Source organism: Dufourea novaeangliae, unplaced genomic scaffold (assembly GCF_001272555.1).
Source record: "Dufourea novaeangliae isolate 0120121106 unplaced genomic scaffold, ASM127255v1 scaffold208, whole genome shotgun sequence".
Lineage (NCBI taxonomy): Eukaryota > Metazoa > Arthropoda > Insecta > Hymenoptera > Halictidae > Dufourea > Dufourea novaeangliae.
Window position 1 is genome coordinate 1,292,353 of NW_015374114.1, and position 131,573 is coordinate 1,423,925.

The 131,573-nt window shown below is 45.8% G+C and overlaps 5 protein-coding genes across 5 annotated transcripts in view; 4 read left to right on the top strand and 1 right to left on the bottom strand.

The window, feature by feature from the left end:
- Positions 1-51,671: 51,671 nt before the first annotated feature.
- LOC107190894 (thrombospondin type-1 domain-containing protein 4-like) lies at positions 51,672-69,770 on the top strand. The gene is made up of 18 exons (XM_015579781.1): positions 51,672-51,829; positions 57,609-57,684; positions 59,992-60,143; positions 62,198-62,303; positions 64,061-64,163; positions 64,550-64,722; positions 65,107-65,311; positions 65,395-65,561; positions 65,760-65,865; positions 66,089-66,161; positions 66,377-66,585; positions 67,435-67,567; positions 67,666-67,924; positions 68,101-68,280; positions 68,380-68,544; positions 69,036-69,215; positions 69,306-69,471; positions 69,586-69,770. The coding sequence occupies exons 1-18, from the start codon at positions 51,672-51,674 to the stop codon at positions 69,768-69,770; spliced, it is 2,796 nt and encodes a 931-aa protein (XP_015435267.1).
- A 4,398-nt stretch (positions 69,771-74,168) lies between these two features.
- On the bottom strand, positions 74,169-76,337 carry LOC107190971 (armadillo repeat-containing protein 6 homolog). The gene is made up of 5 exons (XM_015579890.1): positions 76,208-76,337; positions 75,407-75,738; positions 75,035-75,330; positions 74,691-74,956; positions 74,169-74,623 (listed from the first exon to the last, which is right to left on the bottom strand). The coding sequence occupies exons 1-5, from the start codon at positions 76,322-76,324 to the stop codon at positions 74,252-74,254; spliced, it is 1,383 nt and encodes a 460-aa protein (XP_015435376.1). The 5' UTR covers positions 76,325-76,337; the 3' UTR covers positions 74,169-74,251.
- Positions 76,338-78,535: 2,198 nt separating this feature from the next.
- Positions 78,536-79,166, top strand: LOC107191012. The gene is made up of 4 exons (XM_015579933.1): positions 78,536-78,610; positions 78,687-78,800; positions 78,874-78,963; positions 79,062-79,166. The coding sequence occupies exons 2-4, from the start codon at positions 78,716-78,718 to the stop codon at positions 79,133-79,135; spliced, it is 249 nt and encodes an 82-aa protein (XP_015435419.1). The 5' UTR covers positions 78,536-78,610; positions 78,687-78,715; the 3' UTR covers positions 79,136-79,166.
- An 11,442-nt stretch (positions 79,167-90,608) lies between these two features.
- On the top strand, positions 90,609-113,579 carry LOC107191011. The gene is given in 15 exon segments (XM_015579932.1): positions 90,609-92,684; positions 93,357-95,261; positions 98,446-98,580; positions 103,200-103,455; positions 104,381-104,479; positions 107,930-108,115; positions 108,216-108,344; positions 108,602-108,809; positions 108,891-109,121; positions 109,265-109,589; positions 109,673-109,920; positions 110,007-110,183; positions 110,267-110,521; positions 110,606-110,757; positions 110,760-113,579. Coding segments are annotated over 14 exon segments (4,038 nt in total). The 5' UTR covers positions 90,609-92,684; positions 93,357-93,857; the 3' UTR covers positions 110,993-113,579.
- A 13,311-nt stretch (positions 113,580-126,890) lies between these two features.
- LOC107190895 overlaps positions 126,891-131,573 on the top strand; it is a 253,254-nt gene continuing 248,571 nt past the window's right edge. The window contains exon 1 of the mRNA XM_015579782.1: positions 126,891-127,119. Within this exon, the coding sequence (XP_015435268.1) occupies positions 126,891-127,119 (229 nt within the window). The remainder of the gene's footprint in view (positions 127,120-131,573) is intronic.

The following is a 131,573-nucleotide window of genomic DNA, read 5'->3' on the forward strand; positions in this document are numbered from 1 at the left end:
CGATAGTATTAGATAGTTAAGATTTAAGTTATTTATAAGGTTTATTGTGAAAGGTGGGAAGATGTAGAACTTGTGATTCCATCTACCTGCCTTGGGCCTCCACTCGCAGCAACCTCCTCGTGGTGAGGCCTGGGAATCGGTATTATCATCGGTAAAATACTGTAAACTGATGACAATATCGAGCTAATGGCTGCGAACTTTGAATCTATCTCATAAAACCACGTTCTATATTATATCGAACTAGGATTATTTTAGAAATCGATATGAGATTCAAAGTGTCAAAATGTCGAGTACTTTGAATGTTTTAGAAAATTATTCGAGATAAACATGTATGGAACTACTGAAAATTACTTTAGATTCCTTTTTCTTATTCTGTAAATTCTTTGATTAGAATATTTGATATTTGGAATAGGAGTGAAGATAGTGACGGGATTAACGAATAACGGTTATGTATGATTTGACTGTTTTTTTATTGAAAATATCGTACGAAAATATACAATTTACAACAGTATTTCTATAAATTTAACAACAATTGCCTTAAGTACTACAGTAGGCCCTCGACTTTCGCACATAATTGGTTCATGAAAGTGTGTGCGAATGTTGAATGTTCGAAAGTAGAGGGACGTAAAAAAATATGCACCAAAAACTGTGTTTTAAAGTATTTATCTATCAATATGTATACATAATGAAGTTAAAGAGGCGTGTTAAGTGCTTTCGGGTGTTTCCTTTATAAAGTTGTCAAGAGTTAGTTGAATACCACCCATTTTTTTCTTTTCTTGATAAAGATTTCTATAACATGCTGTGTCTTTCTCAATTGCCCTACGTACTTGAGATATATGTTCTTCATTGGGATCACATTCTTCCATGATAGTAAAAAATTTGTCAAGATGCGTGAAGGCTTCATTCATATTTTTAATTGTCAAAGTCTTGACGTTTTTATCAGCTTCCTCTTCCTCACTTTCATTGTGTATTTCACTGTTACTCAATTGTTGCTCAATTAAGTATTCATTTGACAGCGGTGCTGAGTGAGATTCAATCAACTCATTAACATCTTCTTTGTTGACGTCCAAGTTTAGTTCATTCATTAAGGTAACTATTTCATCTGTGAGAGTTTCCGGTGTTTCTTCAAAATTTATAAAATTGCTCATCATTTCTGGGCATAATTGTTTCCAGGAACCTTTCATTGTCGACTCTTTTATTTCAGCCCACGAGTCTCCAATATTATTTATTGCGTTCCATATATTATAATTTTTCCAAAAATCTGTTAATGTTGGCCCATCTTGCCTGTCGGTTGCCTTGATGGCTTTAGTCATTATTGTCCTCATATAATATCGTTTAGACGTAGCTATCACTGTTTGGTCCATGGGCTGTATGAGGCAGGTAGTATTGGGAGGAAGAAACACAACATTGATTTCCGGGTATAAATTCTGCAGAGATTTTGTGTGTCCTGGAGCATTGTCTAAGATTAATAATGCTTTAAATTGTAAATTATTATTTTTACAATATTGTTTAACTGTCAGCACGAAATGCTGAGTGAACCAATCTTTAAATATTAACGCAGTAATCCAGGCATTTTTATTTGATTTCCAAATGACCGGAAGCAATTCTTTATTTTTCCCTTTCAATGCTCTGGGATTTTCTGCTTGGTAAACTAACAATGGCTTCAATTTTAAATCACCAGCTAAGTTTCCACCAAGAAGTAATGTCAATCGGTTTTTGGAAGGCTTATGTCCAGGAGCAACTGATTCTCCCTTCGATAAAAATGTACGATTAGGCATTTTTTTCCAAAACAATTGTTGTAAATGTACTGTTTTATTTAAAGTGTTTTGTAAACCATTGTGTCGTATTAAACGAACTAGTCTAAGTACTCAAAGAGTAGAAACCTTACACGCTTTATTGACTATTCTTTGAACACAGAGGATTAAACAGTTGAATCTTTAAAAATGTGCGAAATAGCGAATTGTGTGAAAGTAGAATGTGCGAAAGTCGAGGGCCGCCTGTACTTACATACATGATTTTACAATATATTTATAATAATATTTAGATAGATTCCATAAAAGTGCCCTAAGATAGTTATTTTACTTAAATCCTACTTATCTATATGCTTTTGCAATATGCTTGTAATGATATTGATATAAATTTAGAAAAACTAGGCTTAGATATTACTCAGGCTTATAAAATGTTGTAACTTATATGCCGCTAATAATTTCCACCCCTGTAACTATCACGTTTCAAAACTCTTCCGCGTGCTCCGGGGGTTCTATGACCCAACTTCCTCACAGACACGAGGTCCGTGGCACCTCCGCTGGGGGTTCTATGGCCCCACGGTCTCACCACACGGGGTCCCTGGCGTCACCAGTGGGGGTTCTGTGACCCCACGGTCTCACCACACGGGGTTTCTGGCGCCACCTAGGGGGGTTCTGTGACCCCACGGTCTCGTCACACGGGACCTCTGGCGCCACCTACGGGGGTTCTGTGACCCCTCACTGGGTCCCTGTTGCCTCCGCTGGGGGTTCTGTGACCCCACGGTCTCACCACACGGGGCTCTGACTTCTCCACTGGGGGTTCTGCGACCCCACGATCTCACCACACGGGGTCTCTGGCAGCGAAAAATAGTTGGCGCCGAATATTAGTGTTTCTTAACAACTTATATCTTAAATAATTGCTCCCAATTTGCTCCCTCGGAATCTAAACTTGTTCCCATCGTACCGTTTATATTTAATAAGATATTCGCAAATGAAGAAGAAAAAATTTGTTGTATACCTTTGCAGGTATCAGGCGTATGTATACATATACACATGTACCCATTACTTTGTTACCTCATAGACAGAATTGAAATGTGTTTGCCGGCTGAGACTTCCATAAAGGGTCTTAAATTCCTTTCCTTATTATGTAATTCTTTGGATTAGAATACGAGAGTTGCTGGAACAATGAACGTTTTGACAGGATATTGGTATAAATGGATCTTTGAAACTTAGAATATTTTAAGGCTACATACACGATAGAAAATCTTTGTTTATTATAAGGATACGTAAAATAAAAATTTGTGTTTCAATTGCTTTTTTGATAAATATTACTCACTTATCTGTGACAATGCAGAATAGAAGTATACTATTTGTATTTAAAAACATATAAGCCTTCGTTGTCACTGTTAACATGAAGTATTAACAATGGAAAAGTAATGTATTTCAATTAAATTTACATAATAATATTAGCATGTTTATAACAGCAATATTATTCGTTATTACTTTACTGTACTCGAAAAAAAAAAAAATAGGTCTGGCAGGACTAGAATACAAAACCTCTTTCTAATACGTTTACTTTTCAGCGAACGAACAGAAGAATTTGCGTTCATGGTTCCTTCGGAGATTTTCGAAGTTGAGCACTCAAAGTTACTGGATCATTTTTTATAATGCATGTATGATTGAACAGTAGTTTCATTTATTCTTGTTTATTGAAAACAATAGTGTGTATAAAATTGTATCGTACAAAATGATTAATAACTGGATTTGCTTAGTTATTTTATTTATGTATAAAAGTGTAGAAAAGCACGGGTTTGTGATTGCAAGAAATAATGTGAGCGAAGAGTGTTTCTATGCTACGATAAACGGGCGCTTACTGTATGACGTCATACCTAACCTGTATGCAACAACATTATTTCAATTGCTCCTTGTTAATAAGTTATTAAGATATCCGAGTATTGAATATTATAAAATAGATCAGGAGTAATTTTTTGGTACCATAATATTTGTGTCAAAAGACCATTTACTATCTATTTTGCAGACAACAAATATTTGCTTCTTCATTTACGAATATCTCATTAAATATAATAGTTAAAAGATTTTTAATTGTAATTGGAAAAATTAATGAACCATCAATTATCGAGCTTCTACTTAGTCGGTGTTTTCGACTGAAAGCAACGAGGGGTTGCATACCTTCAGGGAATAGTTTAATTCATATCTTAGCCGCTAGATGGATAGTGTTTCTTAGTCCATTGACTTGAAGTGAAAGTTGCGGTTATAGGATAGTTTCAAATAAGAACAGGTACACAAAACCAAGTATAATTTAACAAAAACGATGTAAACTTCGTAATGACAATCAATTTGTACAGGTACATATTATGTAACGTCAAAACAATAACAAAAGTTTAAAACAATATTAAGAGTTATTACAGTATTTAATTGATTTACATTAATAAGAATAAAAATTTAAAGTGATTACAAGAAACACGAGTTTAAAGAAACTTTTATATTACTGCAATCATCTATTTACTGTTAATCAGCTGTTAACTTAATGATTTCTTGATAAAATTCCTGAGAGGAGTCCCGTGTTCACTTCACTTCATAGATAGAATTGTCTCGATATAGCACGTTTTTCTCATCGAGTTCTTCGGGTATATACGATCAGACACTACTCTTATAAATGCAATGATCTAAACTGACTAATGTTACCTACGTGACTCGACCGATTTGACAATTCAGAAACATCTTAATTCGATCTAGCCGTTTCAGTCGTACAAAATCGAATTGTCATTATCGCTGTCGTTCAAAAGAAGAATCATCCTCTTCTTTCCTCAAGATACGAGGGTGTACATAATACTACAATTGTTGCACAAAATACTCGCGATCAAAGAACGAACTGCGTCTCGGTTAGTAGTTTCGTTTAGTGGCATTAATCCGTTATTGTGTCTCCGACGTGATCCAAGCGGGATTATCAGCGTGGTGCGTGCGCGGAGAAAATCTTTCTAATAACCCCCTTCACGCATCGGAACATACAGCGGTTATCGAGAAGCGATTCATCTCAATCATGTCACGGGGATCGTGTCTGATTTACGTCCGCTGGGTCCAGCATCGAACCTTTTTTTCTTCGTGTCACCCTCTCTCGCATCTCCTTCTTCTTCCTCTTCGACCCACTCAGTCCATCTTTTCTTCTCTCTCGGTCGAATGTTCTCCACGTGACGGTGACCTGCCCCACGGTTTCAACCGATCTTCCTGTGTGGTACCCTCGCGAGCAAACTCGGATTCCACTAGGGGAAAAAGTAGCGTAGGGAATGCATTTTAACATTTATTTCAGTACTTGAAATTAATTTACCAAGTAGATAGGAGGCCCTTCTCCTACGACACTTTTTCTCCTAGTGGAAAACGAGTTTGCTCGTGGGTGTCCATATGCTCGAATTTATGTAGCCTAGTTGGCATGCGTATACCCTTTGCAATCCATTCAACGGATTTGCGGGTTTTGTCCCCTTATCACGGAACCGGTGCACGACAAGGTTGAAACGGAATCGCGGAATCGCGGGATCGTTGGGACTCGACAACATATGCGGCCAAGTGGAGGAAGGAACGTTTGTTCGGTGGTCACCAGTAATTCCCTAACGTGTACAAAACTGTTTGTAATTGATTCTAGGTGGAACCGTTCAAGGCGTAACGAGAGGTCTACCCCGTAGGTGGATCGGTCTGCGATTCGTGTCGCTTCTAATTGAACCGATACGACCCAGTTCGCACGTCATGTGGAACGCCCCCGTATACGACGCTGCGCAAAATATCCGATGATTTCGAGGAGAGTTATTCGATTTCGATTAACAGATCCGAAGCGCAGAAATGCTGAACACGATGCAGTCAATCCTCGATTGAGTGTTCGAAGGCTCCTCGGCACTGAGAAGAAGAGTCTCCAAGTGTAATATTTTTAAGGGAAGATTTTTTAACGAAGTTTAGCACAGTAATAGAGCTTGCAATTCTAAAGCCAATGGTGTTTTTTATGAAATATTTAAAGTTCAGAGCCTTCGAGCACTTATCGAGGATTTACTGCATTCGTTTATCGACCGATTCAAAGCGACGTAACAACGCATCGTAAACGGACATTGTTTCGCTGTCACTGGCATCGCGAGAGAGACCGGTCGACGAACAATCGAATTATCCACGCCGATCTCCCAGTCGCTATAAATCACGCGTTTCGGTAATTGCCGCGCGTCAATCGATCGAAGGCGGTCGCAACTCACCAGCTGGCCGAGAGTGGTAATCGCGAGGGCCCGCGGGACCTCGAAGAATTATACGACGGGCAAATCGTCGTGGACGACGGGCGCCTCTATCATTTTTCGTTGCGTAGCGTCTCGTGGAAAGATCGATAAGCATGGCGGCGGCGGCGAGGCAGCGACCGACCGATACGCTCGCATTCAATCGATGGACGATTGAACGCAATTCTATGGGATGGGAGTGGCGCGGCGAAGCTCTTTCCGAACGGAAAAGGCGCATCCTGTGCCCTGTAAACTGACAGTTGACAATGTACCGGGCTCCACGATCGCCTAGAGGACGGTCATCCACACCCATTGCATTTTTTGGCGATCACGAGGGACCGTGATCTTGGTACGCGGGGACCAAACTGATTGTTCGGTCGATGACGGATTCGTCTCGGCGATGATGCGTGCAGAGTTGGAGTACAGTTTTACTTGAACAATAGAGTGGATGCACCAGTGAATGAAACATTATATCTAAAAACGAGTAGACTTAGTATAGAGTTATTAAAATAAGCAAATGATTAACTATTGATTTTTTCAATTTCTTCTTTCATGTTCAAACAATTTTTGCGTCAATACAGATGAGTGTACTGGTTAGAAACGTTCGTTTATTTAATATTCTTCATTCACTGGTGAAATATGAATTTTTTCTTTTTAATTTAATCAATTACACTTTCAATTTTTCAAATATAAATCTATAGATTATGAAAAAGTATATATATTAAAGAATCTAATTTTCATGTGCCAAATACATATCAATATTGTTACTATTTAAAATTTCACCTTGATAGTTACGAAATCTCTCAAGTGTTTGTTCATTGGTGCGTTTATCCTAACGTGGACCACCCAACAACGCCATATTCTTTTATTTCACAATAAAATAAACAAAAAGTTGCACCTAGAACGTTAATTAAAAGTTCGTCGGAGATAACGGTTAATATACTCGCGAAACATAAAATGAAATAGGCAAATCGTGAACGATCGAGCGCCACTGCGTAACCGAAGCGATTCGTCTTAACCGCCGCTGTCTCTATTCAAACGCCTCCGGATAACCACTTAATCGCCGCAATTATTTACACCGGTGGCGCGACCGATTCTCCTCTTTCTTCTCCCTCCGTTAAAGGACGACCACCGATTTGGGTCGATTTAGAACCGTACAACGTCACACGCGGGTCCATTCAACGTACCGAAACCTTCGATTTCATCGGGAACGACGCGCCCAGGTCTTAGAGAAAAGGACTGTAACGCGGTCGGTTCGCGTGACGCAACATCCGGGCCCGTTCGTGTTTCAGGCAAACACATCATGGGCAACGTCGTCTTCATTGTAGTCGTTGGCGTTGCATACACGTTCCGTGGAAAATCCGCCCTTTGTCACAGCCGTTATTGGTTTTTTCCTTTTTTTTTCTCCGCGCAGAAGGGATAAAAAAAAAAAAAAAAAAGAGGACTTCCAGGTCGTAGCTGGAACACGAATACATTTCGTGAATTCCCCAGTTGTAACGGTTCGAGGACGCGACATTCAATCGGGGGTCCTAGATTATTTGTAGCAAACTTTCAGCCGTGTGAGGTTTTTTTTTTTTAAATACACGCTCGTCCCCTGGACACACAGTGTATGTATACATATACGTACAGCCAGAGTTCATTGTAAATACGGAAACGCATTGTTCGCGGAAACCCACCGCCCTTTGTGTCATTGCACGACACATCGACTCGCGTCTTCTCCTGGAAAATTCGTTCAGGTGTCCCGGCCAGCCATGAGAAGCGCTTAAGTTATATACATGTTTTCTTTGGGTTTATCCAGCGGCCAAAATACACCACCCCTCTTTGTCACCGAAAGCTTTGTCGCCGCGGTTTAAACCGAAGGACCACTGGGACCGCATGCAACGCCGAGGAGGAGGAGGCGAGCGACAGAAATCTGAGCCCTTCTGCTAAAATCACGTTACAGAAATTGTCTCGACGAGCGGGTTCCTGTGGCCCCCGAGGACAGGGACCGAGATATTCTGTTACTATTTATCATTTTCATTCGGTGATACTTAAGAACGTAATTTGTAACGGACACGGGGTTGCGTCGAACGGGACTCGATTAGTGTTCGAAGGCTCTGACCATTAAATATTCCATAAACTAATGGCCAAGTGCTACTGAAAAAAATATTAGTCTCTATCACTCAAGACCTCTCCTTGTCAGTGCCACGTCCCATCGAACACTCATCGAGAATTCACTGTAATTTCAAGGAAAAATCTTCGTGAATAATATCCTCAGAAACGGCAAAGAGTAGGAGGGTAGAACTCCGACGTCGAAAATGCTCGACTTTCCCCAGTAATCTGACCCGACGTCGGTAGCCGTGGAAAATTTCCGGCCACCGGTGGTACAATACGAGCCACAGGATCATTTGTACAATTATACCGTCTCGTTGGGCGGCTGGAGCGGAGAATCCCGTTGCGAGTGTAAGCGACGCAATTGACGCGAGTAATTATGCGGCTCTCAAAAAGCGCACCCGACCGGAGGATCCACTCGGCGCGGGTCTAATTATGTAAATCGCGATCGAGTCGTAAATTAATTAGCTCGCAGCCGACTAATTGAAGGCACCCCCGGACTGCTTGATCGATCGTCGGGAGTCGACGGGGCCACGCGGAGGAGAATCGCGGCGCATAGCCCCCCCCCCCCCCCCCCCCCATCGTTCCGAATCGATCCGTCTTTTCGTCCTCTGATAACCCCGCGGAACAACACGAAGCCCCGGCCGACCATCGAGATTCTGTGATTTCCACCGTTCGATCGGCGATTGCTCGACGAGCACGACGTATAAAGTTCTCTTCTCTTTCTTCGTGAATTCGTTATCGATAAAAATATTTCCACCGAGCGTTTCAAAGCTTTACAGAACATAACGCAAATCTGTTAATTACGTGATACCAGAACACGTCCATCGTGTGTCTATGCGTGACCTCTGACTTTCGGGATAGAAATGTATCGTCACGAGCAAACTCGGCTTCCACTAGGAGAAAAGGTAACGTAGGAGAAGAACGTCCTACCACTTGGTACGTTTATATCAAGTACTGAAATAAATGTTAAATCGAACGTTAATTTGGCATACATTTCAGTAATTCCCGATACCAAATGGCAGACGGCCCTTTACATTTTATCCCCTAGCGGAAGCCGAGTTTGCTCGCGAAGGTACGTAGCGGTCATTTCCAGAGATCCGAACGAAATTCTGTTTAAACGGCAGACTACTCTGCGAGTTTACAGACTGAGTGTACACCGGGACCTGCAATGGGAGACTGATCATGAAATTTTGATGTTGCTTCCATCCACATTTATCAGTACTTACATCCGAGTTCCGTCGTCCCTTATCTTGATACACTCGACCACAGCCGGATCGAAGATTTCAGTGACATTTTGCCAAAGAATCAACTTTCTCGTATCGATATCCAACTGAGTTTGTATTGCTTCCTAGATATCCATCAACCCTGAAAATGAAGAAATTAATGAAATATAATCAAAAATTGTAATTGGTACGAACACTTAGAGTTGAATATTTTAAAGACAGCATTCAGACTATTTATTATTTTCTTTACATTCCTTTTCTGAAATAAAGAGCATTCTTTGGCGTTAAGAACTAGCACTTTCAACGACAAATTAATGTTCATGATGTATTGAACAAATAATGCCCAATGAAATAAAGGAAATTGTCGAAATTCTGTATCTTTGAAGTCCTCTAAGGAGTCCCACATTGTAACAAATTGGAATGTCTTCATATACTCGACAGGAATGATACATCTATCAATGAAGATTAAGAGGTAAGTCAAATTCTATTATTTTCCAACAAAATAAATTTTCGAGTAATACTGATTTTCCTCCCACTTTGTAGAATAATCGATCACTGTGCGACGATGCCAGAGACTCGAGTAATCTATCAGTTTTGCTATTCCTTGGTCCCCCTCTACCCAATCGATTCAATCTACATAAATCTGTTTCCTATGACTAAAAAATGTGCCCCTATGGGCTAGGAAGCGAAGCATGGAGAAGGTATGAAAGAAAAAGAATTGCGCGGGTGAAAGAAGCGGCTCGTATCGGAGCCGGTGTCCTTTAACTTCTCGCTATTGGATCGTGGATAGGCGTCGCGAGTATGCACCGCGGGCATCGTAATCACTGTTATTCCATCGTGAACGGTAATGCGCTGCGGCTTTAAGCCGGCCTACTTATACGCATTTACCCGGGCAAAAGGCAAACGGCGGACCCGTGGTCCCCGGGGCAATCATCGTTCTCCAGCGTCATTACGAAATTGGCCCCGGCAAATGAAATGCTACGTTTATGCGCGCGTATAAACGGACCTCCTTAAATTGAGATTTATTGGAAAATCGAGAGTCTCCTGGTTTCCGGTTGTATGTCCTGTAAACAGGTTCACGACGGGGGAGAGAGCGGGTCGCCGTCTGTCCGTGAGTCCACGCGGAAAGCACCCCCCCTCCAACCCTTTTTGCATCGGGTTACCGGTCGCCTCCTATGCGATTACCTGTCGCGTATACGGGGTGTCCCGAAATAGCTTCGACTTCCGGAAATGTGGGGTTCCTGGGATGATTTGAAACAACTTTTTCCTTAGCGAAAATGTTGTCCGAGGCTTCGTTAACAAGATATTAAGGAAAAGCCCGGACCAATCAAAGCGCGAGTCTACCGGTCGAGTTCCCGCGGTAACGTTGGATACCAATAGCAGCGCGTAGCCAACGGTACCGCGGGTACTCGACCGGTAGACTCGCGCCCTGATTGGTCGGGTTTTTTTTTGTTAATGTCTCGTTAACAAAACCTAGGATAACTATTTTGTCAAGGAAAAAATTCTTTCAAATCATGTCAGCAACCCCTCATTTCCGGGAGTCGAAGCTATTTTGGGACACCCTGTATACCGTCGATCTCGAAGTAAGATCTGGAAGGGACGATCAGAAATTGCTTCCATATCTCCGCGGCACTTCCTACTATTTACCCCCGCCTCGTTAACCGCGATCTCGGTTCGTCGATCCGGTCTGGGAGATGAATCGATCGGTGGAACCTGGTGAACGGTGCACAATTTTGTTCGATGATTCATGGGACAATTGTAGCCTTCGAATTGTTTCAAGTCGAAGAATCCTCGAACGTTTCGATCGCAAAGAATTTTCAGAACTTAGATCGAAAAGGATCTTCATTTTCTTAGGATAGTGTTCGTAGAATCTATTGAAAGAATTCTTGGTTGGAAATATCTTCTGTGGAATTCGAAGGGTGAATTGTTGCCGTCGACTTGTTTCAAGTTGAAGAATCTTCTCAAACGTTTTTCGATCGCAGGTAAGTTGGACACCTTAAGGATATCTACGTACGTAGGATGATGCTCCTAAAACCTACTGAAAGAATTTTTCTTTAGTAATATCTGCTCTAGAATTTTAAAGTGGTTCAATCGTCAAAGGGGATTTCTTACCGACAGACAGTTCGAACGTACGACGAACCGAAGAGAGTTTCGTGTTGATCAGGATCGCCTAGGACGTTTCGGTTTCGCGCCTCCGTAAGCCTCGCGGTAATTCCATACCGTTTTCTTGAATAAGTGTCTCTTTCGTGGGCCCCTGGTATCGTCGATAACGTACTATTGCGGTCGGTCGGGACGACTCCGGTATCCGCTTACATACATAGCGGAATCCTGGTTGCATTCGCAGTTGGATGCTGGCGGTAGCTTAGCCGGACAGGGGATATTGATTCGCCTGGATGACGGGACGTTGAACAACGTGTAGACCAGGCTCGAGAGGATAATAGCGAAGGCTATTTGTCCAGTCGGGCGGATTCATAAGTGGGCCTAAGTTCCTTTGATAAACGTACGGCACACGTAAACACGAGCCTTCTGTCAGCTTTTTTTTTATCGTGTTATTCGTGTATCGATGGAAACGTTGATCGTTCGACTTTGTAATTAATATATTTCTATCACGTACTTCACATCGGTGAAACTACAGATCTTTTGGGAGTCGAAAAATATCGGTATTAAACAGACGTTTTTTTTTTTTCATTTTGTTCCGTATTTTATTTATTTTTGGAGGGAATACTTGACAAAAGTCAGATATCACGCAGCGACAGAATTTGACGCACTTTTAGAACGAGTGTTGCATCGGTGCAACACTGGGCGTTAAAGGGTTAATATCTGGGTGTTACTTGATAATTCCACAAAGTCCTGTTTCAAGTGTCGCAGGCAGACAGAATGTTACAGAATATAATACCACGGGACGGAGTAGCTGAAATTGGGGGGAAAATCGCGTGTTATCGGTCACCGTTTTCGGCGGCAGAAGAATCACAGATAAGGCCGTTGTTTCAGCGTCACGTTATCTAGAGAAATAGCGTGTCGTGCTAATTCGTTAATGGGACATCCTGGCTGGCACGAATTTTAATCAGGTTTCAGCGCACACCGATAACGGGCTATTATTAAGTGGCCTTCTGGAGAACGGTCACCGTGTGGCTCGTCAACGCAAGTTTATTGGGCCGACTCGAAGGTTCGCTCTTAAACGAAAAAAATTCGCTCGTCTCTTTGCAACCGCGTTGTTTTAACGCCTCGAGAAACTAGAACGCGTATAACGGAGCGATAACCGAACCGTTCAGACGGAAAAATTGCATAATTTCACGTTTTGTAAGTATCCGTACAGTCCGATTGCTTATAATAATCTTTACTCCAATCTATAATCAAACCGTAATGAATATTCAATCGAACGGCTCGATTATCCCGACAGAGTAATCGTGCGCGTACGCGAAATACAAGAACACCACGATTCACGAAGTCGTAGATTAAGGCATAAAAAAGGGGATCCCGTCGCGGGTCTCGGGCGGGGTGTGTTCGTTCAACTAGATCTGAAAATGAATTTACGAGGCCATAATCGCCAATTGAGATGAGTACTTGTTGCGTGCAATCGGCCCGGCTGTTGAGACCTTGTGGCGAAGCGTTGCACTCGCCAGCCCCGCGTTAGGGAGCTGCTGCGCTTACCCACTCAGCGCCGGTGTGTACTGCTCGCCGCAAAATTACGTGAAAATTAACCGGGGCTCGATCGATTCCATCCAGACGTCCGTGCTTACGCGATAAACAGATAATGGATCGTGTTCACCGTGTGTGTATAATCGACCGATAGCGATCGATTTAATACCCTGGTCGGTTTTTTCCGTCACGCAGATCGGCGAAAACGTTTGGAAAACTTGCGGCATCCTGTATCCGAGCGAATTCAGTGGCGATGACGCAGAAGTAGACGATTAATCCCTGCGCATTGGCAGCGTCAAGATTAACGGCGGATGTTAGTTCGGGGCCTTAGAAGAGAAAGGTCACGGTGTCTGTTTTATGTAAACTGCCGGTCGAATCGGAGGGAGACGGGATCGTTCTGCGGATTATCAATTCGGGTGTTTGCGTTTTATTACCATTCGATGTCTCTACTCTACCTTCTTCTTCCGTGCACCGATCCCTATTTCCGTACTAGAAATTGCTGGAAACTAGTTGCTGGTTCTATCTTCATGAAATTCAAAGACTCCCTTGAAAACTTGTCGAATTATTCACATTCTGTCTCGATGCTTTCCAGTTTATTCCTTTGGCACAGCACAAGACGGATGTCGCCGAGAGAGATTGCTACCATTCCCCCATACGCTATCGGTACCATTGCTCAGGCACAAGTAACAGAAACGGAGAGAAGAGTTTTGTTTCGTCGAACAATCTTTCGTTCAAGATGTCCTCCTATTCGGTCAGTGGCTCTGAATATTCTATTGGATTCATCTTCTTGCGGATATTTCTGTAAAAACCGTCGAGTCTCCAGACGTTCGCTGATACGATACGGTACCTTTCCCGTATCCAGAATAGAAACGCCGTGTCGGATGCAGGCCACGTCGAAGAAAGAGCCGCAATAAAGCGGGCCAGAGGGACTCGATATTCAGGAGAACGGGCGGATATCGAACACGCGTTCGTCCGCCAAACAAATACCGGAACCACTTAAAATCCCTTTTCACCTTTAGCGACTGGAAGAAAATCGTGACATTTAGGAAATTTTTTTTTAAGAAAGCAAAGAAGATATGGTTGAAGAAGCTTCCTGTCCTTTGTTTATTATACATTTGGATAAATAAAAAAAAGAACTAAAAAAGGACAGAACAGAATATAATAGACCTCACACGTCGAAGGTATCGTTCGACTCTCTCTGGGAAGACGTTCCTTAAACCTTTGCCGGCTCGATCTTCTGCGAAATTACTTTGTGGGATACTACTACGGGATGTCTTTGTTGCTTCTTGAAGTTCGTCAAACTGTTTGACCCTCCAATATGTGCTTTCCAGCCTGAGGATTGTCCACGTCTTCAGTCAACGCGTTTGTTACCGCCGCTTGGTTGGAAGACTGTCCGTCAAACAAAAATAGGATTTCAAAAAGCAATTCACGAATACAAGAATACAAAGGTAGGAAATTCATTCCTTAAATATCTCATTGGGTTAAAAATAAAATAGAGGACTCGTTGCATCCGATGAAACTTTAGAATTACAAAAACCTGAACCAATATTCTTTAGAAAATTATTGATACAAGATTCCAAAGATACAATAAATATTATTGTGAATAATTACTCGGACATTCCGTAACAAAAAAAAGACAACCTACCAATTGATTGCCATTGATATTCATAAATATATTTTAAATAGATACAGGTGAAAAAGAGTCTTAATAATTTGTCCCTGAAGAGATTGAGAAGGACCATGGTATCGAGAATACTTATCCCAGCGACTTCTAATTTCTTCTCCGGCCACTATAAGATGTACACGTAGTGAAACGTAACAGAGATTCCTCGGGCAATAATGTCAGGTGTCCCGCCCCTCGGCCGATAGTCGTGGAACGTGTCCACGAAGAATACAAGGAGGATTATTGAAAAATGAGATGAAAGGTGGCGCGCCGAGAGGGGCATTTCCATTCGAGTCGCGCGTCACCGGGGACACACAATTAGCCCATTTGTCTCCGGACAGGGAGTAACATTATCCCTATTTTATATTGCCCGTCGATATCGCTGAATAAGAAAGCTCCGACGCAGCGGAAAGGGGATTAAATTCGACAGAAGGTGCTCGGCCTGGATATTTGAATAACAAAGTGTTTGCTCGCTCGGCGTTACGTGAAATCATGGAAATTTTACACCGCGTCGGAAGAGAGGTCAACGAAGGGAAAGAAAATAAAAGTGACGGGTTTCACGGTGGGCGGGGTGAGGGGTGCGTGTGTGGGACGACGGTAACAGAGGTAAGGGGGTTAAGGGGGGGCGAGAGACGAAAGTAAAGTTTCGCCACGGTGCATTATGACGCGCCCCGGTAAGATCGTCGACTGCAATGCTGATCCGATCGGATCATATATGTACCGTGTATTATAATCTCGTCGGAAGGGCTGTTAGCCGATAAATTCTTCATCTAGGTGGAACCACTTACAAAAGGGGAACACACCTTTTCGTGATTGCATGCTTACGGGATACGAAATAGTGTCCAAATTATAGGTCAGGCCGGTATAATTCGACGAAGCGTCGAGAGCCAGGGGGTCGTGATCCGCCAAAAAACAGCTTGGAACAAGAAAAAGTGAAACGGGAGAAAAAAGGGAAACAACGAACCAACGGGGATGGACCCACCGATATCTTCCCTTTAGATTACAGGAAACGTGGGCACCTTTTTGTCTTCGTCGAAGGATCTACCCACCCATACGGCCGTGTTCGATGATAACGATAACCTTAATTAATCGGTAATTAAACAAGGCCTGCGCGAGTTCTTCGATCGGCGAAAACTATCCGTGGGAGAGTATTGATTGATTAATCGGGCTGGTCTAGTTAAGAATCTATCGATACCCGGTATAGTCGAGCCGTAAATACGTGGCCAATCGTTGAAAATGATAATAACTCCTGCCTTTGTGGACAGCCAGCAACGAGCATGCTCGGCGATCATAGGTTTCTCTCAATGAGGTTAATGGAAGTCGCAACCAGTCAGTTTTTCTTCAAGTTTCACTGTTCGTTGCCGCTGACTCGACGCAACAGAGGACGGATGGAATTATCCTTTCGTCGTTGAAGAATGGAAAACAGAGCTCGATTTATATTTTCATCGACTATACACGACCGATACATACTTTATGGAATATTTTTGTATTATGGAATATTGTTCAATAAAATGGAATATTTCTCTTGTATTCTTGAAGTAGAAAAGGCAGGAAATTGCGATTTCCACTTTTATCCAGCTGTTTCTTTTTCCTTCGTAGAAGCGTAGCCGAGAACCGTGACTTATCGTTCGAAACGCGCGCGCCCCGGGTATGTAAATGTTGACAGAGGTTGGAACGGGAAGAGAAACAGGTCGAAAGACTATGATATAACCAGTTAAGGGGCCACTGGGCCAACATTCAAGCCACAATGCTTGCCTCACGAGGCAATAATTGCTTGTTGAACGTGCGTCTTATGTTCTGTGTTTATCACCGGGTTTACCCTTAACTAACTTTTTCTGCTTAATTCAATTTATTTATATTAACGCTTTAAAATATATTCGTATATTCTACCCTCCCCCCCCCTCGCGACTTCTATTCTAAATGAACTTATTGATTCTTTATTTCGCACTAACCTGATCAAAGTTAACAACTAACGTTCCTGTGAAACAATGGTATGCACTGAAATTTATCATCAACTATCCCAAAATGCGCAGGTATCGAGACATTGACCATATTATTATCTGGCAACTTTCTCTATACGACACTAAAAGAATACAACTATATACAGACAATGATCGATGAGTGTTTGAAGACTCCTCGGCACTGAACATTAAATATTTCATAAATTAATGGTTCCAAGCTCTATTACTGCGCTAAATCTCATTAAAAAGTCAACGTTACATCTGGGGACCTCTGCCACTGCCGAGGAGCCTTCGAACATTCATCGAGGATTTACCGTAGTCGCTCAGAAATTGCACCGTAGCTTTCCAATTTATCAAGACACTTAAATTACTTACACCACCGGCAAGAAACGAAGGCGCGTTCGCGTGAAATCTGCTCGAGCCGAGTCACTGACATCGACGATCATTCTCGACCGACCCCGCCACACGATATACGTGCTTATTGCCCGCGACAGCGTATGAATCTCTCCGGTAATAGAATGACTGGAGGCTACCGGCGATCAACCGATCACGCTGATTACCTGGCGAGAGTCTCCACGGTTTGACATCTGCGAACGGTGCGCGCGGTGGTCGAACGACACACGCACCCACCGATTAAACGGCCAATGATAAACCAGAAAAGGGAAGCTACGGAGTCCGAGACGATGCCCATTAGTCGGTGAACCGATCGTTGTTCGCGGTTTACCCGCGATAATTACAACGGCTCAAAAACCTCCTCGATCGCTGGACGAACGTGGAGCTCTACTCCACCACGCTGTCTATTAAAACGATCCGGATAATTAGGTTGTGCAAGATTCTAATTGGACCCGTTCGAACGGACTCTGCGGGAATCGATTCTACTTGGCGGAGAAGTTAATTCGATCTTTGCCGTCCGTTTCTGTGGATTCCGACGCTCCGAGCATTCCGTCGATTCTGGTAGCAATGGGACTTTTAATTTCGATTCGATTGATATCTGAATTTTAGTTAACACTTAGATGTCGGATGACGTAGTAGTACGTACGTCTTTTTGAAAATAAAAGCTGGGAACTAGAATTGTAAAAAATGGGGAAAAATCGATCTCTTATATGTAAAGTTTTGTTGGATTCCGGGTGGTGGAATGTGAACGACACTCTTAAAATAAAAGTTTAATAAGAGGTTTCTATTCGTAATGTAGCACTAAGCGTGACTGAACAAGGATTAAGCTGTTTGTAAAATTGCATAGGGCTTTATATACTATCGCTCTGTGGTGGGGAGGGGATGCTCGTGGGTCTTATTACAAGTAAAAATACGAACTTTGGAGAAAATAAGGATTTCTAATTTATTTGGGACAGAGCAGAGTTGTCGCAGTTATTCGTAAAATGAATCGGAGTAAATAGGTTGGTCATCAAACAGTTTGGCAAATAAAAATTAAGTAATAGTTTCTAAATAATTTTCGAACACGCGAAGTTGTATATTTGCAAACACAAAAGCCTTTCCGCCATCAAAGTGTTCAGGTCGTGTTTTTCGCGAAACCCCAGATGAGATGTACAGGTTCATAGAGAGTCACGATTTCGAGAGTCCCGGGGATTTCAGCGATTATACGGCTGATTTCAATCACAATCGGTGCTCTTTCTCGATCGTTAATACCCTCGGCGATAGCTTAATGCTCGCCGCCGGATGAAAAAAAAGAAGGAAACAGATATAGAGATCGAGAGAGAGAGAAAGACAGTCATTCACAGGTCGGGATTACGAAACGTTCGAAGCATAAATTTATTAATCTGATTTTATTACGGTCGCGGGGTGACTGGGATCGTAAAGTTTACCGGGTAAGCGCGTTACGCCGAGCAAATAACGCTCCGAATATCAAGAGCGGGGTTGGATTAAAAACGAACAGTCAGGCCACTACGCCGATCATCGTCGTGTTCGTACATTCGACTGCGTACAACGGGGGTCCGCGTACTAAACGAACGGGCAAGCAGCAACAGCAGCAGCAGCACCGATGGAAAAATAAATAAAGCGGATACCTCGAGCGTTCCTTGAATCGCCATTGAACGCGTATTTACTTTGCAACGTCGGACGTTTGCAGCGGCACATCGAGAACCGTTCCAGCCGAGAGATGTCCGCGCCGCCGGTTCGCCCGGAAATTATTTAAAGCCGTGTACGAGAGCCCCAGCCGGCTTACAAACACGTCCCGCGATCTGTTTGTCCGAAATTAATGAATTATGCGCCGGTAGCGATTCTCGCGGGAACGAACCGACGAACAAACAGACCGCGTCGCTGATACTGAACGCGAAGCGGTAGTTTAATTTCGGCTCCATCGTCGTTCGAAATTTAATTAACCCCGATGTTTGCCTCGAATCACGCGGATACAAGCGTTCCAGTGATCGAAATCGTTTGACGAGGTTTCGACTCACGCCGGGAAATGTACAGTTTTCTTTCACTTCTATTTTCTTCGTACATTGTTACACGGTTTTGATGTGACGACGAAAAACCGACGAATGACCGATTGGTTCATTGACGTATATACGTATCACATTTTCGTCCACAACGATCCAACGTTTGTCCATCCACATTGATACGCAACAAGTGGATACGCACCTTAACAGCCAGTTCAGACGATACAGTTTTCCAAGGATACATCGGAGGCCAACCAGATACATATCGTGCTGACAGCAGAATATTCTCAAATTATAATTTAATTCTGTAAAACGGTGTAGTAAAAACGATTGAAACTTGGCAGATATTTTCATTTGTCCGTATACTAAATATAATAAAAAATTGAAAACCTTGGTACCATTTCTTCAACACATTTTTTTAGCTACTGTATTCGTCAAGATCGTCTCTTTCCATGAGAGTACGTGTAAAATCAGTGAACATTGAAATCGTTATAACTCAGCAACCGTCTAGTGGATTCGTGTAAAAATTGTTGCAGCACACCAGGAAGACTAAAAGAACAATCTCACAAATTTTTAATGACTTCGTACTATTCTGAAGATAGATTCGATACATCAAAGGAAAGGAAGAATACAACAAAGGAAGTAAGCATACGCGTCAGAGTTCCATTTACTCTGATTTTTTTTCGATACGAAATCGTCTGAACTTTTGTTATCGTTTCGGCAAAATGACCGAATCGGTGAAAAAACCGTATGAAGCAGCTATAACAAGGAACGCCCGTCGCGGACGGTCTTGGCTGGCGCCAGTCTAATGTCTCGGCGCGGAAAACGCGAGAGCTGACTCCGTACGCGTCGTGAAACCGCTTGTGCATACCACCTGTACGCGACGATACTCGAGGAAAACGAAACGCACGACAACAGTGGATGTTTCTTCCTTCTATTCGATTTCATTCACCGGTCACGCGAGTTTCATCGCTCGTCGCCGCTGTCCCCGTTCCGTAGACCGTCGATTATGACCTCCCGGCGATGAGTTTGTCATCGGGAATTTTCTTCGCCGATTTTCCGACACGCGTACGAAGCATGAAGCGCGGACGACCGAGCGATTTCCATTTACCGGTTGAACAAGTTTCTTTTCCGTTCGTGTATCGCCGCTAGTTACAGCGAGAAGAACGTCTGGGTGGAGGTGATCTGTCACACGGTCGGGCCGTGTTTAACCCTTTCATTCTGACATTATTGAAAATTACGAAAGAAATATTTTCTTGTATTTTCGTGTATATTACATGACGTGTAAATGATTCAACATTTTGAAACTGTCTAATACCACTTTTCTTTCGTTGCCGTTGGATAATTTTGTTTACTCTAATAGCAGATATTATGTAATAATTCCTATTATACTGCGATTATACATAATAAAACTCAATTTTTCTTACCTTCGATCAATGAACTTTCTTGGAATATTCGAAAGAAGTTCCAGCTTTGTAAGTACCGGTCTGTTGTATTTGTAACAAAGGACCAACAATGTTTTACCTTTCAAATTTGTGACGTACCATCTATACAAGACTCGAAGAAACTATTACATACTCAGAGATATGAAAAAATACAGGATACCAATATTTTATTTCGTAATTTAGAATACGTAGCCGTATGGCAACAGTGGGAACCAAAGGGTTAAGAAGTTTCGATGATTTTCGTGCAGGACATACGATTCTTGAGCAGTGGACTAGCGATAATTTTGGAGGTGTTACGATTTAGTTTGGTAACATTTCGCGATGCTGTATGGTGCACGATCCCGATTATTTTATTTCTGGAGCGACGATGCTATTACCGAACCGTCAGACCGATTCGTCGCGGTATTTAGCCGCGATCCGATCCGCTGTTGAAATGTCGCGGTCGATTCGCGACGCGCGTGTCACGCGAACGATGTGTAAAAATGAAAAGCGGAAACGGTAAGACGTCGAATCCCGTGGTGCTGCGGGGCGTCACGGCCGCTCGACACGGTGCAATATCCGTTGCAGTACGCCCGTTGCACCGTTGCGGCCACCGATAACGGACGAAATAACCGCTAACACAATCTTCTACTTAGAGTTTTACGGATACTCGTGCCGCGGTTGTTCCAGATCGTTGAACCGGGCCAATAAAAATGAAAGATCGTGCAAATAAGAAAAAAAATGCAAAATAACTCGGTTAGAATCACGGTTATAGCGCGTAAAATTTCGTTTATCTTCGTGTATGCACACTTTGTTTGTCGTATTGTTTTATTGTCTTATTTCTAGTGTATCATAGGGTGACTTGTGACGTCGAAACGTGAGTCCGTGAGAATCCACAGGTTGTTACCAGAGAAAAGATACGTATTGTTTTGAGATAACCGTAATTATTTTTCTCACATGACGAGTATACTCCTCATTACCTAAAAAAAAACTGCCATTTCTCAATGACGACTATACTCGTCATTCACAGTTTAACAGCCTTAACTGTTTCAAGACCAAACATGACGATTTTAGAAAGAAAAGTCTCCTACCACTTAGTTAATTTATTTCAAGTACAGAAAGAAATGTTAAACGGAATACACCACACTTTTTCCCTGGTGGAAGTTGGCGAAGGGTCTGCTACCATTTAGTTTTGGGAGTTACTGAAATTTATACCAAATTAACATTCGATTTAACATTTGTTTAATAAAATTTCACCGAACTTCCCGGTACCATCGGAACATTAGAATGTCACGTGTATCCAGAACGGCTCGGAATGAAAAAGGAGCGCCAGAATCGAGCGTGCGAGGTGTCCCGAAAAAAAGGAGCCACGGGCGGGCGTGGAGCTCTTTCTTTCTTACCTTTTTTCTCGGCCCGGTTCACGGGGATGCGTCTCCGTGCACCGGCTGGTGCATCTGCATATCGTGACGGGCGGCGGGCGCGCGCGCGAACACGTGCGTGGTGCTGGCAGCGCCACTGCGTGTGCGTTGTACCACGCACACGTCCACGGTCTCACAGTCACTAGCGCACACGGAGGGATGCGTCGTCTGTTGGGCCTCCGCCTCCTTCCTCCTCGTAACCACCACCACCCTGCGGACCTATATATTTCCCGGAGGGTCTCCCACTTTCGCCACTATCATTCCTGTCGCGGCTGCGCCAGCCCGTGACCGCGCAAACGTGAGTCCGCTCTCGGCTTTCCTCTTTCGAGTTTCCTCGCCGGCAGATTACGCGCGCACGCACACACACCACCTGTCTCGGTTCGGCCGCGTCCTCCGGCCACGAATTTTTCCCACGGATTTCCCGCCGTGACCGTGGAAAAACAGTGCAGATCGCCGGCCACGCGTAGTTCCGGATGTGTTTCCGCGAGAAAATGTTGCTGCTCGTTCGTTGTATTTACGTACAATAATAATAGAATTCTGTTTCGATCGTGAATTTTATTCGTTTGTTTTAGTCGTGGTGCTCGGTAAACTGTAGAATTTCGAGAGGATACAGACAGCGTGCATGTTCCCAGATCCGTTGAACTTTTCCCGGGGCTTCGACTCGTGTCCACCGGGAAATGTGTGCCACGTGTGGTGAGCCCGCGAGTCCACCTGCTGCTCCGACCGAATGGGATTAGACGAGTCACGACGGTACGTCGAAATTGTTTAACTATAATTATGACGGTAGTTCGTGCGGTTACGAAGTGAAAACGGATTCGATCGAGTATTTAAAGGGAGACTCTGAAACGATCTGTAATGTTTAATACTAGGGTTCCCTGTGCGATGATCTCGTGAAAGATCGCACTTCGAAGTGACAGGATATCTTTCGTTGGATAGACTCCAAGAAATTCACGTTTTCCGTCTATCTTGGCTATCGATTGTTAATGTGGAGACACAAGTTCGTGATTTCTTTAAAAAAATGATAGTAAATTTAACGGAACTTTTCATGGTCTTGAATGATTCACGATCGATTCCTTATTCGAAAACCTTCGACTCTGAGGATATTTCTGCAAAGAATATTTCCCCGTTGAAGGATCAACAAGTATAAGATAGATCGGATACGAGTGAATGTCGGGACAAAGGGAAAGATTAATTAATTTCGAGAGTAACCGTGCACTCACGGCCACGACGAATTTCCAGCCGATTTTCCAGCAGCTTATCGCGAGAATGAGAACACGGATCGCGCGCGTTCTTCACAGCTGTTCATACAACGAAAACGCGCTCTTGCTGCCGCGGACAAGAAACCCTTGAATATAGATGCCCCTTTATACGGCCCGTTCGCCAAGTAGCGACTTAACACATCGTCTCGTAAATTACCTTTTTACGGCCTTTATCTTAGCGCTCGCGTCGCTCCGAATTTATTCCGCGATTCTCAACCACCCGTAGGATGCGTCCGAGATTCAGACGGGAGACTCATTGCTGTCAGGGGACCATTTGTCGTTCTCACGAACGACGAACGAGAATTTGCAACAGTTGTAAATCTTTTGGGATCCATCTATTCCCGTCAAAACGCAAACAGTTTCAATTTATCAAACTTTTACTAGTGAACTCCGTACCGATAATTCTGCAGAACAAATTCGTTTTAGAAGTTACTAACACTTTACTGACCGGTAGTCTATTAATAGGTCTATTAAGAAGCCTATTAATATTACATTTAGCTCAGACTACTTCTATTAGAGTATCTATTTAATAAAGAACCATTTAATAATAGTTACTTGGCTGTTGATCTTGTTGGATCTACTAAATCTATTAAATAGCAACCGGTAGATAATGTGTTAATTAGTATCATTACTTCTGCTAATAGTCCAGCAGTAGAAAGGTTGTATTCCAAACGATCAAGTTGTCATACTGGCCTCTTTCTCAGCCTGCAGAATTCCAATACAACGTCACAACTCTTGAGGAATGCTAGCCCATATGTGTACGTTTAGTTTTTCTTTCAATGAATATTATTGTGAACAAATACTCGCTCGGAAGTTCAACAACATAAAAAGGATAACCTACTAATTGATTGTCATTAATATTTATAAATATATTTTAAAAAGATGCACCTGAAAAAAAAACATTATTTTCTTCGAATCTTAATAGTATGTCCCTGAAGAGTCACACGGTTTGAGAACGTCGCCAGCAATACGTGTTTCGTGTACGCCTACGGTTCGTCTTTTCGTTCAGTTCTATTTAACCTTTAGTGTTACAACATCGAGTCAAACATGTGATAACGCTTTCAAACTGAATTTAGTAAACATGTACATATTAGTTTTCTTTGATACGACGTGAAATACTGTTTCGCTGGTACTAACATTTAAGGTTCAGAATAAATGTAACACTTGCCATGCGAATAGAATTCCTTTTGTATCTCGGACAATATTAACGATAAAGAAATTCTTGAGAGCTAAGTCGTAAAAGAAATCGTACGGCAAGGGGTTAAAGACGGCTCACGGGGGACTGGTTGTCGCGTGTTCATTCCTCGGTTTCTCCGTCAAGTCTAACGAGAAAGAGACAGACAGACAGACACACCAAGGTCCGAGGAAGTCGCGAACGCAGAATTATTGAACACCTTCGTTCTCCGGTGGGCAGGGATCGGGCCCCGACCAAGGGTTTATTACACAACGCGAGAGAAGGTACAACTTAGCCGGGGCGGAGGACTTAAGGCGATCAACCTTAACCGGTCTAAAGACGTCCCAGCGCTCGCGCCCCGAGAGTTTCCGCGGCGCGGAACACCCGTGATTTGTTGCGCGCGCGGCGTCCCTTTTCTTGCGCTCTATATCATTCAGCCCGGATAATGAGGTTTCCCCGGTTCTAACGCATCGCGACGTTTCTCCATGCGCAGGATGGCCTGAGCCTCGGAGCAAATCTTCATGGATCGTTCACGAAAATCGAGGAACGCCCGGTGGTGGTCGTGGAACACCGCGGTACACCAGCGGCGACGAGGCATCACCATTAAGAATTTTCGGTGAGTGTTGATACGTATCGGAAACTGATTGTACCGAATGGCCGGTCGATGTCGTAACGTCCGGTGGCCTTAAGACGCCAGACTGAATATAGTATAATATACTTCTTGAATGAATAGACATCTGACAAACAATTATTTATCTCATTAATTCTTTAAAGATCAGGAGGACGCTCATACATACTGCTGCTTCTCGCTATATATTATTCGAATAACATTCTGCCCCACTCTGCTCCAAAGGCGTTGAACGAGCAACGTCGATCGTGCCCGGGACTCGTAGCTTTGTTTAAAAATTTCACGGTCGATATCGCCTCGGAAACGTGAGACCATAAGGAGGCCGGATCGAACGCGAGCCGAGCGCCGCGCCCGATCTTTTGCACGCTTATCGAAACCGAAACGCACGAAACGGAACGCCGTGTAACGCCATTGTGAGGCGTATAAGGCGATGAAACGTGGTAATCGTTAAGGCGCACCGATGTCGGTGATTAGAAGTCCTTACGACGAGTAACGATCCCCACGGCTGCTCAATTCACTTCGCCCGCGATCGAGATCGTTTTTCGTTTAGTTCCTTCGCCAAGCCCCGTCTCTATTTAATCAGATTTCTCCCCCAGACGATCGTAAATATTTTTGAATTGCTCGATTGAAAGTCTTTGTCGATTTTTACATGTACAGTGGAGAACGGTGGACGGTTTGTCAACATTTAAGAGGAAACATCACTGTGACGACCGGGCAAATAAGTCTTTTTTAAGAATTCTTTTTTCAGAAATAATTTATATAAAAGTCATAGTTAAACTTTAAGAAAATGTATTTGAAGGAAAAGATCGATTTTTTTAAGTTTCACTACGGCGTTCCCCCTTAAACGGGGAAATAAAACGTGGTTGTTGACGCGAGCGAGATCGGTCAAAGCGTTCAGCCCCAGGAACACGAGACTTAAAACGTCCGCGTGCAGAGAGAGGCCACGCTCGAGCGCGACGCGAATTTTGTACGCGATTGATGGTTCCCGGCCGTAGCAAACCGCGAGTCTGCGGTTCGAAAATGAAGTAAACAAAAATAAAAGTAAAAACAGAGGATATAAATGAAAACGAAAGAAGCGAAGGAGGAAGAAAAATCGTGACATGAACGGCCGAAACACGATCCTCCTCCGTTCGATAACTCGTCATTTTAACGAACCATCTCTTTCTATCTCTCTTTTTTTTTCCTGTGCCGTACCGTGGAACGTACACACGCGGGCCGAGTTTATTTTAATACAGACACCTCGTAATAATTCCCGATGTACATCGTACCGAATGAACGGACATCAATCCTTGCCCTCGTTACTTTCGATGCTCCGGGCAGATGGTCCCTTGTTATCCGCGCGCGCGCTCTCTTCTTTGTGGCACGGCATGCATGCATGCCGATGCTCCGCCGCGCATAATTACCGGTTTCGATTACGGATCGGCCGTAAGACAAGTGCGCGCCGGATTTTCCGTCAGGTACCGGGAAACGTTTATGTGTATATATGTATATACACCCGTATTCTCCTTTCCTTCGTTTCTTTTTATCGTCGATCTCGGCCCTTTCGTCCGTCGTGGATATCTCTCCATTCTCATTCGTTTCGTCAGCCGAGGCGTACTTCGTACTGGTCTCCTTTATCCTGGAGACTGGACGGTATTTGTAATGGAAAGTAAATTCCGTTGGAACGATGATCGATCGGAGACCTAGAGAGGAAATGGGTGGATCGTTCGAGTTTTAAGACCTGCTCGTCTATCCGTGAGTTGTCGTGATTCGTGTCGAGGAGATTTCCACGTTTGGGAAACGCGATGCTTTAGTGGATTGTGTTGGAGAGTATCGATGTTCAACGTGCCAGCGAAAGCACTACACTTTCACTTTTTACATTTTCCGAAAAACCATTAAAAGGGATGTCCGTGACTTAACTGAACTTAATTGAAACTTGACTTAACTTAACTGAATTTAAACTGAAAACCTCAAGACCCTGGAAACTCTGGGCCTTGGAAACCTTAGAATCACACACCTCCCGAGTCCTGGCTCCCACCATCATCTCTACCTCTAGAGGTATCGACGAAAGAATATTCTCCGATTGTCTTCACTCTATGTCAGAAATAAACTGGTATACTGGAACATTGACATCCTGTGTTGTCTTGGAATCCAACGATAGGTACTCCTCGCGAATCATCAACGAATACATCGCTCGAGATCCCCGGGGAGCGTTAACGCGCATTAAATAACGCGATTTCTCGGCAACCGGAGAATAAGATTCGCGGTTATCCGTGATGGCTCAAAGCACCGATACGCGGCGGACCAGGCGTCATAACGGACTCACCGATGATAACCGTGAAAGTAACCCGTGCATCACGTTCCCTGTGACATTAATCCCCTCCTGCGAAAGGGGTGGCGAAGAAAGAGAAAAAAAAGAATAAAGAAAGGGTAGAGGGAACAGGACGACGGGGAAGATGTTGCCACGCGAACAATAAGCAATCTGTAGCGGACATGTAGAGTAATTATGTTGAGTCTAGACGCACGGGTACGATTATATGTACATCCCTTCCGCGGATCGCATGCGGTATACATTACGTACGGTATGTGGTCGAGTTTACCGAGGCTCGCGTGTGCACTTACACGCTCGCCCGTCTTCCACAATAATACGCGGTGACAAAAAAATACCAGCCAGGTACTGGAAAGTTCTTAGCTCGGTTCTCGGACGAATAAACTAATTATTGACTACCCCCCCCTCACCTGTTCCAATCGAAGGAAGTCTGCTAGGTTTTGGATACGTAGTTCGATCGTGGTGATTCTTGTGGGCAGAAAAAAATACAACTAGGAAGATTCTTGTAGGCGACGATCATTGAGTGAATTGACCAAGAATGAATGCTTTGGATCCAATGGGGAAGGATGTAGCGCAAGTAGATATGGATCCATTAGTAAACTTTACGCTGCATTCTTCTAAATCAGATAAAAATATGGCCAGGGACTGTGTAAACTTATTTTACAAAAATAAAGTGTCGTTAAATGTCTTCAAATTATATTAAAAAATGGAAAGCCGATATATATGCTCAAAACAGATATATCGGTTCTAAAAAACTGAAGGGTTAATACATGAAATATTCGATCCCATCAATCTAGTACCCATTCGATATATCCAACCAACAATTTCGTAACGATTTATTCATCCGTCGACATCGACGAACTTAAGGGCCACCCTCTACATTCCGAGCGTCGCGTAATAACTAGGCACGCGCTCGCGCGTGTTCCATTACGCGGCGTGTATGTACATATACAAACACTAGCAGAGAACTCACACACGGCCGGGCTTTGTGTATTCTCTCGTGTATCTCCCAGCGTGTTTGTGTATCAAGTGCAGGACGGGAGTACGAACGAGTGTGCCGAGGGGGAGCGATAACCTGAAACGAGCCGGAAAGACTATCGACGAGTCTCGGATCTCCCGAGGTGCGAACCGCGAGGCCGCCTTGAATATCGATCATTCGGTTCACGCGGGGGGTTGCAAACCGCCTCGTGGCTCGGAAAAACAGGGGGGGGGGGAGGTTCCATGGGAAAAGGTAAAAAAAAGGGAGAGAGAGAAGCAAGAGGTGGAAGGGAAGAGGGAGTGGAGGGATGGAAGGGCAAACAAATAAAGATGCATTAGCATCCCCGAGCTCGAAGCGAACGTGTCAGAACTATGAAGAGCAGTTGGCGTGCGGCCTCGATGTATGTATGTACATACCTCCCACTTTGATCTTCCACCGGTCTAACGCGAAACGCGCTTACGTAGGCCACCCGCGAAAAATGCATTTCTACGCGTTCGCCACAGAGCCTCGCCCTGCCCTCTTCCTTCCTTTCGCCCCCCCCCCTTCCCCACGGCCCTGAACGGCTCATCATTCTTTCTCTCCTCATCAGTCGTGTGCTGCATCGTCCACGAGTATGTACATACGTGTACTGTTAATCGGCGTAGAACGGTCGGCCGGTCGTCCTCGATGACGCAGGCCGATCGATCATGCCGCCAGTCAATGTCCGTTTCCGTTCCGAAATTTCGTGGCCGACACGCGCCGCTGCGTGGTCGACCGAACACACATCCATTCGATTGCTCTCGTTATCGCGCTGACTCCCGGTAGAAGAAATTGAACGAGATTATTTAAGGGGGGTGGGAGCATAATAACTTAAATAATATCATCATTTCTACATACAGGGACTTTTGTGTCGAGTCCACTCAATAAATCGAAGGTAGCGTCAGTTTTTCATTGAATTCTTACCGAACGGTTCCAAAGTTACAAGGTTCTTGCACTTTTGATTGGCTCAAAAGTTGAAGACTGTCACTTAATATACTCTGGCTCCAAGGTTCAGATATGTATGTTGCCATTCCTCAAAAGTTGTAACCTTAAAGTATAAACTTTATACACACATATATGCCCACAATGTACAGCGAATAAATACGATTTGTGAGCTTCAATAAAGAAAATAATTACGGATCAGCTGTTTCGATTAAAGCGTGACGGTGGTCCGTTCGCGCGAGCGCGCGCTCCGATCGATTCGTTTCATGGATGTATCGAAAGGCCTCGCAGAGTAGCAGCGAAGCCGCCGATCCCATCTCTCTTTCTCTCGGGCAACCGAAGATAGAATTGCCGTGAACGCCAGCAATAAAACCCGGTCCACTCACGTACAACGAATACTATTCATAAGTCCGAGCCGGGCGGCCGAGGCGAGGCGAAACGAGTCGAGTTCAGTCGAGGTCCGGGGACGAGCGTGGCGCCTCGACCATCTCGTAATTCTCGTCCGGAGACTTCGTTTTTCACGGAGGCCTTAACAATTAGAGCCATTATGCGCGCACATGTTCGCCGTGTTTCCGCCGATTCGCGCCCGTCACGCGACCTTCCCTCGTCGTCGGTCTCAGACGTCGAACGAACGCGTTCGGAGAGCGAGGTTCGAATCGGCAATTATTAAGAAATCGTAAAACGAAAACTACCTATAGGGTAAATGTCCCAATTACTGCCACCTAATTCTTATGCACTTTGACCATTCATTTTGTACAATACATATAGGCTGAATAGTAAAATGACGCCTCTTTCTTTAAGCACGCTTTTTCCATCATTTCCTATTCACGTACTCGCGGTTCTGATGCTCAAATTGCACTTTCATTCTTCAACGTTAATTGGTCTAAATACCAGGCACATACAATTTAATAATAACAGTTTTTGCACAGAATTCTTTATACGTTACGTTTTTATTCAGTAAAATAAATGAAGTAGCAGTATTAGGGACACTGGAAATAACTGGGACATTTACCCTATCTACCCTACTTTCTTTCCTGCACACAGTCGCCATTTTTAACCTCGGTATTTTTTTCTTCGATTACAACTCACAGTTTGGAATCGGTTGCCAGCTTCCGGAGCACAGGGAATACGCCCTTGGAAGAGTAAGGGATTACGTCGAACTAAAAACATAGTATCCTCCTGTTGATTCCCAAACGCCGAACAACAGAGATTAATTTATCGGAACGATACCTCCTTACGAATTAGTTATCGAGTTTTCGTAAGTCAATTTCCATGTCGTTATCTGAAGCTATTAGGAGGGGTCACGACAGTCCCGCCTTCGACCCTCGAAAAAGGCTGGCTAATTGAGGGTCTATCTTAATTGTAACTACTCTGTCGATAGAAGACCGCTTAGCTTACGGTGCAACGGAATTTCGGTATCTGGGAAAACTGTCTGGTGTATCGTTCCGTCATTGGGCTCTGTTCCTAAAGACCGGATAAAACTTTCGCGGAGGAAGTATACTCGTTTCCGTACGAATCTGTCCGACTGCTGCGAGACACGTGGCAGACGATTACGCTTCACTCCCGGAAGCGATAATAATAATGAACGGTTCCTGCCCGACTTGAAGAATATATCAAGTATCTTTACCAACTTTTATGCCGTAGAATACAATGGTATAATAGATAACTCTGAGAATTAAAAAACTGAAGCTTCCTGTACGCTTTCAATACATTGAAATGGACAAAAACTCAAGCGTAGCGTAATCGTCGTTTGGACGCTACGCTGACGCGTCTACGACGAGACTGGCCTTACTGGACAGTAGGCATAACGCTTCCCCCCGATTCATTGCGTTCCGCGAGACTAATTTACGCGTTTCTGCAAATGTGAACGACCGCGATTGCCAACTTTAGGATCGTAAAATCGGCGAACAACGCATTGCGCGTCGTAAACCAGTTTCGCTTCTGTCGATAGTGAAACGGACCCGTTGGAAATCTGTCGGGAGGTGAATCGGCACGTGTTTCCACATTTGAATGTCTGCGCCCGACAGTATGTTTCTTGTGGACAACAACTTCCTATAGTTGTGTTATTAGCAACTGATCGTTACTGTAATTTTCAATAGGAAGGCTTTAGGATACATATACAGTCAAGCCTCGATGAGTGTTCGGAGGCTCCTCGACATTCACAAGGAGAGGTTCCCAGATGCAACGCCGACTTCATAATGACATTTATCATCTGTGATAGAGCTTGAAATCGTTAAGCCAATGATATTTCTTTCAGCTGCATATGGCCATTAGTTTATGAAATATTTAATGTTCAATGCCGGGACTTAAACCGGTAGGATTTTGATACCGGTATTATGCCGTCGAAGCTATATATCGAAACCGATATATTATCGAAAACCGAAATAAATACCGGTATTTTTTCGCTTTCTATAAGGGTAGGGCTTATATAGGGTTATATAGGGCGAAGGTACAACCGAAAATACCGGTATAATACCGGTATTTTACGTTTTGGTAGAAGTCCCTGATTCAGTGCCGAGGAGCCTCCGAACACTCATCGAGGATTTACTGTATCGTTTTGGAGTAACAGGTTTAGAAGACGTCTTCTTACGTTTCCCAAACAATGTCGGGTTTTACATTTTATTAGACGAAACACGAGAGGAGTGAGTCGCCTGAAATTAATCTGCAATCTATTCCGGCGATATCTGAAATGAATCCGACGATGTCATCCCGCTTAGAAACGGAGCCCCAGCTGACACACGCGATCGGTTTCTTCTTTTCCAGCATCGGCCACCGCATTCTACCCGACCGCGGTAGTGGCGAGTACGAGTCATTGACTCTCATTTACATCGATTCCTTCCGACGATACCTCTGACGGCTTACATATGCCATCGTGCCCGGCAATATCGTCTTGTCGAGTGGCCGAAATATTTTTAAACCTTCGGTTCTTATCGCTTAAAGATTTCTGCTTCGCCGTCTATTCTCCGTCGTACGGTTCATGCATGTCTTCTGAAATTCTATTCTTAAGCGACGTTGAAAGATCCTTTGAAAGAAAAATGAAAGCCCCCCCACCCTTCCGAGCCATCGTGCTCTGGCTTTCCACAAAGAAAATCGCGGAGACAAGAAGTACAATACGATCTACTCGTCCCCCCACGAAATTATTTGTAATAATAATGCAAAAGAGACTCTTCTCGACCGATCGGTTTGCGTGACTCCCTCGCTTGTAATCTTCAAGGAAAGGAAAAGCCTCGAACGAGTTAATCGATTATCGATCGTAAGATCTAAGTAGCGGTTACGTCTCGCGCAGAGATTAGATCGAAACAATTCCTGTACGGTTAAGAATGAAATGTTTCTCCGAAGTGTTAAGTGGCTAGTCAAAATGACTCGCCCCTTGTACAGTTATAAACTCGTCGTATGAACACTAATAACACGGGCGTATCGATAATGACAGTAGCCTGAATCCAACATCGTAAGTGTCTATTAGGAAACAGTGATCCGTAACCATGTTATTCAAGGCGGGGCACTCGCGAGACCAAGTACCACATAACGGAACCAACGAACCTACCGAGCGAAGTTGCTCATCGTGGTTATGTACAGTAAATCCTCGATGAGTGTTCGATCTTCGCGAGCTTTCCCAGAGTAGATAGAAAGGGTCCTGCAGATAGTCCCTCGATGGTGAACCTTTCGAACTTATCTCTCCTAATTTATCCAAAACGCTCTCTTCCATCTCGTCCGGCTGGAAATCAAGGCTCGCTGACGAGGGTACCCTGAAGCCAGGCATTTCCGTCAGCAATTTACCAGCCACGTCGCTGGCTCCCCCTCGTCCCGAAGTCGGATCTCGCAGAAGCCGAGGAGGCTGCAAAAGGTGCTGGTATCGATATACGGTGAAACACACACAGGGGGTAAGGGGGGTAAGGTCGACGAAGCGGGGGCGAACGGGTCCCCCTCTGGGTGACGTTGATTCGCATCGAGTCCCGCTGCGAGGACCTTGACAGTTTCGAGACTCGGTGACAGCCACGAACGCCTGCCGCACCTCACCACAACCCCGCGACGATGCGTATTCTATCAACGTCCGTGGAGCGCGATAACCTCGGCAACTGCATGCTGAATGAGCCCGTATACGAGAGAAACGGCGGGGTCTTCGTCGGTTGCACCGGAATCTCTGCGTCCCAACCCGTCCCGTCCCGAGTCGTCGTCCCTTTTCTGCAACAATGGCCTTTATGCGTGGTACGCTATATCCCAAGCGGCACGAAACGAGAATGGGTAAACGAGAGAAAGAGATAGTCAATGAGAGTGGACGGTTGATCCACGTCGGCAACGGACAAAGCCTGTCCTCGCCATACAGAAACCGAGCGGACGGCCAAGATTTAAATTGATTTCGAGATAAGTGCGTGGAATTAAAGATGCATTCGGACGATCATCGCCGGTCAACCATCCAACAAGTTGGGTCGGGTTTGTGTTCCCTTCTTCCACGTCTTGGGTAGCCGTTCTCGTAGCAATTAGATCGGGCTTGTTTCCGTATCCACGGTACGTCGTCGTTCTCAGTCGTTGGTATACGCACGTCGTCTGTCGTTGACGATGAATTAGGAGAATAGATTCGACGACGGTTTCCTGGTTCGGCGGAGAGTGATTAAGGGCTGCTCCATGGTAGACCGTGCACGAATACCCCACGGTATAAATAACGAGCGACGAAAGGGGGAATAGCGCGGCCGTTTTCTCATCGACAATCTCCGTTGCTTGATGGAACGCCTGTCGTCGTGTACACGATCATCTCTGCGAAGGGAAGCCGTCGAGCGGCGTGTTTCAGCGTAAGCTTGAAAGTGAAACGAAGTGGTTTCCCGGCTGCTCGTGATTCCACGCATAAGTAAAGACGTTAACGCCTACTCGGCGTGGTCGCTGCTCCGTTGCCCCTGTTCCGAGTGTGAACACATCGCTCCAAGTGGTAAACCGATGCTCTTGACCCGGTGATAGCGTGTCAGGGTTTCGAAGTTCGATGTTCGCTACCGTTTAGGTTAAAATCGAAGCTTTTAAATTGCCTATAAATATGTTGTTTCGTCTATTTTCCCCGAAATATCCACCAAACCGCTTCGATAACGGTGCATCGGTATAGGTACCGCCTTCGAACAGGTTTAGGCCACTTTCTGTTTCTTTCGAACAACGATCAATCGCTTCGCATGCGATGATCAACGCTCTTAGTAGACTAACAATTTCTCTATATACCATCTAGGAATATGTACCTTTGAAAATACGAATTTTTCACGACATTTAGTAATACTAATACATTTTTTCTGAAATGAAAGATACTTTTACACTTACTTTCATTCTATTGAAAAGTGTATATTGTTTTACCGTTACGGACCCGGTGAAATTCGATAGCTCGTAGTGAGCTACAGATATACATTTGATTTAAGTCATCAGAAATTGCTCCCCTTGTACTTCTTACTTTAAGTTAAATTGTAATTTAATCATTAATATTTCTGAACTTTTGTTAATTCCAAATTAAAACCTATTGGATTTGATTAATTGTTCTACGTATACGTTAAAACAAAGTGGTGGAAGTATTATACTTTTAACACTTTCTGTATCAGATTTATAATTTGTATTTCGGCTTTTGGGTACCAGAAGGGTTAATGAATGAAGCTACGCGATAATGGGAAACACAGGGTGACTGCGCAGCGAGGCTACAAACGAGCGACCAATGTAAATCTCGTTCAGCATTTATAAACTTCCTGGCGACGCCAGCTAGAACAACGTTCTCTATTGTGTTGTATCTTACGCCGTCGCGGGAAGATAATCCCCCGGAAAAAAATAGGCTCCGCAGCGTTTATCAGTCCTGGTTTTACTATGACGCCGCGATGAATTCTCCCGACGATAACGTTGATCTCATCCGCGTGTATACTGCACGGGGAACACGCTGACACGTTCGCTGTGTTACGATACACGCACTTTCATCGTGCACGAGAATTGAATGAAAGCGGCGTAAGAATCATCGATGAATCGCTATCGTCGTGCATTGTATCCAGGAAATTGGAACGCTTTAGAATGGATCGAACCGTTCGTATACCACGGTCTAGCGTCGACTTTCTCTTCTACCTTTATTTATCAAGCGATCTGAATTCTTCTTCAGCCACCCCTCGCAAGACTGACAGACAAGCCAATCGAACGGATGACTGCAACTTGGATCCATTAATTGGGTGTCCCTCCGCATGACATTTTACATATCTATTTACAATTCTAACATAGAACACTGACTATTTATGAAGAGAACTGTCTAGAACGTAACTATAAAACTATAATCCGTTGATTCTCAAACATATCCGTTCTCCAAGCTTTTCTTCCGGAGTCTCTCTGTCGATTTGTTTGAAACAAGCTCCTCTTGATTTAACCCTTTCGATTCAACCATCTTCAGATAAAAGGATTCTAAGGGTCCTTTCGCTGTAATGCAGGGGGGCTTTTCATGGTGTCGCAACTTTTCTTGAAAGCACGACCAACTTCGATTATTTCTCACTTTCAAAGAGATAAGTATACTTTTGTCAGTGAGATAATTCGTAATCCCGTTAAGAGAAACATATGACCAGACATCGACACTTGGGCCCAACTAAATCCACAGACATCTCTCTCATCAGCGATCCCGCCCCGCCAACAAAATTGATTCAGAGGAGAAAGAATGCCACGTTGGATCGGCGGTGTTAACGTGAAAACGGTTCGGTAAGCCAGTTTGGGCACATAAATCCGTCAGGCACGACAATCAGCAGTGTTCCACATTACCGTGGCGAGGCCTCGTGTAAACATGGCCGGCAGTCATCAGCCCCCCAACCTCCCCTCCGCCTAGGTATTGTGTGTATACTCGTGCAAGCTCTCGGTACGGGTACCGGATGCATCAGATAAGAGAACCGCGCGCGCGTGTTCACGAGCTCTCGTAACTCCTTCGGCGGGCGGGCGTGCACCGCTCGAAAGCGGCATTAAACGGTGCCTCTCCTCGTTTATTTTTCAGTGGGCACGAGATAGCGTGGCTGACGTGAACCACCGCTACCTACCGCCAGCGGTGCCATCTCATATCCAAGCGGTGCGCGTACGCGAAACCTATAATTATTCTTTCGAACGAGATCGTGGGCGAGCCGAGCGGATCTGCCGGCCGTGCGGGCCTCGCGGACGGAATTTCGATTCCGCGTTTCCGATCCTTTCCCCTGCCTCACGGTTTATACGATTCTGACGAGGGTACCCTGGGGATGTTCGATTCTTTTGAATGGATTCTCTGCTGTTCGATTTTTCTGAGAATTGATTTCTCTTTATTCAATTTTTCTTCCGTTACCGGGGACGGTTTCTCAATGCAACTGTATATGATCAAACGTCGAAGAGATCAGAACGCTTGATCGATCGTTCTGTTAGAGAATTAATTTATCCCCAACGGAAAGACTCGTTATATGTAACAGCTTTATACTAACTTCACCTCTAATTCCCTTCCACATTTAATAGGCTTGGTTTCGATATTTTAAGAAAATCAATTCTCATGATTCGATTCGACAATTGAATTGAGAATTGATTCTTTGAAGTGAATCGAACATCCCTAGGATGCCCGGTCAGCGCTAGATCAAGGAAGTGGCTAGAGGGGGGAGGCTGTAATTCAGGGTCCCATCTTCTAGGAGGCTCCCTTCTAAGCCTTCCATTTATGACTAAATGTTACTTGATTTTATTTAGAATAAATTTCAACTTTTGAACATTTATGTATTTTATTGCACAAAATTTGTTATCCCCCCCCTCTCTTTTCAAACAAGGGGGCTTCAGAAGGTTTGATAGTCCCGAGTTCTAAAAATTTTAATCCAGGCCTCTACCCAGCGAACACATCCGTTGCAACGCATCGATTTCTTTGTCATTTCGAAAAAAATCATGTATATCGCATGTCGTTACGTATTATCGAATGCTTGAGCATCGATGGACCAGCCTGACACAGGCATTCTTTTTAACGTTAACAGTAAATTGGTGGCAAACGATAACAAAAAGATCGTTAATCGATGCCCGAATCGGTTACCAACCGCTACGGTATATCGGTCTGTACGTGTCAGTTCTCGAATCAGCGAAACATTTTGCTACGCGCATTTCCGTCTCCCTTCACCCCAGGCCTCGATCCGCGAGTGTACGTGGTATCGACAAGATATCAAAAGCCGTTTTCCCACGGGCAACGTCGCTCCGAGCACCGAACGGATTATCGAGATATAACGCACGTTATACATCCGGCGAGCCGTCGCTATTATACAGCAACGCAGAAACAGAAACTGCTAATTAGACAGTGCACGGTCGACTGTCACGTTCCAACGAGCTCTGTGTATCGACCGATTAATTGGAATCGGCCCCGGCGGAGCCGCCTGAGTCTACGGGAGTGTGAAAAGAATCGGAATAAGACCACGAAATCCGATCGGTTGACACGCGAGGAGTGTTTTTCTAATTAGTCGAGGAGATAAGGCCGCCGAGGAAGATTGATTTATTGCCGCGAAGCGTTTGGCATGGAACAGAAGACAAGGTGCTTCTGGTCTAGTTGTTCGAGCAGAAGAGTCACAAACGTGTTCTAACCGTGTGTAATATGCTCATCCCCTTATGTATACGTCACCTAGAAAAACCTGGATCAATACAGAAAAACTCCCCGGACGCCCTAAAAAAAGAGGACAAATTCGGGAAAACCGGGACGAATGACAGCCCTATCCATTACACACGCGTGTAAAATCTTTCATTCTCGGTACATCCGAAAGCAAGATTCCCTTCTCTAAACAAGTCCTAGGGAATTTTTCTCAATGTTCCGGTTCACCGATCCCAAAGGAAACCACGAACGAATAAGTCGCGGCGCGGTTGTAACGTCATCGCGGTGCGATCTCCAGAAAGTCGCCCCCGGGGAATGCATCGTTAAAGCGTCATCGATAGCTTATTATTACGGACGTCTCGAAATAGACGCGCGTGGAATCAGCATTTTGCCGGAAATTACCCGTTCACCGACCGAACTCGCGTCGTGTCACGAACGAAGAGTGGGAGGAGGAGCCACGTTGGAAAACGGCGCCTACGTCGCCTGTTGATGTTTCGACGGTGTTTTTCTTCCGAAAAACCCGGGTCTTTGGCCTCCCCTTGGACCCTACGGAGAAAGTCTAGTCTAGCTGCATCGAATTCACTTCCGGCACCGATATTCGAATAATACATAGGGAAACAGCAGTATCTAAGACCGTCTTCCCGTCTTTTCAAGTACTGGTTTTATTTCTTATTCGTTATTTGAAATTTGTTATCTATTCTCCAGCTCATAGAAATGGGATTCACCTATAGTTTGTATAATTCGTAACCGAAACAGACTGTCACAAACACGGATGACCATGCAAAAAGTTAGCATATTTATGAATCCCATTCTCTAGAGCGCGCCAAGGACGCAGGATTTCATTGGGAGCCTCGGAGGAGGTGTATCGCTTCTGTTTCCCGTTTGGATTCATGGCTGACCGGTGACCATGCGACCCATTAAGCCGTCTATTTTACGAGACTACAAAACGAGTGTGATTAATAACAGGGCCACGGGCCGCGCCATAAAGCACGCTGGACAGCAGCGATTCCGCGACAATGCTCGGTTGACAAATGCCTCCATGTCTAATTATTCCGACCGGTCGGAACGACTGCGGATCGAAGAGTCCTAGAACCCCTCTTAGCATTCGTTGTCTCCCTATCGCTTGACTCTTGGATTCGCGACGGTCACGGTCCACCATCGTTGGTGTGCTTTAATAAAGCCGTGCGACGAGGACGGAATGCGCGGAACGCGGGAACGCAGAACTCGACTAGGCATTCCCCGCAAAATTTTCAGCGATGAATTCATTTTAATTGCGAATCCCCGCTCGAGCGTCCGGCTTATTTAACTCTGCATATTACGCGGACACTGGAATTTCTGTTATTCAGCATTTGACGCGAGCAGAGCGCAAGAGTTCGAAGCGACACGAAGCCATAATTGAAGGTCCGACTTCATTCCTCCCTGCAACCCTCCGATGGAAAATATTCTTCGTCGATGGCCTTCCGCCGTCAATTAGCCGCGCCACTAACTTTTGGATTCTCATTTCCATGAATTATGAATACTATTATCGAGGGAAAATTCGGAACTCTACATAAACTGTTCGATTACAATGTGTAGTATTTTAAAAATAATTATTCTCAGCGCATTCTTAATTAATATTCGGAGGTATAACTGAAGTGGTAGTGGGGGTAAGAAAAGTTCCAATAAGAATTCTTGGATGTTACTACGTGTCGATGAGTAAGAGAAGAAGTTCAAGCGTATGACTCGGAGTTGACGAGTAACAGATTCAAGGGTCCTATGCATAACTATGCTTATCTTAACTAAGCGGTAAGTACAGTGAAGGCTCCATGGGAATTGGGTAGGAAGTACCTCGTAAGAGTTTCTACTTCCACCACTGGGTAGGGGGAGGGGAAACCTGTCAAGCCCCTAGTTTAAAAAAATAGATTTGTGAGGTATTCAAACGATTCGTAATGTACCGTGAAAGTTTCGAACCGGTCTTGAGTTTCGAACTCTCATCGATTCTTTACTGTACAAAAATATTTGCCAGCTCAGAATGGTATCCAAGAAAACGACCGACAAACCGTTACAACTCACTACGTCCAGGCATCGACGATTCTAATTCCACGAGACCCCGGGGTCTCGAATAAATTCCGTCGAGGGAGTTCCCTACGGATCCGCCTTCCCGCGAATTCGTTACTGTCTCTCTCCGCCGAGTTAGCCGCGAGTCTTTCACGCCCACGCACCGCCACAGCGCGACACCACGGTCATAAAGTACCTTGGAAGAAAATCCGTGAAAACGAACGGCCAAACCCTCCTGGCTCCTGTCATTCTCGGGGATTGACGGACGCTGTTGATCGATATATTAGCGCGGTAAGATCCTCCGAATCGTTTATTCCGTGACCTCGATTGCCCACGAATAAGTTCGAGATATCGAGCTGCATACGACTATCGTGGAATGGCGCTGAGGTCGAGGCTATGACTATAGAACTTAGCATAGAGGAGGCTCTGAACTCAATGCCAATTTAATCCCCTACAACCCCGACCATGGCAATATAGTTAAAGTCCACTGCATATTACTACCAGCGTTTCTTTCTCTCTGTTGCATCAAGATCTACACGGCAGTCGGGATACGCTTCCGCCCGTATCATCCATGCTATTATACATCGACTGTTTACGGAGGCCACGCTGCCCGGATATTTGATTCCGCGAAATAACGGCTTGAAATTGGACGAATCCTCTATTGGTATCAACGAGACCGTGTGTACATCGGGTCGGTATACGGCGAGATGGGTCGGTAGCGTCGACGGATATTAAAGAAGAAATATCGGGGCTTCCTCTTCAGCCGGTGGAATGTAAATCCTGTTAAATAAACAAAACGGCGCCATGGTCTTCGGCAAATGTCGCCGAGTGTACGGAAACTCGAAGGCACCCGATTCAATTTCGAATTCTCTACCTAAAATCAACAGAGGACCAAGGCAATTTTGCCGTACATATTCAGGGACTCGGAAACGATCTTCGCGTGACAGGTTGAAAAACAGCGCTCGATGCCTCGCTGTGAAACGAACAATAATTGATATCGAAATCTCGAATGCAATGCCGTTAGGGAACGATGTGTGTGTGTGTGTGTGTGTGTGCGATGCAGTCGCCATGCAGTTCGGAATCCTCGTTTTATTTCAAAGCCAGGGCAAACAAAGGCCAGCAGCAGCACCACGGGAACGATCGATATACGATAAAGCTTTGAGCAACCGTAATCGTATCTGTAATTCTATATCACTTATATATCTCATCTTCCATCGCCGAGTATTGTATTCGTAAGTCTCTTTTGTTTCCGTGAAATTTTTCCTCTCTCTGTGTGAATCTTCGGCCACCCCCGTCGGGGAATCGAGGGTGAGAAAGAGAAAGGAAGTCGCGATTGAAAGTGGGAAACATGGGAGAGACGGAGATAGGGGATGAAAATCAACGAAGAATCGAGAGATAACGCGTCGCTTCCGCCGAGCCAGAAACAAACGGTATATACATGAGCTTTCCGATATATACGTGCTCGTCGTTCGTTAAACCAGCGAAACGCGCGCGCTTGTTCGACCAAAACAATGCCTTGTACTCCGGGCTACGTGTATTGTGTTCGAGCGAATCGAAGGGTCACGCCAGGCATAGCAAAAGGTTCGAGGCGCAGACCGCAGCGAGAACCGATTGGGAGTCACTACGGAGTGTCCTCCATCGACGCCACCGCCTACCAAGAATGATATCCGGCGCGCGGCTAATTATTTCCTGCTGGAGGAATTAAGCCCTCTCTATCTCTCCCGATGCCTTACGGTTGCGTCTCTCCGATCGTTTCTCTTTGATACGGGGGTAAACGACTGCATCGGTACACGAGTCTCGATTTCAAACGCGCGAGCGGAAAATTCTATTACCATGGCACAACTACATCTTCAGTTCACTTTCTATGCATGGCCGAAGAGAAACTGTGGGTTGGTTTATGATATTAATACGGCAATTACCGTGCCAATCTTGGCAGGTATTATTTCTAACTATACGATGCTCGACCATCTACTTGTGCATGCTTCGTATCTTTATATTAGCATGCGACTGTTTTATTAGGTTGGTGCAAAAATAATTACAGTTTTTATAATTTCCATATTTAGCGCTTAGTTTAGAATAAAGTTTTATTTAATCATGCTCGTGTTATATAACAGGGATTCATCTGCCTCATTTAGAATTCATTTAGAAACACGAAACGTTCGCAGTTTCGTTGCTCCGTTTTCACAAAGTTCTTCGCCCCCCCATCGCCCAGCGAGCAACAGGTTAACAGGTTACTCACGCAGACCGCGGTCTCGCTGCGACAAGCGAACGTTCGCACTTCCATGTCTGTTTCTCAGGCGATGGGACCAGGCGCATCCTGCACGGCTGCCCTTTCCGGCACATTATCTCGGATCGGCGCTTTTTGTACGTGACATTCTCGACGCGTGTTACCACCGCCGCGGTGCGAGAAAGAGGGTTATAATTCCCGTCCACCCGGGGGCCGAAAGGTGGCCGCCGGTTCCACGGTCATTAAACGGGCGCGTTCAAAGTCCCAGCACGTTGCTACCCGGTTTCGTCCGCGTGTCCATCTTCCACGGATCAAACGCACGCGTAATCGCTGTTTAAACCGTCCAATCGCATTACACAGCTTCCATTCGCAATTACGGTGAATTATCGATAGGTCGTGTACCTCCACCTCCTCCACGTGTGGGAATTCAATCTCGCCATCTTGGCCGAACGCTTTCCACCAAGGCACTGGAAATTTTAAATTCACGGCATTCCCTATGGAACACGGAACACCATCCAGATCCAGACAGATCCCCCTTTTCCCGTGATTTCTAAGCCCACAGGTTCTCTCGTGGTCGCGAACGATCGAACAATAGTCGAGCGGGACCGAACGGCGATAAATCGTGTCTGTGAAGCCCCCGACCTACACGAATCCATTTCACGAAGAAAATTACGAACAGATCCATCTCACGGTGTCCGATCCGCGGCGAATTTATGCCCCCCCCCCCGCCCCCGGGTCTCTCGGTCCTACGTTGCTCTCTAAGACTAGATAACCGGGCGGTCTGACTTCCTTATCGTATTATTTACGACACTCTCCGGGTAAAAAAAGATAGAAAAAGAACTCTGGGTGCCGTCGCATCTGATGCACCGACGAGCACACAGCCCCGGTGGCGCATGGCTTTTTCGTTTCGATTTAATCGATTTAATGACCGATGACAGGCGGTCGCGGACGGACAGTAAACGATGCATCTAGCGCGCACGCTAACGAGTAATTAGTCCGGTGATCCGATAACATTAGAGGCACGGCTCCCCCGCGTAAATAATATTACAGCTCCGAGCGTTTGACGGAAAATGCTATGTCTTTGTCGATCACGAGATAATTTTCCTGGATAAAAATGCTCGTTGCGCAAAGTAGTGTCCAACTTCGATACATTTTTGCACTAATCCATTTATCGTGGTTATTTTGTTTGTTAAATCTACTGTCATACATTTTTGGATTTTTCGTACTCAAGGTCACACGAAAGCCACACTATTACGAGTCATTGGATTGGTCTTGATCTAAACTATTACGCCACGTTGATAAAAAATATGTAGACCAATTTTAACAAACATCGATGACCTTGAAATTTCGAAAAAAAAATTACTTTCAGATAAAATTATCCCTGTCATAGTATTTGCTCCGCCTAACCAAATAATACTTTCCCTTCACATTTTTGTGTATCTCCAAAAACAAGTGAGATATTGAATGTGCTCGCGATTAGGTGGGGACACCCTGTATAGCGTTGAGGTGTGTACGTTATTCCGCTCCAGCGTTTCAAGAAAAAGATGTGAAACATGCTAGTAGGAAAACTACAAATTTTAATTAACACTGTGAGTGTCGGAGTTCAAACAATTTTTCAGTATTTCACACCTCGTTTGTCGATTCTTCTGTCGCAGCGTCCACACCGATGAGTACTTTAGCTCCCTGTCGATTTTACGACCTCATTCTCTCTCTTCCGCCAACGGTACCAGTCACCGTACTTCTATTTAAACAACGATTTCGTCTTTTTCATCCACTTCTCCGAACTCACCCCCAACACGGGCTGTTTACCCCAAACACCTGAACTCGCACCCCTTTTTCGTTTATCGCCGTTGAGAATCTAGGTTTCGCCGGAAATCTCGAGTGGAAAACAGCACCTTTTCGTTTTTCTCTTCTCTAGCCCGATGCATTTGGCCCAGGTGTGTCGGTATATACACGAATCGAGAGGATGCCAACGCAAGCAGAGAAGGCTGAGTCGTTTCTCGTGAGTGTAAATAATCGTCGGGTAAACGCCGCTGGTTTGGGGTAAATGCACGATTTCGCCGATAGGTAGGTACATATATACACGATACGCGTTTTCGTTCGTTAAACCGAAATATACCGGTGATTTACCACCATGAGTGCGCGTTACGCGTGTGTGTTTGTGTGGTGGCGTAGAGCACAAAAGCCAGGCGCCACGAGTACCGGAAAATCGGTTCCGCTTCTGCGGGCCCAGCGCGGCGTGCGTTTAACCGGCACTTATCCCGCGTACTCGCGGCTTGGAAAAGAGCAGACCAAGGGGTAGGGGATGGGTGGATAATCGTTTCGAGCGGGGTCGAAACGGGGAACACCGTAGACGCATTTACCTGTCGATTATTTTCGCGCAAAATGCGATGCGAATTGGTGAACGCGCAGCCACGGACAGGGAACGCCGGTTACCAAGGGTTCCGCCGTTCACTCCTGGAACGACGCGAAGGCTTTTGAAAGCTCGACGAAAATAGACCATCGAGGGAAGTGGAATTCGATGTTCGATAGGTCGTTCGCAAGGGAACCGCGTCGAGGAGCCGGCTAGACGCGATGGAATTCGGGCTTTATCGGCAGCTGAAGTCTACTCGGCTAGTTAACGCCCCTATCGGAGGTCGGCCACGCGGCGTCGAACGGAAATTAATTGATTTAAGTGGCCGTGGTCCGATGGATTCTCGAAGCATTCCATCCTTCAAACTGATATTTAACCCGGTTTCCCCGATGCAACACCATCGACACATAGTGTGGTATTCACAGGGAACGCGAATGTAATTTCTTCATCCGCGCTGGCGCACGCAACCGCGATCCGTTCCTCCAGGTGCTGTCCCGGAGCGAGACACCGTGCAATTTCTGGCCCGACCCCGATCTCCCGTCAATTATGATCGTTCGAAACGTCTTCATTCGGATACACGAGTCTAGTTATCGCGGCCGTGAGGATACACCGGGATCTGAAGGCCGAGGAACACGAAGTTGCGACGAGACGAATGTAACAACTTATCGGACATTATTCCGAAAGGCACTGGATGCCCGATCAAAACGAAACTTGATGGGTGTTACATGAGGGGAATGAAAGAAGTTTAGATATAAAATTTTATCTTCGGGAATTCACCAGTTTGGAAGATATAGCTTTTCGATACAATTAGTGATTAGTGATGCGTGTGGTAGGATGTTCAGTGGGGTGGTTATACAGTAAGGACTTTATGAGAGTTTCAAACTCAGGTTCGCTTTACAACTTTCACGAAGTAGAGAAACTCTCACGAGGGACTTCTTACCCATCTCTCATCGAGTCTTTACTGTATAACACTTGATGTGTGAGAACGGCTTACGGGCAAGAGATGTACTTACAAGGAAAGGCACGGAAGTGTCCCCCCCCCCGATTTTGATGAAACTTCGTATGTCTGTTAAACAGTCAAAAATAAGGGATACGTATTCTTTTATCGGTGATTTCGCCCCTTAAAGTCCTTTATATCACCCACCAAATTTTATATCGTACAGTCACTGGTGCCTTTCAGAAGTATAGCGAACTTTCCCTCCTTATCCCAGCGATTAAAAATATCCGTTCGGGGGCTGAACTTTCAACGCTTAACATTTCGTGGTCCCCCTGCCCTAACCTTAAAACAGGGTAGGTTGTATATCTATCCGCAGTGCCCTAATGCGCATGAAACGGTCCTGATAAGGTCAGTGAAATGTCACGAGCAAATGACACGGCCGAAAAAAAACCGATCGGCTAAACGATATACGTGGTGGCTGATCGGAAGGTGGGACCGATGAAACAAGAGCGACGCGACCTTAACGGCGATCCTGAAGGTGGCCTTAAAGGCAAGCGTGTTTCCGAGCGAGAGCCAGCGCTTGGCTCATAACTCGTACAGTTCTGTATATGTATAGTACATATACATATACATATACATATGTACATAGATCTCAGCCGTGGTGGAATCAAGAATCTCGAAGACGGCCGCGAGCCAGGGACCGGTTCTTAATAATTAACATATGCAACGTTAATTTTACGGAATTATAATTTCACGTCACTCGGTGGCGGCTTCGGCAACGGTAGAGCCGACGGGCGAAACATGGTGCACCGGGCGACGAGGACGGAGGATGAAGGACAAATCGGGAGATGAAGGAGGATGGAGGAAGGTCAGGATGCATGCACGTCCTGTCTTTCAGCTACTGGCGTCTCTTCAGTCGGCGTAGCGGAGGGGGGTGGCAGAGTCTTTTTGCGTTTCGGAGCACGGCGAATTAAAGGAACCGGCAGATAGGCTCGTTATAATTTTTCCTAGCCCAAGATTGAGATAATTTCCCGTCACTGGCTTTATTACCAACCCGCGCAGCACCATTCTAATTGCTGGGTCATTAACTGGTTAATAGCCATTGTACGCAGGATAAACGTGTGCACAGCTTCCATGTAAGTGACGGATGACGGACTGCGGTCACGAATCCTTTTGGTACCTGTGAAGCTCATCGAATTGCGCTTAACCTCGCGGATAGGTGTATGGCCTCGGTACCGTTGGAAGAAAGATGGACCAACTATAGGAGAACGAAGAAATGAAAGTTTCTTTGGGTCTCGATGGTTCGCTTTTCTCTTATTCCTTGTTTGTTTCAATGCGTTTCTCACGTGTTGCTCTGGGAGAGAGACGAAAAACATGGAATTCCAATCGCGAGCAGATGACAAGGAACGTAACAGACGATCGTTTCACCGCGTCACTGTTCGCGTCACGGCGAAGTGGATCAACAGTGGAACGATGTCGGTGAAAAAAATGCCCGCGTTGAGAGACGGCCTACAGAACGAAACGATGCATTGGTAGCTCGAATATGTGTCACCGAACCTGTCCTTTGACAGCAACCACGGAATCACGCGACGAAACGACGCGACGCCGTGTGTGTCAAGCCCCTGTGTTTTCTCCACGGTTTTTTCTCCTTTTCCTCTTTATAATCTTTCGTAGCGGAACCCCGATAAGTGTTCTTCAGTTTTCGTTGAAGATGATTTCATCCGAGAGAAACTTTGTCGTGTGCACGAATCTGTCGAAATCCCGAACTCTCCGGACCCCTCGTCTCGCCACGGAATAGAGGAAATATCGTTGACCCAAGAGGCGTTCTTCTCCAGACCTCGTTAAAACGTAACTTTGAGATCGGATTTCATTCTCACGCTTCATCGACACGCGATGTTACATAGTTAATTGGGATAAAAGCTTGCGCGGATAACGAAGGAAGACGTACAGTGATTACTGCGTAACTATAAAACCACCCTAAAACATTCAATTCAAATAACAATGTATCGTGGTTAAAATGAAAACGAACTTAGTGCGTAAACAAAAAAGATTACCATTTGTGAAATCGTGTTGAAAAATAATGTCTCTTCAGAAAAAGATAGAATATATTTCCTAAAAAAAAAATGGTTTGTTTTTATTTTAACCACAATACATAAGCATTGAACATTTTTTAGTGGTTTTATAGTCATTTGAACTCATGATGAAGCTAGCTGCAATGCTAGCGAAACGTTAGGAAAATAATCCCACCAGGACACGGCTTACACCCGAAAGCCACAAAACAGTAATGACTGTATGATGCCGGGTCGTTGGAAGCTTGAAATATCTAAAGGAAGGCGTGTCGCGATCGAGAAAGGTCGCAGAAACGTGGATAATGCGAAGTTCGAGGATGAAGTCGGTACAGTCTGGGCTGCGGGCGGCAATACCTACATGAAGATGGTTCATCTACGTTGAAAGTGTCTTGTTAACCGCACGCACGACTGGGCATACTTGGGCTCTTGCGTACCTACCATGTGAAACCTAATACACCGAAAACGAGTCAACCAGACCGAGATTGGGACGCGAACGGGACGAACCAGCCCGGAACCGAGAGGGAGGAAATCCCGAAAACGGAGAAAGGCTCGAAAGCTACGGTAGGCGGCTGTCCACGGGCGACCACACGTGCTTTGGGTCAGGTCTGGGTCTCCTGGACGAGTACTACTGTACCTCCATGCGGCTCGGGCCTAAAAAAATTGGATCGGTAAGAAAACCAGGGTAAACGTTTCTCTGGGTAACGTCGACCTTAGCCCCAAGGGCTTTGAGAAAGCAAAGGCGCAAAGAGCCAAGTCTATCGACCTTGGAGGAGGTACCGAAATCTTCTCTCCTGGGTGACTCTGTGCAACTGATCACTAATCACTAGGTCTGGGTCTGACAGAAGCTCTTTTTCGAAACGCTCTTGAACGGTTCAAAAATGTCGTAATCTCAGCTGTTTAGCACAATGATACAGCTTGGAATGCCCAAGCCAATGATATTTCTTTCACCCGCATATGGCCATTAGTTTACGAAATATTTAAAGTTCAATGCCGAGGAGTCTTCGAACACTCATACTAATGTAGTAAAGCCTCTAGTCCAAAATTCAAAATTCTCTCCCATTTGAATTTTAGATATTCATGGAAATTATGAATTCGCATGAACTTCCACTGTTCGATGATAAGAAATAAAAGAAACGGAGAAACTTCCCGTTCGATCCGACACAGATATCTTCAGATTTAATTAATACCACGGCTATACACGCGGGTTCAATATCACGGAACTCGAAAACCTTACCCGGGTTCAAGAAGATGATTACAACGAGCCGCGTAATTATTCGCCGGCTGCATTTTCTATCGTTAATTTAATGAATTGAAGCGCGGCGGACGTCAATGTTCAATTTACGAGGGCCGATAACGACGCGGGGGCCACCCGAAGGATGAGCAGGAAACGCGCGGTCAAGTGAAGAGACGCGATTACACACACACACACACCTGGTCCATTCGTAGCGCGGTGTCTCTTCAGGCGAGAAAGTCGCGGCGAGTTGGTGTCGCAGAGGGCTCGTTATTCGTCGCACGTACCACTCTCGCATCCTCCCACGCTTCTATTAATAACACCTTCAGAGACGTGTGTATTTATAGGCATGTCACATCACTATGCTCGGGGCTGAAAAAAACCTCGCGATATGTAAAGGAGTCCCTTCTTGCCATTGGGCAATTAAAATTTCGTCAATGTACAGGACCCCCCTCCCTTTCCCTCTGTCCACCCACCCGTCGCTTAAGATTCCTTCCTGGCCATGGCGACGACCTCTCGCGTCCACGTGGACGATTACACTATGTAACAGACGCAAACTGTTTTCGAACTGTTTCGAAATCGTGTGTGTCACATGACATCGATCTGAAATTTCATCGGATCTTAACCGTTTGTGTCTTCCCGAAACGGATGAAAACTTTTTGTAGGAAATCAATCAAAGGGGCCGTAATAGACGATTCGAAACAAAGTAATTTCTCGACGAGGCAACGACGCAGGAGTAAGAACAAAATAATCGTTGCCTTGATCGAGATTAACCAACGATCGGTTCGCAGTTGGCGATTTATTAATATTAAGAGCTATCTCGAATTAAGATTCCGCCACGACGGGGGCAGTCATGCATAGATCATCCGATTAGACTCGACAATGAGACGAGCATTACAAAGGGAGCCAAAGGGGGGTGGGAGGAGACTCTTATATTTCATTCCTTCTCGACAACCAGCTCGTGGCTGATTAGCACGGTAAAAAGCCCCGGATGAATCGATAACGATCGATGAAACGGAAAAGTTCATGACTCGCGATCCGTCCTATTGCACGTTTGTTACTCGCGACCGTGGCACGAACTCGCTTGTTCGAAGAATCGATTCGTAAATCGAATCGAATAGTTCCAATCGTCCATTCGATGTGGTAACGATCGAAACGGTAAAGAAGTTAAAGAGAAATCGGTAACGGAGATATAAATTACCATATTCTTCGCATCGAAAATCATATTGAAGATCAGAAGAAGACGATCGGCTTCGCTCTCGTAATTAAATACTTACGACAATTACGTTCATGCCTTTCTTTTCGCGTGCAATTAAGTCCAATGATACGAGAAACGTGATCACGAATTCTTCGGCGGCTTACGCTTGAGCAGCATCGTAAAAAGGAAATGGCACCAAATCGATAACCATTGACGACGTAACGTTGGTTCCGCATTGTCGATCGAGAAATCCCACCACGTTGTTCCAGCTTGGAATTAACGGAAAAAATGTCGCGATAGAATTTCTGTTCCGTTCGGGAACACGAAAATATCGAAACTTGTTCAGTTTTATTATTGAACGTCTGAAACCGGTCGTACAAAGCGATCGATTGTCCGATATTTTTCGAAGTCGACAGACAAAATTGAATGGGCTCCAAATATCGAGTGCTAAATTCGTATTTAATACGCGCCGCACATATTTCCGAAATTAAAAAGACATTCCTTTCCATTATTGATATCCCCATGATACGTATTACGCTTTCGTTCGACTGAGAGCTTTGTTCCACGACATTCTTGGCATTTTTCATATTCGATTAAGCACGAATGGAGAGAAGGGCTTTGTAATGTTTCGCGCGCGAGAGAGGTCACGTTTCGACGAATTCGAGCGTTACATCCGGCTGTTCCGTATCTCAGCACTACAATTGCCGCGCTATGTTCGCCGCCGCCAGCTGGTCGAACGCGACGATAATTAACCGGAGCAATTTCGGAACGGTTGCCCTACCATTTGACCGTCCAGCTGAGTCGCGGAGACAGACCGCCCAGAATCGTTGGCGTGTACGACCTTGAAAAGAGAAGCATATCCAGCTTCCACGGTACGCAAGGTTCCATTGTGATTTCCATCTGTTTAAATTTCCGCTGACACGTTCTCGCTCGGTGTATCGTTCGTAAATACCGTGGCGGAGAGAAGAAGGAGAAACGACACAATTTCCATCGCGGTATCGTTTCGTGACGTTTGTCAAAGGTGTTTCGTGACCCGATTTTACGGCTGTCAAACGGTATTTTAACTGTTACAAGGCAAGTAACGTCCGCACGGAAGCATTGTTTTGTCCTGCCCCTGCCATCCGCGGTGCGTTTACGCGTTAGATCGTTTGAGAAGAGGAAGGCACGGGTGTGGAAACCGCTTTTGGAACGGCACTATGTGGAAGTTATAGTACACATTTAGTATTACGAAACCCTCATCGCTTTCTTCAGAATGGACCTTGGTTTTTGAGACATTTTGCTTCAAAGTTCAATTCAAAAACTTCCACATAGTGTCGTTCCAAAAACGATTTCGATAACCATGCCTTCCCCTTGTCAGCACGAAACTCTCGACGTTCCATCGGTTCCATTCAACAGGGATGTGCTTTAGTTCGTCTTTGGCGGATCCGAAACTTTGCTGCATCTTTCACGAAGAAACAGGGGAATCGAGAGAGAGAGAACTCGAAACGACAGAATCCCTCGAACTCCTACGATAAACGTTTCATCGTGAACCGTACAAGCTTTGCATTCCAGACGGAATACAGGCACCGCCAGCTGCTGTTCCATGATTTCCCCCTAGCTCGAACTGTTATCCACCCCTTCGACGATGGAATCCAGACGCGATTCATTCGCGTTTCTCACGTACCGTCACATTCCACTCCATAATTTTCCTTAAAGTATCCGAAGCACCGACGGCTTTCCTTAGGCACCCTCCCGCGTGTATCAGCACGCGGAAGGCGCCTGAAAACGGTGTTCCGTAGTATGTGTAACGAGGCGAGAGGAAGACGAACCAGCCTACGAGGTGAGAAAGGAGGTAAATACGCTACCACACGACGGGAGGACACGGGGAGACGACGATGAATCAGGGGAACAAGGGGCAAAATACGCGGCTATAGAACGGAGATAAGAGGAAGAAGGATGGAGGCGAGCGTGTATAAGAGGTTAGAAGTTAAGCCAACAAGGACCGTGGAGGAGAGGAACGCCCGAAGAAGAAAGGAGACGATAGACGGGGAGAGTTTACGGCAACAACAACAGCAACCGCAGCGTGACAGCAGCTCGGTTATCGGAAACCGACGGTGACGTCCGTTCTGGCGCAGAAACAACGCCCGGGAAACATTTCTCCCGCGTCTCACCTGTGGCGGGGAACGCGTAGACGACCCGCCCCAACAGTTTCAGCTTGTGCCCGCCGCGGTATTTCGCGTGTATCAAGGCGTTTAACAGGCACCGAAACCTACCGCGTGTTTCCTGACAGAACGATCGCTTCCGTCATGGTGTAGGGGAGAACAGGGTAAAATAGCGGATGTTATTTGGTCGCTTCTATTGTTAATAAATACATGCCGACTTTCGTTGTCACGCTATCTTTGCATATATCAATCGGTAATATAACACCTCTTGCCCATCACAGAAAAAATCGCGAAAAAGGATTTGTTTATAATTTTCAGTATTAGAAAATGAATTTTTCATACAACATGTTTTATAATAGGGCAATTTTTGTAGATTAGAATAATCGAAGAACGACCTCGATAGGATAAATAGTTTCCGACATATAAATTTTTAAGTACACCACGGTTTCACGACGATGCAGCCTCTATTTCCACGGACGAAACTTCTAAAATGGGATTCGATTAGTAGACCCGTGGGTTTCTGGTAGTGTAGTACATCTGTAAATCTACATCATCGTGTTGCACAGCAAATTGCGCGCATCGAAACGATGAGCCCAGGTAAGCCTGTCAGAACAGTCACGGCCAACTTCCAGAGTAATTATTACTTGCACAAGCTTACGAGCCGCGGAACTTCCTGTTACCTCTGCCTCTTTAAACAGCGATTCCTCTTCTCGCAACACGTCCGAGCACATTGTGACTGGACAGGGCTTCGCAAGGCGCGCACAGACCGCGTGGGGAACGTGTTATTCCAATACAGCTGACTTCATCGTGAGATCCAACAACAGCGACGTACCAGATCCCGCGTAGCGAATTTGTTGGAATAATATTCCGTACAGAGGCGATTCGCACCCGGAAGCCTCAGTACGGATAACTGCGCTAGAACATTGGCTTGCCCGAGCTGAGAGGCCTCAGAGATGGGCAAATTCATTGTTGGATTCCGAGTCGCAGAATCGAGTGCAACACTTTTAAACAAATCTTGAAGAGGTTCAAGAGTTCCCAATAACGAATAAAAAATAACAAAAAATACTGCGCCATTTCTTTACCGATTAAACATGCAATTTCAAATTTTCATTAGAAAACAACGCTTCCACTCGAACGTGTAGACACTGGGCAAACAATTATTTAATCCCATTAACTGTTTCAGAGTCAGGGATAACGCTGTTACATACTGCTGTTTTTCACCATATATTATTCGAATGAAAAATTGCGCCCAACTCTGAGAGGCCGACAGTGCTGTCCTCGGTGCGCTTCCTTTCGCAGGCAAATTCCTCCGCAGCCTCTCTCGAACCCTTGTACACAATCCCTTCCCCCCTTGAGCCGAGAGGATGAAAAACGAAGAAAAAGAAAGGGGAGCGCGCGCGACGAGTAGTGCGTGGTAATGGACGCATAAACAGGAATGTTCGCGGCTTCTCACGACCGCTCCGTATTTACAATACACACCCTATGCTCCACCGTATCGAGGTGCTCCGGTATCATTAGAGGAGCCAGTCGAGACTCACGCCCCCATTGTCCGAGGGCGACTTTCTTCCCCCCCCCCGCCCTCTGGTTGACGCCGCAGATCCCCCCGTGCCTCTACTGAGAGACAATGCCGTGCGTGTATCGTGCATCATATTTCACGGTGATTCCTTTTTTGTGTCCGTACGTATCGGTCCCCAGGTCCCCACCCCCTCTGTTCACCGACGAAAATCTCCGTGTCCTGGACCACCGTGGTTAAAATGATTTCGCAGGCCTCCCGCGATGTGCCCCCCCACCCCGTTTTCGACCAGTTTATTCTTATCCGCTCTTTTCGTCCGCAGAAACGCCACGCTGGATGGATCGAACGAATTCCGCAGAGGATTGGAAAGTTACGCGAGGGGGCGGGAGAGGGATTTAATTGTTATTGCGCCCGCTGCGCTTTGCCGTCCGACTTTCTTCTTCTCTCGACTTGTGCCACGCCGCATGCAAGATCGGATCTTCGTGTTTCGTTAAATTGCCGTTGTTTTTTTTTCATTGGAAAGTTTAAAACCCCCGTAGGGAAATACACGGATAATTGCAATGCTTCGAGTGGTTCCAGGTGGACGTTACAATGTTGTTTCGAAATTTGGAAGACTTGCTAGATATAATAACTGCCCCTCCCGCGTTTATTATCGCTACTAGCTGGATTTCCGCGTAGTTGTGTCCCCCTCTGAATCTGGTGTTTTGCTGCAAGTCTTCCGCCTCTGTTCAGTGACCCTAACCCGTCACGATGAAATGTATATCTGTTGAAACGAGCGCTAAATCGCACGTCCTCGTTGTCTCCAGGGGATCATTATCGGATCGTTGCACCGACTAGAATTAATATTGTTCGACGAGCCGTGGCGAGGATTCGCGAAATCCCGGGAAACATCGTGCAAGCCGACGAAAATGATTATACTCCCTCGGGGGAGACAGCAGCGCTTTGACACCCGACAAAAGCGTCCGACGGAACTGGATACAATTTGTACCATGCAAACGAGCTGGGAGATCGTGCGCGTGTGTGTTCCGGCACGCTCGTATACAGGGTGTCCCAAAATAGCTTCGACTCCCGGAAATGAGGGGTTCCTGGAATGATTTGAACCAACTTTTTTCTTAGCAAAAATATTATCCCAGGCTTTGTTAACGAGATTTTTAGACGAAAAACGCCTACCTATCAGAGCGCGAGTCCGCCGGCCAAGTTACCGCGGTAGCGTTGGTTACCAATCGTAATGCGTAGCCAATGCTGCCGCGGAAGCTCGGCTATTTTGTGACACCCTATATACATACATAGAAACAGTTTTTGCGGGTGTACGTAGTGTAATATCGGACCTGAGAGAGCGTGGAGCGATTTCATAACCGAGGGTCGTATGTTCGACCCGTTACGACTTTCGATATCGCTGCTGGCAGTGCGTCACACACAGCAACCGATAAACAATGTCGGTCTTGTCTTCAATGGCGTAGGAATGCTAAAAACCGATCGATAAGAAGCATGCTCGCACGTGTGTGCTGGTTTTAATGCTGGCTAGAATTATTATCGGCTAGAATCGTCGAGAGTTGCGAGCAAAAGTAAAGGACACACCCGTGTGGCCTGCCCGCGGAGTCAAACAGTCTCAACGACTTCCACGAACGGCGACCAGCTTAGAGCGGTAGCTTTTTTTCCCCAGCTGCGGCTGTTGGACGAATGAAAATTGCCCCCCTCGTCCGTTTTGAGTAATTACGGGAGGCTGTGTGTGTTGCTGTCGGGGGCTGACTTTTTAATCGCGGAAACCGTTTCGGAGATCTTCCCCGGTGTCTGAAATCGAGACGAAGAAGAATCGAACCGCGCGGGAGAACCTGTTTGCGAATAATGATGTTTCAGAACCGCATCGATTCATCGACAACCGTTAAAACGCTATTGGAGATACGGGGATACGCGCTACTTAACAAGTGGCATTGAAGATAACATCGTTCTCGGAACGCAAAAGAGGATCCCCAGAGCCAGAACACTGCCGAGTAAACGGGAGAGAGAGAGAGAAAGAGAGAGAAGGTTAACTCGAATCGGAACGGTCGAACGATTTTACGGCGGCTGCGATCTCGCGCGCATGGTCTTTCTAGCGCCGCAAAGAATGGCGTGGAACACGTGTTTGCCGTTGCCGCGACCGGACAAGATTGCTCTGAAACGGCCGGCCAAGCCGCCCCTGTTGCAGCGCAGCACAAGTGCAATGCTTCATCGCTCGCGTGCACCCGAGAGACGCGTCCCTTTCTTAGGCGATGTGCATACCGAGGCACGCAGTCTAGCCTCTACCGTCGATAAATAACATAGAAAGTGCACTCCGCTCGAACGCGCAACCAGATTCCGTCTAATGAAGTACGATAACGACCGATTGCTCGTGATGTAAAATCCGTATTTTTCCTTCTTAATTTAATTAATCACATTTTCCCAAAATTTTCAAATTGAAATCTATAAGGTTACAAAAAGGTACAGATATTAAAAAAATCTAATTTTCACGTGCCAAATATTTATTAATAGTATTATCATTTAAAATTCGACTTTAAGGGCTATGAAACACTCTCAAGTGTTCATTAATTAATAAGTTTACCTTACACCTCTTCTCTATCTCGCATTCGCTGCTATGCACGCAGCTTTACACAGCCGCTCGCGAACGCATCGCGTGGAAAGCGAATACGCCGGTTTTTCTGATTTTGTTCGAACGCGTGTTTACACTTGTTCTCGGTGTGTGTGGGTTTCACGCACACGAGTGTATGACTACTTCAGAGGCAGCAGGCGGTCTGTCTCCCCTGTTCCCTCTTTTCGTCTCTGTCTCTCTCTTGCTCCCCCCTGCTTCCCCCTCCATTGGTCAGGGGCGTAATGATTAATTAAGCTTTCCGAGAAAACGCAACAAGTGAAACGTTATTAGTGCTTAGTGGCACAGTTTACTCGCGAACCAACGTCACAACCATCTCTCCGCTGTCCTGCCTTTCCTTTCTCTCGTTCTGTCTTTCTTCGCTCCCTTATCTGCTTCCTACTCCCCGTCAGAGAGACGCATCCGCGGTGCAGTTTTAATAATTACCGCGGCAAAACGGACTGGCGCCTGCACACGCTCTACCTAGTGATGCATGCACGCGATTCGCGCCGTGGAAAATCGAGAACTCGTGAAATCTACGACGTCGATTAACCGATCCCGCGGTGGCTTGGATGATCGAGAACATATGCTGTCGGGCCATCCGTATCACGTAAATTCACGCTGTAAGAAGCCGAGCAACAGCTCCGAGGAAAAGGATGCGCGCTCGCGGATTTTCATCGCTACCTGGAACACTTCAATTCTGTCGCTGTAAATCGTCCAGGGGGAATTCTTCGCCAGGCACTCTGGAACCCTTGATCGCGTTTCTAAGAATCTTTGGCTTGTGGTCGATTGCTGGGAATTATTAATTTTGTGTATATTAGAATAGGGAACGCTGGGGTTGGATGTAACAGGGGTAGGTTGCAATAGGTCTTAAAACTTTTTAAATAAAAGAGACAGCGCTATGATACAACCAATAAATCATGATAATTATTAATTATAATAAGAAGGTGATATCATTAAGAAAACAATGTTTTGTTGTGCTAATTAAGAAGAATTTGTTGTATCGAGCCAATTAAAGAAAAAACTATAATGTTATGTTGATTCTTTGTAGTTATTAGCTAATTTTAATAATCGTGCACAACTCTGCTTACTAACCCCAAAGTGAGGAAAAGATAACAATTCCGGCTCGGTCAATTTTCACGATGATAAAATTTTTTCACTATTAATGTAAAAATATTTCATCGCTATGGAACTAATCTTGGATCTCCAACCTACCCGTATAAATTAACATTAAACCCCTAGTTAAAGTGTAGACGTTTTAATTTCATGAAAACCAAAAACCGTTACTTTCAACCCCGGTCTCTCTTAGCTACGATGAATTGTCCAGAGAGTCTCGGCTATAAATGTTTTTGCATCGTCACATACAGCTCGCGCGGGCGATGTTAGTCATCCATGGAGGATTATCACATTCTTGAAATGTCTAACCCGGCGAAAGAGACACCAGCTGAATGATAGATATTTCGCCCGATAACGGGGATAATTGGTTCGGTTCAACGGTCGCCCGGACCGGCGCGGCGGCTCGGTGAAAACCCCGGCGAGATTGACAACGCGCGATAACAAATTGCATTCCATTACGTCCGATTAATTAAGGCGTCTTCTTGTAATCTCTGTTTCAGATCGATCCTAGCTTTGACAATGCTCACCGCGGCCACCGTCTCCGGTACCCACGTGCCCGACAAATATCCGATCGAGGTGAGTTTCCCCGTCCTGGCTTGAAACGAAGATAGCAATCGCTGGCACGATCTTCGAATTAATTCTACTTTGCTGAAAGCATTAGCCTGCGCCGGTTAATATTCTGCTACGCGTTGTACCAAATCTTCCTTCACGTTTTAGTCCTGTCCTCCCACACTCAGTGAGTTCGATCGTATCGCTTCGTTGCTCGTTGGCTCACATTGACTCACATTCCGGAGACCAACGATTGGATTATTCATCGGTACTGTTTTATCTACAAGGTGTTTGGAGAACTAGCTGTCCCCTTGTCACGGTCCCGGCATCCTGATAAATATGCTTTGTCACAAGAAAAGAAAGCTTTCACGACGTTCGGAAAGTGTCGAGGTGCACCCCGGGTCCCCGACATCGATACACGCGAAAAGTATCGGCTTTCTGCACGGGATATGTTCATTAAGCCTGGTAGCCTCGTCGGATTTTCAGAGTAATTTGATACATAACTCGTTGCCGGTTAACTTACGGCCGTAATAACGTTATCGCGGGCGAGATCTCGTCCATTAAGATATTTTACCGTGAACGTACGGCCCGGCCCCCGGTGCATATTAATTTAATCCACTTACAGGAATTAATAAGCTATTACGCGAACGTTATTCTTGGGTGGCACGCGGCGGATAATTAATTGACACTGGAGAAGCTTCCTAAATTACATGCCGAGCAGGCCTCTGGAACCTCAAGGCCGAGCCCAGCGAACGATCAATGCGAAACGCAAACAAACTCCGCGTGCCTGCCGGTCTTGCGACTCCGTAACCGCGCGCTCGCGCTTCTATTACGCTTAAATGGACCGTTTGTTGTGCAAAATATTGCGATATCGTCTCTGACCTCGGACGATCGCCCTCGGAGTCGTGAAAACACACACAGCGTGCTCGTCGTTAACAGCCGAGCATAACGTGCATGTTTATGCGTTGCGTAGTTTACCATCTTAACGAACCACGTCGTGTACACGATAACTGTACACGAACGATTTCTCAATCCCTGGACCCTGATAAATTATTCGAGGTTCCTGTATTTTTTTCTTAAATGAAACCACAGATCGCAACCGGTTTCGTCGACGGGCACAAAGTATCGATAGTCTCGCGACAACCTGTTGAACATCCCGCTTCCAACCGGAATAACGGCGTTTAACGTTGATAGAATTTGCATTGTTCAAACGATTGTTCGGATTTGACGGAACGGTCAGATCACGTCGAATCAGGCAGCGGTTTTTATTGCTCACACGTAATTCAACGAGAGAGATATAGTATAAATTCAGACTGATCGTGATCTGACCGTACCTTTGACCACTAGTGTAAATCTGGCTTAATTGGTTACCTTGCTTTTAACAGCTCGTTCCGCTAACAAGCAGTGCAACTTTCTAGTGATGGTATTCCTACGGTCACTAATCTATCGTTCGACGTATTCACGATAAATTTACGATTAGATCCCTTTTTTATTTGCCACTGCTTGTTGGTAAATTAATCGGAGCACGTTGGAGGATGAAGTGATAGTGGTATGTGTGGTTTTGAATTATTTCACACTAATTTGTAACACACTTAAACTTCAATATAAACGTAACAGAATGGGATGGGATTATATCTGCAGCGGTACGACGCTGATTCGAGCGTGATCGTCCTCGGGTGGCTCAGAAATTTTACATGTAGATATGTATATCTGCGTTACGGAACGAATAAACAGATTCCGTTCGTCGATCGTGACGAACGTAATCGTGATCACGTTGAAATTAGTTTGCGTGCAACTTAATACTGTCTGCGGTTGCGGAACCGTTTTCTTCGATTAATTACGGGAACGATTGACAAGCCGCGATATCGCGTCGCGTGGTGATCTAATTGGAGCTCCCCATCACGAAAGTACCCGATATTAATTATCGAACAAACAGTTTGTATCCGGGCGATATCGAGCCGGTAGAGTCTATCTCTCCTGTAATTAACGCGGCCGGATTACGGCGCGAGGGCCGGCCATTTGATTATCGTCAGACGAGAGGGCAATTTCGTTCACCGCCCCCCTCCCCTTTGATTGATTAATCCGACGAGCTCCAAAGGAACTTCTAATGAAATTAATTATGGGCACGGGGGCGGTGCGTGATTACGTAATGTCTCGAATTCCTCCCGTAACGACGATGAATAACGTACTCGGCACCGTAATGTGTCTTCGCAGTCGATACCTTTCACGAGCGATACGAAACTGCACCGTGAATCGCACGGTTTCTGTCGGGCAACTTCGACGAAGAACTCCGGGGTGACTGGAAGACGACACGTTATTATTACACCTTTCCAGGTGTATCATATGCTGCGGGAGAAGACACAGTTCGGACTGGGCCGAGATAATCGCATTAGGGGAACCTGGGGGCCCTGGAGTCCCTGGAGCGAGTGTTCGAGGAGCTGCGGCACGGGTATCCAATCTCAGTCCCGCGAGTGTGTGCCGTACCAGTAAGTAAAACACAAATTTACACCGTTGATAGGGTAAGATTAATATGACCACACTGGTCGGATCTCTGAAGTATCCCATAATCATTTCTGCGCTGAAGAACATTTCTTTAATAAAAATATTTGTTACGTTCTGATACTTTAACCTCTTGATTACGGTGAGGCCAAACTTCGGCTAAAACCCGTTAGTACCGAAATCGGTATTAGATGCTTTACACTATACGTTTGATCACACGTATGTTAAAACAAAATTACAATTGAAAACGTTTAACATTTTAATATATTTTCGTTCCAAAAATTTCAATAATATGATATGAGTAAATATATAAATTATCTAATTATACATATATGAATGAGCTACTATAGTGGCGTGTACCGTTCAAAATGACATCGAAGAAAGCTACTATATTGGCGAACCGTAGCTAAGAGGTGAAAGATATCGAAAGTGGTATTCACTGCCTCGCATAGGCACCCACGGAAAATACAGAAATTACTCTATTCCCGAATGGAATAAGAAGTAAGGAATCGTGAGAGTAATTGTCCTAATCCATAGCTCGATGAGCAAAATCGAGTAATTCACCATCCGATTCCGTTGATAATCACACGTTCCGGGATACCGTTAACATCTCCCCCCTCGATCAAAGGCCACCAGCAACCGTTTCTTCGATCTGACCAAACGGTCCCGAACACCTACAAGCGAAAGGGTATAGGTACGTTCCAACAAAGAACTCGAATGTTAGACAAACTCACGGTTGCCATATTATATCTTCCTGAACGTCTCCCGATCGATCGTATGTCTCGAACTCTTCTCAGACCCGTTTTCTGGCACCTGCCGTGTACGCAGGGCAGGGAACTGCCGCGCATTCGGGCGAAATTGCGGATCGGTAGCGGCGGGATGATTACACGCTTGCACGTCGACGACTCGCGGCGAACGGCTACTCAACGGCCCCGAAACGTGTTATCGTCGCTGACATTTACACCTTTGTAACGCTACCTGTGCGGTTACGTTGGCCTCCACGCAACGATTTATCGATGGACCACGAAGCTCGGCCGTGTCGACGATAAAATAGATTGAGACCCGTGTGTACCGTTACCGGGCATTTTTTTACCCGTCAACGGAATAATAAACGAACGTCTTCTCGCGCCCTTTCACTTCGCGTTCAACAACCGAACGAACGCTGAGCATTTGTACGCCTGTATACGTACGCGTATTTTGTCGAACGACCATATCCGAATTCCGCCACGAATTCCACGAAAGGATCGAATAGTTCACCTCAGTGGTAATAGTCGCGGATAGGTCCGCCACGGTCTGATCAATTCCTGGACGAACTACTCGACGCGGCGCGGTTATAACGAGTATTGCTACCGGTGGAAGTCTAGAAATCATGGTTTTCAACTTGCATTTCACGTACACGTACGTTAGAATGTGTAATTTTAAGTACACGGGTACATGTGTATTGTTTCACATACATTTACATACACGTGTATTTAGTTACCTGTGCGTTAATGCAGTCTTATTTTAATTCATGTAATTTTTAGAACATTGATATTAATTTGTGGATCGTGACTATGGTTTCACGAGTTTCGAGGCTGTTACAAATATAAATTAGAATATGAATTTTCTGTTTTGATACCAGCAAGCTAATATATTTACGTTTTCTGGTTGTAATTGACTTCTTTTGGAGGTAACTATATTCCCAGCAGCTGAAAAGCATCTTTCCAAGGCAACTGACATTGCTGGTATGTTTAAATATTTCATTACGAGTTCGGAAATTGTCGGATAATTAGTTTTCAGGTTTCTGTTTGTATCTATTTTAAAATTTAAGACGAGAGAATTCTAAGAAGTAAGAGGAATCGAAATTAAGATACGTTAATACACGTGTATTGACACATATGTGAAATACTACATGTGTATACTTAAAATCACACGTACCGATGTACAGGTTTATTTAAATACACGTGAAGTAAGGATCCCTAGGTGGAACCCATCGACAGGGGATCGAGATCTATCGAGCCGGGCGAAGTAGGCGCTGCTAATGCGAGCCGATTTGTTCCAGGAGACTTTTAAGGAAGAGGAGCATTATCCCGGGGAACGGGACGAACAGCAACTCGCGGCCTATTTGCATCGGCACATACAAGCGATACCACACGTGCAACACGCAGGTAAATCAATCGACGGAAAGAGGGGGGGGGACGTGCTGCAAGAGTTAATGTTTTACGCCTTTGTATCCTGTCCGACCGCGTGATAGATTAACGTTTATGCTTCGTTAGGCGACGGCCCCGTGGAACTTCTTTTTTTTTTCCTCTTCGAATCGTCGCGCGATGTATAATTAGTGGATACGTTATTCTCTCCGTGGAAACGAAACGAAGTAACGTGTACACGTCTCTCGTTTCTGCAACGTCTGAATATTCAGGAATAAACGCACGATACGGAAGAGGATACATCCTGTCTACCTAAAACCAGTCGAATCCTCGCCTGATCACGGTATATGAATTTTACATGCTCCCATGAAACTTCCATGAACCGTTGCAAAGAAGGGGCCCTCTTGCAGCGACCAGAAACTTGCATTTACGCAGGCCGGATTCATGTGCATCCGTCACGATAAAACCGGCTAAAATGCATCGGGGTGATGTGTATCGAGGGAGGGGGGGGGGGAATCGGGCAAAGGTTTCCTTTTTCGTCGGTGCGTCACGAGTCGCGAACAAATCATCGCGAAGGCCAATTACGGATCCGCACGATGGCTATTTATACGGCTGGCTCGCGAGTTCGCGGGGTTGTTTAAAATTCATAAGAATAATCACTACCTACGGAGCCGAGGACTCGCTCGTAATAGACGGCTTTTGCCCTCCACGGACGTTCTCGCTGGTAGTAATTAGACCTTCATAAACGCGAAGTCATCGTAGGATATCGGCTTGTCTCGCGGAAGCAATACATCTAGATCGGTATTGATGCGTTATGGTGGTAATCGTACGCTTTATCGAGGAGCTGAACAAATGGAATCGCTTTGAAACACGTGCGTTGGAATTATATCGCCCTCGAATGGGATCGAAAAGTAAGTACAGGGTGGATCACGAAACGTGATCAGATTAGATTATTTTACAGCTGGCTCTTCGATTGAACATTTTTCTGGATGCTTAATCTTCGATACAGACGTCATAAATAGAATTAAATAGTCGTTTTTTTAACCTTTTACGCGAGTGTATTGCAGCTGATGAACACCATTTTGAACATCGTTTTAACCCGCTCATTTCATTTTTTTTGGAATCTTGTATGAACATTTTTTTTAGTCCACATTTCGAGGTCCACCCTGTACAGTTCAGGTACACATTCGAGCGATTGTGTTCGGATCTACCGGAAACGAACATTTACTTTCTGTAACCTGCATTCACTTTAAAAACAGACGAACACGTACCGTTTCCATTTAATTGTTTCTCTTTGAGTTTTTCCACTAAAGTGCATTTCCGCGATTAAAAGATTCCGTGAATGTTCTTCCCCGTGACGCCTTGATCGAGCGCAATTTTCGCCCGGGGAACGGTGGTTCGCAAACACGGAAGCACTATTCACAGTTTTACTGGTCCGTAATTAATCTTCCACCCGGAAATTACCAGGGGTAACGATTCTCCGCGTACGAGAGTCGGTATCCCGTGTTGTACCGGTGTTTGTTCGAGCCAGCCTCCCGAAACCACTGAAATTCATTACGGACGCGCGAAATTCGCTACGTAAATGTAAATACTATCCTACCTTCCGGTAGTCCGAGATGCCGCCGAAGCCATGAGTAAACATCGCGAAAAATGCAATCGTGATATCATGCACGAATCGGGACGACGGCACGATAGGGGGTTTACAGGCGTAACCGGCATTTCCCAGCGATCTACCTTCATTACCAACGGAGTTTAATTAAGCCCGTTACTTGCGACAGAAATGTCCGAACTTCCCGGAGGATTTGCGGGCGGAACAATGCGCCAAGTATAACGGAAGAAACTACAAGGGGGAGAGCTACGATTGGGTTCCGTTCGTGGACGGTGAGTTAAAGCCACTCGAATAGTTCCCTGTGCTCCCAGTTTCGTCGACAACCCGACATTCAAGCTCGACGTTGTAATTGCCCGTTGCGCGCGTCCCGAAATCGTTCGTTCTTTTGAAAATCCCTTGATAATTATATCACGGAGCTGAAGTCCCGCGAAATGGCCCGATCTCGTCTTCAGCCTCGAAAGCTTAAAAGTTCCAAATTAGCTTTTGAAGATCGTTCCATTAATTCGGTCCATTGAGTATTATTTCAATTTTACTTTCAATTTACCCCACGAACGTAAATTTTCCATTTCTGTTGCATAAACTTCTTCCTGTTCTCCGTCAGTGTATGTGTGCCTATTTCTGATGTTCTTTAACCGTAATTACTTGTTGTTCGTCCCAGCACCGAACTCTTGCGCGCTCAATTGCCGTGCCGTCGGCGAGCGTTTTTACGCAACGCTTGAACCGGCAGTAATGGACGGCACACCCTGCGACGCTCCGAATCTTCGTGGGCATAATGCCGGAATTTCTATGGAACGCGCAGACCGGTGGCTCTGTGTCGCTGGACAATGCAAGGTACGAATTTAACCGATCCGTCGTGTTCCTCCACAGTTGGGGCGGAAATTAATCGTGATTCCTACCCGATACGATCGACGAAATTGGTCCCTCCGATACTCCGTTTTCCTCCCTTTTATATACGTATCCTTTTTTTTATATTACACCTTATCCAATCGCAACACCGCACGATGAACAATTCTCTTTTGTTACACCTTGATTCCCCACTCTTTTTCTCATGTTCCTCTCGTTTGTTCGCCGATTGTACCGATCGATGATACAATCTTCAGATCCCCATCGATCGATGCGACATTGTAATTGTGACATTGTGTTTTCGCAAATAATTCAGTAAACACAGCACTCCGAATCCTCGAAGTGAACGTCGGTTTGAAATGCTTTTTCCAGCCGGTAGGTTGCGACGGCGTGGTCGGCTCAGGCGTGACGACGGACGCTTGTGGTGTCTGTGGTGGTCAGGGTAAAGGTTGTAGACTGTACGAGGGTATTTTTATGGAGCCAATCCTGCCGAGGGGTCATCAACCGGTGACCACCGTTCCGAAGGGAGCCATGTCCCTCAACATCTCCGAACTTCGATTCAGCAGCAACTTCTTAGGTAGGGGACCACCGATCCATAGAGAGGAGAGAGAACACACACGATGAACGTTTCTTCTAACGATTCGATCCGATCTATTTCAGCGTTGAGAGACAGCAACGGTAGTTACATCCTGAACGGTCCGTTCGCTTACAGTTCAAGCGGCACTTATAAAGTGGCTGGCACGACATTAACATACCAGAGGGGTGACAGAAGCCGCGTGGAGTGCATCTTAGCAACGGGGCCGTTGAACGATTCTTTGCATTTGGAGGTACGTGTCCATAAAGAAGCCTCTGATATCTGACCCCTTTGAGAATTTATTGGATCGACGACGGTATGTTTCTTTTTTTCTTGTTCCAACATCGAGAGTCTCTGCTCACTTTCACGACCCCATTGTCCATTTCGCGCCACATCGAGGAACGATACTCTACCGTACATACAATACATATTTCCGAACTTGTTCCACCAGATTCTGGCGCAGGAAATGAACCCCGGAGTGCTTTACAAGTACATGTTGCCGTTAAAGGAAACGCCAAACGGGAGGCCGAAGATAGCGCCGCCCCTCTTTGTGACAGGTAAACGCGTACCTCGTCCGTTCGACGCTTAATCGAATGCATTTTTCAAGCTGTTCGACCGATGATTGTCTTCGGTTATACTCTGGTGGTAGGGCCCTTACGGTTACGTAAGCGGTTACGCCTGGCAGCGGTTTATAGCCGAGTCATGACTCACATGTAAATGGGGGAAAAACGCGCGAACCACACCGAGAGCGATTTGTTACTTTCTCCGTCTTTGTTGCAGGATCGATCGATCGTGGCAACGAAATACCTGATTCGGATGCTCGCGTCGCTCTGACGATACCCGCGACCAGAATGTAAATATCCTTCGAACTTATATATATATATACATATATATATATATATGTATATATACAGCTTGTCTTCCCGTAGAGATTAATACTGTCGAGTTAGATTCGCAGACCATGCTTGTTGTTCGGAGAAATGAAAAAAGAAAAGAAAAAAAAAATGAAAAAGTGTTATTACAAGAGGCACGAGATTCGTCTTCGTAAAACCTACCACGGTTTTCCAGATCCGATCAGAGAGCCGATTTATCACCGACGAATCACGAGCAGAATCGGCCACGGCCGCGTGACAGATCACGGAAGGAAGAGATGAAGCGTCAGCCGACCACCGTGATGGCCGGTGATCAGCCAAAGTCGAAGGCCAAGAAGAGGAAACGAACGAAGTTCGCGTGGAAGGTGTTCGAATTGACCCCGTGCACCAAGGAATGCGGAGGAGGTACGCGAACACGCCTTTATGCCTCTCGAACGTAACACCTCTGATCTTTCAGTGTGACGGCTTTTACACGTTGTTCCACGTAATCTTCTAACACCTGGATATTCTTTCCGAGCATCTTCGTACTCTGTACAGTCGGAAAACTATCGACGAGATTTCCGTTTTATTCGAGGATCTCTTAATGCCTCCCACTTATCCGCGATCCGACGCCATAATGTCCCACACACACGAGCATGACCTCGATTTTTCGGACACGGTAATTAATCGAGTAATTAGAAGAAGGAAAAAAAACCACGTAGACAATTGAAACTTGCGTTCTAGGAGCAGACGGGTGTAATCGAGTGTCGTGCGTGGGAAGTCGGTCGAGACGCGCCGTTGTTCGTTTCGGTATTATCGCCGGGTTCGGAGGTCCGTGAGATCACGAAGCTCGATTCTCTGTGGCCGCCAGTCACGGAAGTTCCGTCCAATTCACGAAATTTATTAGCAGGAAGCCCCACATCCGCGTTCGTCCAACGTTATTATTATTTTCCATCGGCCGTTTCCATTCCGAAACGTCGGCATGTTTACACACGAAGCGTGTTCTGCGGCCGGGACCCGCGAATAGGACCGCCGAGATTTCTTTTTATTTAGATTGACAGCTCATACGGGCGAATAGAGATAATACCGTCTCGGCTGTCAGTGGCTCCTTAATTCCTTATTCTTGACGACAATGACACTACGATCCATTGGCATTTGTTTTATAAGTTGTTACATTGGTCCCGAGTCTCCCCCATTGTTATTATAAATGAAACTGTATCGTGAATAAGCACCGAATTTGTTTAATCTCGGCAAATTCTTCTCTCCCCCCATCAGGTATCAGAACCGCGATTTTCAAGTGCATCCGCGAGGCCAATCAGATGCTCGTGAACGAAAAGCGTTGCCGTAACGTGGGAAAGCCCGAGCAGCCACCCCCGTTGCGTTGCAACGACCATCCCTGCCCGGCCAGGTAATTCCCTTCCTAATGATTTGGTACGTTATTCGCTGAAACCGATCGTGCCACGAATTAACTAACGCAGGGGGGTTGGGGCACAAATGGTGATTTAGATGGAGGGCGGCGGAACCGTGGAGCGAGTGCTCGGTCAGCTGCGGCTCCGGCGGTACCAGGACACGAAAATTGGAGTGCGTACAGGAGCTGAACGCGAACCTGACGATGCGAGTAGCAGCCGGTGCGTGCGTACAACCGCCCGATCTGAGAACCGTGGAACCATGTACTAAACAACCGGCTTGCACGACTGGCCCGGAATTAAGGCACATGCACTCGCAGCACGACACACCCAGATGGGACGTCGGTGCTTGGGGTCCGGTAAGTGGACGTCTTTTCTTTTTTTACCAAATATTAATAGTAGTCGTAGAGTGTGTTGTCGACGTTTCCTCCCGTTCTCGTGCGAACGGTTTCAAGATTCCATTTCACTCAAGGAAGACGCGTCTTCTTCAGAACTATGTAGATATTATGTTTTTTCTCCCTCTGATCCCCCACAGTGCTCGACAACGTGTGGACCGGGAGTACGGAATCGGACGGTCACGTGTATTACGTCGGGGAAGTCCTGTCCGTTGTCGGACAAGCCGGAATCCGAAAAGACTTGCGAATCTGTGTTGTGTATGCAGAACGGCGCGGAGCAACAACAGGCGCCCTGGCTGTACTCCGACTGGTCGTCCAAGGTGAAATGAATTACACATCGCTAAGACCAGAAAGACTTGTTCGTTTTTGGTTCTTTTCTTCTTGGAGTTTTTACCGTCACTTTTTATCCAACGTTACAGTGCTCCGCGGAGTGCGGCAGGGGAGTGGAAACTAGACAAGTGGCGTGCGCCGACGGCAGCGAGCTGTTTTGCAATCCCAAAGAAAGACCGGAAACGGAGAGGCCGTGTTTCGACGGAGGAGCGAACTGCGACACCGCCAAGTGGTTCACCGGTCCCTGGACACTGGTTGGTAGCGTTGGATAACTTTTTTTTAAATAAATTCACTTTCATTGGTTCAATTCGAACGATACCTATTCGTCCTGCACCGGGTACGGGTCACTCCACGTCAAACCGAAATTGAAGGTACTAAAAGAGTCTGTTCATCATTTTCAGTATTGAAAAATCAATTTTTCATATAACACAAAAAATAGTTATAGTAGGGCAATCCTTCTAGATCACAATAATCGAAGAACGAACTCGATACGATAAATAGTTTCCGCGATATAAATTTCTAAGTACGTCGTGTTTTCACGAAAACAGGCAAAAATCGTAAAATTCGACCGCCTATATTTTTTAAACAAATTCGAGAACAGAAAATCGATGACTTAAACCGTCCATAATTTCACTTGGACTACGTTATATGTATTTCATCTTGAACAAAATCCCTGACATCGACCACCAAAAGAGGTCGATTTGAACGACGAATGAACGTCTCGCGGACGAATATGGTTTTCCAGTGTTCCGTGTCGTGCGGCGTGGGTGTCCAGTATCGGGATGTCCTTTGCGTCGCAAGGACGAGCAACGAATTCGTCGTGTTGTCGGCGAACAACTGCACCGGCGTCTCGAGACCGGCGAACGAGCAGTCGTGCAGAGCGTCCCCGTGTACACCGGAATGGTTCACCTCGGACTGGTCGAAGGTAAATCGCGGCGGGCAAATTTACGATCCTACCGCGATGGAGTTTCTTCTTTTCCAGCGGCATCGTGTAAATACCGAAAACCACTTTCAGTGTTCGGCGACGTGCGGCACTGGCGTGCAAACCAGACTGGTTCGTTGTATCCACGAGGGTGTCGGTAACACGATGTGTACAGAGGCGACAAGACCGACCGAGAGACAACAATGCAGCCTCGAATCGTGCAAGAAGGATCTCACGGCGCCGAGCAAACCACCGAAAAGTAAGCTCGTGAACGGTTTCAGTCGGGTCGAGAATATTCGGACCACTAAATTATTTACGAATATTAAATGCTTTTAGATGTCAGGTTATTTAACGAATATCAAATGATTTTCAGAAGCCTACGAGACGTCCCAATGCGTCGACAAATACACAAACTGCGAGCTGGTCGTGAAGACTGGTCTGTGTCGGATACAGTACTACAAGAGGTTACGTACATACCACACAGAGCCGTTTTGTTTGTGTTCGATTGAACTCTCTCGTAGCTCCCCCTTTAGAAAATGTAACACGATCGTCGACTAGAACGTAGGAAGCCGAGTACCCAAGACTGTTACTAAGAGACGACCGTTGTATTATGTGTAACGTTATTTAACACGATCGACTATCTCAATACCGCATAGATTTATATTACATCGATCGTATTGCTCCCTCGCGATCGGACAGCGATAGATTATTTATGCTACTTCGAGAAACGTTCCGTCGGGGAACAACGGGACGCGCAGTAGACTGAAAAGAATTCGAGAACCTAGAGGAATTAACTAGTCGTCGGGAGTCTCAGAAAAGAAAAGAAACGAGTGTTTAGGTTCGCCCAGGTTCACAAGCGAGAGCATGCAACCCATTTGTGCACCGAACGATACGTATTGTGCGGCATGTGTATGCACCTGTGTGTTACGTATGTCGATATGTCGCATCTCTCTGTGTGACGACCGTGTGTGAACACAGCTGGCAGGGGCGTAATTTTGCCAATGGATCGGTACACGATCACGTCATCGACCTTGTCCCCGTATTCCAAATCGAAATGAAACCATTCACGCAAACGAGCCAGAGAGGTACGTATATTCATCGGATTCCCGCGGTGCCTCCCAAGTCGAGTAGTACCGACGACGACTCCGAAGCGAAATGGTCCCTGATGGTCAATAAAGATATCGGAAGTAGAAAGTTCCTATCGAATTTATTTCTTTTTTTTTTCCAAAATCCTTGCGATAACCGTGAATCCCAGGGCGGTCTTCTCCTCGACTATCGCCGATAAACATGTCCAGGTCGACGCGAGAAACGAAGGATTATATCATTGTTACGCCCCTGGATAAGTTGCGATCCATTTGCATGCACGTTCCCCCCCGCGAAAACCTGTACGCCCCGTGTACCTATACATATATGTATACATAAGTAAGCAAGCCCGTGACGCGACGAGCGTGCGTGGACTAGCGATGGGATCGATCCGTGATCAGTTATAGGGTACAAACAAATTGGGAATAGATTATACTTACGGTGATGGAATCGAAATCTACCGAAAGCTATGAGATTTCTTAGTTTCGTCGTTGTTGGTGGTACAACCAAATGAACTGAACGCACAAGATCATTTCGAGGCTCTACCATCGCTGCATAGGATCTTGAATCTTTCATTCGATGAATCATTCTTGATTATTTCAAATATTTGTGTTCCTTAAATGGAAAGATAAATATTCATGATACAGACTGATATATCAAGGAAACCATGCAAGTATTTGGAGTATCGTTTGGTTCTGTTACTTTTGTAAATGAAAGGTATCGGTCCCATCGCTGCCGCGGATGCGGGAAACGGAACGGGGCTCGAGCGGAACGAGCGAGCACACAGTCTGTGGAGTCCGCACGAGCAAAAAGAAAAAGCAAAAAAAAAAGTACGTCGATCGATACGGCTGCATGTACTCTCGAGTGTACTTCGATAGGTAGGCTGTATTAGTTGCAAAACGTTATTTATCGTCCGTGCGCCCCGTATCGGCGAGCCGGACGATGGATGCGAGCCGCGGGCAATTTCCGTTATCGAGTATTTAATTAACATATCGAGTCGAGCAGATCCAGTGATTTTAATTTACGAGTCCGAGTTATTAACGAATTCATTCCCGCGGCGCGGGACGCTACTTACCACACCGCCAGAAAATACACCAGCTTGACGCTCCGTTGCGAAAAGAAAATTCTAACTCTGTCTCGATTCGATTGTAAACGAAAGAGAGAAGAAGAGAAAGAAAGTCTATCGAATTGAAATCGTTCGTGTATCCATCTCATCTCTATACGTGGCCCATGTCAACCGATCAGCCAATTTCTTTATTCAGCGAAAATAGCGAGAGTAGCGATAACGATAATTATAGTTAATGGTGTCGAAACAAATATACATATTGTCTCTGTAGAGAAAGCATAAGAATCACTGGTAAAAATCGTAACGTACATTTAGAAAGAAATCTTCAATACGTCTAGCGGAAGTCGCCTACGAGGTGTTTGACGTTTTATCAATTAGCGCTGCCGGTCGTCCGTGAAGATCTTTACGAAATGTATATGTGGACGTCGATTAACTTTAGGTAGATTACGCTCTAACTGCTAATGGTAACCTCGTCAAAATTGCGCGGGCAATCAATCCTCGGTGTCAATTAAAATCGCATTCCGGTTTGCCTTCTCCGATCTTCATGGAAGTTATACGGCCACCGGTGCCCTACTCCGATCTACTTTGTGTCCCTCGAAAAGCCATTTCGTATTTCTGTTTCACGATTACCGTTCTCGTTTTCAATAAATTTTTTCCGTTCTCCTTTCTATCGTTTCTTTACTTTACACGGACTGTGTTTTTTCCATCAGGTAAGTGTCGATTCTTGAATTATTTTAGTGGATGCAACGATTTCCTTTACCGTAGCTTTACGTTCTCCTTTCAATTCGTTACGATTATATTTCTTTTGTTTAGCGTTTAATTAGATTTCATTTTTCGTCCACGCAGAAAGTAGTTTCCAATATTTCAGAATGTTCCATTTTAATCTGTGAAAGATTACCGATTCGTACGAGTACGACCAATCGAAGGTTCTTGGCATGTCCTTACTGCGTCCATCATTTTCTAGATTTTTCCTTGCAGAGCTCCAATGACTTTCCCGATCTCCTTCGATCTCCATACGTACCGATTGTTCGATTCAACACATCTCCATGGTTGAGAACGGTCCACAGATTGAAATGGTACACCTTGTATATTGCCGCATGCATCTAAAGTGTTCCTCGAACCTACGACCATTACCGATTTAGCGATCGAACGCACCTAATTACACGGTTAAACGTTGGCAATTGCTTTTCTGTCGATTGGGGAAGGAATTGCTCAACCCGAACGTCACCGTTCACGGTGAACCTATGTACCTACAACTGTATTATGTACCGGCAATTATTCGAGTATTAATATTTATGGCTGTGACGTGCACCATGAACCGTAAATGTATCCACGTGTCTCGGCGAAGGGCATCCCTCCCTCGATGTACCTATTATTTAAATGGGCGACTAGTTACTGGCTCGTGTCCCAGGGATAGGAAAGTAGCGAACTTACGACACCAGAAAAGGGTTCGAGGTATTTCACGATCAGGGTATGCATATATTTCGAAGAGATACGAACAATATCCTCAAATGAAAGTCGTTTCCAGTATCCGAACCTGTAGACAAATAGTGTATCGCCACTCTACGAGCACCGTCCCCACACTTCATTTTTCACCCCCTCTCGAACAATATGTATATGATATATTTTTTTATCGATTTCACCGACCAGATTTTCGAGAGGCTTTCACGGCCTGGCGTCATGCGGTTATTACTAAACAGCGAATTTTATGCAATCATCGCGCGCACACGATTGTTCAACGAAGCTGGTTCCAATACCGGTCAAACGTTGATGATCAACGGTCACGACAGTAATAACTGAATTTCACCGTCCGTAAGCACACTTACAATTTGTGAAAGTAAACGTAGCAATCTTGACCCGTGTGTCTTCTCCACTTTAAATACTTTGCATCTAGTTTCACGACATTATGTGAATAAAAGTCTGTCTATTATATTATCATATTCGCTCGGGACACACGCTAACGTGCTCGCCAGCGAATGTGACCTCGTCAAAGACTGTGATACAATCGTAGTCTCTTGCAGGAGTGAAGTACAACGAACAGTAATTAATGATAAATCCTCGATGAAAGGACCGGTGCGTGGTCTAAGCGCGGTCCTTGATCGTGAATGTGTAATTTAGGGTAATGAAAAAGCTGTCTAGAACGTGGGAAATATCGACAGAACTAGCCCCGGTTTATTGTAGAATCGTTTCACGAGGGGATAGTTACGCGAAGACTTCCCCGTTTCAAAGGTTTCGAGCGTGTTTCTGATCTAGAATGTATAAAGTAACATTGGAGAGTACAGACTGATCGAAAGGGCTCAATATTGTACACCAAAAATCGATGTTACGTGTTTAGAATGCATGTAATATAACATATATCAAATAATCAAAAACAGATGTACTTTAAAACACCTGACTTGCTCAAAAGTAAAACATTTCCAAAACCGAATTGAAAGAATATTGTTGTCGAGCTTATACTTTCTTAAAGAATATCATTGATAATCGTTCGTATGCAGACAAGACTTTGTGCATTTGCTCAATGTGAGAATATAAACCTAAGGATTCGATATACTGAAGCAGAATCGTAAACGTGCAGTGAAATTGATAATTTAATGGATAGATGTTCTGTATAAATGATTCTGAGTTCTGAACAATGGCAATCGTCGCCGTATTAAAGATAAAAGTTTATTATAAATCTACCGTAACATACAACATATAAATATGTGCATGTATATAAAAAGAGTTATAAAACAATATATATACATATATGTGTAATGTACATATACGATTATTAATGTATATTATACTACAAAAGTACTGATGTTAGTCATTATTTTCTGACATTTATTCGTCGTTTGTATGTGAAGCACATAAAGATGTCTGGTACATTGTAAAACATACGTTATCACAATTAATTGCTGTTGCTCATGGATACACCCTGTCCAGTCCACCTCTCTTTCAGCTCTACCTTCAGTCCTAGGTCCCTCAATGCCGCTTTCATGTCACTTTCGAGCTTAGGACCGTGTTGCTTGAGTGCAGTCCTCAAAACATCCTCTATACCATACGCAATAAACTCTTGGCACTCTGCTTTGTTTCTTACAGACATGTTTCTGATGGCCCAAGCAGCTTGTTTCAAGACATTCACGCTCTTAGAGTAAGCTTTCATCGCGTCTATGATGACAAGCGCCGCTCCGCAATCGTAAAACACACCAGCGTTTGAGGGACATTTCAATGTTAATGCGGAAATGCATGCAAGTCCAGCTGAGACTACACACTCAGAGTCCTATGGTATAATCAATGTTTAAACGCTATCTATAATCGCCAGAGTATCGATCAGGCGGCACACTTACTTTCATTCTACTGATGGCAGAAACAATTAGCGGGGCACAGCCTGAAATAACAATGTGAGACTTCACAGCGTCGTTACCAGCTAAAGCTTTTAGCAACTTCAAAGCCTGCCAATTTAATTTTTCTGAATCCGGATAGTCGACCATAACGTCTATTACAAATTTCAGACCTCCTGCGTCTTCCACTTCCTGGCAAAATTCGTTTCTCACGATTAAGGCAGCTAAAGTTATCATTACGTCTCCCACAACCCCTTTATCTTTTTTAAACCCTACGCGCAAGAAATGTGTTCATTAGAAGACTATACAGGTCCTTTTTTGTGCATATAATATTGTAAAAGACTATGTACTTGACATTAATCCAGTCAAAACACTAAGAGCCCCTCTTGCTATAACACTTGCATGTTCATGAGCTTTTCCATACTCGTGCCTTATATCATCATCTAATACCAACGCTCTAATTACAGCACACGCATCTCTTAATTCAGACCCAGATGCATCTTCCCTCATCAATATTTTCTTAAGCTTATTGAAAATGTCTGCATTAAAAATACTTTGTCTATTAAATTCGTGCTTTATACAGCATTCTCTGATCCAGTGCAAAAGGTATTGTAATGTCGAAATATCTGTACATCTGTCTAAAATGCTGATTAATCAAGTTATATACTACACAAGCAAACAGTTACTTTTTATATTAATTATAATTATCAATAGTTCCTTACTGTATTTGCAAGGCGACTCCCTCATCGTTTAATAGGTCTGGGTTACCAGTCATTAATGAGGTCATTGTTTTTAATGCTGATCTTATTACCGTGTTATTATTAGGAAAACTTTTCATTAACTTTATTAAAGTTTTATATGCCCCCTTATTCCCTGCATACATTCTATGTGCAACATCTTTGTCTAATTCATTCCTTAATTTATCTAATGTTTGGGAAACATTTTCATAACTCTTATCCTGTATGGCTACATTAAGTTGATTTACGTAACCTGCTATTAAATCATTGCCATCAGTTAGCATTAAATCTTTCATGATGTTGCTCAAGTCTACACCCTATAAAAATAGAGCTGATAAAAACAACCATGGCACAGAAGATACTTACGTAATGCGATCTAGATTATTTGAATTCTGATATTCTGCCCTACTACAAATGTAAACGAAAGGTAACTAACATATTATGTCACTGTTTTTTATTTGTTATAAATTATTGCTTATAAAATAAAATTATTTAATTTACACATAACATACAACAAATATTAATCTTATTATTGGAAGAAGATCATTTCTCTCCAAAAAATATGACCAGTCTTATAAATAGCAAAAGGTGTCTGTCATGACAGCAGATTCATAACTTGTCAAAACGGAATTTCAAAAATGTTTGCACATTAAATAAAGCGAAAAAGGATAAAATAATGTTTCAAACAAACAAGCTATATAGCTCAATCCGTCAATAACAATACACGAAGTTTTACTTTTCTTTGATCTTTAAGTTAGAATAACAGAGATAAACAAATTGGAGTACCTGAGCTTCGAATTGTTTTACAGCATCTTCTATAGCTTCCTCAGGTGTCATGGAGAATTGTTCGATATTTTCATTGACAACTTCATCGTAGGTTTCCTGACTAATTACACGGACCATGATAACGCTGTTTCTCTGTTCACCGTGTCCTGAATTTCTATATTAGGAAATGTATGTTGTCTCGCGAGAGCACAGCGACGCGTGCCTCATCCACGTGAGAACAAAAAGACAAATGTCAATGTGATCCATGATCACGTCCGGCAATACACCTATCGAGCTACGTAGGAGTTGGCGGGGATAAATCTAGGGACCCTATCTATCATGTTGCTTCGTGTTTTCTTACAGTCTTACAGTACTATATTTATAAAATTGTTCCATTATCATAACAAATTGTATCTTATTTCAACAAAAAACCGCGAAAGCGACGAATAATACGTTTATTTATCAATTTAAGTTAAAATTGATAAAACTATTTATCTTAACTTAAATCATGTATGCTATACTTTCAGTTATAAGTGTGCTTATAGGCGATAAATATTCATTTGTAAAATATGTTAGAATAAACAAAAGTAGAATTTTTTAAATTTGCAATTACGATAGAGGATGAAAAGAAGATTGAAAATATATTTGTATGAATAGGTTTCCCATCTTAATAGAACGTAAGCAATGATAAATTGCAGCGCCCTCAGCTGCTCAGCCTGGCCTAACCGTGTTCGTTCGTGTTGCGACCAGGAGAAACAATTCTTTGTCACTTACCTTTTGGCCTTTCCAAGATTTTTAGTCGATTCGTCGACGTCTGAGGCTGGAAAGCTCGAGGAACCAATGTGCCGAAGCGCGTAGGTAGTGTTTTCCATTTTCAATCAGCCCATGAGACGTGTATTGTCAACTATCGTTCCTAGCATCCCCATCGATATCGTATCTCGATGAGATTCTCATCCGTGAAAAGAGTCTAATTTTCTCCGAATCACCTTCAGGTGTTGTTTTTTCCATCACACGTGAAATAGAACAGCGTATACCTGAAATGTGAACGCTTTATCAAACTCCATGCGGCTTAACTTTGCTACTATTTACTCGACGCGCATGTAAACTTTGCTTCACTATTCGTCATCAAAGGCGTGCGCTCTACTATTTTGTGTGTGCATAGAGCTTCCATGTGATCGACAGGAAGTATCGTGATACTCGTAGTTTACTTTACTGTGGTACGGAATGAACATTTTTTCGAGATTCCGATACAATGGCTACAGAAACTTGCCGATGTTCATGAGCTATACGTAAGCTATCCCCGCGTCACTCGTTTGGACACTATGTGTAGGATACTTCTTACGCGTTTTTTCTTTTTCAGTTCTATCATAAAACGGCATATTATGCATCATTTGTATCTTAGACTGCATACTGTACGTTATACTATGTAGTGTTTAATGTGTTTCGAGTGTTATTAAACGTGAAAGCATTACAAGTGTGAATCAAAATATTGGTTTTGTTGATTAATAATTATTGAATGATTTATAGATAGAGAGACTGTAACAATTGTTTTGTTTTTATGTTGCAGGAATTATAATAGGCTATAGAAGGTGGTTGTGGCTATGAAACAAAATGAAATAAATATCCAACCGAAGGAAGAGGTATATTTGAGCATTGGATCTCCATGAAAGAAATATAAAAAAGAATGATACAGATATTATGCATCACTTTGTCATGCATGACTAGTTATCATTGTGTTCATATCAAGTTACTTTGACTGATTTTATGTGTTCAGAGAAGCTGACACTTGAAAGATCATCATAGTTCATCATTGCATATATCGCTTTATATATATGTATATAAATATATATACACACATATATATATATATATTTACTGAGCAAGATTTTTAAACATAATTCTATGTATACAAGCAAATAGCCTTAAATAAAAGTTACTGTAAGATTTTGATAACTGTGGTGCTGGTTAATATAATCAAGAAGAGAAATCAAATTAGTTCCAAGAGAAGAAATAGTGACTATATAATTTTTCTCTATCTTTGGTAAGAATCAGCTTTTCTAAACAATGCTCAAACAGTTACAAATACTCTTAAATAGTGTACATAGAGTATCAATTATGAATCTATTCTGACACGATTGGTGGCACTGCTAAAGTGAAAGAAAGATGTTTTAAATCCACAAAGAGAATGCACAATGGTCAGGAGAGATTATGTTCTGTGATTTTAGTATTGTGCAGAGTTTGTATTTGCATACCATGTACGACTGACAAATGAGTTAACAAATAATATATTTTTCCATGGAGAAAGTAATATGTTAATATAATCATTTCTTCAAAAACATCAGATAACACTCCTAATTTGGAGGCAAGACATACGGTGCTCATAGTTGTGTGAAACAGCAGTAGAACTGAGAAGACTTTGTACCGGTAAGCAACCGTGCGACTTTTAAACATATAAATTTTTTTGAAGATGCAAATTTCAGAGTAACTGTTTCCTTTTCAGATACTAAAGGTACATTCGAGGAAGTCCTAATGCTGAAAGGAAACTTATCACCATACTTAGACCCTCACAATGAAGAAGAGTCATCTTATGTAACCCTTAGCAATGGGCCATACGGTACTTGAAAATAATTAATTACTATTGAGGTAAATCATAGACTATATCCGTTAATTTCTATTTTATTTTTCAGTGTATGTAGGTGATTCAACCAACACAGAACCGAAGAATGACCATGTCTTTATAGATGTATATTTTTTAACCCCTATTCTTTGTAAACACTGTAAGTATCTCATTTCAATATTAACTATCGTTTTTTACAATGCTGTACTAAGTTCATTTTGGTCGTATATAATATTTTCTTTCTGTTTCGTTTTACAGGTGAAGATTATGTTTGGGGCACTGGGAAAGTGGGGGTCAAATGCAAAGGTAAGTTTCTTTTGAATGACTATTAAGAATTAAGAATTTTAAGTAGACTTACGTGATTATCGTTCGTGTCGCATGTGGATCCATGGCATATTGTCTTGAATAATCTAAGCGAATACATTAGAGATTTTTAAATACATTCGAATGCACAACACCAAACTTAATCGAGTTTCGGCAGCCATTTCTCTAACGGTTTAAAAGATTCCACATATATCGAAACAAACGAGATATCGAAAACGATACATTTCGTACCAACCGCGAATGTAATGTCATACCGACCGCGTAAAAAAATGACCTCGATAGGAACGCCATCTACGTAGGTGAAAAACAAAACTCCGATAACACACTGCGTCGTTGTGTTCTCGATCACCATCGAGGGCGGCACCGTAGCATAGTAACACATGCAGTCGCGGTGATTTCAAGTGGAGTGCTATCGTGTCCCCCTTCACCTTACCTCGCGTTCGTTTCCAGCACGGCCGGCAGTTTCTTTTCTGAAACTCTACAACCCTCTCCTATCCCTCTTGCTCCCCACCACCGAGCCTTACCATCGTACGACCCAGGGACGTATCCATGCACTGCGAACCCGTGCCAATCTCGTTCAAACTCGTACAAGTTCTCAAGTGTCCATCCAATCACAGCAAGTAAGTTTTTACACACTTCAATCGTCACGCTTTAATAACTACAAAATAATAAATTACACATATGAGATATCTTCAGTTTCGAATCGACCTTTAAGGGCATTTAATTCACCCGAATCTTCATGCATTTACCCGAAGTAACTTTCAAATGATTTTACGTGCTCCCCCCGATAACAGATACTAGCGTCCCACTTTTTCAGTTATCGCACAATAATAATTATACGTTCGATTCAATGCTTATTGCCTTTGGACGTTATTATATATATTATTCGTGTGCCGAGATAACGTCACATTTCTCTCTCTCTCTCTCTCTCTCTCTCTCTCTCTCTCTCTCTCTCTTTCTCTCTCTTTGTTTCTTTAGTATGCCGGATATAGACACCGCTGTCGTCTAAATACGTGGAAGAGTACAGAATTAGCGAGCGGAGAGGTAGGAACCGTTCTTCGGATCAGTTCCCGGCGTATACATATATCCACGTGTAAGCCAGATATCGTATACCCCCGGCAACTGTGCAAACGGAATTACTTACGTTTCATTGGATTTCACGCCTGGAAAAAGGAAACTGGTCGCCGCGTCCGCCCGGCTGTCACGTAGCCGGCGCAAGCGAGCGGTTTTCCACTCGACGCCGCCACTGCGTCCCACCACGAAATCGTATAAAAGGCAGAAATCCGAGATACGCTCGATGTAGTCCCCGTTACGTCCAATAATGCCCGTTTTACACACTACCTAAGGCGAGTCAAGGTGCTTTGAACTCCCGGCCGCGATCACGCCGCCCAGGGTCCCTCGTTTGCTGATCCTTGAGAATCAGTGCATTCGATTATACGCGCGCGACGCCTAATGACGCCGTCGAACTGTACGTCTACGTGATCGTGCTCGCATCGTCACGGAATAGATGATTCCTCCGTCGTGACAGACGGGCAACAAAAAAAGAAAGAACAAGGAAACGTTCGCCACTCGTGGCATGATATAAAACGGGTTCTTCTTTGTCCCTATAGACACTCTTTTTGGACCAGCATACCCTTCCATGACCTACAGGTGACCCCATACGTCCTTGCGATTCTGTTTCGGACCGCACGATTACGATTTCGTGGACCGGATGACTGTTCGGTTTTAACCTGTTTTTTTTTTTTTCTCGAGGACCGACGTTTCTTTCGCCTCACCTATTAACCTCTCTGGTCTCAACTTCTTTTCCGTTTCTTTATTTCTTTGCCTCGCTATCCGGTACTCAGTTGTTGGACCGCTTTTATGCCCAGTCAGAGTGCTCTATAATATGCGATACGATCAAAAAAGTGGAATGAATAGTTTACGGATTGGCTAATACATTTCGGTGAAGTGTATTATTATGTAAGATACGTAGAACGAATCGGGAAATAGATTCAAACTGAAATCTAGCCAACGGCACGGCGCAATGGCTTGATAAGCTCTTTAGTTTGACATAATAAAAGGAAACAAGAGTGAAAGTTTGCAGCGGCTTTGGTATTTATGTAGACGGAAACTGCGTGAAAAAACCTGGACTTGAATGAAATTAAAAGAGCCGCGGTAAAGTATATGTCTATTGCCGTGAAGTTTACAAAAGCAGACCATGGGGATCAGCGGAATACTATTCATTCCGTGAAGATATTTTTTCGCGTCTACAAATGAATCGGAGACTTTTTTTCGTTTACCCTGGTTGAAAAGGAAACGTGTTCGCTTGGGTGGCCAGGGGACAAAGAGTCAAAGAACTTCGGAAATTCTCCGATTCCTCGGTGTTCTTCCATCGCACGAAACGGGATTCCATTTATGCTGGCTGGCTGGCGATTGATGTAGAAACAGCTGATCGCAATTTTGGCAAAGAGACCGCATCGCCGCCGCGCGCGTGTAATCCTGCATTCAGTAAGAAATTTCTCGAGGGATTTCTGCGCGATCTTACACGAGAAATTATCTCCGGATCCAGACTCAAGTAATAAACCGCGAGGTGTGTGATTGAATATCTTATCCCGAATCTTATCGTTTGCGCGTTCATCTGCGAATTGTTCAGATCGTCGATTAAGAAAAAAAAAAATGTTGGCTGATTGCATTAGTGTGCACCTTCTTTATTGATTATCATCGACACATGTATCATCGGCGGTCGTTTAAATTCCGTGCCGCCGGAAGATATTAAAATAATTTTCCTTCCACGTCACTTATGATTCGGGTGCGTCCACGGTTACTCCGTTCGTATCGCGACTTTCTTTACGCATCGATCCGCTCGTAAAATTAAGCCTCGTGCGTCACTCGTAATCGGCGGTCGCTTTCGAAATTCATCGCCGTTAGGACCAGTCTTCGTTTCAGTAGGTGGCACGGGGACGGGTAACCGCGAGCGAACAAAAAAGTAAAATTCTCATTAATTCGAATTACAATGTTCTGCGTTTCTTTCGCCAAAGCCCGACACGCCGTTGAAAAAAAGATACAAAAAGTTACACCAGTTTCGGAGCGAATTACGAAGGAAGACCATCTGTCGGCAGGAGTTTCATCGAAGACATTGTACAAACGATAAGCTTAAAGGAGAATGACGCCTAAGTACGGTTCAACGATGCGTTTCACCTCTCCAGTCCGACAAAACGGGAGAAACGATGAGGCACCGAGTTTTTTTTTTTCGAAGGACAATCGAACGGGGTCAAAAGTCCTCCTGTTGCTACGTGAAACGAACGAAGCCATGGAAACGAGCTCGTCGCGCAAGCGCTTCGCCCTTCCGCCGCTTCCCCCCTTTTTTCCTCGATTTCCGGCGTCCTCAGTCTCTCCCCCCCTCTCTCTTTCTCTCCCCTCCTATGTCTCGTTCTACTCGCCGAAGCAGATGCACGAGTTTTTCCACCTTTTAGCCCGGTCGAACGATGAGCCCGACGTATTCCGAAATCTTTCGGAACGAAGGAAAGAGAATCACGGCGCATCTTTCCTCCACTTCTGACACTCTGAACCCCCTTGATCAAGCGCGCGCGCGCGCGCGGGATTCACGTTGCAACGTTTTTATGGCTAGTTATTCGCGATCGTACCACAACCTTTTCTCCGCGTCGTCGTCTGATTTGTATTCGATTCGTCTTCGACGAACGCCCTGCACATTCTTATCGCCGAGGGAGCATTAACTTCCGTAATTCTCGTTGGCGTAACCTCGTCGCATATCGCTTCGCTATGCACCGAGGGTACGACTCTCTTTTGATAACGTCGCGACGCCCCGAATCGACGATCGTGATTTGCCCGATTGAAACGTACTCGACGTGTGGTAGTTCCCTTGATTTCGAGAGATAGAGAGAGAGAGAGAGACAGAGACGATACCATAAGGAAATCTACCAACGTTTAACCTCTTCAGGGACAAAGTATTTAAGACTCTTCTTCAGCTGCATGTATTTAAAATATATTTATGAATGTTAACACTAGAACTACCAGCACTGAATGTATGCTGAGTTAAATTGTGTGATACATTAATACTGCAACATACAATGGAATATAGCTTAGTATACTATGATATAAAGTGTATAAGAAATTAAAGGTTAACATAAATTCCGATGAAAGTATCTTCTCTAAGATTTCAGTAATTTTATCCTTCAAGAGGTTAGCCGATCAGAATGTCCGAATGGTTCGGAGGGGGAAGCGCGTCTTTTCTGAATCCGTTCGGTCTCGCCACCGCCGGGAGCCAACGATGTTCCGTAGCCTCTAACCTTAATTGAATAATTTCGATCCGAACGACCTCGACACCCCTCTCGCCCGTCCCATTTACACGGCCCATCCGTATGCACTTTGGCTATCAAACGGAAGCCTCTCAGAGCCACACCGAAGTTACGATAGCACGTTCATCATCCGGTTAAACTTGCCGAGAGAATTTCAGGGTGTTTGCGCCCAAGAAGGGGTGGATGGGAGGGGCGGAGGGAGTGGACGGAGACATAGAAGAGACACGAAGTCGAAACATTGGGTGCCCCTGGGACATCAGAAGAGAATATACTTCCTTTTCAACTTGGATGTGTTTGCTTTCCTTTCAGCTCGTCCTTTCATCTTACCGACGTTTACACGCCGTCACTGTTTCTTAATCATCCTTTCTTTTCTTCCTTTTTTTTTTTTTAAAGTCTATATATTTTGTTCCGTGAAGTGGCCGGTATGCAGAATATTCGGGGCGAGCGCCGTCTTGTGTGCTGGTCGTGCACAGGGTGACGGGGGTGGGGAGGGCACCACGAGTCACGTACAAGTCCTTGATTCTCGGTAGATTCCAAGAATCCTGGTATCCTTGCCTGGGTTCGAGGTTGTCCACGGGTCGGGAAACTCGGAAGTGAATTCCGGTCGGGTGGGGAAAAGCGGCCGCGTTGTCGAAGTTACACGTAACCCGGAGACGACGCATAACAAGTCCTTCCGTGTGTATAGTGGCGTGCTTTGACTCGTTCTCGAGAGCTCGCTTGCTCGCTCGCACGCTCGCCTACGTATGCCTACTTACGTACGTGCATCGGCTTTTGTACGCGAGCTCTTCATATCAGGTCGGTCGATTAAACTAAAATTAACTCGTCCACCTCGACGGAGCGAGTTCCCTCTTTTGGAGCGCCGTTCCGTTTACTATACGGTATACTCGCTCTTGCCAACATTTCAGCTCGTGTCCCTACCGCTCTTTTCTCTTACCTTCCCCCCATCCCCCTCTCCCACTCGCCGGTTCCACCTTGAATTTCAGCTGTGCATTTTCTTAATGCACCGACTCTTTTTCCTCCCCAGTGTCGGAGGGGAGGTTCGTCCCGTTTGTTTCCACCCGACAGAGATTTCTTTCGGCGAGACTTTCAGCGTTCGCTCCGGCTGCCTAAATAATTCTTTGTGCTACTACTCTCCGCGGAGTTTTTCACCCGTGCAACGCATTACCGTCATTCTTTTTCCTCCCCACCACGGCGCAGGAATTTTACGTACACGGGAGAAAGGAGAGCCCCGTTACGCGAACGAGTTCGATAATTTTTCTCCGATTCAATTGGAGTTTCTTCGGTGTGGCGTTCGCCGTCGAGAAACTTTTACCCGTCGCGGAGGCGCAGCGAAAACCGTGAACCTCTTGTTTTTAATTCATTCGTCGTTTTTACTTCATTATCTTCGTTCATTAATCTCCGTTTGTTAACGTGCCACGATAGAGTTTGGAATTCCGAAGCTGATGATATTTGTTTCACCCGCATATTGCCATTAGTCGAACACTCATCCAGAATTTACTGTACACGTTATCGGTATCGCCGTACGGTGGTTTACATTCGGAGAACAGTATCTCAGCTGTAAAAACTCGTGGGTGAAAGCATCGAGTGTCTTATGTCATTTACCCGTCCTACTCTTTTCGTTCACCCTGCACGACATCCTCGAGTATCGACGAGCGTTCGCAGCGCTCCGCTAAAGGGGAACGTTACGCGTTTCGCTGTTCGCCGTTCGCGTTTATGCGGTGCCCACCGTGAGAAAGTCCCCGCGATCGTACGTGAATTCAAATTGATGGATGGTAGAGGAAACACGTCGCCTCGTACGGTTTTAATAATACCGTACGTACGGTCGTGGCGAAGGCATAAGTTTCGATTAAGGCTGGCGCTCGCGAATATACCCGCACGCCTACGCTTCTTCTATTTCTCCCTTTCTCAAACGCGCGCAAGCCTGAGCGTCCTTTTGCTCATTCGTCATCCTTTTGCTCCCGATTTTTGATACACTTCCAACGATCTTGCCGCATAACCGATTTATAATGCATACATATTTATAAGGCGAATATTTGTGTAGTCGGGAATCGGGCGAGAGTTATTCCAGGCAGTGTTCCAGTGACTCCGCGGAAGTCGAACGAATATAAAACTGAGAAGAACGTACCCCCCCTCTATCTCAAGGTTCCGTATCTTTTTTGCACGACGACCCGGGGAATCCTGGACGTATTTCCCCTCCCTCGTCGTTCCCGCGCTAAAATTAATGTATTTAAATTGGCTGCGATAAATAAGTGCCTCTCTCGTGTGGCCGTTATCTGATTTCTCCGGATATCTCGATTCACGGTACACGCCTCCGCCGGCGTCCCAGCTGAATCGGGCCCGTTCCGTAAATTCGAAGATTCGAGATACAGTGAGTACGTTTTCGTTCGAAATGAATCGTACCGCGCCGCGGGAATAATTGGACGGTTTTTCGTTTTCGTACGAACCCGATGACACGTCTCTATTTTCTCGCGATTATATGTAAATCCCGAACAGCAGATAGAACGGTATAGAACGGAAGCGTGTAGGGGAAAGAGAAGAAGAAAAAAAAAAGAGAAATCGACCCGGTCCGTCGTCGTTCTTTTCTCGGTTACGAATCGCGTGTCGTTGTGAATGCATTCCTATTCCGATTAGGCTAGGCGGCTGCATTTCGAGGAATGTTACACGCACACACAACACACACACACACACAGAGCCGGGGATGCACGCAATGGAGCTGCATTGATTCGCAGATATAGAGAGGCGAGGCCCTTCCCCCCTCGCCAGGCTTAGGGCGGAGGTCATGGGTAATGGAGTGCACCGTCACGTTGCTATGGGAAATTCGGGATTCCCGGGGTAAAGGATGGAGCCAACGGGAGGAGAATAGGATATGTGCACGACGTAGTCGATCGAGGGGGTTGCGGTGACGCAGGTCGTTGCTGATCATTCTCATTGAATTAAAAACGAGACCGTTTGTATAAGAACACCGTACTCGGACGAATTTTTCCCGTTCGGGGATATACCACCGCCATAACATTTTCGTTCGGTGAATTCCGATTGTACCCAACGCCGATGATTACGTTTCATTCCGCGCGCATGGTAATCGAAGAATGAAAAAAAAAAATACGTTTCCGCCTATCTTATCGTCGCGCGAAAATTTAAGAGTCCCAACGAGAACAATGGCAAGTTCGATCATGATGCATCGATGCTGAATTTTATTCGGTGCACCGAAGACTGTCGCCGACGAGATTTTGTAGGAATTTGGAAAACGGAGTCTGGGAATTTCCACGCCCAAAGATTACACACGGACGTGGAGATCAAACGCAAGAGATGCATAAAACGAAGGACGCGCACGCGATTCTCTCGTTCGTATCGCGAGCCACACACGTATATACGTACACTACATTTTCTACCGACATCTTTCCGTTCGGCAATTATGCTCGCTGCTGCTAATTATTACAGCCGAAGCAGCAGCAGCACCCGCAATTTCGTCGGTTACGTAACGGCCAGGCTGTAACTCGTTTCATTACGGACAATCTATACCGCCCACGTTTCCTATGCATCCTATACGTATATGTCATTGTTCGTCCGGGGCCTGGTCGCGTCGAGAGACCCCGAGCTAGGGATGTTCGATTCCGATACGATTTCGAAGATCGATTCTCTTAGGTAATACGTCACTGCTATGTATAACATATACACCAATGACCAAAACTATGGGTACAGGTCTGATAAATAAATAAAGAAATGTCATTCTACGAAGAGCTAATGAAGGTATCGTGTTATCTTTTCATTTTTTTCAATTCGAATCGCGGTACAGATGTGCTATCTCTGACTTCGCGCTATTAAGAAATGCACGCGATTCCCCTCCTTACAAGTTTCGCATGCGGTACGCGGCTATCGAAGCGAACAAAAAAAAAGAGAAAAAGACCTGACACCAGCATGAATCTTTACGAATTCATTTACATCCTTACGTAACCCCCCGTGCATCGATGGAATCGACGCATGGTCGCGATCGTGTTGCTTCTCCCAAGCGTGCACGAACGACCGGAGTGCACATAGTCGGGCGTTTGGAATTAATTTGCACGTCAGTCCTTTTGATACGCGCGCGCGCGCACGCTGCTGCTGGCTGGCTGGCTCGCGAGACGCGCACGAAAGTATCGGCCGCGGCGGCCCGGCAAAAGAGCGGAATAAAAACGAGCCAGTCGGGGCTCTCGTGTATTATACGGGCGCGGCCGAGCGTGTCTTCGTCACGTTGTCGTATTTAAACATTGACAGAAGCAAAAGGGGGAAGCAGAGCGACGCGGCGTTGCATTATAACGTACGAGTACCGGACAATTTTATAACTACGCGAGAACACGCCGTCTTTTTTTGTTTTTTTTTCTTAATTAAATTTCTTTATCCCGCACTTCATCCGACCGGTTAAACTGCCGCTTCGGTTCTATCGGCGGGGGGGGGGGGAGTGCCCCCGGCGTGTAACGAGTGCTGACATCGGCGATACACTTAACTATTATTTACCTTCAATAAAAAAAAAAAAATTCTCTCTATCTCGTGATAACCGTGCCGAGAGTGTATAACGTTTCCGAATGCCCGATATCGTCGAGAATGTGTGTCTACACCGGCCCAAGTACAATGGCGTGTATTGTGTTATCGCGATGTCCATTTAAATGCTTCAACATAATCGGGAGGGGATGTACATTCGCGAAAATACATACACCCTCGTGTCGCTATTTATATGTATATATGTATGTATATGTATACATATATTGTTCGGCGAGATAAGATTTGTATGCAGAAAATGAAAGATGGCGACAAGGTCCTCTTTATAGTCGCGTCTCGACGTTTCAGCGTGCACACGCGCTAAAGCGTGTCTTCGCTCGCGCGTGACAAAGACGATTCATCGATCGACACACCACGGGGATCCCATTGGGCGCGTGGAACACTTTAACAATTCAACCGAGGGCAACATCGACGATGATTAGACTTTCGAATCACGATTCCGTACGTGCGTGTGTGTGGCGGGTGAAGTGAATATTGTAAAATGGGTTTGCAAACGTGGTCGAGATTCGATGGTTTCCCAGGCAGCAGCGTCGTAGCGACGATAGAATTATTCCGCGGGATGTAATTGTTCGAATGGACACACAACCCTAGGAATGCACGGTTGAGAAAATTTTTATCGAGAATGGTTCGCACGGCACTTAGGTATCTAATAAACACGCGTGAAAAGCGAGGCCGCGCCTCCTTCGACACGATTCGCGCAACATACTATGTACCTCTCGATATATACACGCGCCAAAAGGAAATGCGTGTCTTGCCACGACCGGTAACGTCGAATATCTAGGAATGCGGTGTGTTTGATCGTATATCTTTAAACGTGGAATCAAGTGTGCTTGTAAAACGTTCCTTCATTCCCTTTTCGTCGTTTCGAGACGTACCCAAGGAAATCCAGTGTACGCTGAAACATACTTCTGTACCGTTTCGTTTCGCTGTGTAATAGACGGACGTAAGCGGGCTTCCCGTTTTGTCTGTCCACCGACGTCCCTATTCCACTTCGAGCTGCGCGAGTACTGTTTCGTACGGGATGAGTTTCGATGGACCTTGACGAACGGGGCCAGGATTGTCCCCTAGCTTGTGGGGGGGGGGGTTACAAGGGAACAGCCGAAACAGTTACGAGAACACTGGGTTCTGTCGAAATAACCTTGGGCTACAATTTAATCCGAACCCCTTCGAAAACCTTGAAAGGGTCTATCAATTGGCTTTTCGACGGGAAATCGATCGGTCTTCCCATGACTATGCAGGGCGAAGGGTTGGCACGGTTGGTCGATGGTACTGTGACCTTGAACAGGACACACTACGAAAGGGCGCCTGCGCGGGGTCGGTTTCGATCATCCTACGTCCGGGGATCCTTGTATCGCGTCCCCTTTCCTCCCCGCCCGGATCCCCTCTACTTCCCCTTCCTCCCTTCCTCCCCTTTTACCTTGGAAAGTCGCTTTTCACTTTCACGTCCCTTTCTTCCCTTTCCAGTACACTGCGCGCGGCCCTTTCATGTGACTCGAGTGCCGGGAAGCCCTTCGAGCGCGCGAGAGCACGTGCGTACGCACTTGAACGTATCGCACGCAGGGTTCTCTCGCGATAAGAGCGAGAGGGGAGAGTAAAGACCCGATCGTAAAGAATGAAATCTGATTCCGGCCTCGTCAGCATTGACGTTTACGACACGCGAAAAAGGGAATACATGGCCTTTGATTCCTTTTTCTCTTTTTTCTTTCGAAGGGATGGGGGGGGGGGGAGCGTTCTTTCCTGTTTCCCTGGGCGAATTTCGTCCATTGAAATTTTTTTCGATATTTTATTACCCAGTTTACTTCAACGCCTCCGGGGCGATGGAATTTTGATCTGTTTCGGATCTCTGAATCATCGAGAGGATCTACGTTTGACACGAACGACCATCGTTAAGAGGGAGGGGAGAGTCTTTTGTTAACCAAGACACGTATCACCCACGCACAGAAGCGGTCCAGCTCGATTTAGTCACGAACGATCGCGAACTTATCACCGTTGTCTTTTCGCTTAGACGTGACTTTTATATCAGCCCGGTCGATCGTTTTACTCGGTCACGCGTAGGGAACTACCGAAGATGCGTTCGTTCGGTGGACTCGATCGCGGCTGGACCCAGATAAGACGAAGCCCCTGAGTCCACGACAGACCGATTGCGATTCGATGGTAATTTCTAATTAATAGTGCGAACGTGTTCAGGCTCCATCGAGCAATTTCTTGTAGAAGCATCGGTGTTACAGCTGTCTGTGGTATCTCGATAAGAAGTTGGAGCGTATCTCTTGGTTCAGACAGCTGTGATCGACAATTGCTTCTTGCAGAAACGAGCGAGATTATTTGTAAATCTGTTACGTGATTAGAATCGTCTACCTCTGCCATGAATTGGTGCAATTACGTTAACCGGCAAGCCCTTGCTCCCGCTGTTTCGATCGGTAAATTACGTACAGAACGTTTCTTCGTTCGGAAATCCCTCTGGTTCGCTCGTGAGCAAAATTAGACGAGATTTCGAGCGTGAGAAGTGTGCGGGTCAAGCGTGGAATGGATGAGAATTTCCACGAAGCCGGCTTCGATCGGTTCGCGAGACCTCGGGGCCCGGCTGTCGCTACGTACGGAGGTGGATCCATGTAAAGGCCACGGAAACAGCCGAAACAAGGCGGAAGGGGCCGAACCGTAACGCCGACGGTCGAGCACGAGCTACCCTCGACAGGCTGCGACTGCTATGGCTATTGACCGAACTTGGCGGACCGGCCGGTCAGCTGTGCGCCGAGCCGCCGGAGAAGATATTTTCTCTGGCAGAAAATCGTCCGCGTAAAGTCGTTACGGGTTCGCGGAGGATGGCAACGGCGAGAATATACAGTGGGGGCGTTGAAAATACAATCCGGTGTCCCGTTATAAAATTGTGAGCTTCTACATCGAGATCGGCAAAGGTGGAAATAAGGTAGAAAGAACGGGCAGGAAGACAGAGCCCGATAGAGAGGCCGGAGACAGAGTACGTGTCAATTGTCGTAAACGATTATTGCTCCCGATAGATGGAGAAATTCGTGGTGTTTCTCAGTGCGCGACGTCGAGGTACCTTCCTTCGTGAAGTCGGAGACACAGTCTAGCTTCGACGAGTGAAAGCCGAAAACTTGGGACCGTTCTCCGGTGCACCGTGCACGGTGTGCGAAAGATAAAGTCTGTAGAAGGAGTAGGAGAACGGTGAGAAAAAGACAGTGGGGACGAGCAAAGGAAAAGGGGAGAAATAGGGGAGAGAAAAAGAGAAAGAAGTTCGAGACTTGGCCCACGGTTGGCAGTCGGCATGTAGACCGGCTGTGCACGGCAAACGGAGTGAAAGAGAGAAAAGAAGAGAAGTGGAAAGCGAATCAGTCTGTCGCTGCTGTCGGAGAAGGAAAGGAATAGTGGAGAGGGAAGAAAAAGAGAGAGAAAGAGGCAGTGTGTCGACGAGAAGAGCGAAGGAACGACAGCGGTAGAGATAAAGAGAGAGGATTATAACGGGGGAAAGAAACAAACGGATAGATAGGTGTCGTGCACATATGTGCACGAAGTGACGTGTGTGCAGGTGTGCGCGTGGTGCAGGCCGCCGGTGCAAAAAGTGCAGTGCCCAGTGGACTTTTCCATCCCGTGGACAGGAGGTGCGTGCGCTGCTTCGACGAGGAGGCACGTATAACACGTCGGTGTTTCGGTGTGAACTGACCGGAGAACGAAAAGGAAGAGCAGGTAGTTCGGTACCACGGATTTTTCGAGTAGGATACCGCCGCGAAGCTACCAGAGGGAAAGATCGGTCCAAGTGTACAGGAGGTCATCGTAGTGCAGTGTCGAACTTGAGAAACGCCGATTGAATTCGCTCGAAAAGTTGAAAGCAACGGAATAGATCGGGTATAAAAAAGACGATAGAAGACCTGTTCTCTTCGATAGGACGAACAGAAGATACCGAGGAGAAATAAAAGGATATACACGGTGACGAGAAGGTGAACAAGATAGCAGAATCGTCCGGTACCGATCTGCTTTACCGACGGATCTACGGTAACTCGCTGTTGGTAAAGTGCTGCCGCTGGGTAATCCATCGAGGAAGGAAGAGAACGCTCGCGAAACCGAGCAGACGCGCACCAGTCGCGAATTTGTGGTGGTCGTGATAAGGGCAAGCGCAGATGTGTTCCGTTTCGTGATCGACAATCTGTGCGCGGATCGTTCGAACCTACACTGAAAGTGTGATACGACAATTACGAAGGATACGCGAGAACATTCCTGATCAGTTTTCTTTTTTTCATCGCTAGATCGACGATCGACTGGGAGGTAACGACTACAGTGATATTAGACTGGCACGTTTTTACCCGCGAACCGTGACAACCCTAGACTCAAGCTGCTCTGCTCATCGTCGTAACACGAGAACTGCTTCGTAACTATATCTAACTCGTCTCGAATTAACGAGCTATCAAGACGGCACAACGGACAGCAGCCGGTAGTTTTACCACAATTAAGCGACGGTGAAGGTTACGAGGATCCGAAGCACCGAAAGTCCTTCACGAACTCCAACACGTGATCGGGGATTAGTTTTGCGAAGAGACACGAACACTTTTTGCACGGGGAACGATAGGAATTGACACGACCCAATGAAGGACAGAAAGGAGTCATGTTAACGGACACGTTAACTGTAATTGGCTGGCCAGACCAATTCGTATTAAATCGTGACGAGACGTGCGCATAGGCCTCGATCCGGGGACCAACGATATCGTTCGCCGCATTGGTAAAATAATTTAATCGAATCGACGAAGGGAACCGCTTTGGAGTAACCTGGAATCGGTCCGTCGACGAGCCACGAGCCACGAGGATCTCTCCCTGGGTGTACACGGCTACACGCGGGAGTAAGTTGAAAATCGTTCGGTGTCGTTGCTTGACGAAACCGGTTTCGTTCGGCTCGGCGAATCTCGGCGTTTATACAAAGGTCGTGTGTGCGCGCACTAGCGAGGAAGAGAGGGAGTGAGAGAGGGAGAGTGTGTGGTAGGAGTGAGATTTATGGAAAACGAATTTACACGAGGTCACACCCACGGGAGCGACTCTTTCTCTCTCTCTTTCGCTCTCCCCCTCTCGCACCCTCATTTTTCTCTTTTTCATCTGTTCATGCCCGTGTTATCCGTCTATTTTCACTTCGGCCGAGTTAACACGAAACAGAATCGTCGGTACGTTTCATTGTAGATTAATGCTGAAATTTAACAAGCCCATATCTCTCTCTTTCTCTCTTGCTCGCTCTCTCTTTATCTTTTTTCCTTGGCTCGCGTTAACTACGAATGGAATCTTTTTCCTTCAGAAAGATATCAATGCGTTGGCCGATAAGTTAATCATCGGGTACGGAACGAAGCGTTTCCCTTCGACTGATCGGCGATCAAGGATTCCCCCGATTAATAGATCCGATTTGTAGAGATTAGATCCCCCGACACGGAACGTGTTGAAAACCCTTGCCGTATAACGGAACCACCTGGGACCAGGAATCAGCCACTGGACGAAGTACCGATTTCCAACCGCGTCGAAAGAGAAAACGTTTTCAACGAGAGGAGGAGGAGGTGGCGGCGGCTTACGGAAGCGTGTGTGGATGTGTCGTGATGCGAGTGACCTTGCGACGCGGCTCGACCACCGAAGAAGCACATTCACGTTTTTAGCCCACAAGAGAATCTGCCGATGCTGAACATAGTTGCTTAACGGTGCACGAAACTGACAACACGACGTGATCGACTAGTCCGCGATCGAGGTTGACCTCCCGAGACGATGAAGGGTGACTCGCGGGGCACGACCGAGGCTCAGGACTCGCCGGAAACCAGCAACTTCTCGAGCTCAAACGCGAGTGCCGTCGTGGAAGCCGGCTTCAATAAAACGTAGTCGTGACCGGGGAAAGGTTGGATGATCGCGAGCTTCGGGCCGAGCGATGAAGCGGGCGACGAACGCATCCGCCGCAGCTGCGACCGCTGCCTCGCAGGTGGAGCAGCCTGCGGTCAACTTACAGAGCAGGATACACGATCTGATTAACCCGATAACGGCAGCGGGTGGCAGCGCCGACAGGGACGAACACGAGAAGATCGCCGAGACGAAATTCCGAACGGACGCGAGCAAACTATCGTCGCCCAAGAGGATCCCGAACGATGACACTAAAGCCAAGTCCACGGTCATGTCACGACTGTTAGCGGTCGACGCGGACAATTATATGCTTCGACAAGGCGCCGGTACGACGACCGCCGGTGCTGCAACTGTGGCCTCGACATCACCCACCTCGTCGTTCGCGACATCGACACAATCCACCGGCACGGCCACCTCAGCCCCCACGAATTTAATTCTGCGCCGTGAACCCAGACCTCTACAGCCTCAGACACGCACCTTCCTTACCAACGTCACCAACGCCGCGTACAATGATTTCCAAATGACCCTTTCGACGAGTTTCGCCAGCGCCACTCCCGTCACATACACCGGCGAGCCTCAGGCCTCGGAATCGAACAGGTCCAGAGCTGGTAATCTCGTGTTACCTGCGTCCAGGCGGCACCCTGCCACCCAGCAGACCTATCCTGTTAACGATACTTCCACCGTCGCCTCCACCTCGTCCTTTCCCTCCACTTCTGGCACGACGTCCAGCAGCAGTTTGATGAACGGTAACGCAACCCTACAGCGTTACGTTACCAACCGGCCACTGTTAAAGTTACCACCATCCTCGACGTCGTCGGCGCAGAACGCGACCTCGTCGAGGGACGGTTCGCGTTTGCCGCCAGACACGATTCACGAGACATGCGACGAGAGGGGCGGCAACAGAAACGAGAAATACGAACTGAATTATTACAAAGAGGGCTTGCCGGATTTGCTTCCGTGTTACACGGAGGTCTGGAGAGGGTTTTTTCCCTGCGCTCGGCCGGTATCGTTTCACGAGTACATGTGCCTTTGCGAGGATGTTGCGCGGCTGAAGCTGCAGCAGCAGCAGCATCGCAACGCGATATTCCGGAACACCGGCGCACCGTCGGTGTCCGCTTTGTGCGGGAGTATCCGCGTTAGAGTGGCGGCGGAGGGCGGCGATTCGTATTCAATTGGTCACGAGGGCTCGGGTGGTGGTAGCGGGCAGCGCGCCCTTGTCAAGGGCATAGGAGGCGGCACCGAGCCGCCCGCGCTCGACCGAACATACGCTGAATTCACTCGTATTACGGGCTGCTGCTGCATGTGCGGTTCTCTATGTCCCACAGACTGCCATGCGTGCTTCCACGTGGTCTGCTCGGAGTACAGCGGGCAGCACCTCTGCCAATGGAGTAGCAAGGGCCACGCGCTACCGGCCCAGGTTCTCGACAAGGACAAGGTCAGTACGATTATATACTACTTTCTTCTCTACTTTACGATCCTTTTGCCTTTTGCGTTAAGCCCCGTTCGGAGCATTCTCGAACGGCACATTCGCGGCGGGGACTCCTCTCGATTCGGAACCGTGTATCGTGGACGCGTGTGAGCCGATGATCCGTATAGATTAACTAACGATTAAGTTACTCGAAAAAAAACTTATTTATCTAGGTTGAGCGCGTGTAATCGGAATTTGTCGAGCATGGAGAGAGACATGGGTGTCGTGGTGTGGTGTTTGCATAGAAATCGAAACCACGAGTAACGCGATCGGAAATCAAACAGTTGATCAGCTTCGTTTTTTTCTTTTCCATCGAATAAGGCGTTGATTAATTTACTATGCTAACGGAAGCGTAAAGATAACCTATTTCGGAAACTTCTGGCTGGAATGTTAAAGTTTGCTCACGATCTCGCGGTGACAACTGGTCCTGTAAGTTCTCGACACACGGGTAAGGTCAGATCGATGACTTAATCATTTTAGATTCCTTCTTAAACGGCATCGAAACATCGTAAATCAATTACGATCAAGGCGAAACTAATTTCGTTCTATCGCAATCGTGTTTCACGTCCTCGTCGGTGTTCACCTTCTGTGCGAGAGCATGGCGAGAACACGCTTTGTTGTCTGCGGAACTGAAGCCGAAATTCACGGGTTCGCTCGCCGCTAGAGCAGAGAAACACACGACGAGCTAACTGTTCACAAGGAAAATTGTTCGCCTGTGTCCCTGTTACTCTCGGCCGCAGAGGTGAACCAACTGGTTCGACGACTGAATTTATCACCGTCTTGGATAATTTACATAAATCGTGGACATGCTTTCTTATAATTCCAACGGTTGGAAATCCGTCTTGGTTTTCCGACGTTCCTTTGCTCGCCTATCTACACGGAATATGACTTTGTACACAAACACGCTAGCTGAGGTTTCGTTATCAGAGCGAAACCTGCTCGAGATTCGATGGCGTGTCGACCCGATTCGTGACATCTACACAAGATTTGTACAAAAACTTTATTATATACAAACAGTGGTCCGTTTAGGATCCTTCTCCATCGAAAGTCTATCGATGACACTCGCGCGTGGATGTTCACGCGACCGATATCTTTATCTTCGACCGGTAAATTCGATGTCGGTGGACTTATCTTCCGCTTTCCATGTGAGCTTCTCCGAGGACAGTGACGACACCGAGGATTAAGGGTGATTTAATCCTCGGATAATTGTGGAGTAGCGACAATTTTTCTGTGATCTCCGTCAGTGATTTTACACGATTGCAAGTATGTCTTGCTATTTGGCTCTTTTTCCTTACGAAACTAGCTCTCTTGCACAAATTATGATATATCACCTTATTCAGCTAGGAATCAACCGATGTTCTAGAGCTAGGATAAACATACCATTCAATAAATCGTCTTCAAGCCATAGCGTGCATATATCGCGCGTACAACAATAAGAACGTGGAGAACTCATTTCAAGTTCAATTCGATTTCCGTGAAGTACGCGCTGTTACTCCAATCACATTTCAACGTTCGCCCAACGTTGGCGTTTCGTTAAAACGGTCCCTTGTTCCTTTGCAAATGTCTCGAGACCCGAGGCGTATTTTCATGGGAATATATCCACGTTTCCGTGATCACCGGACGGTGACCATGACGTGGAAGCAAAATTTCACGGCGAAACGAACGTGTCTGTCGTCGTTGTGTTCCCTTCGTTTTGAAACGATCCGCGTGAATATTCGCGGGAGATCGGCTCGAGTTTCTTGCCGAGCGAACGATAGCCAGCCAGCCGGTCTTATCTCGCAACTTGTGTCGTCACGATCGTAGACTTAAGGTTACGAGAGAAGGTTACGTTTTCTTTTTCCCCTTGGTTTTTACCCTTTCGCTTTATCATGCGATATACTTGCTCGATATTACTCGCACATGTACGTACACGTATCGTCTCTGTGTCTCTCTCTCTCTCTCTCTGTCTCTCGTCCTCTTTCCGTTGTGCCAGTGCTATCTAATCGGAGTTTCTGATCGCGTGGTGGACTACGTCGAGACATGCGTGACGGACACCCGCAGTATACACCGATTTTGGGAATAGGTTCGGATTAATGGCGGTTACAGTGTACAAGAATACATTACAATTTCGCCTGAATATATATTAAAATTGGCCACTGTGTTCGCTCGAAACACGAAATGAGTACAATTCAAATAACTCTCAGTTACGCTTAATCTGTGAAAGACAAGTACCCTTGTCATGAAGAAATGGCAATTTTTTAATGTATCGACGAGTTTACTTGTCATGCGAGGAAAGTAATTACCATTTGTTATTTCAATTAAAATTGTTGTTTTAAAAACTAAAACATATTTGTAAATTATAGACATTTTCGAATATCTTGACAAAACATAGATACACACTTCTAAAAAGTGGCACCACAGCTGAGAGGTTAAATTGATACTCATTATTGGAAGCTTAGCAAAAAGTTATGCGAATACTGTATATCGACCGGTAACAGAGATTAATAAAGTTACTTCGTGAGATTAGAATTCTTCAAAGATGAAATTAACGAATCTTCCATGCCGTTATTTTATTCTACACGGAAAGCATAATGAGAGTTAGGGAAGACCGAGTGGGCGCTCGAATTTCCATGTCTGGCCTGGGCTGTCTGAATCTACTTGCTTTACACCGTTTGTGTTCCTAAGAATGCGAAGCGGGCCAAAAAAAGTGGTTCCAACGCGTCCATAAATCATTCTTCTATATTCCGCCGTCCCACGGTTAGTTATCCAATTCGTGTAAAGATATATCCGCGTGAAATTCGGTAGCCGAAGGAAAGTGTACTGAAAAAGCATTCATTCTGTTTGCGGATGGCTCTCTGTTCGCCGTGCGAGCGCGTACGTTTTTAAACGGCGAACGCGTCATCGCGATATACATGTAACGCGCGTGGAATTCGCGGCGAACGGTCGCCCCGGTTCGTTACGTAATTGCCGTTCGCGAAAAAACGGCAATTAATCATACATATATCCCGCGATCCGTATCCGTCGTGAACCGTCCAGGGGCAGGGGGGATTCCCGCGAATTACCACCGACGCGGTCGCTATGGTTTTTCGTTCGCCTCGCACCTGAACTTGACCGGAACCGGTGCCACCGCACTTCCCGTCGCTATAATCCTCGTCGTTTTTCTTTTCGACAGCCCGTGAACGAGTGGACGTGCCAAAACGTCGTCGAATGGATGGCGGCCCTAAATCTGTACCGCTATGTGGACGTTTTCAAGTCGAAGGGCATCAAGGGCAGCGATCTTCAGCACCTGGACCGGGAGAAGCTCTTGGTAAGTCGATACGCCGAATTTGTATATATAACAATCGTCCCGTTCGTTTCTACGGCTCTAGCCGCGATCCTCCTGTCCTCGTTCACGACGGTACTCGGATGCAGCCTCAGCTACAGTCGCTTAAAATTCCACCTCTCTTATCAGGAACATCGTTATAAACATTACGGGGCTATTAAAAGTTGATAAAGTCTCGCGAGACGAGATGATGGCGAGAAGGTGGGGGAGGAGGGAGGACTAGTCGGCCGCGAATTTTGCTTCGTTTTTTTCGTCTCGCGGCGGCGGGGCGGGGGGGGGGGGGGGCCCGGAAGGCGATGACCTTGACTCAAGAGTATCTGGACGAAGTTTTCCTTGGCCCGTTGACCCTGTAATTGCCCTGTAGTGTCTGCCTGTACGCCACACACTCGACTCCTTATCAAGTCTTGCCCCCTCACTCCCTCACTCCCTTCCCGTCTTGACCCCTTCTCCCACGACGGTTTTTTTCGTAATGAAATTTTTCATCGCTTATCGCGAATACTCGACGAGTACTTTCGGCTGTATCTCCACGAAAGGATTTTCTTTCCGTTATCCGAGAGACTTCCACCTCCTCGGATTCTTGAAGCGGCTAGAGGAACATCGTTGCGCCGTTTCGGGTGTGCGTCTTTCACTCGTAATCTCGGGCTACTCATGGGGCCATAGGCTTCCTAAACTATAAATGGATCGAATGGGATACAAGAACGTTCGCTCTATATCCTGAAAGCGATCGAACGTCCAGGATGGAATTTAAATAAGAAGAAATGATTTTTTGTTTTCTGTTATATTCGACGACCGAAAAATGGTCGTGTGTTGGTTATCTTACGGGATAGGATCCTCTTAAGCACGACCAGGTCCGCCGGGACACACGAATCCTGGTCGAGAGAGAAAGAGAGAGAGATAGAAAGAGAGAGAATCTTTTGCAAATTTAGTCGCGACGCGTCTCTCCTCGCGCTAGCCGAGAGGCTCTCGAACAAGAAGAATAAAAATACCCGTCTCGCCAAGGCTTCTCCGGGCGTAAATCGCGTATTACCATGCTAATCGACTCGTAAATCGTCTCGACGCGTCCTTTCGGCGCGAGAAATCGTCCGATTCCCGTTCGCCTCGTCCTTCGCCGCGGATTCTCGAGCCTCCGCCGGAGGAGGAACGCATCGCGCTCGGCTCCACGAATCCTTGGCCATCTTCGGGCAATTTAAAATCGATTTACCGTGTTATTTGCACCCGCTATCGAGCGTGTTCCGCGCATATCTCTTTCCTTTTTTCTTCCCCCCACCCCGTTCGCTGGATATCGTGCTGGGAATCGATAATTTCTAATTATTGGGATCGTTGTCGCGCAAGATCCGATATACAGGGTGTAACAGAAATGATGGAAGATCCGGAAATGGGACAATGGGGAGGTGATTTGAAACAAGTTTTTCCTCAGCAATAATGTTATGCCTTTGTTAACGAGATATTAACGAAAACCCTCGACCAATCGGAACGCGAGTCTGCCAGCCGAGTTCCCGCGGTAACATTAGTTACGCGGTATCGCGGGATCTCAGTTTTTCTCTAAAGAGAAAGTTGGCTACCAATCGCAATGCGTAGCCAACGTTACCGCGGGAATTCAAATGGGGTTTTTCGTTAATATCTCGTTAAAAAAGCCTCGAATAACATTGTCACCAAGGAAAAACTTGTTTCAAATCACCTTACGAGTCTCCCATTTCCGGGTCCTTCAACATTTTTCTTACACACTGTATGTATAATATTCCGTCCCATCGAAGATGTGTTTCCGTCTAGGCTGCCCCATCCCCGCGCGAACGAGACACGCCTTGGTTATTGAAAATAAATTAAGGGCGTGTACTATCTTTATCACGCGAACGGTCACGACGACGACCACAACGGCGACCACGACGACGAGGCGTCTTCCTTTCCAGACGACGGAGCGTAACAATTTAACGATCGCCCGCCGCTGCCGCGCATCATTCACCCTCCGGGCACCCGAAAAAACTTACATAACCCACGTCCTCCGCGTGTAATTAACACTTAACACGCGCGCGGGGTGTCAGCTTGATAGATTGCGAGTGCCGCTCGTTATCTCGGTCGCTGATTTCAGCAAAAATTCCGGCCCGACGATCCTCTCTTCTTCTTCTCCTTCGTCTTCTCCTTGGGCAAGTCGAGGCCGCGGAAATTATTTTTCGAGAGACCGCGTTTAAACGACGCGGAACCAAAAACCATCACACCGATTCTTTGGCACTAGTCACGCCTGGGATAAAACAATGACGCGGCGGCCGCCGTCGCTGGGCTTTATCATCGCACGAGTATACATATATGTATACGTGCGGTCGCTGGGATGCATACAGAGGGTGTAGCGAAAGATTGCTCGAAACTTTAGAAACAAGTCGTCGTCGTGGTCGTTGGGGGGACATAAAAGCGGCAATAAGTCACATATACATATATATGTATATACACATCGTCTCAAAGGTTATTTATTCGTAAGTTTCAAGCTTATTCAGGGAGACTGTTGGATATTCAGCTCACAATGGGGAAATAGTGTTTATACGAACATTCTGTGTGTACACAAGCTTCGTCCCCCTGAATTTGAACCTCTGCGTGTTTAACCTACGAACGCAGTATTTAATTAGGAGAACGCGGTTTTTATTGTCGTGTAGTAATTTAGCGACATTTACAGCCATGTGCGCCTTTGTTTCTGTTGCGACGAGTGGCAAAGCTCCCAGTACACTCCCGTACGCATACGATTTTTCGCTTTCGCCGCGAGCGCGTGTAATTCTAATAATAGCGGTTGGCCCAGTGCGTGCGTCGCGGACGTGGCGCCAAGGGAGCGCACGGCATTGTCGGCGCAATTTTAAAATAGTCCACATACGAACTCGGAATACCATAATTTGGAAAAAATCTGTGCCAGACGGAGACGCTGCCGGAAGCGGTTGGATCCGAACGCGTCGCCCACAAAGAACCGCGTTGATTCTCGGGCCACACCAAGGATCGGCCGCGAGTTTTTGTACCCGGCGATTTTTGTCCCATTTCCTGAAACCATTTTAGACTATACTCGTTTCTTTTGCCTCTTACGTAATTCCTGCAACTTGTTCCAGAACACATGGTTCTTTTCGTTTTGCTTCATGACAAAATCTGTTTTATGCGACACTTCGAGTTCGGGCCCTGTACTCTCTGTAGATTCGTTTGTACCACTGCCGAAAATGTACTTTAACTCACGGACGATTATTACGAATAGATTAAGTTTCTTCCGTCAGGCGTACGCTTTACGATCTCGACCAGATCGATACGGTATACTCTCGTCGATGATCCGGAGGCCTATGTCAAATCTTTCATCCCTTCTGGAGTGATCGAGACATCTCTAGTTACGGGTTCGATCGATAATTTCCCTAGTCCTTTTACCCTCGATAAGTGTTCAGTTCGTATTTCCGTAGGGAATACAGTGAATCCTCGATGAGTGTTCAAAGGCTCCTCGGCACTGAACATGAAATATTTCATAAACCAATGGCCATATGCGGTTGAAAGAAATATGCGTATGTTTAGTTTTTCTTTCATCGAGGCATCTTTCTGAACATGTCATTAAATATTCACTAGGAAATTCCCCAATAAAAAAGGATATTTTACCAATTGATTGTCATTAATATTTATAAATATATTTGTTCAAAAACACAGTTGAGGAATCAAAAAAATGTTCTTTCTGGTCTTGCTAAATTCGTCCCTGAAGAGGGACGTTAAAAAATTAGCGTCACACCTGGGGACCTTTCCTTGTCAGTGTCAACGAGCCTTCAAACACTCATCGAGAATGTACTCTACAGAGAGTCTCTGCTACGTAGATCAGGACCCGTATGTAGATCGAAACCACGCTCGAGCGATCGTGAAACGTGAATCCTAAGTGACTTTTGCCCCCGTGGTTCATTGTCTGCGGGCTTCGTCGCACAGGTGTTTACCCGGCTCGAGCCACATGTACCTGACACCTGTTGACTCGGGAATCAACTGCGTCGGGGGAAAACGAGATGTCAAGTCGCCGGGAGACGGGTAACAGCACGTATAAATTACGATCGCCTTCGTCGTTCACCCTTTTACGAGCCCGCTGGGTTTTGTTTTCTCTCCGTTCTCGTTACGTCACCGTGACACGCGGTCGAAACGGCTTGGCGATATAATTTCGTGGATCAAACCTGAAACGGTACCACTGACCCTCCAGCGACTATTTTTCCACACTCTCTCTCGTTGAAATTTTCGTTCCGCCGCAAAGTCACGTTCCGTCGCGGCCCTCGAGGAGACCGTGTATCGACGGATTTGCGCAGGGAGGACCGCGTTCTTCGGCTCATCCGAGACTCGACATTTACGCCCGCTATGTTTCTCGTCTTACGAGCAGCGCGAGTTCATAACTGTACCCGCGTCGTTAGCGAGCTTCTTTCTCGCGGTTACTCTACAACCGCCGACGGGTAATAGCCACCACGAGCATCCGTGAAGTTTGAGAAACCTGGTGGCCGATGTATTTACGGCGGGCAACGTGTGCAACACCCGTACGCGAAAGTGAACACGTGTCACGCGATAAAGTAAGCCTTTCAGGCCGGGCACAATCGTGTCTACAATGTCCCGTTTCTTCCGCATGTTCGCAGAACATGGGCATCAAGGATGAGTTCCATCAGAGGAACATCTTGGCCTGCATCGAGGAACTACTTCAGCCGCCCTCGGCGACCTCGTACACGGAGGGGACGGGTCCAGCCGCAATGGCCACCGACTCGATTGGTAGCGAGGCCGCGATCACCGGCAACCCGCACACCCTTATGCCGCAGAGCTTCAGCGTGCTCGAGAAGTGCGACAAGTGCCATAAATATCTCAGAGGTCTACTGCATCAAGGTTTTCTCTGTCTAGGTAGGTATAACGGAGCCGAGATTCGGCGACAGTTGACACCAGTGGTTGGGCGGAATTTTATTCGAATAATACATTGGGAAAAGTAACAGTATCTAAGGGTGTCATCTTGAGCTTTAGACTAGGGTGGTTAATACAATTGTTTCGAGGTCATAATTTCGTTATTAATGCATTTATGAAAAAATGCCATAGGAAAAAGATAAATGGCACGAGGAGCACTACACCTGTAGGCCCCTAGATTTACGGTTAAAGCTACGTTTCCACTTGACGCACGATCCAGCTCCGGTATGGGCGATCAAACGTTAACGGGGAAAGCATTCGAAACGATATTGCGTGACAAAAGAGTAAACGGGATTTCAGTAGTTGCTCAATTTTAAGATAAACTTTAAATACCCTACAAGGAAGTCTCTGTCGTTCCGACCAGTAAGCGTCTGCCGCGCCAAGTGTTACACGGGCGAACGTGGCTTAAGCCATCGTATCGCGTCGTCGTCGAAGGATTACCCGTGCAAAATCTCTCGGGTGGCTCCGACACGAACGATAAACTTCCGAGTTTCGGTGACTAAGGTTTCTTCGGCAGCCAGTGGGAAGCTTCGTAAGCCTTACCAAAGCAGCTGGAGATTCATGCATACGAAATGCTGCCTTTTTTTTTAGCGCGATATCGCAATGGAAAGGAAGAAATGTCAGAGCCGTCAAATTGTTATACACCGAGTTAGAGAAGATGTTTCTTGAAAAACATATGAGATCATCTCTGTTTTATCGGGTGCCCAGAATCTGCGAAATCAAGGTCCGCGATATCGAGACTCCTGAGGTCTGTCTCTTGAATGACACCGTCTGAAATGCATTACAGGGCACAAACTGTGCCGCGCGCGTCAAACCCTGACAAGCATGCGCCGCATACTTACTAATCGTTATTCATTTTCTGTATCAGGTTGCGGCCTGGTGGCGCACAGGACGTGTTCAGCGACGGGTTTGCCCGCGAACTGCGTGCCAGTCGACGCGGAAAATCCTATCCAAAGAATTACTCCGGGTAAGTCTCTCCTTTACACGCGCTCTCTCGATAGCTCTCCCGTGGTGCGCGAGCGAGCGAGCGAACGCAAGTGTCTCCAGTTTCGTAACAGTGACATTGATACAGCGCAGCTGTAACACACCCATTTTTACCTCTTTCGTTACGTTAATGGACGGAACACGGAAACAATTTAAAAATTCAGATGTCTTTTAGTTGACTATGCCCGGGGGATTGCATCAGAAACGTGTTCGGTGACGCCGGAGGAACTGCTTTGCAATCCGTCGTAGACCACGATTATGAAGTTTCCAACAAGGACACCATCGATGTGTGCCGACGCCGCCGCCGCCGCCGCGTTACTTGTCGCTCTAATATCTGAATAACTAAATATTCATGCACGGAGTCTCTCTCCCTCTCGAGTCGTGTTTCGATCGGTCGAGATGATCGTACACGGTGGACAAAAAAGAAAAAAAAAATAGAGGTAGTCGTAGTTTCGCTGATGTTCGATTCGCGCCGTCTCGTTTTTCGGCGAGAGGCAACGAGAGCCCCCACATCATCGTCTTCGTCGCGGCGATACACGACGCCTACGGGCCTACCGGCTGGCTCTGGCTACTGGTGTGTGCGTGGTGCCGCCGCGTGTGTCCCCGTAAACGTAGACAGTTTTCCGAGAAATTCCGTGGCTACTCTCGGAATCCCGTCGTTCGGCGTGTAGACGGCTATATAATCGATAAAGTCGACTCAGCGCGCCTCTGCACCGGTACCGTCCGGCTCGGAGGAGGAGGGGAGATATATACATATTCCATGTTCGTGACACCACTCTCTCGAGTGATTGGCTTGCATTAACTTCGGAGCGCGCGTTCGCGTCGATGATTATGGAACGACACACGACGTGTCGTCGTTCTCGCGCGCGCCGGACAACCACGCGGCGTCACTGGTCAGGGCCGTTCGTGGCTACGCACTCGAACGTTGTGTATGAAATTCGTCTGCAACAAAGTAGAGAGACACTGTACAGAGAGGAATCGATTGCTTCGACGTCGCGTATGGGTGCTTCGGAGACACCGCGAATCCGCAGAAATTCGGACGGAGACGTCGTCGTACACTGACAAACTCAGCTTCCACTGGGGGAAAAAGTGCCGTAGAGGAAGCATACCCACTTGGCAAATTTAATTCAACTGCTGAAATAAATGTTACACTGTACGTTAAGCTCTTTAGGGACGAATTTATTGAGACCAGAAGAAATATATTTCTCTTATTTCCCAGGTGTTCTTGATTGAATTGTGTTTATAAATATTAACAGCAAACAATTACTTAGAGTACCCTCCTTTGCTGTTGGGGATTTTCCTAGTGAATATTCATTCACAATATTGGAATGATGCTTGAATGAAAAAAAAAAGAACTAAACGTACACATACGTGTCAGTGTCCGTCAAGAGGTTAATTTTCCGAAACCTAGTCGTAGGTAGGCCTTTTCCCTACGCCGCTTTTGCCCTTAGCGAAAGTTAAGTTTGCACGTCAGTGTACACGGTTTTCATGATGCGTCCCTGCAAGAATCCTTCCACCCGGCGATAAAAGCGTTTCCACGGGATCTCCTCGTAAAATTGGAACGTCCTCGATTCCAATTCTACGGTCTGTCCCCGTCCGGTTTCACTGATGCATCGCTATTTCGTTCGGCCGGGCTCCCGTTGGCCGGTTTCGAACCAGTGTGACGAATATCGAGTTTCCGTACTGACCTCCATCGGGCGACGGCGCTGTTAAATTCATATGTATACGGTATTGCCGGTCCTGCGCGCGTTTTAATTCGGACTTTTTGTTCCGTGGGCCCCCTCGTCTCGAGCCAGCAGAAGATACGGTCATGAAGAAACAAGACGTCGCCGTCGCGGCCGTAAAAATAAATTTCTTTCTCCCCCCGCCCCGTGGCTCCAAGCCTTTCCTCCGCCTCCACCTCCTCCACCATCGTTTCTCCCTCCCTCATCCCTCTCTCTCTTTCACTGTCTTGCACCGTCTCTTTTTCTGTGTTTCTCGGTCTCCATATAATGCATGCGTACACGCCTTTGATTGTACAAGTGGCGTATAAACGCGGTATTCACGACAAGTTGATTCAAGTCGCGCGCTACACGCTCGAAAATATGATCGAGACGCCGTCGATTCATGTATATTTCCGTACTTGAATAAACCCCGTAGGCGAAGGTGTATGTGTGTGTGTGTGTGTGTGTGTTCGGGTCGTCTATCCCCGACTCTATTCAAAAGAGCGAGAAACTGGTCTTACGAAGAATATATTGACCCACGGTACGAGCCCTTCGAAGCGTTCAACCTGCTTCTCTCGAATAGGTCATCGATTCCACTCGGAAGATTTCGCGGAATGTTCTCCCTACGGCGGTCCCTACCGTTATGTAATTGCACGAAATATACACGCGTCCGAGTATTTCTTCCCTCGGCCCCTGCTTATTTTCGTTCGCGTTGGAACAAAAACGAATCCCTTCTCTGTAACACGCGTTTCATCGGCGGTTCCTCCCTACCTCCCATCCAGCGTGTTCCCCCGCGGAGGAAAACCGTACATTACGATTTTACGTCTCTCGTCGTGTGCGTCTGGAATGTGTCTGCGAGATGTCGGGCATTTTTTCTTCCCCGAGGCATATCCATAAAAACCGACGAATCTGTTGCAGATGCCCCACGGTGGTGTCCTCCCCCCTCCCATCGCCGAGTGGTTCATCTGCCCCGCCGTCGTGTTCCGTCCGTGGGGCTCGCGTGCGAGTCCTTCCACCGAAAGGCGAGATACGCTAATTTACACAGCCAATTAATTTCACCTCGCGATTATTTCCCTTGGTCGCGGCGGGTCAACGGACTCGCCGCCCCGGCGGTGTGCTCCCGTGTGTCTCGTTTCACGTACACCTGTTTGTTGCACGTACTTCTCCTCTCTTTCGTCTCTCCGCCGACGCGTGTTATGGTTCGCTCGCGCGCTCCTTCTCTCTCTCTCTCTCTCTCTCTCTCTCTCTCTCTCTCTCTCTCCGTGTGTGCACCGCCGAACGCGGGGCAACGCGCAAAGTCATCATCCGCGGAGGCCTCTAAACGGGTGAACAAATGAAAGTTTCATCGGTCGTTGAAAAATTCTCACGCGCTCGCCACGGTTACTCGAAAGAAGCGGCGGATTCCTCGGGCTTAGAGGTCGTGGCAATAAATAGAACAGTGAAAGGTAGAGCTCTCCGTGACTCTTTTTTTTTTCTTTGTCGTCGTCTTTCTCTCGATACCCGACGTCGGGATACGTTTTTACGGTCCTAGGAGTTATAGCCGTTGCCGATTTTTTTTTAAATGCCCGACGTTATGTACGAACGTTCCGTGCACGAACAACTCGGAACTCATAAAAGTAACCTCCTCGTCGTCCTCCTTCTTCTTCTACCAGTCCTCTGTTCTCTCGTTACCGTGATCGTTCTCGTTCACCCCTCCCGAGCAATCTCGATTATTTAATTGCCGTTTGCAGTATTCGGACTCGGCCTGTGCGCACAATTCGACACCACCGTCCACACCGCTCCAGTTTTAGTGGAACGATGCATCCGTATCCTAGAGGAGAAGGCCGCCGAGGAGAGCACACTGGATCTGTACAAACTCTACCACAGTAGCCCTTCGAACGAGCAAACCCTGGAACTGCGACAAAAATTGAACGAAGGTAAACAGTGGAAACCCTCCCAATTATTACTCGTAATTTCCAATATACACCGTCGAGATTTTTTTTTGCGTTCACGCGTAATCCTTGTTTCTGATTTCAGATGTGTGCAACGCCGATTTGAATTCCTACACACCTCAGTGCATCGCGAGTGTCCTTAAAAAGTTTCTGCGCGAATTGCCGGATCCTGTGATTCCTGTACTGTTTTACGATAGGTTTATAGAAGCTTCGAGTGAGTATGGGAAATGACAAATTCTTTCAGAACTGCAAACGAGGAACATTTTATCCATGAAAATTCATCGATTGATTTTGTCAACGCTTTATAAACTTTGAAAGAATATCAGACTTTCTTCAAGAGCTTCTGAAACTGCTTCTTGGTAAATTATTTTTTAAATTGCGCCTATTGAAACTGTTAGAGTGAAGAGGTAGCGAGCAAAGACGTTTCCCTTTAAATAAGACTAATACAAATTAGCCCCGTTCTGCCTTCAGATGTTAAGAACGACGAGCAGTGCGCGATACGCTTGACGCAGCTGGTCGACGAACTGCCAGACCACCATCGTAGCACCCTCTACCATTTAATGGCTCACTTCTGTCGGATTTGCCAGTTACAGCACAGAAGAGGTTACACGGAACCTCCTACGATCCTTACGCAAGTTCTGTGTCACATCTTCGTCAGGCCACCTTGGGAACGGATCATGTGAGTCCTCCGATAAGTAAATCCGATCAATTATATTTTCATCGAACTCTTTGGTATATCCGATTTTCGTCCATTCGACAGCCAAATAGTTCATAATATCGAAGCACACATACGAATAATGGAGATACTATTGCTACACGGCGATTGGAGCGAGAAATTGCCACAGTTCGCGAGTCCACCGCAGTTACCGCCGCGAAAAGTCTCGAGGCCACAGTTTCCAGTTTTAGATCCGTTCTCCTTGCTGGAGGAAGATAAGTCCATGGACCGGTCGACGTCGGGTGCGGAGAACAAGGACCAACAATTTCCGCACAGGTAAACGCCCGTTTATTTTTGTACATACTATGGCAAACAGCATGCATTTTCGGCGGCTTATATTTCATTCTTCTTCTTCTTTTGCTCTTTCTTCTTCTCATTTCTTTTCGTCGTCTTCTTCATCCTCTCTTTCCTTCCGACAGACCACGCTCGCTTCAGGAAGCTGAATGGTACTGGGGGGACATCACGAGGGACGAGGTGAACGAGAAGATGGTCGATTCTCCGGATGGCACCTTCTTGGTTCGCGATGCATCTTCTAAGGGCGGAGAGTATACCCTCACATTGCGTAAAGGTGGGACCAATAAGCTTATCAAGATTTGTCAACGCAACGGCAAATACGGCTTCTCGGAGCCGTATAACTTTCATTCCGTGATCGAGCTGGTGGATCATTATCGGACTTGCTCCCTGGCGCAGTATAATTCCACGCTGGATATCAGGTTGTTGTATCCTGTTTCCCGTTTTCAGCAGGTAATTGTCTTTAGAATTTGTTTCGTACGCTGGAAACTGGCGGTTCAGACACGACGTTTGATCGCTTCTCTTTCTGCCACTAGGATGACGAAATTTCAAGTACAACCGACATGTCGAATGTCATTCAAAAATACGTTGAACTCGAGGAGGAGACCTCTCGCGGGTTAACAGAATACAGAGACATTTCGGAACTCTATAATAGAACGTCATACGAAGTACAGCTAAAACGACAGGCATTAGAAGCTTTCGCGGAAGCTGTAAAGATGTTCGAGGATCAAATGAAGCTGCAAGAGAAGTTCCAGAAAGAAGCTCAACCTCACGAGATATCAACGTAATTATCTGATTTTTCAATGTTCTCAATCACAGAATACAAAACCATCGGATGATATTGATTTTTTATGATTTATCTGATTACAGTTTAACCGATAACGCTGAATTGTTGAAACAAAGACTGAAATCCTTAGAAGAAAGCAAAGAACAGTTGGATCGTAGTTTAAAGGAACAAATCGCGTACAATAGGACTCTCGAAAGGGAACTGCAGAGGTTGAAACCGGAAATCCAGCAGCTCATACGTCAAAGGGACAAGCATTTAGCGTACGTATACCCGGTGCATTCGTTGAAAAGAAAATATTCTTTTTCGAGACTACGGTTTCGAGCGTTCTATTTTTACATTACAGATGGTTGAAGAATCGTGGCATGAAGCAAAACAAAATAAACCAGCTCGTATCAAACCATTCGGATTCGATGCCTGTCTTAGGCGAAGCGGTTTACCGGACTCTTCAAGAAATTGACCTTGACATTCTTGCCGACGATAACACGTGGCTTTCTCTCGAATGTTCTCGTTCCGACGCGGACCGTTTGCTCGTCGATCGGCCGAATGGCACCTTTCTCATTCGAACCTCAAGAACTGGACAGCATGCTCTGTCAATCATGTATGTTAACCTATGTCTCCTGGGGTGTATACATGTTCCATTAGCATTAACCCGTGAAATAACTAACATGTGCTTCTCTTGTAGGTGTAATGGTACTGTGAATCACTGCATAATATACGGGACGGAGCGGGGTTTCGGATTCGCTGAACCGTTCAATATTCATAAGAGTTTGAAACACTTAGTGATACATTACGCTCAGAATTCCCTCGAGGAACATAACGAGAGTCTGAACACGACGAGGCACAGTTACAGGCCCAACAAGTGCAGATGCAAATGCAAATGCACGTGCAAAATCAACAGCAACACGTGCAAAATCAACAGCAACACACGCAAAATCAACAGCAACTCGCGCAGAACCAACAGCAACTCGCACAGAACCAACAGCAACACGCGCAGAACCAACAACAGCTCGTGCAAAATCAAACGCAGCACGCGCGTCCTCACGAAAACCATTACGTACCGCATCAGTAATGCCTTCTCATGTCCCCCAGTCATCGTGGTCAATTTTTAAGCACACCGTTACTATGTACCAAGTGTGCACGTAAGTCTTCGTTCACGTGGCGCGCGTGTTCTTCGACTTACATCGAGAAACTCCGGCGACAGAAGATTTTTCCAGAATGTTCGTGGAAATTGCTGTTGGCTACGATCGTCGTGGCATAACGTTTTCACGGAGGAAATCAATGCTCGACGTTTGGTCGGTCCAGTTTTATAGAAAAGAGAGTGAGAGAAAGAAAACACTTCTTCAAGGAAGCACAATTGTATTAACTGAGAGGAAGAAAGAAAACGTTGCTAGCGGTAGTGGTAGTAATCCTCAGAAACTATAGTGATAAAAAAAAATTAATTGTGTACGTACGTGTTAACGTGAACGCGGTAAGAATTTGCTTCGGTCGACAGGACCAACGACACATCGCGATAGGTTTTACAATTAGTCTCTCAGGGTCTGCAGGCCTTCTAAGTGGGTCCTTGTCGACGATCGACTTTACTTCGGCACGCGTGCGCGCGCCCGCGCGTGTGTGTGTGTATGTGTGATCGTAAAACGGAAAACAAACGAAGGAGATAGGATTTAAAAAAAAAAAAATTTATGAGTTACCGTCAGTTTGTTCTTCGGAAGAGAATCATTTGAATGCTGGTAAATGTTGGCGCCACATTTCCGAGTGCACTTAACATTCGATCGAATACGTCAGAATCACAGAGGCATGTATCTAGTCTTACAGACAATTTGCAAAATGACGATGAACAGAATCGGAAGTCTGAATTCGCTCAAAGTACTCGTGACGTTGATTGGTAATCAGGGTAGTTGTATGTCCGTGGTAATCCAATAACTAACAAAAAGACAAGCTCGTGAGAACAGAGAGGAGACACTTTTTTTTCTAGACCGCTGTACTTCTGACTTCTTCGATACATTTTTGTGAATACTTTCCAAGTCCTCCGTTTTGTACGCGCGGGCTGACGCGCGGGCACTGTTTACGTCGCGATTGTGATCGACGAAGTAAGATCTTCAAACAGTGATATTAGATATATAATTAGACGCATCGCACGGTGAGCCTCATCGATTGCGTATGGAAAAACGTTTTTTGTAGTAATTTACAATGATTCTCTTGATGTGTAGCATCTATGGTCGATTTGAGATACGAAACGGTGCAGGCTCTCGGGTAACGAGTTTCTCGACTCTGGTTCCGTTCGATTGTTCGATTTTAAACGTGCCCGCAGGTACCTCTCGGAGGAGACTCGTCACAACGAAATTACACCACGGAGGTCCCGCGGTGGGAGCTTTTTTATACGTTAGATTTCAAAGTGCTGTGCCAGACCTGTATGAGTGTCGTAGTAGATCGCGTGCACGATCGCGCCCACGCGGAGATTATTTCTCAAACATGCAAAACGTATTTGTCTGTGATTTCGGATTGCCGACGAGGAAGATACATCGTGTCTATTGTTTTCCATTCGCTTTTTACGATATCCGTTTTCGTCTTACAGTGCAAAGAAAAAAGTTACAAGAAAGAAACTACATTTTCTTAAAAGTCTATGAAAACGCGACGGACACAATACCTTGCGACCGTATGTGTAAACGTTATTCGTGATTTTATTATTCGTATGTTTCTTATGTTCGAATCGATTAGTAATGTTTTTTTTTTATACGACGCGTCAGAATCATAATACGCGTCGCGCTCCTCCCTCTTTCAATCGTGCTACAGCCCTCGAGATTCCATTAGATGATAGGAAATTTATCGGTTTTATTTGTAGGGTGACCCAAAATACGGAATACGGATAGGGGAGGTGTTTCGAATTTCTCAAGACGCGTACGTAAATTGCGCGAAAAATATGTGTCCAAGCCCTTGATACGTTCTAGTTTCATAGAAATCCAATGGTCGTTGAAGGTGAGTCGGTCTCCCAGTTCACCGTGTTCGTATCCTCTCCGTATAATTTGCAGAAATATGATCTACGTCTCTAAATTAAAAAGAGACAAGATGAAACATTGCAAAACCGGGGGATTATATCTTGACACAATTCATAATGGGAGAAGATGCTTCGAACGATCCGAGGATTTTGTCGCGGCTACAATTTTTTAAAAATTGTACTGAAACAGTTTTTTAAGGGCTTCGTCTCTGGATAACGGAGTTCGGTACACCTCGTCTATCCGCGATTAAAACAATTGAATCTGTAGAATAATATTTTTTTATAGGAGCTTTCATATACCACGGAATCGAAGCAGAAAACAAAGAAGTTACGCGCGCTTGATTACTGATCTCGGTATGAAGGCCATCGTGTTTATACGTGACGTACACGTGATTAATAATTTATAGCCAAAAAAATATGATTTCCTCATGATCGATGCACACCTCGCGTACAAACACGATGGAGGCATACAAAAAGCTATCCTCGGAGTGTCGAGTATAGAGTCACACGCCGTAACTTTCATACTTTTGTAATCGATCTCTTCACTATCGGAAGCTCCCCTGAAAAATTATCATTCCATATCTTTTTTAACCATCGCGTCGGACGGAGTTGTTTCCGCTTGGCGTATCTGGAATTGTAGTTTTGAGCCACCCTATACATTTTGCGCAGCGAATATCGACAGAATCCGTGCATCCTCGTGCGAGACTGCATTTCGAATACAGCCGCGCGCACGGTTTCCGTCACCCTCGGGGAGGATCGGTCTTTCTCACTTCAAAGATGAAAACTCACGCTGCACTTGAATGATCTCAAATGTGGTGGGCAATCGGTGGTTGCGACCACGACCAAAACGAGACTTCCGTGAATGGGTATCTGGGTGAATTTTCGGTACGAATGGAGTTCATTGACCGGGGTAAGCGGGGAGAGTGCTCGAGAAATTTTGCGTATTACAATGCGGTCCGTAATCGCAAAAGTGTATCGAGCACGATCCGCTAGCGAAACACGACGGGACGTGGGTAGCGGAGGAAGTCTGGTTTTGGTCGTGGCCGTTACACGCGATCCCCATCGCTGTAGTCAGAAACAAAAAATAAACGAACGCAAGTCGATTGGGCGAGTGAGAAAAAAAAAGGTCTCGAGCTTGAAAGAGTCGAGTACCGCGACGGTGTTCACTTTTATTATAATTACTATTATGTTATTCATAATTATTATATTTTCATCGTGCATTAAAAAAGGATGACAAAGAAACGACGTGCGGAAGAGAGAAAGAGAGATGGAAGTGCGAATAAGGAACGAAGAGATTTGATATTCAGAGAGGAAAGGCTCGTTGCTCATCCTTATAGGTTTCGAATTACGTAGATTTAGGTAGCTTAGGTTTTTTTACACGAGAGAGAGAAATATTAAGTGCCCTGGGCGCCGGAGAGATAGGCTTCTACTATCTCGTGATCGTCCGATCGCGTGCCGGTGCAGTATTCTATCGTTGTATAACCGTGTCGTCGGATCGTTCGTTTCCTCGACGCTTCGATTACGAAATTTGTTCCGAGGCTTGTGCCGCGAAATCGATGCCCCGTCAGATCGAACGATTGTCTTTCTTGTTTCCCGAAAAATTGCACGATTCGAACGTCGCTTCCGGTTATCAGTAAGATCCCGCTTGGCCACGCGGGCCTGACGCACGGTTCAGGAACAAAGACGAGAGCCACGCTCGAATCGGCACTTGGAATCTAAGAAAACACTATTAAACGGAGCAAATGCACGAGTTTGCCGAGTACGTGTCCTTTCCTCGCCTGCAACTCCCAAAGTCTGCAAATCATCCGCTACCATTGGCGACGCTGTCGAAGAACACCCGAAAATATTCCATTTTCCTTTTCCCTTGTATTCTTCGTGTTTGCTCACAAAAAATGGAAAATCAAGGAAGTCGTCGTGCTATCGGCGACTGTGTATGGTATTGTAACGACGACTCGGGCAACGACTTGGCGCTCGAATAATCGCCTCGGTACACGTCCGGAAATGCGCGATTCGAGGACGATAAAAACGTGTGACGACTTTCGCGCGTTAACCGGCTCCAACGATGATGAGTCCGTGCGGGAAACTCGCTGGCAAAAATCGGGAGAACGAGATTTCGCGCATAATACACAGAAAGAGAGGAAGTGAGAGTGAGAGAGAGAGAGAGAGAGAGAGAGAGAGAGAGAGAGAGAGAGAGAGAGAGAGAAGTCGAGTGTGATCCTCGACGAGACGGGAAAAGTTTATTTGATCGAAATAAAGACACTGAACAACACGATCAACGTAAAATCCTTTTCTTCATCGAGCGAGCAAGCGACGTCACGATTCCAAAAAAAAAAAAAAACGAAGTTACGTCTGCTGTACGTTCGTCCGTTGCCGCCGAAGTCTCCCGCGACTCGCCATCGTCATCCGAGGACGCGCGACAAATGCGTTTACAAGAGAGAAGAAACAAAATATGCACACACGCGGAGACACACGTTACACGCGCAATATTCAATTTAACGCGATACCAAGAGCGTATTTAGGTGGTAAAGAATAATTGATGCATTCAATGGCGAGAATATATGGAGGAAAGGGATTAGGTACCAGGAAAAACAAAGAAAAGGAAGAGGCGACGAAAAAAATATATATAAACGTATGTATATATATATTTTTACTTACTTTGAAAGCAAACGTTTAATTGATTATTTATAATATATACGTGCGTATGTTATATACAAATATATTATATGTATACAGGTTGTTCCAAAATAGGTGTAAGTTCTTTGAAAGGAGTGATTCCTGGGGTGATTTGAAGCAACTATTTTCTTAGTAATAAGGCAGACTCGTGCTCTGATTGGTCGGGGTTTTTCGTTAATGTCTCGTTAACAAAGCCTCGGAGAATATTTTCGCTAAAGAAAACGTTGTTTTTCGAATTACCCCAGGACTTACAACTATTTGGGACACCCTGTACATATGTATATATCTTGAAAGCGTGATATAGCTCGATAGTCTCAGAGGCAGACGCACACGCGTGTCCAACGAGTGCATGAGAATTTTACCTTCGATTTTTCCGACGATTCTGTTTCCGTTATAGATCTGCCGTAGATCTTTTGTAACGAGCTGTCGCGACCGTGTTCGTTAATAAACGCGACGGATGTGTCGCGTCTATTTTCGAGGGCATGCGAACTTCGGTTCTTGGCAAACGTTCGATTGGAACGGGATCGAGAGTGCGCGCATCGTCTGCTGGGAAGAAGCCGTAAACATGTGCAACGTGTTCGTGTTTTTTTCTTTCCATCGATACAGTCCTTTGTATTCCTTTCTCTTTCGTGATCACGCGTGTGCGTCTGATAAGATAACGGGGGGTGATTGATGGTAAGTGTCCGGCAATCGAAAGATTGCGAAATTGGCGGGAAAGATGGCTGGATGTTCGAGTCGTGGTAAAAAATATCGATGCTCGGGGTGAATCATGTCCAATGGAATTGCAATCAGAAGCGTGGAGAGAAAAAGTAATTGTCGCGTCGGGGGATGGTAATCTATTTCGTAGAAATTCGTGTATTACCCACTTAGGCGTTTAATGTATCTTGTAATTGTATCAGCGTGTCGAGGCGATATTGCCAGTTTCGAAGGCGAACGTACGCGAAAATATAAAGTATAAAGAAAGCACGAACTTGGAAGAGGTGGCGAGTACTAACTCGAATATTGTAACGTAAGTTAGCTCGCCACAATATCCCTGATGCGATACACTATCGTTTCGAGAATCGTTGAAAAACGCGGCTGGACTTGATTCACTCCGACCACGAATTCATTCGATCGAACGGGCCATTGGGATCCGAGACGACTGTTCGCAGTTTCAACGACGATCAACGATTCGCGAGACGTTTCACACACGATCTCTCGCGAGAATCTTTTGTATTTTTGAAACGGGAGGGAGCGGCAAACGAGAGAGTAGTCCCCCTCCTGGGTGAGATTTTATGGCATAATAAATGGGTCGAGCGATGGTTTTTGCTCGATACGGAACGTGTCACATCACAATGTATATATACCTGAGCTGATGGAGAGCTCTTTGTACAAAGGAAAAAAGAAGGAAAGATAGAAAGAGACGAGTGAGAATGAGCAATTTCGGAATTAAAGAAACGTGGACGTCTAAACGGCAGGACCGTTCCAACGGGGAACATCTTGTCTCGCGGGGACGCGATTTAACGTACGGTCATATTCGATCGACGATTTCCGCGCGACGATAAGATTCACCAACACCGTTCAAGGAGTCGACGATCGTCGCGTTGGGATTGTTTTTCATTAAACTTGCGCGAACGCTCCCGAATATTGGGTCTCGTCGAGTCGATTAAACACCCGGAAAGAAAGAGAGAAGCTAGAATCCGAAATGATTCGACTAGATTCAGGGTTTTTTTTGTCCGCGATTCGATTGGTGCTCTCGATAAGGGATTAACGAGACTCGACGGATAAAAAGACGAGATTCGAAGGGAATTGTTTGTTCGTAACGTTAGAATCGCGATCCAAGTATTTGAACGGGAAAATTCTGTGAGAAAGGTTGTTAAGTGCGGAATGTGAGAGAAATTGAGACGTGAGAGGCAAAGATGATAAGTATGGAGAGGTTGTGGGAGGAGATTTTGTACGGTGTGCGACACGTCGATTTGTCGAAACGGTCGACGCTGGGTTTCTATGACGACGATTTATATAAAAACAAAAACGTGATAAGAGACGATTAATTCTAGTAAGATAATTCCTGTACGCTCGCCGCGAAAGGGGGAAGCCTTGCAGCAAGAATTTCGCGCGAATAACACTGATAATCAAATTGTATCGATAACGCTCTAATCGTAAACAAGAAAAAAAAAAAAGAAAACTGTCCTTGCGATTATGTAATAACCGTAGCGATTCCGTAAACTTACCTTGCGCGCGCCGAACTTTACGTGGAACCGGAACCAACACGCCATTCTAATCCTTCGACGAAGGATTCACGATCGATGGACAAAACACGCTGTCTCGATCGAAACGAAAAAATCTTGTTTGGCAAACAACACCGAAAAGGGAATCACGAATATCGGTACGCGAATCGTAGCCGGATTAATAATTATATTTAACCAGTTTTTCTAATATTGGCAGCAATATCGTCGCGGTTTATAGCTAGGGGGGCGGGGGGAGGGCAAAACTCAGGTTCCAGTTACTATGAGGAATATTCTTAACTAACGAACTGTTGTAACAGAGGAGAGCGAGTAATTTAAGTCGTTTACCATACGTCCTTACTGCGAAACCGAAGAAACATGGACTCGATTCCTCTCTTCTTTTATTTTTTTTTTTATTTTTTCGGTTTTTCTCGTCAGTGCTAACGATGTTTAAGTAGACCGCCCATAGGAGATAGAGTGATTAGAGCGGAACGGAGAACGCCGTAGACCAATATATACAATATATACACACACACACACACACACACACACACATTGTTACCCTAGGCATAAACAATCTCTAATCGTGAAGGAAATATCTCTTGACGCCTCGACGCCACAAAAACCGGGCTAGAAACGAGAAGCGACGAGAGGTTTTTCACACCACGAGTGCTTTTACTCGGCGAAACAGTAGAGGAAGGAACAGTACGAAAGATAATACGAAGAAATTTTGTAACAAGCAAAAGCGCATAATATCCTGGCAATTTACCCGTGTCCTTGGTACCATTTGGAAACAGGACGATTCGTCGATACGTACAAGGGACACGTGTAAATTTTCTCTGTCTGGCAATGGCGGATCGTCGAGTTGGGCATAAATTTCGCATCAATTTATTCTGTATCAGAATCGAGAGAGACACGAATTCGCTATACGAATATTAAAGTGTGACGATAACTTTCGAGCTAACCGTTGAGACAAAATTAACCGATCGTTTCGTTGACCACTCGATTAGGTGTTCGATCGAATATCTTACCGTAGAATTTCTCCTGTCGTATCGTGACACTTTTCAAAACCGCAGGAAGAGGAGTGTTCTACCGGGCGGTTAGTTAAGTTTGTCAAGAACTCGCGCGATAAGTTAGAGAACTCCGCTAAACTAGACATTCGTAGGCTACATACGTATCGCCGTTGCTCTTTAAGCAAGCCTTTAGGGCGAACGTCAGAAAATCGATCGGCAGAAATATTGTCCAGCTCGTAGTCCGAGCCACCGAAGCGAAAACGGGGTTGCAAATAGGGTTGCGACCACCGCTGTGGGAGAGGGTGATTTCGACCGTCTGTCTTTTGAACCGCGTATACACGCGATAGGAACACGGTCCTCGAGACGATTTCGTTCTACCGTCGATCGTTTCGATCGCGAGGGCACGCGTGGGGCGTAGCGAATCACACTGGTGCCGTGGATCGTCTCGAGTGATCGTGTTCGACCGGTCGACAGATTTCGTGTACGTCCATTTGGATCCTTGCCAGTCTGTTTTTTGTTTTGTATCCGGATCGTGCGAGATAAAGGAAATGTATAATCGGCGGACGACCATCATCCGGGGCGCTTGTGTGTGAATGACCAAGCATGGGGCGTTTGCGGTTTGCTGCAAGGCGATTATAATCACGGGTCATTAATTAACGTTCAGTGGATCGAACGTGTTTTCGACGCGGTGAGGGGGGTGGGTCTCGAGGAGTACCTCGAATACTGGGGTTGGAAGGAGGGTGGGGGGATGGGCTACCGGGTAGGGGTGTTGAAAGAAAAAAAAAAGCCAGAAGTTATCGATACACAATATTACGTTATTAACGAATGTATGCTGCCCCACTGTGATAAAAACTTTTGTTTTTGCATGTAAAATATACTATTATTGTCATAAGTACGAGATAAAGAGGAAAGAAAAGAAAAAGAAATCATATATATTATTACGGTGCATATATATAGATGTATGCGCCGAGGCATGCGCGATCTTAGAACGATCTATGTATGTACCTGTATATCTATATATGTGCAGGCACACCACAGTCACACAGATACACACTCAAACACACAACATATACATATACATTACAGAGAGAGACACTCGAAACATTACATCGATCACATACATACGGTGAATATTCGACGAGTGCACGAAGGCTACTCGGCATTGAACATTAAATATTTCATAAACTAATGGTCATATGTGGCTGGAACAAATAAGGTTTCAGAATTCCAAGCTCTATCACTGTGCTAAACCTCATTAACCTCTTCGGGGATACTGACACGTATGCGTACGTTTAGTTTTTCTTACATTCGAGTATCATTCTTAAAACTGTCATTAAATAGTCACTAGGAAATTCTCCAACAAAATAGGATATTCTACCAACTGATTGTGATTAATATTTATAAATATATTTTTTCAAAAATACAGCCAAGGAATAAAAAAAATATTCTTTCTGATCTTATTAAATTCTTCCCTGTGGAGGTTAAAAAGTCAGCGTTACATCTGGGGACCTCTTGTCAATGCCGAGGAGTCTTCGAACACTCATCGAGGATTTACTCTATACATATACACACGAGCATACGTATATTGTGATTGTGCGTGCACACAGTAAAAGTGCACGCCGCTACGAAGGATACAAATTTTTTAATTACCGAGCCCCGACCAGTCTTCATGCGCTTGCGACGAGCGCGCGCGAGAAATCGTTCGTCGCTCGACGACTCGGCGGTGCATCTGCGCCGCGTTTTGTTTCTCCAAAAGAGAAATTTCATTACGATGCATAGCGTTTAAGAAGCGAATATGTTCGACGAATGTTTCGTTCAACGCGTAGGGCTTACAGTCATCGCGATTGCTAAACGGAACAATCCCGAGAGCAACGTGTTTTACGAGTGTGTGAGATTCGTGTTGCGTCCAATCGAGGGGAGCAAGCGTTTGGGTACTTGAAATGAAGGTTTTTTTTTAAATTCGAACTGATTCTTTTAGCCGGCGTATATAATCGTAGTCTTCTTTTCTTGGGGATCGGGACACAACGGTATTTCCGACGAATCGATTTTCTTCAATTTCTCTTTTTAGCGTCTCCCAAGTGCATGAACACCGGCGGTGACAATGAATGTTTACTCGCTTTTTCGCGCAACGGTCATCCTCATATTGTACCGTTTATTTGGTTGTTCGACCATGTAAAACCATTTATATTTGCATATGATTAATATGTTTTACTTATAACACTCTGGTATTAAAATATTCATTCTATACCACGATCTCAGCCTGTCCTATTCCCGACCACACTAGATATCGCCACGTCTCTTCGTCGATGGCTAAAATCGAACAGACGGATCATCGATCGATAACGGTTTCAAACTTTCACATAATATTAAATTGTATATTGTAATCTGTGGTTATTATCCGAACAACGAGATATCACGATCGAAGTAATTAATGCAGGCCCTCTGTCTCTCTTGCTCGAGGGTTTCGGTTTTCGGTGTCACGGTGCACACATACATACATAGGTGTATTCACGGTATCGACTGTTCCAGAAACGGAATTGCAGCGGAGTGAAATTAACACGCGAACCCAGGAACAGGACAGGGTTGCAAGGAGGCCGAAATTACCAGGTCCGAATCGTCCGTGAGTTATTGCCGGCGCGGATATTGCGGATCGGAAAGAAAACCGTGAGAATCGCGTGCTGTTCCACACGACACACGCATACAGACGCGCGTTTCCAACCCCTCTATTAAGCAGCATTGTTGCAAATGGCTGAAAATCGGTGGATGGATTCCGAATGGGTCGACGTGTGTATATCCAACGTGACGGAACAACGTTACCCGATTGGCAGCGTGCATATCGGTGGGGTAGCAGCTAGTTTGCGCGCCGCATTGCACGCGGGGGCCTGCAGTCGAGTCATTATGCAGGTACCGGCTGTCACTTCTACTCACCGTAACCGCAGACCGACGTTGACTATCGTCGGGGATTCTCTATGGATCCGGCTCTCGACGGTTTCGTCGCCCGATACGGTGGTAGACCGCTGAATATATTACGTCTCGTTTAAACTTGATTTCTAATGCATCTACCCCGGTCCACCCCCCCTTCTCCGCACCCAAGTGTCGCACAGATTCGTGAGATCGTTAAATGACAAGTTACCTAACTACGACGATCTATGACAAAGTAAATACTGTCGCCGTGAAGACGCGATAATCTAACGGAACCGACGGTAATTGATTCTATTTACAACCTTAAACAACATATCGACACATCGATGCAAATTGGATGAGCACTTATCCGGGAAGAGGGGCGGACACACGTTATCGTATACGACTACTTCGTCACTCGTGGCTCGATCGTTTCGATGTTTTACGATCGTGATTCTCCCATCGCGATGCATTCGCGCGCGTTATCGATGTACATACAACGTGGATACGTCGGTGCTTGGCTGGCACGCGACCACCTCGTGCTCTCGAATAAAGAGACATCGTTCTCGAGAGTCGCTTTTGTAGATAACCACGGAGTGCGCGTAGAACATTTTTTTTTTCTTGCAAACCACTAGATTACCGCGGTGTAAACAGTAAATCGTTCAAGAGCCGTTGATAGCGTATACTATCGAATTTAATTCTTCGCTCTTTATCGAGGCGTCGATCTATTTTTATTTCACTTTCAACGGCCTGTGTTGTGTCGCATTAAGAGAGGGAGTATTTCTCACCAACAACAAAAGGCACTCACGGATTTATTCTCGACACCAGACGATATTTATTACGTACGAATTTACCGTCCGCGTCCCAATTACATAATGTTCCTCTCATAGGCCATTCGATCGATCGTAATTCACTGCACAAACAGAAGTCATCGGTTTTCGTTCACTCTTTTTTTTCGGAGGGGTGGGGGGGGGGGGACAAGGAATCATAAAATAAAATGGATAAGAGGCGAGATAAATTATATATGTACATCGTGGGTTCACCCCGAAGCTTTCTACGAAATCATCGAATTCAAAGAGAAATTAAAATGTTAAGAGATATTTTCAGCGGAATTTATGTTAACCTCTAATTTTGTTATACACATTACATTATAATACACTAAGCTATATTGCATTACATAATATATTACACAATTTAACTTAGCATACATTCAATGCTGGTAGTTCTAGTGTTAAAACGAGTGTTACACCGATGCAACACTGGGCGTTAAAGGGTTAATCTTGAACGGGCGGGAACGGAAGGTTAGAGTTTCTTCGAAGAACAGAATCCTTCGGCTTATTATTTGCATAGGGACGTTAATTCGCTCCTTAACTCTCGCAGGATTTCGACTCGGCTCTTAATTAAACGCTCGAGCATAAGGATCCGCTTATATCCTCAGCGATTACTTTACAATCGAGCGTGCACGAACTTCACCCCCAGTTGATTATTCGCGTAAGTGCTGACTCGAGTTCCACCACCCTCTCCCCACCCCTCTGAAACCGGCCAGGCGCGTTTGACCACCGTACAACTTCCACCGGGTGCCGAATGTACATCTCTCAGTCTGACCACCGGTGGGTTTATTCTACTGACTCCGCGGGGTTTTGTCCGTGCAGCAATTTTGCTTTACTACTCAAACCGTCCGACTCGTTAGCATCCCTGTAATTTTCTGCCCAAGGAGGGTAGTTCACTTTCATCATCTTACCGTTCGCATCACTAAATTTTTATCGCTTTCCATACCGAAGTTCGTACTACGACGTCAACATTTACGGAACGGGAACGTTATTTATCCATCGGCCGTGACCGTCGAACAACTGACCGAATAAATAATTAAAATTCGATTAATGTTACGCGTCAATATTAGCTCGTAGTCGTACACGATTATGCAACCGTCGATCGAATCGAACGCGTTTTTCGCGTCGTCGACGGAATATCGAGTTTTCGAAATTGGGAGGGTGGCTCGAAATTAATAATACCCCGTCTGCATTATGCGGCGGGTCTGGATCGTATGCCGTCCGTGAATTCTGACAATCACTCTTCCTAATTGATAATGTTTGACTCATCGGCTGAAATTTTAGTACGTCGCTTCCGATGCACTCTCGAAAGTCCCCCCCCCCCTCCACACACACACACACACATTTCGTCCCGTTCCTCGTACGTCGATTCGTAGTCACCAAACTGTGCTCATTCATTCGTTATTCATATTTGTCCAGCGGATCCCTTAACGCTCCCACGCAGAACCCTTAACACGCCGGCGTTCGTTAAAATTGCAACGGGTCCGAAGTAACGGTGATAGATCAATGAAATATTGATGAGAGGTCTCCGCCTCAGAGTGGTTCGGAAACGATAAAAATTTCACCCGGTTCTTTCATTGATTTTAGGGCTTCGGGTTAGCTTCGACAATTTCTCAGCCGAAAATAGGAAGCTGACAGGTATTGCTGGCTGAACCATCCGACATATTTATTCCATTCTATTAAAGCGAAGGAAATTCGGGAAACATGAAAACTGTATTCAACACTCTGAGAAAGATTGGTCGTTATTTATCTTGTATTCCATTAGCATTTAATGTTCAACGGAACACCAGTTTCCATAACATCTTTGAACCCTACAACTCCAATACATTCCTCTCCACGTCACAGAAATCTTAAAGCCTGTCGAAGAATCGAGCCTCTCGATCGTAACTCCCATAGCAGTCAGGGAATGACGATTCAACAAGAGGATCAAGCTGGCCGTAACGCACGACAAAACAGTTAAGACAGTATCAGAGCTGGCCTGGTCGGGGGGTGTGGGAGGAAGGAGTGTATTCGACGGGGCCCGGCGGGTATTTCCGCGTAACCGACCTCGACAAACTGAGCGAAACGAGGTCAGGAACGGCGCCGTACGACGAACGAGGGTCGTTGGTGGGCCGCTCGTCCGCCACCCCTGGTTCACCCTCCTGTCCACGGGGGTTAGAGTTTCCACCTGGTTCGGAATATCTCGGATCCCCTCGGACCCGGTCGTTTCCACGAACTCACCGCGCGCAGCGTCGGGTTACATCGATGTCGTATATGTATACACAGGACGCGCCCGGCGTCGGGACAGAGCGCGCGCGCAGGGACAGACAGCAAATACGTGACCGACTAGAAGGACACGTACACAGGCCAGGCAATAACTACGGGTACACCAATATTGGGCCGAGCCGAACTTACGGATAAGATGCACGCAATGCATATACGAGGAGTACAATACCGTACGATTATGCGTTGCTACACAACGGAACACGTGGGGGTGAACACGTAAATGTTATCGGCTGGGCTGTGTACGTTCACCCCTGTACCATGAATATGAATATTCTTTCGCGGTAAGGGCTAATAAAATCGAACCACGAACGCGGTTAGCAGAGTTTCCAGGATAGTAGACTTGTACAGACGGAGGATCGTCGTTTCCAGAACGCTTATCTCCTAATGAGCTGTCTTAAGGTGGATGCTTAGTCAGAGAGCCTGGACACGCGTGGGAGAGCTTGTGTAGCTACACAGACGCGTTACGTTGCATTAAGGCAGGGCTACACACGTGCAACGCGCATTGCAACACTCTTGGGAGGGTCGATTTTAATGGAACGTTTCCTGGAACGTCAAGCTGAACACGAGTATTCCGACGCGCATCGTAGGAAATCAGAAGGAATGTCTATTCGTTGTTGTGCCTATCCGAACATTAAAAGAGTGAAACTTATATTATGATATAATTATACATCGACCCTTTGTGAGACTCCCAAATGGAAATTCGGTTGCACGAGTGGATACGAGGTTTTGGCCATACAGATTTGCATGTGTCCAATCATTACTCCACAAAAAAATACAGTAAAACAGGGGTCACACACGTGTGTACGTAGTAGCGGATATCAATGGGCTCGCTGAGCAAATCAGGTATTATCTACCTTCGTCGAACGCGCGAAACACAGAGATGGAAAAGGGAGGAGAACGCGGTGTGTCCGAAACCAGAACAAGAACGCGCGCGGCGCAGATGTACACGTTCCCCTGCGAGCAACTACGGTTGCACCTGTACTCCGTCTACGAGGTGAACGGTGGTGGAATAGGCGGAGGCGGTGGAGGACGAAAAGAACCCGCGGTGTGGGTGGTCGAGGGGGGTGCGCACACGGGGAAGCGTCGCGTGCAAGGACACGAACAGGTACACAGGTACACACAGAGAGGTGGTCTCTCCTCGTCAGGCTTCGGAACGCCGGGAACGCGCACACTTTCGCGCAGAAACTATCGTGTGTAAGTTGGCGGGTAGGGGGTTGCTCGCAGGTACGAAGAGGGTTAGGGAGGGTAGAGGGTGGGGGTGAGCGCGCGGTTCTCGGTCGTACGCGGTGCGGCGTAGTCGTCATTGGGCGTCGGGACACCGTGGCGACGCGGTCTCGGCCCGGTAGTACGGTCGGAAGGTGAGCACGCGCGCGCCGAAGTGTGTTCCGCGGGACGCGACACGAGGAAGACCAGAAGTGCTCGCGACGTTTGTCGCATCGCGTTTCCTGTAGCCATAACTCCCACATACACACACACACGCACACACACACACACACACGCACGCACACATACACATACACGAAACACATTGACAGATACACGTCGAACCACGATGATCATCGCTCGTCCGCGATCGACGTCGATCCAAAGTGTCGTCGTCCGTTGCCTCGGTTAGTTCGTCCGGTTCGAATCGCGCGGTTTCGGTTCCACACCTGTGCGCGCCGCGAGTGATCGAGGATTTATTCTCGAAGGAAAGGGATAGAACACCCGACGAGGATGTTCTCGATGGAAAGCTATCCTCGTTGAGAGATAGTTTCGCGTTAAAATCGAGAGGAAGTGTGATCGTCGTTTACGAAGGACATCTCGGAGAGCAAAGTGTGCGCGTCGCTAGGTTTAACGGCTGTGTACAAGTGGGAATCGTCTCACCGGAGGCCCTGTCGTGATCGCCACGAGTGTGATTCGTGTACATTGGATCGGAACGAAGGTGGAGGAGGCATCGGCGCACGATGAGACGGACGACGAGAGGGTATCGCGTGGATTACACGGGATTCGACGTCGTCGTCCGGCTCCGCCTGGCCGTGCGAAGGCTCGCGAACACCACCTCGACGGGGACCGCGATACGGAGAGACTGAACGGAACAACAGGACCGATGTTTTATCATGATCTGATGGGCAGAGTCATGTCACGTGTCGTCGGGACGCTTCTAGCGCGCTCGACGCTTTTGACGAGCGTCGCCGCGGCGCTCGTCGTCCTGTCATGCTGCTGCAGGTGCACCCGCGCAAGCGAGTTCCCCGAGCGGGAGTGCTGCGATCTGATATTCCCGATCCCCGAACCGACCGGACGATCCACGTCCGCGCCTACACCTACTGGAAGAAGCGGTGAGTCTGAGATATATGTATACCACAATTTGCTTTCCTTTCGTCGAACGCTCTCCTCGGCGTGTGTCCTAGCGACCAAGTCTCCGAAATCGACCTCCTCCGCGACTAGTTTTCCTTGGACGAACAGATTCCCTACTGTTTAGGTACACGTAGCTCTCGATTACCACTAGTAATCATCAAACCCGTCAAAATTACGGAATTTTTATGTGGTATTTTGCAGTCATTGAAATTATTACGGTCAAAGAGGTCAGGCTCGATGGACATCGATTGCACGTTGATGGCTACCCTTACTTTAACGAAGGTCAAAAGTTTCGGAGGAAATATACTCCTTCGAATGCGTCTCGTAACGCGGGGGACCTTCGAGCTCGTTGGTTTCGTCTACCTGTGCGTGTTTCCCAACAGTCCTTGCATTGAAATCCGCGATTATCAGGTCGCCGTTTGTCTGTTGTTAGTCGACGGTACTTGATCGAATCCATGCCGGATTAAATGCGGAACGAGGGTCATTTCTGCGGCTTATCCAGCACCGTGGAACGGTCGAGAGGCAAATACGTATTCCATGAAAGGGGTGCAAGGGGAGGGGGAGGAGTGTTTCCTGTTAAAAAAAATGCCTAGTTTCACCCAGCGGTTTGATAGAACGTTCCCGTTTCTGGTACGGGGCGAAGAGGAAGCCAATAATTGGACAGGAACCAATAACTGTAGGTATAGCTCACTCCGTATTTTGTTAGCCACCACGCAGCAGCTATTACAATTTCCGTGGAAAGGGCGTCGAACGGATTATTAATTCAATTAGGATCAGTTATTAATTCGACAACGACGGTTTATCGACGCAGGAACTCTCTTTCTCTCGCTGTGGCGTTAATTTAAGTGGCGAAACAACGCTCGTAATCGAGTTCGGGCCAGGTTCCCGGCGGCTGGGATCGAGAGAAGACCTCGATCTCCCGCGGTCCCGAAAATATGCGGCCGCTTTTCCCGTCGATTTTCCGCTAATTAACCTCGCGAACTTTCCGGGTGACACGTTAATCTTCTCGTCCCCGTTGCGGATACTCGAAGCGACCCCAAGCTGCAAAGGGGGTGTGGGGAACCGCGAAAACTCCGCGTAAATACTCTTGAGACGAGAGACCTACCCTCTCGGTCGATACTTTTAATTAGCTCGAATTTATTGGCAGGGGCCTTTTCAAAAAAACCCAGCAGTATTCGTGGTATTCATATTCACGGATTACAAGTAACATCCGCGGAGTCTGGAATATTCGTTTTTCTACCACGAAAACGTACAACCCTGTTGGATCTCGTTTTCTCGGTGCACAAAGAATTCGATTTCTTGCTTATTAACTCACCTGCCCCACTAGACTTACCTCGCTATTCCTTACCCGCAGTGCAAATAGAAACGGTAAGCACGTTAACGGCAGATCGAAAGTGAATTACTCTTATAGGCTGACGCAAGAATAATATAGAGCAAGTTGACTGGATCGTTTGCTATCGAGCACGATCTCTGGACACCCTGGATTATCGGCTAGAAACGATGACGTGGACGTCGACGAGCCGTCAATTTGTCGTTGGTACCTGCGATTCTTGATTATTCCAATTATTCGGAACTATACATACACACCTTGTAGTCCACACTATCGTCTGGACGTAATTTTTTTTGCCCCCCTTTAACCCCACGGAGCACTGGCGCTCGTTCTTCGGCGGGCTAATAGTCCGGGTCGAATGAATTTCTTTCGTAGTGTCTCTTACCGCGGTTCGAAGGCCATTTCGTTCTTTTATATGTCGCGTGGGGACGGGATCGCTCTCGCCCTTTGTTCCCACGGGGATGGTTAATGGAGACAACAGAACGCTTAGCGTGGTGTATGTAAAGGGTTCGTGGTCGACATTGTCGCAAGGAGGAACTGCGGATCGGTATTTCGGCCGCGCGCGCTAGCGGACGGAAGGGATGAACTTCGATCGAGGTCGCCCACGAACGAAGGTTATCCGCCGTGTCTATAGCTCCGGGAGTAAGTTTCAGGGTGCAAGTCATTTATACACCCCCCACGGAATTCCACGATGGCGAAGTACCCGCGTACGTGCTCGCGAACCGTTAATAATGAAAGACGATGAACGACGAGCTGCCACAATTCCGCCACTTTCTTTCGCTACCCTGTATCGATATGTCTTTATCGTTTCGATTTCGATTCGGATACTATAGCAGAAATTGGAGAGAGCATGCAACGGGCTAGCTGAAATTTAATCGAACCAGACGTCCATCCGTGGTCCATAGTCAAAATTTAGCAGCTCTAATGGTTAAAAACAAATTTTCCTTTATTTTTCAAAAGAACTCTTATCAAGCTACTATTAACCATGGAAAATTTGTTCCATATTGTTCTTCTCAGACCCGTTCGTAACGTCGATCTCGGTAAAACATGCAGACAAAATTCTCTAAAAATTAATGCTTTCAATGGAGATACTGAGAACTCTGTTAGCGAACGATGACGAAATAGAACTATAAGTTTCAAACCTTTTTCATTACTTGACCTAAACGAGCATATGAGTCGGTAAATTTTGATTCTGGACCACTGTGCGCCCGTGGGAATAGATTTTTACGCTCTCTTTCTCCGCGTACGGAGAAGAGGGTGTGTTTGATGGAATGCTCGTCATGAAAATCGACATTCGTAATAATAGTATTCGTCAAACGGTTATAATTTGTTTCGACGACAAGGGAAATCTTTCATCTGTCTCTTACAATGGAAGGCAACGAAGGGAAAAATAGACACGTAGGGTGACGAATCCACGAACGGAAAGATCGATTGGTACTGTGTCGGAGGGTGGTTCAGGAGCCAATAATCACGCGTGTTCGGTCTTCATTTGTCTACCTCATACTCCACACGTCTCTCAGCCATGTACACGTATGTTTTACCAGTAACGATACTGTTGAAAGAGACGCATTTCGAACACGCATTCCTTCGACAAAAAAAGGGGCGCGAGAGCCACCGAAAGCAAAGATGTTCCAAGGGTCCGCGGTGCCACGATTTCTGGTTTAAATGTCTCGAGTCAGCCCCCGCGAGAGGAAAACGAAAAGGAGAAAAGACACGTGGAAAGGAGGCAGACGACCGAGAAGGAGGTTCCGCAGCCCAGCGAAAGGGAAAAGGGGGTGTACGGGGGGTGGAAGAGGGGGCGAGAAGTGGCCCATTGACGTTAAATCGCACGGTGAGGCGGTTTTAAACGGCCTCGGTGTTTTCACGCGACCTATTTCGCCGGCCCGCGCACCGTAACGAGGTTGCTTTCGAATAAATTCGAAGTACTCCTTCGAGCAGTCGTTCCCCGTTCTTCTTCGCGAATCCGGGATGCCTTTTTTTTCGCATCACCCATGCGAGAGGGATACTCCATGAAAGCGTTACGTACACTTCTCTTCGGTGTGCCCCACCCCATCCATCCCAACCCTTTCTCCCTACGGGGAGAACAATCGACCGTGAACGGGATGGGAGCGGTTTGTCGAGTGGCTGCGGCTACGTGTTTACCGACTCTCAGTTGCACGAGATCGAAGCTACTTTACCGTATAGGTATCGTGAATTGTATTTTTCTTCTGGGGTTTTGTGAATTCACATCTCCTCTTGATACTGATTCGTTATAATTTCTCGCCTTGAATATTCGAACTCGCTGATTTTACACTGGCCAACGAAATTTGGAAAATTCGAATATTGATCGAGTTAATACTGGTAGTTTACTTGCGTGATTTTGAACTGCTCAATATAATGGCGATCTCATTTTTAGACCCGTAAGGATTTTTGGTGAAATTTAATTGTAATTATGAAGCTATGGAAAATATGTTGTACAGGGAAAAAATAAGTAAAAAGATGTTGGATATGCGTGCAGTCGAATCGGACTTTGCTAGCGCGTCTGTTCATTGCATTCCGTTTCTACTTACCACCAACAAAATGTAAAAAGCGACCTCTACTAATTTCTTCGTTATTCCGAGCAATTGCAAATTTTCAAAATTTTTGACACACCATTCAGTAAACTAATCCCTCTAACTTCACAAAAAGACTCAAGTCACTTGGTACAATTGTAAAAAAACTTGTTCCGTCTTAAAGGGTGCGCGAATACATTTTTTACTTACTGTATGATCAGATTACATTATGCACTTGGTTTAGCGCGTCGATTTACCTAGCATTGACATGCATCTACGAAATACACCCTGTATACGTATCTTCGAAAATATCCCTACTACGCGGTTGAACGCTTCCCCCGAGATCGCCGGTTTGGATCGTATCGCCCGCGGCGACGGGCTTCACCGGCGGAAGAATCGCAAGCTTTCCCCTTTGTGATGCCCGTTAGAGTCCGATGAATATTTATGGTCCGGCTTGATTAATTAATCGCCGGCTGGGGAAGATTGAATACATCGGAGGATAGTATTTACGTATCCCGTGATCTGTACGAGCTCGCGATCGCTGTTTATAACAGCGATCCAGGGGCGGGAAGGG

Bases quoted from the DNA above. Each gene is read 5' to 3' on its own strand.
- LOC107190894 (XM_015579781.1), top strand. From the start codon at position 51,672: ATGGAGGCGAGCGTGTATAAGAGGTTAGAAGTTAAGCCAACAAGGACC. The intron at 65,562-65,759 runs GTACGTGTCCAT...TTGTTCCACCAG, and splicing joins ACGATTCTTTGCATTTGGAG to ATTCTGGCGCAGGAAATGAA. The intron at 66,586-67,434 runs GTACGCGAACAC...TCCCCCCATCAG, and splicing joins CACCAAGGAATGCGGAGGAG to GTATCAGAACCGCGATTTTC.
- LOC107190971 (XM_015579890.1), bottom strand. From the start codon at position 76,324: ATGGTCCGTGTAATTAGTCAGGAAACCTACGATGAAGTTGTCAATGAA. The intron at 75,331-75,406 runs GTAAGGAACTAT...TTGATTAATCAG, and splicing joins GGAGTCGCCTTGCAAATACA to CATTTTAGACAGATGTACAG. The intron at 74,957-75,034 runs GTACATAGTCTT...TCTTGCGCGTAG, and splicing joins TTTGACTGGATTAATGTCAA to GGTTTAAAAAAGATAAAGGG.
- LOC107191012 (XM_015579933.1), top strand. From the start codon at position 78,716: ATGCTGAAAGGAAACTTATCACCATACTTAGACCCTCACAATGAAGAA. The intron at 78,801-78,873 runs GTACTTGAAAAT...TTTATTTTTCAG, and splicing joins CCTTAGCAATGGGCCATACG to TGTATGTAGGTGATTCAACC. The intron at 78,964-79,061 runs GTAAGTATCTCA...TTCGTTTTACAG, and splicing joins CCCTATTCTTTGTAAACACT to GTGAAGATTATGTTTGGGGC.